The sequence below is a fragment of the Neofelis nebulosa genome, chromosome 12, assembly GCF_028018385.1.
Source record: "Neofelis nebulosa isolate mNeoNeb1 chromosome 12, mNeoNeb1.pri, whole genome shotgun sequence".
NCBI lineage: Eukaryota > Metazoa > Chordata > Mammalia > Carnivora > Felidae > Neofelis > Neofelis nebulosa.
Genome location: NC_080793.1, coordinates 766,124 through 895,693, shown reverse-complemented (window position 1 = coordinate 895,693; position 129,570 = coordinate 766,124). Strand labels below are relative to the sequence as shown.

General features: G+C 64.5%; 13 protein-coding genes and 3 long non-coding RNA genes across 22 annotated transcripts in view; 7 read left to right on the top strand and 9 right to left on the bottom strand.

The window, feature by feature from the left end:
- PTGDS (prostaglandin D2 synthase) overlaps positions 1-437 on the top strand; it is a 3,320-nt gene extending 2,883 nt beyond the window's left edge. Inside the window, exons 6-7 of the mRNA XM_058693462.1 lie at positions 54-79; positions 284-437. Coding sequence (XP_058549445.1) covers positions 54-79 — 26 coding nt within the window. The 3' untranslated portion in view covers positions 284-437. The remainder of the gene's footprint in view (positions 1-53; positions 80-283) is intronic.
- Positions 438-560: 123 nt separating this feature from the next.
- Positions 561-3,870, top strand: LCNL1 (lipocalin like 1). Its single transcript, XM_058693463.1, has 7 exons — positions 561-1,643; positions 1,984-2,123; positions 2,507-2,580; positions 2,666-2,776; positions 3,115-3,216; positions 3,462-3,487; positions 3,758-3,870. Exons 1-6 carry the CDS (start codon positions 1,545-1,547, stop codon positions 3,485-3,487), a joined length of 552 nt encoding a protein of 183 aa, XP_058549446.1. The 5' UTR covers positions 561-1,544; the 3' UTR covers positions 3,758-3,870.
- Positions 3,871-7,963: 4,093 nt separating this feature from the next.
- On the bottom strand, positions 7,964-12,799 carry CLIC3 (chloride intracellular channel 3). Of its 2 annotated transcripts, none has more exons than XM_058693459.1 (6): positions 12,703-12,799; positions 11,795-11,904; positions 11,586-11,711; positions 11,332-11,438; positions 11,074-11,249; positions 7,964-10,995 (listed from the first exon to the last, which is right to left on the bottom strand). In XM_058693459.1, the coding sequence occupies exons 1-6, from the start codon at positions 12,736-12,738 to the stop codon at positions 10,837-10,839; spliced, it is 714 nt and encodes a 237-aa protein (XP_058549442.1). In that variant the 5' UTR covers positions 12,739-12,799; the 3' UTR covers positions 7,964-10,836. The 2 variants fall into 2 exon arrangements, with proteins under 2 accessions (XP_058549442.1, XP_058549443.1); XM_058693460.1 differs by having other exon boundaries at positions 11,074-11,215.
- On the top strand, positions 8,556-10,110 carry PAXX (PAXX non-homologous end joining factor). The gene is made up of 7 exons (XM_058693461.1): positions 8,556-8,689; positions 8,774-8,834; positions 9,091-9,140; positions 9,221-9,411; positions 9,490-9,558; positions 9,729-9,813; positions 9,914-10,110. Exons 1-7 carry the CDS (start codon positions 8,562-8,564, stop codon positions 9,951-9,953), a joined length of 624 nt encoding a protein of 207 aa, XP_058549444.1. The 5' UTR covers positions 8,556-8,561; the 3' UTR covers positions 9,954-10,110.
- A 3,688-nt stretch (positions 12,800-16,487) lies between the features above and the next one.
- ABCA2 (ATP binding cassette subfamily A member 2) lies at positions 16,488-37,165 on the bottom strand. 2 transcript variants are annotated; one of them, XM_058693457.1, is made up of 48 exons: positions 37,001-37,165; positions 33,173-33,266; positions 32,096-32,207; positions 31,855-32,018; positions 31,412-31,539; positions 31,107-31,205; positions 30,552-30,770; positions 29,844-30,214; positions 29,440-29,599; positions 28,529-28,657; positions 28,162-28,329; positions 27,986-28,082; positions 27,357-27,530; positions 27,178-27,280; positions 26,981-27,095; positions 26,567-26,757; positions 26,219-26,369; positions 25,934-26,138; positions 25,639-25,803; positions 25,369-25,549; positions 25,060-25,272; positions 24,764-24,960; positions 24,494-24,676; positions 24,076-24,260; positions 23,819-23,939; positions 23,305-23,538; positions 23,016-23,222; positions 22,645-22,747; positions 22,205-22,524; positions 21,919-22,132; positions 21,721-21,826; positions 21,513-21,624; positions 21,371-21,431; positions 21,121-21,295; positions 20,825-20,940; positions 20,598-20,745; positions 20,399-20,522; positions 20,144-20,276; positions 19,903-20,020; positions 19,161-19,339; positions 18,943-19,084; positions 18,729-18,863; positions 18,542-18,645; positions 18,334-18,426; positions 18,129-18,231; positions 17,923-18,060; positions 17,640-17,846; positions 16,488-17,237 (listed from the first exon to the last, which is right to left on the bottom strand). In XM_058693457.1, exons 1-48 carry the CDS (start codon positions 37,064-37,066, stop codon positions 17,202-17,204), a joined length of 7,299 nt encoding a protein of 2,432 aa, XP_058549440.1. In that variant the 5' UTR covers positions 37,067-37,165; the 3' UTR covers positions 16,488-17,201. The 2 variants fall into 2 exon arrangements, with proteins under 2 accessions (XP_058549440.1, XP_058549441.1); XM_058693458.1 differs by lacking the exons at positions 30,552-30,770; positions 31,107-31,205; positions 31,412-31,539; ... (2 more) ...; positions 33,173-33,266; positions 37,001-37,165 and having other exon boundaries at positions 28,529-28,632; positions 29,844-30,021.
- A 1,858-nt stretch (positions 37,166-39,023) lies between these two features.
- FUT7 (fucosyltransferase 7) lies at positions 39,024-40,931 on the bottom strand. The gene is made up of 2 exons (XM_058693455.1): positions 40,798-40,931; positions 39,024-40,699 (listed from the first exon to the last, which is right to left on the bottom strand). Exons 1-2 carry the CDS (start codon positions 40,801-40,803, stop codon positions 39,683-39,685), a joined length of 1,023 nt encoding a protein of 340 aa, XP_058549438.1. The 5' UTR covers positions 40,804-40,931; the 3' UTR covers positions 39,024-39,682.
- Positions 40,932-46,334: 5,403 nt separating this feature from the next.
- On the bottom strand, positions 46,335-52,338 carry NPDC1 (neural proliferation, differentiation and control 1). The gene is made up of 9 exons (XM_058693456.1): positions 52,011-52,338; positions 49,127-49,273; positions 47,873-48,007; positions 47,606-47,779; positions 47,454-47,520; positions 47,293-47,377; positions 47,128-47,207; positions 46,792-46,888; positions 46,335-46,702 (listed from the first exon to the last, which is right to left on the bottom strand). The coding sequence occupies exons 1-9, from the start codon at positions 52,120-52,122 to the stop codon at positions 46,634-46,636; spliced, it is 966 nt and encodes a 321-aa protein (XP_058549439.1). The 5' UTR covers positions 52,123-52,338; the 3' UTR covers positions 46,335-46,633.
- A 63-nt stretch (positions 52,339-52,401) lies between these two features.
- On the bottom strand, positions 52,402-59,362 carry ENTPD2 (ectonucleoside triphosphate diphosphohydrolase 2). 3 transcript variants are annotated; one of them, XR_009251278.1, is made up of 10 exons: positions 59,106-59,362; positions 57,720-57,837; positions 57,049-57,199; positions 56,707-56,866; positions 56,399-56,626; positions 55,683-55,937; positions 55,481-55,600; positions 54,561-54,695; positions 54,122-54,484; positions 52,402-53,183 (listed from the first exon to the last, which is right to left on the bottom strand). XR_009251278.1 is itself a non-coding variant. In XM_058693453.1 (9 exons), exons 1-9 carry the CDS (start codon positions 59,220-59,222, stop codon positions 54,281-54,283), a joined length of 1,488 nt encoding a protein of 495 aa, XP_058549436.1. In that variant the 5' UTR covers positions 59,223-59,362; the 3' UTR covers positions 53,881-54,280. The 3 variants fall into 3 exon arrangements, 2 of the variants coding, with proteins under 2 accessions (XP_058549436.1, XP_058549437.1); XM_058693453.1 differs by lacking the exon at positions 52,402-53,183 and having other exon boundaries at positions 53,881-54,484; XM_058693454.1 differs by lacking the exons at positions 52,402-53,183; positions 56,399-56,626 and having other exon boundaries at positions 53,881-54,484.
- An 8,580-nt stretch (positions 59,363-67,942) lies between these two features.
- Positions 67,943-76,139, bottom strand: SAPCD2 (suppressor APC domain containing 2). 2 transcript variants are annotated; one of them, XM_058693451.1, is made up of 6 exons: positions 75,316-76,087; positions 73,165-73,277; positions 72,389-72,535; positions 71,918-72,025; positions 71,683-71,805; positions 67,943-71,609 (listed from the first exon to the last, which is right to left on the bottom strand). In XM_058693451.1, exons 1-6 carry the CDS (start codon positions 75,899-75,901, stop codon positions 71,481-71,483), a joined length of 1,206 nt encoding a protein of 401 aa, XP_058549434.1. In that variant the 5' UTR covers positions 75,902-76,087; the 3' UTR covers positions 67,943-71,480. The 2 variants fall into 2 exon arrangements, with proteins under 2 accessions (XP_058549434.1, XP_058549435.1); XM_058693452.1 differs by lacking the exon at positions 71,683-71,805 and having other exon boundaries at positions 75,316-76,139.
- A 4,197-nt stretch (positions 76,140-80,336) lies between these two features.
- Positions 80,337-86,976, top strand: UAP1L1 (UDP-N-acetylglucosamine pyrophosphorylase 1 like 1). 2 transcript variants are annotated; one of them, XR_009251270.1, is made up of 10 exons: positions 80,337-80,687; positions 81,366-81,570; positions 81,772-81,947; positions 82,250-82,422; positions 82,517-82,710; positions 83,187-83,327; positions 83,896-84,081; positions 84,654-84,720; positions 85,174-85,587; positions 85,827-86,976. XR_009251270.1 is itself a non-coding variant. In XM_058693435.1 (9 exons), exons 1-9 carry the CDS (start codon positions 80,399-80,401, stop codon positions 85,255-85,257), a joined length of 1,515 nt encoding a protein of 504 aa, XP_058549418.1. In that variant the 5' UTR covers positions 80,337-80,398; the 3' UTR covers positions 85,258-86,976. The 2 variants fall into 2 exon arrangements, 1 of the variants encoding a protein (XP_058549418.1); XM_058693435.1 differs by having other exon boundaries at positions 85,174-86,976.
- Positions 86,977-88,068: 1,092 nt separating this feature from the next.
- On the top strand, positions 88,069-104,620 carry LOC131490989 (endoplasmic reticulum mannosyl-oligosaccharide 1,2-alpha-mannosidase-like). Its single transcript, XM_058693423.1, is given in 14 exon segments — positions 88,069-88,322; positions 88,825-88,933; positions 89,626-89,741; positions 91,269-91,423; positions 91,714-91,777; positions 91,779-91,827; positions 93,165-93,350; positions 93,952-94,100; positions 94,440-94,628; positions 96,516-96,706; positions 97,585-97,705; positions 98,501-98,698; positions 98,846-98,977; positions 99,673-104,620. Coding segments are annotated over 14 exon segments (1,983 nt in total). The 5' UTR covers positions 88,069-88,211; the 3' UTR covers positions 99,886-104,620.
- Positions 88,644-108,668, bottom strand: LOC131491007 (uncharacterized). The gene is made up of 2 exons (XR_009251271.1): positions 107,022-108,668; positions 88,644-91,493 (listed from the first exon to the last, which is right to left on the bottom strand). It is a non-coding gene; the product is annotated as an uncharacterized LOC131491007 (long non-coding RNA).
- A 216-nt stretch (positions 108,669-108,884) lies between these two features.
- On the top strand, positions 108,885-112,747 carry DPP7 (dipeptidyl peptidase 7). Its single transcript, XM_058693434.1, has 13 exons — positions 108,885-109,092; positions 109,167-109,280; positions 109,360-109,499; positions 109,581-109,744; positions 109,926-110,061; positions 110,135-110,216; positions 110,327-110,493; positions 110,665-110,725; positions 111,041-111,159; positions 111,238-111,394; positions 111,526-111,590; positions 112,189-112,259; positions 112,384-112,747. The coding sequence occupies exons 1-13, from the start codon at positions 109,011-109,013 to the stop codon at positions 112,586-112,588; spliced, it is 1,563 nt and encodes a 520-aa protein (XP_058549417.1). The 5' UTR covers positions 108,885-109,010; the 3' UTR covers positions 112,589-112,747.
- Positions 112,748-113,457: 710 nt separating this feature from the next.
- Positions 113,458-125,952, bottom strand: MAN1B1 (mannosidase alpha class 1B member 1). Its single transcript, XM_058693422.1, has 13 exons — positions 125,706-125,952; positions 125,095-125,203; positions 124,287-124,402; positions 122,605-122,759; positions 122,202-122,314; positions 120,679-120,864; positions 119,929-120,077; positions 119,401-119,589; positions 117,323-117,513; positions 116,325-116,445; positions 115,356-115,553; positions 115,077-115,208; positions 113,458-114,386 (listed from the first exon to the last, which is right to left on the bottom strand). Exons 1-13 carry the CDS (start codon positions 125,814-125,816, stop codon positions 114,174-114,176), a joined length of 1,983 nt encoding a protein of 660 aa, XP_058549405.1. The 5' UTR covers positions 125,817-125,952; the 3' UTR covers positions 113,458-114,173.
- On the top strand, positions 122,759-125,384 carry LOC131491011 (uncharacterized). Its single transcript, XR_009251277.1, has 2 exons — positions 122,759-123,173; positions 123,209-125,384. It is a non-coding gene; the product is annotated as an uncharacterized LOC131491011 (long non-coding RNA).
- Positions 125,953-127,052: 1,100 nt separating the features above from the next.
- On the bottom strand, positions 127,053-129,366 carry LOC131491010 (uncharacterized). The gene is made up of 2 exons (XR_009251276.1): positions 128,442-129,366; positions 127,053-128,202 (listed from the first exon to the last, which is right to left on the bottom strand). It is a non-coding gene; the product is annotated as an uncharacterized LOC131491010 (long non-coding RNA).
- Between the last annotated feature and the right edge of the window lie 204 nt (positions 129,367-129,570).

Genomic DNA, 129,570 nt, shown 5'->3' with positions numbered 1-129,570 from the left:
AAGTGGCCCCAGGCCTGGGGCACTGACCACGGCCCCGGGTTCTTTCTTGGCAGACCGGTGCATGGAGGGGCACAGATAGGTGAGTGTGGTGGGCTGTGGGCTGGCTTCATACCTTCCATCACCCACCCCACCACCCCAGGGTGGTCCCGGGGGCTTTCCGAGGCGGAGGGGCTTCCCCCGGGAATTCTGTGAGATTCCCGGGAGTAAAGAGGAACCTGGGCACCCTGGGGGTGGGAGAGCTGGTGTTGCCCACCCCACCCATGGGTGCCGCTCTCTCTGCCAGGCGACCCCAGCCCCCAGGACCTGGCCATCGCGCCCTGCTCTGCTCTTTCCTCCGGGATCCCCAAGCACCCAGTCCTGGCTCCTCCCTGCCACCACCTCTGCCCCCTCAGACTTTATCCTGGCTCTGAGAATAAACTCCAGAAGCAAGTCAACAATCCAGCTGTTGCCTGTGTTTCCTGCAGTCCTCGCCGCTCTGGGCCCTGGGCCTGGCTCCGGCCAGCTCCCTGGGGACTTGACCGCACGCACCCCCCTCACTTTGGGCCTCAGTCTCCCCTTCCTGTCTGTAAAATCTCGGACTCTGGGCAAGGGCGCACTGGTGTTCGGTCCCGGTGGGCGGGCCCGGAGTCAGGACCGCTACGGAGAGGTGCCCTCACGTCCCCCACCCAGCGCAGGCTGGGCTCTGACCGCACCACGGCCCGTCCTGCTGGCCGGTTCTGGGTGGTGCCCCGTCATCTCCTACTCCCCAGGCAGGTGCCCTTGGCCCCCTCACCCCGAGCCCGGAGAGGCCTGAGGCCCAGGGGAGCTCTGTACCCGATGGGCTTTTGAAGGTGTGGGATTAGAACACGGGGTAGGGACCAGTGTTACCAGAGGACAGAGAGGAAGGTGGCTTCGGCATCCATGCCCCCAACCCTGGGCTGCCCCGGAGAGTGGGCTGATCACCGGACAACCTCACGTCCTCTCTGGCTACTGTAGCGCCTCCAGTCCCCCGTTCTCCAGCCTGGGCGTCGAGAGTACACAGCCCTGACCGTTCGCCAGACCCCAGGCGCCACAGCCAGCGCTGGGCCCCGGAGCACGGTCTCCCTGCCCGGCCCTGCCCCCACCTCCTGCCGTCTGCCACCCCTCAGGCCCTGTCCGGAGCCCTCCTGGCAGGATCCCCTGCACCGCCCCCCACAGGCAAACCTCAGCCTGGCCCTACAGAGGCACCAAGAGCTGTGAGGCTCAGACGGGACGGGACGGGGAGCTTCTTGGCAGCCTTCCCGGAGGAGGGGACTGGGCGGGGGGGATGTGTGAGCAGAGAGCTGGGGGCAGACACCGCGGAAAGCCTGCCAGAACTTCTCCTCCCCCTGCATCCAAGTACCTGCTGCCTCCCCAGCAGGAAATGCCGCCGGGCATGGGCGGGGCAGCTGGACACAACCCCATCAGAGCCTAGCTCAGTGGGCTTGGTCCCAGGCCAGCAGACAGCCACGCCAGCGCACTTGGGGGTCATAAATGCCGGACAGGAGAAGCCACCCCAGGTCCCCTGCTGAGAACCGTCCTCCAAGATGCCACAGGCACTGCTCATCGGCTCCATCTTTGTCCTGCTCAGGCTGTCCCTAGGCCAGGGCCAGGTCCCCATCCAGGCCAACTTCGATGCCAGCCAGGTGGGTCCTGGCAGCCCCTCCTCCTCGCGAATTACCTGCCCTGCTTCTCCATCCGGGGCGTGCATGACCCGCAGAGAGGCTGGAGGGCCAGGGGAGCCCCTGGGGATCCTCCGGTCCCAGCTCAGCTCAAGTCAGGGGGACAGGGGAGACAGCCCCCTCCACCTGCCCCATCAGCTGGGCACGGGCTGGGCTGGGGAGGACAGCAGGTCTGCTCTGTGGCCTGTGGCCACCACGGCTCCCCAGAGCCTGGAACCGGGAGGAGTTGCAGCTGCCCGCCCCCCACCTGGGTGAGGGTTGATAAGGACACAGGGCCCCAGCTCTCCCCGCACCCTCCCTGCAGTTCCAGGGCACCTGGTACGTGGTCGGGGTGGCCTCAGACGACCAGGACTTCCTGAACTCCAAGGACGACACAAAGATGCCCGTGGTCTTGGTGACCCCCCTGGACAACGGTGACCTGGCCCTCAAGTTCGGGTACCCTACGTAAGTCCCCCCACAAACCCCACCTCGGACTGGGCCTTAGACCTGGCCAGTGTGAGCCACTGAGAACACAGGTGTCCCTGGCACACTAGCGAGCTAGTCCCAGGCCCCTGGTGGGGTCAGGCTGCCGCAGCAGACGCCTCAGCCGTGGAGGAGCATCGTCCCCGGGGCGTGTGTGTGTCTGAAGGGGAGACCCCACGTGTCCTGGCTGTAGGGCTCCCCCAAGTACTTCACGCCTGCCCCCTGTCCCCTAGAGGGCTGCCTCACCTCTAAGCAGCGCTGGGAGGGGGCACAGGGGTGCTGGGGTGGACTGGGCCCCGGCCCACCCCACGTGGTCAGAGTCCCCAAGCGGTGGCCTCGGGGACACCGTGGTTCCTCCTCCCCAGGCCCGACGGCGGGTGCCAGAAGATGCTCACGACCTTCACGAAGGGGGCTGCTGACGGGCAGTTCAGCAACGCGGGTGAGGCTGGGCAGGGACAGGGGGCTCCTGAGAGGCAGGGGGCGGGCCCCGGGCCGAGGCAGCTCAGCTGGCCCTTCCCCCTCAGCCATGGCGCAGACTGACATCCGGGTGGTGAGCACCGACTACGAGCACTTCGCCGTGCTCTACGCGGAGACCCGGAAGGCAGGCGTCAGGAGCGTCTGGCTGCAGCTCTACGGTGGGCGTCCCGGGGGGAGGGGCTCCCAGCACCCCCGTCCCCCCACTGGTCACCAGGCGCAGGCCGCTCCTCTGGGAGCCGGGTGCCCAAGGTCCGTCTGCACTGCCGCCCACGCACACATTCCAGCAAGTTCCAGGTCCACAGCAGGCGGGACCGCTGTGTCCCTGGGTCTCCTGGGGACCCCCGTGTCTGTGGTAGAGGGGTACGGACCCCTCCCCCCACCCCCGTGCCTCCTCCCCTTGCCTCCCACCCCACCCCACCCCACCCCACCCCACCTTCCACCACCCTCCTCCTCCCAACCCTGCCCTCTTCTGCTCACCAACCCTCCCTGCCCTCAGCCCGCGCCCCGGAGCTGTTTCCTGAAGGTGCCCAGAAAATGCAGCAGCTGGCACCCCAAGTGGGCCTAAACCCCAGCCAGGGCGCCCTGCTGCCCCAGTCCGGTGAGTGCTGTCCCCGAGCCAGCTCAAGGCTGCAGGAGACTCAGACTGGGAGCACCACTCCCCCCAGGTGTGGGACAAGCACCAGACCTACCTGGGCCAGAAGAGGGCGGGCCAGTGCCCTGGCCAGTGGCCTCTCCGAAGGGGATTGCAGGCAGGGAGGCTTGGCTCCTCAGGGGCGGTTGGGGGCCTCCCCCCCTGGGGAAGGGGCCTCTGGCTGGTTCCTCAGACCCCACTCTCTCCCACAGACCAGTGTGCTGGCGCCTTCTCCTAGGTGAGTGCTCCGGCCGGCCTGGACGCCAGTCCCCACAGCATGCAGCGCCCGGTGCCCTGAGACCCATGGAGACCCCTCTTAGGCAGAAGGCTGAACTGTGGGGGCCCTCCTGCCAGGAGCAGGTGGCAGGGGGGTGGGAACCATAGAATCAGGGTGGGACAGCAGACAGCAGTGGGCAGGGACAGAGGGGCCCTGGGGCTGGGCCCAGGGAGGGCAGGAGGGGGCGAGAAGACGGCACTCACCCCACTACACCTGCCCCCTTGTTTGCAGGAAAGAGTCCTCCCAGGAGTGCCCGTTGGGGGCCATGCTGTACGGGGCCTTCCCCCAGGAGCACACCGTTTCTGTCCGCCACCCATCCCCCGCACAATAAATACTCTCCTAAAGCCCATGGCTCTGCATTTCTTGACCCTCCACGGTGGTTTCCGGGCACAGGGTGGGACCCCTCGCTAGGCCGAGCAGAGCTCTGCGGGGCTGGGCAGGCGCTTGGCCTGGAAGGAGCCGAGGCTCTGCTCCAAGGGAGGCAAGCTCATCCAGACTGACCAGGGCATCGCAGGGGCCTTCCTGCCACTCGCTCCCCCTCCCCACGCACCAGGGCACCAGCCTCAGCAGCCCAGCCCCGGGCGGCCACCCAGAGCTCCCGTGGACACAGGGGACCTCCTGGGCCTTTGGGACCCTTCCTTCCACAGCACAGAGCAGGTATCTGAGCCGCTCCGTCCCGCACTTCCCCTGACCCAGAGCCAGAGGAAAGCGGGGTATGCACAAAACTCTGTCCTGCCATTGTGTCTGGGTAGGATAATATCGCTGCTCTTTTTTTTTTTTTTTTCAGTTTTTTATTTTGAGAGAGAGTGCAAGTGGGGGAGGGGCAGAGAGAGACGGAGGGAGAGAGAGACAGAGAGAGAGAGAGTCCCAAACAGGCTCCACACTGTCAGTGCAGAGCCCATCTCGGCCCTGATCTCACATTTTGTGAGATCGTGACCTGAATCGAAACCAAGAGTCCGACGCTTAACCACCCGAGCCACCCAGGCGCCCCTGGTTGGACATTTTTAATTAAAAACACAGCCCTGTCCTGCCCAATTTGCTGCCTTGATTGGGGCCCTTCTGGGCTGGGAGGTCACCCTCTGGGGGCCCCAGACAGCCCCTCCACACCTGCACCCAACACATGGGCACCTTGGCTGCCCCAACCCATATGCCAGCCTCTGCCCACCTGTGGACACGGTCTTCCCCCCCCCACCCCCCGCCCCCAGCACAACACCAGTCTGGAAGTCGAGCCCTGGGGATGGGGAAGAGTGTGTGGGAAGGCCCAGAGAGCCAGCCCCCTCCCACATGTGTGACCTGTGAGCTCACCGTCCCACCCTCTTGACAGGCAAGGTGCTGTCTGCCCACCTAGGGAGGCGTCTGCTGAGAGATACTGTCCGAGCTCCAGGTGATAAATTAGCGGATGGAGGGGTTGATTTATCTGTTGTCACTCGCCTTCCATATGGACCCAGAGGAGAAGGACGAAGGCTGTCACGGCAGCAACAAGGGTTTAAGGTGGAGACGTGGGGATGCGCTCCCCTGGCAAGCGGTGCAGGAAGCCTGGCCACCAGGCTCCGGTGGTCCTGCCCTCCCCCGCTGTCCCCCCCCCCCAGGTCCCCTGGGAAGGGCCGGAGTGGGGAGATGCAGATTGCCCCCCCCGTGGCCTTATGGACACCTTTTCCAGGGGGGGCGGCCCTCTTCTGGGGTGGGGCAGCCCCATAGGACCCCTCAGGAACCCAGAAGGGCTGTGCCCCCCGGCACCAACATATCCACTAGGGGCTCATGTCGTCCTGCACCACCCGCTCAGACCACACGGGGGCAGTCCTCAGCCAGTTCCCTGCCCCGAAGCCACGGAATTCCTCGGCTGGATCAGCTCGTTCCCTGCTGGGCTCCCAACCGCCCCCAGGGGGTCCCATCTCCCCGACAGGAAAAGCCAAAGTCCTTAGCTGGCCAAGAAGGCCCTCCCTGGGGCGCCTGGGTGGCTCAGACGGTTGGGCATCCGCCTTTTGATTTCAGCTCAGGTCATGATCTCATGGTCCCTGAGTTAGAGTCCTGCATCAGGTTCTGTGCTGGCAGCACGGAACCTGCTTGGGATTCTGTCTCCCTCTCTCTGTCTCTCCCCTGCTCACTCTCTCTCTCTCAAAATAAATAAAAGTTAAAAACAATTTTTTTTAACTTAAAAAAAAAGGCCCTCCCCGATCCGCCCACCTCTGACCCCATCCCCTCCCATCTTTGCTTCTGACCACCCTGAACATGCTGGCCCCACGCCTGCCTCAGAGCACAGCTGCCCCTGCCTGGAGCGCTCCTCTCCCAGCTCTCAGGCTTCAGCCCTGCATGCCCTGGGGTGAGAGGCCACCCTTTTCCCCCTGCCCCCCCCCCCACTCCCTCCAGTGTCCTTTCCCTTCCCCACCTACCTGGCGCCCAGATATCCACACGTACCCACACCCACATTAAAGAAGATTGCTCCCTGCAGGAAGATGGGCTGGTAAGTTACATTTTCTATACCCTTGTGTCTAAAATGAAAACAGATCTTTCGGTTTTCTTACCATGTTTTGAACTCCTCGGCTCAGGTCTTGTATTGGTTTCCTGTGGCCGCTGTAGCCAATTATCACAAACTTGGTGGCTTAAAACGTAACATTTACCTCCTCACAGTTCTGGAGGCCCAAAGTCCAAAATCTGTGCCCCTGGGCGGAAATCACCGTGTTGTCAGGGCCGCATTCCCTCCAGAGGCTTTAGTCTCCTCTTAGTGAAATCTCTTTCCACCTCTAAGGACATCTATGACAGCCTTTGGATAATCCAGGAAAATCTCCCCATCTCAAGATCCGTAACCACATCGGCAAAAAGCCCTCTTCCACACAAGCTGCCATTGACCGTTGCCGGTAACTTTGGGGGACTCCGTTGAGTGTGCTGCATTCTCCCTGGAAACATTCCCCCAGGCCCCTGGCACTTTGCCCAGAGGAAGGAATGTTTAAGGGGGTCCTGGGGGCTGGTGGCCCCACACTCCCATTGCCACACCTGACCCTGCTCCGGAGTCTTGGGTACACAGTAGACTTCAGCATCCCCTTCAGACACCGACATGTCGCGGAGTTCCTACAGCAAAGGAGTGGCCCCCAGGCTCTCTCCAAACCTGCTTCGGCCCAGCGACCTTGGGGAAGGGCGTGCCCACACCACCCACAGACAGGGGCACCTGTGAGCCCTACCCCCCTCACCTCACCCCTGTCAACCTCCACTCTGAGCAAACCCTCCCCCCGCCTCCAGCCTCAGTCAGCTCTGCCCTAAGGGACTCTCAGCAGCCCTCTGCTACTCTCCCTGCACCCCCACCTCCACCCGTGCAGCCCTCAGCTGTTTCTCCTCCTGGCACTCAATGTGGGCCTTCTACAAATAAATCAGTTGTGCCCCTCCCCACTCCACCCCTGCTTAAGCCCTCCAGCAGCCCCCCACTCTGCATTCTCTCATTCACAATATCTACTGAATGCAATGTTTAAGCCCTGAAGACGAGGCTAGTGAAACAGACGTGAAGTCCCCCCCTCCACGGACCTCTGGGGGAACCACCATAAACAGGATGAAAAATGCATTAGTTCCCTCCTGCTGATAACAGATTACCCCCCAATTCCCTGGCTGGAAACAAGAAGCATGTATTACCCCCCATTTGTGAGGGTCAGGAATCTGGTCCTGGGTGATCTAGGGCCTCTGGCACAAGAGTTCCCACAAGGCCGTGGTCAAGCCACAGGCCAGGGCTGTGTTCTCCCCAGAAGGTTCGGCCAGGAGGGGGTCTGCATGCCAGCCCTTCACTAGTTGTTGCCAGGCCTTGGTCCTGTGCCACGTGTGGAGAAAGAATGGGCAGCCCATCGCTCCAGTCTACTGGCCAGGGGCAAGTTACTCGACCGGACCACGATGGGGCAGACAAAGGAGGCCAGCCCGGTTGGGGCCGTCTCACAGTCTGCTGCCACAGTAAGTGGCCAGAGGTACTTTATCTAGTGACAGGGCTGGGAAGCAAGTACACAAAACAGGAGAGAGGACTGGAGGTAGTGGGCAGGCTGCGACACTTTGTGTCAGGTGACTGAGGAAGACTGAGAAGCTGGCACTTCACTGAAGCCCCAAAGGAAGCATGTGAGTCTGAGGGGACCAAGGGGACGGTAAGGGAGGGTCACCGAGGCTGTCACCCAGGGGGCCGTAAGGGAGGGTCAGGCTGGGCCATAGGAGGCACACGGTGGGGGGGGGGGGGGGGGGAGGGGCAGGACAACATCAGCAGCGCGGCCTACAGGCCCAGCCTCAGCCCTCCCCATGACCGCCCTGTGGTCACCCTGACCCTCTGGCGAGGCCTTGAGCAGAACCGTTCTGTGCCTTCCTCTGGCGTCTGCAGTGGCTGCCCCTCTGCCTGGGATCCCGCATCCTGGCGCGTCACCATCATCCCTCGATTCCCCGGGGTCACACAGCTCCTATCGCACGTGGACTACCCGAGAGTTTCATGTTTCGTTTATTATCTGTCCAATCCATTAAATCTCACAAGCTCCAGGCGACCAGAGACCTTGTCTGTTAAGCAAAGTGCTTAAGGCTAGGACAACGGGAGGCACAAAGGAGGGGATGGATGGATGAGTGCCAGGAGCCTCGTGCGCTGGCCGCCACGCTTAATTCATGGTCGTATTCCGACCTGCTGCGGTTCGGCGTTAGGAAAGTTTGCGCGTCTAAAGACCACGTGAGATAGTATCTCGGGAAGGGCGACAGCAGGTGCGGAAGGCAGGACGAGGCCGCTGGGACCAGCAGGGGGCGAAGCGGCGGGGGAGGGAACCGCGGTCTCCGCGCGCCGTAGGCGCGCAGGCCTCCGCGCGGACGCGGGAACCGCACCCGGAACAGGCCCGCCCGGGGGACCCCGCCCGCCGGAGACCGAGCCCCGCCCCTCCAGCCCGCCCCCAGGCCCCGCCGCCGGCGCGAAGGGCCTGGGTCTTCGGGGCGGGACCTGGGCCGTAAGCCCCGCCCCCGGCTTCGGAGCCGTCCTCCCGCGCAGGCGCCTTGGGGCCCGCAGCCTCCCGGGTGGTGTCCCTGCCGCGGCCGCGGTGCTATGGTGCCGCCGCCGCCTCTGTCGCCGCCTCTCTGCACGCTGCCGCCGGGGCCCGGGCCCCCGCGCTTCGTGTGCTATTGCGAGGGGGAGGGAAGCGAGGACGGAGGCCGCGGCGGCTTCAACCTCTAGTAAGTGGCTGGCGAGGAGCGCGGGGCGCTGGGGGCGCCGACAGTTCTGCGGGCCGTTCCGCCTGACAGCCCCTCCCCCCACAGTGTGACGGACGCCGCGGAACTCTGGAGCACCTGCTTCACGGCGGACAGCCTGGAGGCCCTCGTGGGTATCGGGGCTCCCGGGCAGGCCTGGAAGCCCCCGGCACTCCGTACCTGCAGTGCGGACCACCTCTGGGATCGCAGGGGGCGGTCTGGGATCCCGCGGTAGGGGTGGGTTGGGGGGGGTCTGGACACCCTTCCCCCAGCTTTGTAACTGTAGCCCTAAGATTGGCGCGGGGTCCTGGGTGGCCCTCCGTCAGGCAGCTTTGGGGTGGTTCCAGAGTCTTGGGCAGCTGGTGACCAGCCCCTGTGCCCTGCAGAAAGCCCGTTTGGGCCTGAGTGCGGCTGAGGAGATCACCCCCCGGTTCAGGTGAGTCCCTGAGCGGGGAAGGAAGGGTGGGTGTGGAGCTGGGGGTCTGGACACCGCACTCAGCACATCTCCTTTCCTAGGGCAGCCTGTGAGCAGCAAGCTGTGACTTTCGCCCTGCGGGAGGATGGAGCATCCCTAACCCTTTCCGGGGGGCCCTGGGCCCTGGATTTTGAGCTCTCCAAGGTGCCGGGCCCAGAGGCAGCCTCCAGGTTGCAGGCACTGACACTGGGTCTGGCAGAGCAAGTGTGCAACTTGAAGAGGCAGCTGGCAGGTGGGGTGGGGAGCAGGTACCCCGAATCTTCACTAGGGTCCCCCTGCTCGTGCCTCCATTCCTGGCTTTCTTCCCCAGGCCTGCAGGTGGCAGCCGCCAGCCCCAAAAAGAGCCCTTGTCTGGCAGGGCCTCAGTTCTTCTTACCAGGTAAGGCCTGTCACCTGGGACTTAGGTGGGGGCTGTGCTCCTCCTCCCTCTGTGACTCCCCTTCCCCAGAACAAGAGTCGGGCCCCAAAGACAGCATGTGCACGGAGAGGGGGCTGTGGCTCTGGAATTCTACCGACTCAGGAAGCCCCGTCCCGTCCTGTTGCCCTCAGACCCCGACCCTCAGAGAGGTGGCCCTGGACTTGGGGTCAGGAGGCGGTGTCCGGGAGAGTCCCTCATCAACCCTGGCTTCAAGAGGTACTCACCCCCTGCCCCTCCCTCCTGTGTCCCTGGCCAAGCCCTGGACCCCTGCCCCTCCCTCCGTAAAACCATAGTGTCTCTTCCTCTTCTCTCCCAGTAAGAAACCAGCCAGTGGTGTAGACTTTGACAGCCCCTGAAGGCGCAGCACAAAGTGTGACACTGCCAGGAGTCTGCTCATGCGGTGGGGACAGCCCCTGAGACCCCACAGCCCGTCCTGCTGCCAGAGGGGAACAAACCTGCTCCTCGGACCCCTTCCCCCTTAAATAAATGGCTTCCTCAGGTGGAGGAAACAGCCATGCTCTGGCTCCTGGGGTCTGGCCGGGGGAGAGGGATCAGGGGTCTCCCTGGGCCTGCGATCTGGCTCCGGCCGCAGTGTGTAAGCAGATGGGCCAGCTTCCACACCGCCTAGGGGGTGGGGGTGGGGGTGGGGGGAGCACCACTCTCTCCAGGCTCACCCAGCTGCCCCTGCCCGGTTCATGAAGGAGCAGAGAGGGACTGGAAGGCAGGTCAGGGCTCCTCAAGGTTGGAACTTGTTGCCGGCCCCTCCACTCCACACACTTCACTCTTCCAGACCTCACCTAACAGGCACAGCCACCGGTGTGCCACACCGCGGAAGGTCGTGTGGAAGCTGGAGGGTGGTGGCCTGCCGCCTGGGGAAGGGCTGAGGAATGTGGGCCGGCCCCACCCACCGACCTGGAGCCTCTAGGTGCCCAGTGTGGGCTCTGGTCCCCACCCTTCTTGGCCATCCTGCAGCTCCACCCTGGCCTGACTGGTTTGGGAGCCCAATCTAGTCCCGGCCCCACCCCCGACAGGGTGAGTGGAGCAGAGCCACCCACTGGGTTCTCTGCCCATCATTCCAGGCTGTTGTGGGGACGGAGTGTTCCATGGTGGGGGTTTTGGGGGTGGCAGAAGTCAAGGGCCCTCTGGTCCCTCGGATGTCCGGGCATGCTTGCTGGGGCAGAGATGCGTTTATGGGGCTGTAGAAGAGGGGGCAGGGGGTGGCGGTAGAGGGGGCGGCGGCTAGCGGGGGCGCACCGCCGTCCGGTAAGCCGCTAGGATCTCCGCGCTGTGTGGACACGTGTACTTGAACTCCTTCACCTGCAGCGCGCCGTCCAGGTAGCGGCGGACGCCGCGCAGCTCGGCGGGTATGGGCGCCCCGCGGAAGTGCGCGCACACCGTCTGTGGGCGAGGGGCGTGGCGCGGTCAGGGCCTTGTGGGAGGCGCCCCCCGCGCTCCGCGCCCCGGCCCGGCACTCACGTCCACGATGTGCAACTTGGGCAGCAGCCTACAGTCAGCCAGCGTGAGCTGGTCGCCGTCCAGGAAGCGGCGGCGCGACTCGCCAAGCTGCGGTTCCCGCACCAGCTCGTGCTCCAGCGGCGCGCGCAGGTAGCTGTCCAGCCTGGTGAGGGCGCGCAGCAGCAGCTGGTACAGGGCTGGGGGGGTGGGGGGGGGGCGCGGTGAGGCCCGGCCTGGGCCAGCTCCCCCCACCCTCGGCGCGCTCCTGACCCTCCTCACCATCGTCCTGCGTGGGCACTGGGTTCTTGATGAAGGCGGAGAACCTGTGAAAGACGTCGTTGCCCGCCGTGGCGGACTCCCGGTAGCGGGGCGCCAGGCTGGGGAATCTGCGGGGAAGTAGGGGATCTGTGGTCAGACCCTTGAGCCAGGCCCTCTTCCCTGAGGGGACCCTCAGCATCCTTCCCGGGCTCTGTCCTGGGAGCACCCTCCCTGGGCGCCTCATCATCGCCCCTCCTGCCAGGCCGGGCCCTCACTCGGGGGGCCCCAGCGTCTCCTCCAGAAACTCCTCGATCTGCAGTGTGTCCGTTTTGGTGTCGCCATCGTGGAGAAGGATGGGCAGCTGCGAGCCGGGAGCGAAGTCCTTAAGCACATCCGGGGACCTGTGGGCATGAGGCAGGTGGGGAGGCTGCTGGTCAGAAGGGCCAGGGACCAGGCAGCGGTCCCGTGGGGGCAAGGGGCTCACCTGCGGATGTCCACGGTGGTGAGGGTGAAGGGCACGCCCTTGAGGAGCAGGACCATGAAGAGCCGCTGACAGGAAGGGCAGTGTCCCACGCTCTCACCGTCCTCGCTTGCCTGGGGCGCGTGGAGTAGAGGGTGCCAGGGAAGAGAGCAGACCTAAGAATCCCACCAAAGGGGACCCTGCCTCCCAGGGCCAAGAGCCTGGAAGATCCCGGGCTCCAGCTTGGTTGGGTATGACCTCGACACGCGAGAGCCCTTGGCGTGGTCCCTGGGAGCTGGGGAGGGGCACAGGGACATGGGGTTGGGACCCTAGCTCTGGAGCCTGGCCCCTTGACCCTTATCCTCAGAGCCTGGGCAGAGGCCAGGCTGCTGGTCTCCAGGCCCCACAGGCGGGTCACAGGGTGGGGTGGGCCGAGTGAGCTGTTTTCTGAGTGATTCACCCTGCCGGACTGGACACTGGGTGCCAGCACACTCATTGTCCCACCTCCCACAGTGGGGAGGAGGCCAGGGCCTCGCAGCCCTGCACGGGGACCCCAGATCTGGGCAGTGATGTGACCGCCCACGGGGCTGCCTGGCCCAGCCCCCACCTGCCTCACTGACCTCAAGCTCCACGTAGGCCTTGGCCTCCAGCTGTCTGATTGTCGCGTCCCCACCGAGGGGCTTTTCCCCCAGGAGGGCTGGGCTGGGTCCAGGAGCCAGGGTTGGGAGTCAGCACCCCACGCCCTTGGGGACAGCTCACTGGGCCCTCCCCCTGTCCTGCTCCCTCTTTGCTCAGCCTCTGCATGGCTGCCCGAGCCCACCACAGAGGAAGGGACACAGATGCTGCCTTGGAGACCCACCGCCCGCCCTAGAGAGCCCCGGAGCCCCGCACGGCACACTCCTCCCCAGACCTCCCTCCCAGCCCAGCGGCACCTTAACGAACAGCTGGAGCTTAGCCGTCTCTGCCATGGCGGGGAGCTGCGGTGGCCGAGGCAGGGTGGGGATCTGGAGAGCCCTTTAAGGCTCCCGGGGTGCCCCGCCCTCCCGGGCCCAGGGCCCGCCCTGACAAGCCACCTACGCAGGTGGACGAGGCTGTCGGGGCTGTCGGGGCACCGTGTCCAAGCATGAGGGTGTGACTGTGGGGGCACTGCGTGCTCGGGGCTGGCGGGGCTGGGGACCTGAGCACCCCAGGGTGGGTGTGGGATGGGGGCGGAGAATGGTGGATGTGGAGGCGGGGAGAGAAGGGTGCCAGCCTGGGGAGAAGGCAGCTCTAGATCGGGATCTGCCACCGACCCCCCAGCCCTGCAGTGCACACCCCGTTATCTGTCGGGGGTCCCCAGCCCAGAAAGCCGGGGGGTGGGGAGGAGAAATGAACAGCCTGGCCCCAGCCTCAGTTTCCCTAGCTGCCTACCAGGGCGTTACCAGAGCGTTAAGCCTCCTCCTTGGAAGGGACGCCCGGGACACCACTGTGCTCCGTCTGGCAGAGCCCCGCCCCCAGGCCCGCCCACATTCCAGAACCGCTGCCCGCCCGCTCAGGTAGCTCTTCTCCGCCAACCCCGCACCCCTGCCCTTCGCAATCGGTTCCACGCAGGCTTCTTTCCTTCTCAATCTTTAAAAAGAAGCACCAGGAGAAGGGTTGGAAGCCGCAACCTCCTGACCCGTGCCGCCGCCTGCCCCGCCCTTGGCTGGAACAGAAAAACTAGGGGACGTTGTGCATACAGCCCCCCCCCCCCCGCCCCCGACCTGCACCGCCCCCGTCAGGGTGGCCGGCGCCCCCAGGGCCTCCTCCCCCAGGGCCTCCTCCAGCCGGCCGGCCCCTTCTGGGACCCCACGCCGTCCAGGACCCCCGGACGCAGCCCGGGTGCGGGCCTGGCACTGGGGTTGGGCCCTGGCTCCCCGCCGGGGCTGGGCTTCCAGTCCAAGCACCGGTGTTTCAGCTGCTCCTCCGCGTGGTGGGGGTGGGGGCAGGGCTGGGCCTGCTCACTTCCTGCCTCGATGCCGCACAAAGGCCCCCCACACCTGCACCCGTTCGCCAGATGTCCCGTGCGGATTTCCGCGCCTGTGAAAATACCCTCACACGTCCGTAGGACAAACGGTGAGCTGGACGAAGGACCTGGCGGTGCAGAAACAAGGAAACACACGCACCCCAGCGGGAAGTGGGGGGAGGCGTGAAACTTCACGCTGCTGTGAAGAAGCACACATCCGCGGCTGCAGTGAGCAGAAACGCAGTAACCATGTTCTCGGCGTTGCTCCAGATGCCCTGTCGGCCGGCAAAATGGGGCATCAGCCCATAGGTGTCCTGGTACACACGAGGGACGTGTAGACAGATCTGGGCCGTCCCCCTGATGCAAGCCTTTCCGTGGGAGAGTCCTGGTTTGCTCACAGAGGACAGAGGGGGGGGCCCGGAGGTTGGGTGGTTTTACGGCTGAACTGGCCCCGGGTCACGGTGGCAGTCCTAGCCCCCAGCACCTCAGAATGTGACCTGACTAGGAGACAGACTTTTTGCAGAGATCAAAGTAAAATAAGGTCATCGGGGGGGGGGGGGGGGGTCCTACCGCAATACGACTGTCCTTGTGCACGGGAGAGATTTGGACACAGACCCACATGGACGGGGCGCCACACGAACGAAGGTGGAGGCAGAGGGCAGGGCCATGCATCTCCAAGCCGAGGAACACGGAGCCTTGCTGGAAAACCACCGGCAGCTGGGGGGCGGCTCCGGGGAGCTGGGGCCAGACCCTCGCCCACAGCCGAAGGAGCCAGCCCTGCCCGCACGGTGATCTTGGACTTCCGGCCTCCAGGCTGTGGGGGGATAGATCTCTGTGGCTTCCAGCGGTGATCCACGGCTCTAGCAAAGACCAGTGAGAGAAGAGCCCCGCAAACTGAAAAGCACTACATAGCAGTCACTCCGAGTCTGTGCCCTGAGCTTTTGGAAAAAGCCACGAGGATGTCCTCCGACTTTTGAATTTTCTACCATGATTTCCTAGTAAATGTTTTTAAATAAATGAGACCAGAAGCTCACGGTCACCAACCCTAAGTGACCCATGACCTACTGGGCGTTGAATAAACCTCCCTGACAGTGCCCCAGCCACATCCACAGAGCAGCCCCTGGAGGGGCCTGGGGGCCTGCTGTCCTTGTCTTTTCACGTCCTTCTCTTCCTTCCTGGGGACGGTTCTTGGCCCACAGTCCCAGGACGTGACACATTAGAAACATTCCTCTCCTGAGCCCTGTCTGTGGGCCCTTCCTGGTGACATTTTAACAGACTTGTCGGGGACACTATGGGGGGGGGGGGAGGACTGGGGGACACTGGGATCTGAGCAGGAGCTCTGCCCCCTGAGAGAGCCAAGGAGCAGTGGGCACAGCCAGAGTCCAGATGGGGGTTCCAAAACCCATTTCCCCCCAAAGAAATGGGGCTCCTTGGAAAATTGCTGAATCCAGACATCGGTCAGGGAGGTAATAAGCAGGCCTGGAAATTGTAACAGAAAAGTGTTCCAAAAAATGTCCAGGGCAAGTCAAAAGGACATAGAAGCCACCACGAAGGGGGTCCCACCGGCCACATCTGGGGCAGTTTGAGCATAAAAAAGATGGCAATAGGATTGTACACTGATAAATGGCTAAAACAGTAAATACTATGTACATTTAAAATATTAGTGGGGCACCTGGGTGGCTCAGTCAGTTGAGTGTCCGACTCTTGAGTTTGGCTCTAGTCATGATGTTCGAGCTCTGTTGTCGGGCTCTGTGCTCACAGCATGGAGCCTGCTTGGGAGTCTCTCTCTCCCTCTCTCTCTCCTTCTGTCCCTCTCCTGTGTGACTCTTTCAAAATAAGTGAACTCGAAAAAATTTAGAGGATAGCAATGACGGTAACACGGTGATTTTTAAAAAAGCCGTGAATCCACAATGATATGTTTCTAAAAGTGGAAATCTTTAAGCAAAATGCCAGCTAATAAATGCAGAAAAGATGAAATCGTTAGAAACCTGACATTTTGCAGCCACCCCCTGGGGTAAAAAGTTTTGGGAGACAAGCTGTTCCCATGGCCCTCCGTCCTCCCGCGGAACCTTCTGTGTCCCCTCCAGCCCCCTAGAAGGGGTCTCTGATGGGCGACTGACCACGGCCAAGCTTGAGCGGTGCGGGCTCTGGGATCCTTCCTTGTGGCCCCACTGTCTCCAGGCTCTGCCGCCACCGAGCCCTGCAGTCCCTGGGAGTCCCCACACTGCCCCCAACCTTGGCACACGCTCCACCGGGACGCCCGTCTCAGCCCAGAGACCACCTCCTCCTGAGAGCCCTCCCACATCCTGGGTGAGAGGGACACAGCCCAGCCCACACTGCCCATGGGCCCTGAGTGGGCACGGGGCCCAGGGTCTAGGCCTCAGGGAGCACAGGCCCGAAGGGCGGGCAACCGTGGCTCAGAGCAGCCCACTCAGGACCCGCCTCCGGGCAGGCAGTCTGGGCTATGTAGGCGGGGCAGGGGAGGGGGGTGATGGACAGCGCCCGCCTCAGTCTCCCCATCTGTAGCAACAGCTCTTTACAGGGATGAGGGCCCTCCACCCCCACCCCCCCCACCCCCCCCACCCCCTCCCCAGGCTAACCCAGCCACCTTCCCCTCACGCTGGGCCCACCGCTCCGGGACGCTGCAGATGCACCTGTGGGGCAGGGGCCATACCAGCATCGACCAGGCCCATCTTCGCCCCAACGCCCCACTCCACACACGCAGGCTGGCGCTGGTTTTTTTGTTCATTTATTTAAAACAAACATCTGTGCGCTATGTACAGGTCTGGCTCCCGGGCAGGTGGGTGTGCAGGGGGCCAAGCTGGGTGGGAGAGAGCAATGGCAGGGGGCAGGGGTGGGGAGGGGATCCGGCTGCTCGTCTGGCCAGCGGGGCAGCTTCTCCGTTCCTGCTGCCCGGCCCACCCCCTTGAGGCAGCCCTCCCTGGCCCATGCCCATGGCTTCCCTCAGGTGGGGGCCTCCCCAGATGAGAGCAGGATGAGGGGGCCTCTTCCTAGAGCAAAATAAATAAGGGCCGGGGGCGGGACCTAACCCAGTCCCCATCCTCAGCCCCAGGCCGGCCCATCAGTCTCGGGTGTCGGAGAAATGCCCGTTCAGGAGCCAGGCCTGGCCAACAGGGTCTGGTGGCACCTGGTGGCCCTGGGGGTGGTGGGCAGAGCTGGACGGGGGCAGAGGCTAGGGGCCGGCCAGACCCCAAGGCTTTAAGGCAGAGCAGGGTGAGGGTGTGTGCGGCCCAGGGCCAGGCCAACCTTTGGCACAATCAGGGGAGGGCAGCGCAGTGGCCTCAGGCAGTGCTGAGGACAGGTGAGGGGCTGGAGGGGGCCCCCGCTCCGGGGCCTTGTGGTGGGCACTGGGGGGGCACAGGGTGGGGCCTCGGCCACCGCCTGACTCCTGTCCCCACTGCGTGTCCTTGAGCCAGCGCCCGACGGTCAGCAGAGTGTGTCCGTGTTGAAGGACAGCTGGGCCTGGTAGGTAGACGACGGGTGAGCCGCGCTGGGGGAGGCGTCCGCTACCCCACGCACCCGCGGGCCTGGGACTGGATCCCCCACCTCTGTCTCCCGTGAGTTCTCCCTCAGTGGCCAAGTCTGGTGGCTCCTGTGTCCCCAGGCTCTGCTCCCCCCTACCCCACCTCTGCTCTGCCCGTGTCGGGAATCCCTCAAGGTTTCCAACGTGTCTCCTCGGGGTCTACAACCAGTCTGTTTCCACCTGTGCCCGGAGCCTCCTGTGTCCACCCTCGTCCTGAGCATCCGACGGATCCCTCAGGGCGCCAGGAGTCCCCGGGGCCACTCCTCTCCAAGCCCTCTCCCTACGCAGAGCCTGAGCCCTCTGGCCAGCCTGGCTGCCCTGACCTTACAGGCCGGGCTCACCCGCTCCTCCTCGAAGCTGATGAGGCCCTCGTCCTCTGTGTCCAGGTCCTCGGGCTCGTCAGCCACGAGTGCCCGCAGCTCGGTGGGGGCGGGCCGGGCCCGGAACAGGCTGAGCAGGCGGCCCAGGGGAGACCGCAGAGCCGAGGGGGGCTCTGTCTCCTGCTGCTCCAGGTTGTCGCTCTGCTTCTTGGCGAAGTTCACAAATACCTGGCGGGCGGGGTGCGTGGGTGGGTGAGCGGGGTGCAGCCCAGGCAGGCCCGATGCGCCGAGCTGGGGCACTCACGTTGTCCAGGGTGGTCTGGCTGACCGAATAGTCCTCGATGCCCAGCACGCCCGCCACCTGCTCCATCTTGCTGAACACCTGAGCCAGGGAGATGTGCTCCGACCGCAACTGGTACTGCACCTTCGTGTGGTGACGCTCCTGGGGACGCAGGGAAGTCAGAGGCGGCTGGGCGCCCCGCCCCGCCCCGCCCCTGGGGCCCCGCCCACCTTGAGCACAGCCTCCGGGAAGTTGCGGTTGAAGAACCGCACCACGTCCTTCACGTTCTGGCTGCTTTTCGTCCTCACGGTGATCATGTATCCGTCTCCGAACCTGCGGGACAGGCCTGTGGCCCCGAGCCCCGAGCCCCCCGTCCCTCCCCGCGACCCCCCCCCCCCCCCACCACCCGCCGCCGGCACCCTCGGCTCGGCTCACCGGTTCTTCAGGTGCTGGATGCTGCCCAGACAGCGCAGGCGCCCGTTCACCATGATGGCGAGGCGCGTGCACAGCGCTTCGCACTCCTCCATGCTGCGGGGCGGAGACGCAGGGGCTGGGGCGGGGCGCGCGGGTGGGGGCGGGGCGCGCCGGGGTGGGGGCGGGGCGCGCCGGGGTGGGGGCGGGGCGCGCCGGGGTGGGGGCGCACCTGTGCGACGTCAGCACCACCGAGCGCCCCGTCTTGATGAGGTCGAGGATGAGGTTCCAGAGGAAGCGCCGGGCCTTGGGGTCCATGCCAGTGGTGGGCTCATCCTGGGGGCGGGCGGCGCCAGGCTCAGCGGCTGCGGCCCGTCCACCCCGCCTGGCCCGGCCGGCCGCCTCCCGCCCCGGCTCACCAGGAAGATGAAGGCCGGGTACCCGATGAGCGCAATGGCAGTGGACAGCTTGCGTTTGTTGCCCCCGCTGTAGGTGCCGGCCGGCTTGTCGGCGTACTTGCTCAGCTCCAGCTTCTCCAGGGCCCACTTCACCACCTGGGGGCGAGGACTGGCGTCAGGGCCTGCCCCTCTTGCCCGCCACGCCCACGCCCCGCCCCCCTTGGGCGACCCTCACCCGGGCCTCGTCCTTCCAGGGAATGCCACGGAGCCGCGTGTACAGCTGCAGGTGCTCCCGGGCTGTGAGCTCGTCGAACAGGGCGTCGAATTGCGGGCAGTACCCCAGACTCTGCTGTACCTGGAGCAGCTCCTTGAGCACACTGGGGGACACAGTGCCATCAGCACCGGCGGCCGCAGTCACCCCACCCGCCCAGGCGCCCGCCCGCCCGCCCGCACCTGTGCCCGTTGACAAAGGCCTCGCCCCCTGTCGTGCTCTCGTCACCCGTCAGCATCTTGAAAGTGCTGGTCTTGCCCGCGCCGTTCACGCCCAGGAGGCCAAAGCACTCGCCAGGACGCACGCCGAGGCACAGGCGATCCACAGCCAGGATGCGGCCTATCTTCCGGGACTTGTACACCTGGTGGAAGGGAAGGGTCAGCCCACCCATCGGGGCTGCCAGTCGGGCTGCCAGTCGGGCTGGCCGGCCCCTGAACCACACCGCCCCCTGGGCTCCGCCCCTGCCTGCGAATATGACCCACCTGGGACCCACCCCTCTGCCTGGGCCCGCCCCTGCCTGCAAACACACCCCTACCTGGGCCCCGCCTACACGCCTGGGCCCCGCCCTGCCTGCAAACATGCCCCACCGGGGCCCTGCCCCTGTCTGGAAACATGGCCCCCACATGGGCTCCGCCCCCTGTCTGGGCCCCGCCCCTGCCTGCAAATATGATACACCTGGGCCCCACCCCTGTCTGGAAACCGCCCCCCCCCCCCCGAGCTCCGCCCTGCCTGGAAACACGCCCCTACCTGGCCCCGCCCGAACACCTGGGCCCCACCCCCGTCTGGACACTGACTCCACCTGGGCCCTGGTACACCTTGGGGGGGGGGGGCCCACCCCCACCCCGGGCCCGCCCCTGCTCGGAAACACACCCCACCTGGGCCCCGCCTCCCACCTGGCCTCTATCTCACAAGCCCAGGGCCCACCTTGGTCAGGTTCTCAATCTTGACCATGTCATTGTCAGCGTCCCCCCGCAGCACTCGCTGCCGCTCGCTGGCCACATCCACATCGTCCTCCACAGGTTTGGTGGACACTGGCATTCGCCTGTGGGGACAGGGTGGCGGAGTCATCACCCAGTGCTCCCCACCTTTCTGTGGCCACGGCAGGGAGACGGGCAGTGCCCGGCCGGCCACTGGCCCCCACATCTCCCTGCACTCCCCCACTCACTGTGGCTGCCGCAGGAAGTTGTACTGGCACATGATGGTGAGGAAGAAGCCCACGAAGCCTTCGACCGTCATGGCCACCAGCCCCCTGGTGACGATGTCCCACTCGAATGGAGACTTCATCTTGTCAAACTGGCCTGTGGGGCAGCCGGCTCAGGGCCTGTGCCTGCGCCCCCGGCAGCCATGGCCTTCACGCCTGAACCCTCAATCTCCGGGCCAGGCCGGACCCCCCCTCCGCACGCCCACCCACCCCGCTCACCAATCTTGGCGTAGTACTCGTTGATGTATTCGTTATACGCCATTTCCATGAGCCCGTGGCCCAGGTTGTAGTTGGGGAAGATGAGAAAGCAGCTTTTCAGGTAACTGTTGACGACCTTCAAGTCCTGGAGGGTGACGGGGGGTCACGGGCACAGCCTCGGGCCTGCTGCCCACCACGCCCGGCCACCCCGCTGCCCCACCTTGTCATGCTCAAAGAGCTGCAGCAGGAAAGTGGCCACGGTGGCCGTGATGCCAATGAAGAGGTTGATGACGATGAGAAACACGTAGGCGGAGCTGGGCACCTCGAACCAGAAGGAGGCCGGGTACATGATGGGGGTGATAGACCACCTGCGGGCAGACGGGCAGGAGGCGGTCATGGGGAGCCCGCCCCCACCCCAGGCCCTCCTCCCGGCCCACTCCCCCTTACCCATACAGCAGGAAGAGAGAGAGCACGGCGGGGAAGTTGGTGGGCGACGTGTAGGCCGGTAAGTCGAACACGAACAGGATGATGACACAGCAGGTGGCTGGGACCAGGTAGTTAAGCTACCCGAGCAAGAGTGGCAGGTGAGGGCCCCGGAGCAGGGGTGAGGGGTGTGGGCGTGGCGCTGGGGGGGTGCTGGGGCCAGAACCGGTGGGCCTGGCGGGAGACGGGGGGGGGGGGGAGGGGACGGCAGGGGTCTAGGGGTAGAGGGAACCCCCCTCAGCCATGCAGGAGGAGCACACCATGTCCCACACGTAGTTGGCCAGCCAGTAGATGACGGGGTTGCAGCCACTGACAAACTGCAGGTGCTTGGCTTTGGTAGACCGCTCAGCCACCAGGAAGACCACGAAGCTGGCTGGCACGAAGGACATGGCCACGATGATGAAGATGGCGATGACCACATCTGTGCCCTGCAGCCTGGGGGGCAAGGCAGCCATCAGCCCTGCCCCGCACCCGCACCCCGTCCCCCCCACCGCCCGCCCGCATACGTACAGGTAGTCCAGGGAGAGGCTGGCACTTGTCTTGTTCATGGGGTGGTTGGTGACGGTGATGCCTGCAGACGGGGGAGGGCAGCCTCAGGGACCTGCTCCACGCCCACCCTGCCCGGCCCCCAGCCCAGCCCACCCAGGCTCACCATAGGCTGCCGGGTTGCCCTTGCTCCTGGGCAGGTTGGCACGCAGAATAGCGTTATTGAGGCTGTTGAGGTAGGTGGGCATGCTGTGATAACCCTTGTTGTTGTAGAAAACCTGGGAGGGACGCAGAAACACCCTTAGAGCACCGTGGGTCCCTGCAGCATGCCGGCCACAGCTGGACGCTGCAGGGCCCGGGGCCGTGCCGCTCACCTGGGCTGCCCTGCGCACCGCAATCTTCCGCACCATGACTGGGGCCCGGGCGCCAAACGAGGCTGGGATGGACTTCTGGACGTTGCCAAAGGTGATGGCCCCATACCTGGGCAGGTAGGTCAAGCGGCATGAGGCCAGGCGTGCAGTGGGTGGTCTGCCCCCTCGCCCACAGTTGGCACGAACCCCCACCTGACTCACCGGTGCAGCCGGAAGCGGTCAGAGGTGAAGAGCAGGTACTCGGAGACGTTGTGGCCAGTGATGTCGGTCAGGATGTCTCCTGTGACCACCCGCATCTGGGGCGGGCGCCCACCCACACCCCCCGGGCAGGAGAAGCCGGTGCCCTGCGCAGAGCAGGTACAGCGGATAGGCTCCCGCACCAGGCGCGGTAGGGAGGGTGCTGACGTCCAGTTGTCTGCGGGTACAGCCGGCAGTCAGCTCAGGTCCGTGCGGTCCCACGCCCCCCGGCAGCCTGGCGGGCCCATACCTGGCCCAGAGGTGGGTGGCAGGGAAGCGTTCCAGGCCTGCAGGGGATCCTCCTCTGGGGACACAGGGGAGTCGGACGGAGCAGGTGAGGGCGGGGGCGGCACGAAGTTGGACAGCGGCAGCCCCTGCGTGAAGGACTCCAGGCACATGCTGTCGAAGAACCTCGCGGCCAGCAGCCGTGACTCGCCACTGGTCAGATTCAGCGTGGGCCCCAGCGAGCCATTGGCCGGAGACTTCAGCACGCAGGTGGCGCCCACGCCCGACGGCAGCCGGAACGTGCTCACAAGCTGCTGGGGGCTGGCATCCGGCGACAGTCGCAATCTGTGGAAACCCGCGGTGTGAGCCTAGCCTGGGCGGTGGGGGGGGATGAGTGCCCGCCCACCTTCTTCCCCTCCCTCACCCGGCCCCTGTCCACCACAGCTGCCCAGCAGATGGCCTCACCGGTCCTCCTGGCGCTCCTCGTTGGCATAGGGGATGAAGTTGCCACGCGGCTGGGTGTAGTTGTGGTACTGGGAGGGTGACAGGACCAGAGGGGGCAGGTCACCTGGCAGGATGCACGAGGAAACCTGAGCAGGTTCTGACTGCCTGCTGGTGGCCCCCAGGCCTCAGTCCCCTCTTCCCAACACCCACGGGGTTGGAGCTTGGGGGCCTGGCCCTGAGGAGGCCCGAGTCCCCAGTAAGCCCCCAAGTGTGCCCGCCAGGCCCAGAGCGGGCGGTCCAGGAAGGGGGAAGAGCCACAGCCCCACTGCAGTGGGGCTCTGGTCCCCCCCCCCCCCCCCCCCCCAGCACGCTGCCTGACCCGACGGCCATACCAATCTCAGGGACGGAGAGGGCCACAGTCATGGCCACGCAGACGAAGAAGGCGGGGAGCAGGATCTGGGAAGACAGGGCCTTGGAGTTGCGGCGAGCACAGTGGAAACGCTTCACCAAGAGTCCGTGGAACTGGCGCACCTTCAGCCACCAGCCCTCCAGCTTGCGGCTGCCCTGGCCGACCCTCGAGAGGGCCTCCGCCTCAGCTTCTGCACAGGGAGGGCGGCTGAGCAGGCGGCCCGACGCCACCCTCCGGGGACCCTACCAGCCCCAGCCAGCCGCACCCCCCACCTTGCAGGCTGACGTTGTCGGGGTCCTGCGCGTTGTCGAAGAGGGGTCGGTAGTCGCCGTAGACGTCTGCGTAGGTGGCCCCCTCGTCTCCACGGGTAGAGCCTACCGAGGATGCGGACTGCAGTGACACCTGTGACTGGGCCAGCTCTGTGCTCCGGGCCAGATCGCCAACGTGCACCTCCCCCGACGGGCCCTCCGCCACTGGGAGCACATCCTTCCTGGACTCCTTCACATCTGCCACAGCACAGGGGCCAGGGAGGGGACAAGGGGGACTCAGACCAGCGTGCCACCCCCAGTCCCCGTGCTCACCCACCAAGACCCTCACCCCACCTCACCCCGGGGCGCCCCAATTCCCATGGCCACCCACCTACCCAGGCTCCTCAGCCCCAGAACCAGCCTGGCAGGGAACCCTGGCACCTTGTTCCCACCCAGAATCCTTGGTCCCCAGAGACCAGGCTAGAGTGGGCAGACAGCTGCGGGTCCAAGGTCAGGTGGGGTGGAGCGGGGCTCCCACCTGCCTCACTGTTCTCCAGAGACTGGTCCTCCTCTGACACCTTGAGGAACACCTCCTCCAGCGTCGTGTCCATCAGCCCGAAGCTACTCAAGTGCAGAGTGTCCAGACTGCGCTCCAGATGCTGGGAAAGGGCTGTGCGTGACCCGATGCGGCAGGGACCGCCCCTCCCGCGCCCCGCCCTGGAGCCCACTCCACCACCACCAGGACCCCGCCCCCTCCACACCCCGCCCCGCCCTGGAACTCACTCCACCCCATACCTGGAAGAGGCGCTCAAAAGCCCCCTTCTTGGCGGCCTCACTAGGCAGGATGTAGGAGAGCTCCGTGCTCGTGTCGGAGACTAGCAGGCAGGAGGCCACGTGCTTGCGGATGAACTGGGAGACCTGGGGCTCTGAGCAGCTGCTCAGCTGGGTGCGGCCTGGGGGGCTGGACGTCAGCCCTGGCTCTAGGAGGGGTGGGGAATGGAGAAGAGCTTCACCAGGGGGGTGGGGGGCTGGGGGAGGGGGATCCTCTACGGGGGAGCCCAGCCAGGTCAAGAGGAGGACCGAGGAGAGGGACCAGGCACCCCAGGCTCACTAAGGTAAGCCTTGAGGGCCCGCCCCTCGAGCTCACTGGTCTTGGAAAGGGGGTCCTGGGAGAGGGGGGCCCCAGGCCGGCTCAGGCAGTCTCAGCACAGACCTTGGGGGTCCCCAGGCTCAGCAGGCCGCTTGACCAGAGTAAGGCGGTAACCGTCCCCATAGGCGCCCTTGAGGAAGAGCGGGGAGCCGCAGCACTTGAGTTTCCCATGGGAGATGATGGCTATGCGGTCCCCCAGCAGGTCGGCCTCGTCCATGTGGTGGGTGGACAGCAGGATGGTGCGGCCTGGAGGGGGGTGAGGGACCAGGCTCAGGGTGCTGGGCTGGGTGGGGCCGGCCGGGGCCGCCTGTACCCACCCCACGCTCCGCTCACCCGGCTTGTACTTCAGGATGAGGTCCCAGATGGCTCGGCGTGCGTAGGGGTCCACGCCGGCGGTGGGCTCGTCCAGGATGATGGCGCGGGAGCCGCCCACGAAGGCGATGGCCACGGAGAGCTTGCGCTTCATGCCGCCCGACAGCGTCTGCACCAGCGAGTGCCGCTTGTTGGACAGCTCCAAATCTTCGATCATTCTGCGGGCAGGGCGGCGCATGTAGGGGCGCGTGCGCGCGGGCTCCCGCCACCGCCACCGCCCCGGGGCCGCCCCGGAGCCCCGCCCCCACCCCACCCACTTGTCCATCTCCTTGCGGATCTCCTCCTGGGCCCTGCTCTTGAGCCTCGAGTAGAACCAGAGATGCTCCTCCACCGTGAGCCGGTCAAAGAGCACGTTGTGCTGCGGACACATGCCCAGGTTCTTGCGGATCTCGTCCATCTCCGTGCGGATGTCGTGCCCGTAGATGGTGGCCGAACCCGAGGTCGGCGGGAACAAGCCCGTGAGGATGGACCTGGGCGGGTGGGCAGGGTCACGACCCCTACCTCCTGCCGGGAGCCCCACCCTGCTGCCCACCTGGTGAGGACCCACCCCCTGCACTGACACTCACATGGTCGTTGTCTTGCCAGCCCCGTTGTGTCCCAGGAAGGACACCACCTGGTTCTCGTAGAGGTTCAGGCTCAACCTGTTTAAGGCCAGCTTCTTATCGTTCTTGTAGACCTTGGTGAGCTTGTCCACACAGACCACCAGCGGCAGGTGGGTGGGCTCCTCCTCCATGCCCCGCGTCTCCTCTGCACGAGGGCCGCGGGTCAGCTGAGGACGCCCCGGGGTCCCCCAACCCCAGTGACTGCCCCAGCCGCCCCCTGGGTGCCCGCCTCACCCAAGCGCCGGCTCTCCATGGCACAGGCCTGGTCCTCCTCCATGACGCTGAGCCGGGGGGCGCGAGCCCATGGCCAGCTCCACTCCCACGCCTCTGTGCGCCCGCTGCCGAGCCAGTAGGACTTCTGCAGTGGGAAGTACCAGGGCCGGGGTAGCCCGTACATGCCTAGGGGTTGGGGGGGTGGTGCAGAAGGCAGGCTGACCCAGGGCCTGGTGTCAGGTCCGCCCCAGGCCATGTGCACCCTCTAGGGAGCCACATACCCTCTCCTTTCCCCCTGCAGAGGGTCAGCTGGTACCTGGGTGCACCGCCTCGATGTACCACGTGAGCACCCCGTAGACGGCCGCGTCCACCATCAACATGGTGACGGCCAGGAGCAGGTTGAAGTCATCACCTTCCACAGGCGACTGACTGAATGTGTGCCACTGGATGCCCACACCTGCCACCTCGTACAGGGCAAAGTACTTGGAGCCCAGGCCGAAGGCTGTTGTGGACATCAGGGACTGAGGGCACAGTGGTGTCAGCGGGGGAAGGGGGATGGGCCCCGCCCCCCGCCCCACCCCCAGCCATCCCTGATCCTCACCGCGATGCACTTCTCAAAGGCGGTAATCTTATCGTGGGCCACCTCCTCGCGGATCGCCACGTACATGTAGGGCACGTAGCTCAGGAAGTAGATGATGCCACCGCAGGCCGAGGCCAGCTTGGCCTTGGAGTACAGCACAGACACCAGGAAGCTAGGGTGGGTGGGGCCACGGCCATCAGCCACACCCGACCCTTAGGGCACAGCCCAAAGCCCTCCTGGCGCAACCTCCCGGGGGATAGAGGAGCTCCAGAAGGGGTGTTTCTGCGTTTTCTGGGTGAACGCAAGAGGCACTCTGCCAGGGCCCAGCAAGGCTCCCTGCCAGCCCCCTGCCAGCCCCACGGTGCTCACCAAAACATGATGGTGGCCACAGCGTAGACCGCCAGGAAGAGCCAGATGATAAGCACGTGACTGTGCATGAGAACCTGGCCGTACTTGAGGATGGCCGTGAGGGCCGTCACAGAGATGGAGAGCTGCACAAAGCCCGTGATGAACCAGGCCACCCAGTGCACGGCGTTGTTCAGGCCCATTGTCTTCATCACCTGTGGGCAGGTGGCCGGGGGAGGTGGGGGGGGGGATGCAGGCAGGAGGCCTTGGGATGGGGTGCCACGAAGGAATGACGGGTCTCTGCCCTACCAGCCAGTCCCAGGGAAGGAGAGGTGCCCACAGTCTCCCCTCCACCTTCACTGGTCCCCCTGCCTCTATCCTTGCCCCCTCCCCCCTCACCTCCCCCTTCCACCCCCCCACCCCCCCCCCGCCCCCCACCTCCTTCAGCCGGTGCTCCTTCTCTGCTACGATGTGCTGGATGGTCATGGCCACTGAGTAGACCCAGGAGATCACCATGCAGAGCGGCATCATGTGCTCGATGACAAACAGGAAGCTGGGGGGGTCGGGGCCGGGGCGTGAGGGGAGGGGCTCAGCCTGAGCCCCAGCCCCCGGCCCCCCCCCCAACACACACTCACTCGTCTCGCGTGTAGCAGGGGTAGGGGAACATCTGCACATAGTTGCCAGGCTCCACCACGTCGTGCCCCACGAAGGTGTTGATGATGGCACGCTCCATCATGTCTGCAGGTGGGAGAGGTCAGCCACGGCAGGGGGGGTGGCCAGGCCCTACCCCGGCTGCCCCAGGAGCGGCCCTCACCCTGGATCCAGACGAAGCCGTACAGAAAGTAGAAGCGGCCGCCTGTGTTGGGCCCCGGCCGCCAGTAGGCCCGGCGGATCTCGTTGGTTTTCTCAGTGAAGCTGGAGTTTTGGCGGATCTTGTAGTGCACGTGGGGTGGCAGGGAGCCGTCCTTGCGGGTCTGGAAGATCACGCCTGGAGACAGGACGAGGGGCAGGTGGAGGGGCAGAGCCCAGGCTGGCCGCAGGGTGAAGGTGTGAAGGGAGGAAGGGGCGGGGACACGAAGGGGACTGTCTAGCCAGAGCACCACTGGGCCACGAGGGGCAGGTCCAGGGAAAAGGTGGGGCCGGGGAGCTGGGAAGGTACCTGTTGCAGGGGCAGGGCTGGGCTGGGGGCGGGGCGTGGAGCAGGTACAGGGTCTGGGGCCGTGCCAGGGCGTGAGGGGCGGGGCTGGGAAAAGATAGGGGAGTTGTAGGGCAGGGCTAGGGAGGAGGGGGACCGAGGTGGGGCAAGGCTGAAGAAGGAAAAGGGGCACAGGGGCAGGTACAGCGGACAGGAGGGCTGTGATGGAGAGACGCGAGGCTAGGGCTGGAGGAGGGGGGAGGAGGAAGAACAGGAGTTAGGGACCCGCCCGAGGGGGACCAGCTCACTGGCGAACACGGTGACATTGTCCTGGTAGGCCTGGTTGAGAGTATAGTTGACGATGCTCTCCTCGTCGGGAAAACCCTTGAAGATGTCCACACTCACCTGAGGGGAGGGGCATTGTTGGAGCCGGCCCCCCCCCCCCCCCCCGCCCCAGCGGAGCCCGAGGGGCCACGCACCCCACCTTGGACATGAACTGGATCCAGCCGCAGGCCGCGTTGTCAATGGTGTCTAGCTGCTGCAGGAGCGCGGAGCCGTTGGGCAGCGAAAAATTGTCCTGGCGCAGGGCAGGCGGGAGCTCCTCCAGCGACAGGTTCAATGCCTCGGGGTGCAGCCGCAAGTCCGCCACATACTGGGGGTGGAAGCCTGGCTCAGGGGGGCGGGGCTGACACCGGGGGCTCCGCCCACCCCACCCCGGCCCGGCCCCGCACCCCCGCCACCTTCTGCAGCCCAGCCCCGCCCAGCACCCCCCGCCACCTGCTGCAGCCCACCCCCCACCGGGACCCCCGCCACCTGCTGCAGCCCACCCCCCACCGGGACCCCCCCGCCACCTGCTGCAGCCAGTGGAGGTGTTGCTGCAGCCTGCCCTCCTCCAGGAAGCTGCGGATCTCGGCAGAGATGTTGAGCCACACTTGGGCGTAGTGAGTCACGTTGCCTACAAGGGCAAAGGTCTCGTTGGCCTGCAGAGGGTGAGGGCACGGGTCATGGGGCTCAGGGCGGACCGCAGCCGGCAATGGGGGACCTCCACTCCTTTGTCTCCCCCTAGGCCAGTCCTCCCCCAAACCAGTGTTGCTCTGGCCACACTGCCACCTAGAAGCTCGAAACCCTCCCCTCCCCAACCTTTCCGCAGTGACCCCACGAAACAGGCTGTGCTCTGGCTCCTGGGGCAACATGGCTTCGGGGTTCCCCTACGTCGCCAGCTGTGCCTTCCTGCCTCCTCTGTCGGACCCTTCTCCACATGTCCCTTCCAGGGTCCTGACACCTGGCCCTTGCCTCCCTGCCCCCGGTCATCCTAAAGACCCCTCCATAGACTCCCCCCTTTCCGGGGCCATTTCCAGCCCTAGCTTCTACTTCTCCCAGACAGGACTCCCCCTGGATTGGCCACCGACACCTCGCCCTCAGCTGGTCCCATACCGCCTAGCTGCCCCACCCAATCGTCACCCACTGGATGCTGCAGAGATCCTCACATGCAGCCTCTCCTCTGTCCAAACCAGCACTGCGGGCCCTGGCCATGCCTGGCCCCCAAGGGCCTCTGCAGCCTAAACGCCCCCCGTGGGTTCTCCCCCTCCCCCCGCAGAGCCGAGTCAGTGCTCAAGCGCCAGGCTGTGCCCCCCCCATGCCAATTCCACCAACCCCACTCGGCACAGGGGTCCCGGGCCTGCAGAACCCGGTGCCCAGCTCCTTCAGCTCCTGCCCCAGAGACACGTGCAGCTCAAGCACACGGCACGCCACACTTGCCAACCTTGAGAATGACGCGGTCGGCCTCGGAGCCCGCTGGCGCGTACAAGATCTTGGGATTGCTGGTCATAAGGTGCACGAGGAGGCCCAAGTTCCGCTGCTCCTTGCTGGTGAAGCCCAGGGAGCTCATGTTGCCCCGCCGCAGTGCCTCGGGCTCGATGGTGCTAGGGTGGGGGCGGGGCATGAGGGGCGGAGCCCGGGGTCTGGATCCGGGAGGGAGGGGGGTGGGGGTGGAGGTGGGGCCTCAAGAACTGACGGGGGCGGGACCTCAGCGTGGAAGCGGTGCATCGGAAGGGGTGGGGCATGGGGCCGGGATACAGAGCCGGGTGCCCCGGTGTCAAGATGGGCGGGGGTCAGAGGCACGCCTGGGATCAGACCCCCACCCCTGTCTCCCTGCCGCCCACCTACCGGTTGTTGCCGCACAGGATGGGCTGCAGGCCGGCCCAGAGCTGCACGAAGGCAGAGCATTGGCCCTGCAGCGCGTCGGAGGAGGCAGGAGCCGCAGCGGACGGAGCTCCCTCCTCCGCTGTGGAGTTGGAGCCCGTGCCCACCGCCGCCGCCCCCGTGCCGTTGGCCATCCTGCCGGGGCCGCTGGCTGGGGACCCCGGAGGGCGACGGGCGCAGGCACCCTGGGGCAGCAGCAGGGCCAGAGCTGAGAGGACGTCCACATCCTGCAGAACTTTCTGGGCGTCCAGCAGGTCCTCCAGCAGCGCCTGCAGCCGCTGTGGGGGTGGTGGCTGCTGCTGGGGAGCCGAGCCGTTGGGGGTGTCCAGGCCCAGCTGAGGAGAAATGAGCATGTGGGGAAATGCAGGCCTAGGAGGAGCAGGGGCTGGGGGCCGATCTGGAGGTGGGTCAGGGAGGGCACAGGCTGGGATGAGAGGATGCGGGAGGGTCGGCATCCAGAGAGAAGGTGAGCATTGGCGAGGGGCTAGGAAGCACACTGGGGTGAGGCCACGGGGTGAGGCAGGGGACACGCGAGGCATGGTGTCACTGGGGGAGCGCGGGACACCCACCCATGGGCACGCCCCACTGACAGCCTTGGGCCCGGGAGTCCCTGGGACACCGAGAAGCCCCAGCACAGTGGACCTGTGGGCCAGCTGGCAGGCAGGACCTTACCTGCTGTGCGATCCTGGCCACATCCAGCTGGTTATGGAGCTCAGCAGCCAGCCCAGAAAAGCGCTGGGCGCGGGCTGCAGCCTGCCCATTGCAGACGGCATCCTGGTAGCCCCGCAGCGCCCTCTGCTGACCCTGGGACACGGTGAGGATCCGACCCAGCTCCCTGGATCCCCGAGTACACGTGAGTTCCTCCAGGAGGGCAGGCGTCAGCAGCATCTCCTGGGGGCGAGGCACGGGGAACCGCTGGGGCTGGGCGGGAGCCTCAGCCCAGAGGAAACCAAGGCCCTAACCCAAGAAGGCCTCGGGTCGCCCCCTGCGCCACCCACTGTGTCAAGTCTGAGACAGCCCAGGTTCTGTGACGGGGCGGGGGGGGGGGGGAGTAGGAGGGATGGACACACATCGCTGTCCTGCCTTCCCCCTCTCCATGCCAGCCAGACTCCCAGAGACCTCCCTCACCTCCCAGGAGAAGCTCAGAATTATCAAGGGGGCCAATTTTTTCACCCGCTCTGGCAGAAGCAGGCAGCACACCCCCATCCCACTAAGAGGCCCTCTCACCTCCATCCGGAATAGGGGGTTGTTCCAGGGCTCCTGACCCCTGGGGAGTCCTGACCCCACATCTAGGGCAGGCGAAGGGCCAAACAGCAGGTGATAGACCTGGGGTGTAAAGGGGGCATGGCTCAGGCCAGGAGGTTCCAGAGCCTGGCCCCGGGGCTGCCTCAGAGCCCCGCATCCCGCCCCCCACCCCCCTCCCCGTGCCCTCCATTCCTACAAGCAGGGGAGGAGGGTGGAACACAGTGCCCAGGGCTGGCAGCTACCCAGGAGCAGACACGCGCTCATGGAGGCCGCCTGCCCCACCTCACCTCAGGCAGGTCCACCCGGGCAGCCAGGAGGGCCTGGGCCGTGCTGTTAGGCAGCGACAGATTCTGCATCAGGAAACGCCAGAGCTCCCGTGGGTCCCTGGCCACCGAGCCCAGAGAGAAGGAGGGCACTGGACAGGCAGAAGGATGGCGCTGAGGGCCAGCTGGGCCCAGGGTCTAGGCACCCAGAACAGATTCAGCGCCAAGCTCCCCGCACCAGGCTCGGCCACTGTGGCGGTCAGCTCGGCCGGGACCACCCGAGCACGTCTGCCCCGGGAACTCGGAGTGACGGTTCAGACGGAGGCCCAGCCGCGAGCCCACGGTCAGAAGTGACCAAGCCGGGGTTTGAACCCAGCTGACACCAGAGCTCAGGTCTCAACAACCTCCACCCCCGCCCCGCCGCACAGGCACAGCCCAGCCCAGCCCGCCCAGGGCCCGGTGTGCACCTGCAGGTCTGTCCGGGAGGCTCTCCCAGGCATCCGGGCCCGAGCGGAGGGTCTCCAGGTGCTGGCGCAGGGCCTCGAGCTCCGAGCCCAGGCTGGGCCGCGCCGGGTCGAACAGGTTGCCCTCCTCCACCACGCGGTTGAGGCGCTCCAGAAGCTGAGTGACCCTGCACCACCATCCGAGGTCACCCACTGGCCTCTGCAGGGGGGTGGGCTCCCAGAGGGCGGGGTGGGGGGCACTCACGTGGAGTTGGCGTACTGCAGGAAGCCAAACTCGTCTCGCTGGCCATCCGGGCACAGAGACTGCATGACGGGCAGGATGCCCGCAGAGGTGAGCGGCGCTGCCGTGTAGAAAGCTGGGGGGGGTTGGCGGTCAGGGCAGGTGAGAGGACCCGAGGGGTGGAGACAGAAGGACAGGAGACGGGGAAGGAGTCAAGAAAGGGAAGGGAAATGAAGCCGAATAAAGAAATTTAGAGAAAGTCAGGGAGGAAAAGCAGCTTCAGGCAGCAGACAGGGGACAGAGGGCCAAGAGCTCTGGTGCAAAGGACCCCAGCAGGTCAGAGGTCAAAGGGTATCTCGCCATCCCTGCCCCCAACTCCCAGGGTGTCCTTCTTCCCTTAGCCAGCCAAGGCCAAAGTGCCCTGACGCCTTCCCCAAGAATTCAGGTGTGGCACGGGTGCCACAGCCCAGGGGAGCACGGGGGGCCCCCCCACCGGGAAGTGACCTCTGACCTCTCTGGCCAGCTGGTTAGCAGAGAGAACGCAGGAACCCACAGGGGTCTGCTGGGGGAGCAGCCAGGTGACCTGGCCCCGGGCCTGCAAAGCAGGGCCGGGTGACCCCACAGGGAGATGGAAACCCCCAGAAGCTGGGCCCGGGAGCCACCGTGGCCCAGGCACACTCAGCACCCACCGCCCACCGTCCCCCAGTGCTCCAGCTGTCCCTGACAGCGGAGAGGGGTTTTTGCAGGACGCAGCCAGGCCCGGAAAGGCTGTTAATGCAAGCGGGGTTGGGGCATGCTTAGGCTGCACCAGGAAGGCCTCACTTACAGACTGCATGCAGGCCCAGGAGGAGGACAAGAGACCATGCGGGGGACGGGTAAAACAGAACAGAGGAGAACCGTGAGGGATGGCCGCCGCGGCCGCCCCGGGCCCCTAGCCCAGCCAGGAGGCGCGGCCAGGGACCGCGCGGGGGAGCGTGGCAGCTGGGACACGTGTGTGGCCGCGTGCACACAGGACAGGCATGTGTGATGCGGTGAGGACCGCCTGCCCCACCCTGACCCCCCAGCTGTGCCCTGGGCGCCCCCCCCCCCAAGGACACTCACCTTCCTTCACGGAGATGGTCGGTTTCTTCTGCCGAAGCCCCAGCAGGATGAAAAAGAGGACCAGAGGGATGAAGATCTCAAAGGCCAAGACCCACTGGAAAGGGAGGTTGAGTAAGGTACCTGCCCGGCAGCCTGGCCTCCCACGCCACCTGCCGGGGACTGGACGGGACAGGCCTGAGCCCTCCGCTCCCCAGACAGATGTCTTCCTGGTAGGCAGAGCGAGCCTGGGCCCCACATATTCTCACAGAGGCCACAAAAGGTCAACGCAGGCCCTTGGGGGCCAACAGAGTCTGCAGCCCCACCCCCTTCCTTCAAGGGCCTTCTCGAAGGGCGCAACTGCGAGTGTTGTCTGGCCCAGGTCAACCAGGTCTCCCGCCCCCTAGCCCGGGTCCTGTTTGCCACACTGACTTGCCAGGAGAGACAAAACAGCCAGCTTGTGGTCTACTCTGACCCGTGCATCTGCCCAGCTCAGCTTCCCCTTCCCCAGGCTAGGATCTTGGAGGTGGTCGTGGGCCCCATCTCAGCTCCCACAGTCCCCCAGGGTGAGTCCTCCTGGCTGTGACACCCGTCATCACACCCCAGAGCCTGGACAGGAGGAGGCATGGCTCTAGCCCCGGGTCCTGAGCCCCCAGAGAAACCTGGTCAGAGGTCTGACAGCCCTGAGTCCCTGAGGCACAGGTACCTTCTTCCACCCTGGCCCCTTCCCCTCCCCCGCCCAACGTGGTTCACGGCAGTGGGGGGCGCTCAGCAGCCCTGCCTGCCCTCCCCAGCACCCCTGTTCAGTATTCCTGGGACTGCCCCGGCCACCCCCGCCTGGGCGCCAAGGTGAGCCCTGATGGAACTGCTCTGTGTGGGAGACAAATGCCAGCAGCCCCAGGGACCCAGGCCTCCCGTGACCACCCCCACCTCTCCCGGCTCAGGGAGGGAAGGTGGAGAGACGGGACCTCAGGCCAGCTGCCCTGAGGGGGAGCCCCCTGCTCAGCCCAAAGACACACCCCGACCTCCACTGGCTCTTCTCAGAGGCTCCAGGTTTCCTTCCTCTTCGCCCCCTGCCCCCAAAGCAGCTTCAGAGCCCCCACCCCGGTGGCGGTTCCGCCTGGCCCAGGGCCCAGGCTCCCGGTCCCCTGGGGTGGACCAGCTGCTCCTGTTTATCGCACTCTGACAATCGTGCTCTGTGGCCTGGAACACCCCACTGTGTGTCCGCACCCCACACTCGCCCCAGCCCGTGCCAGCCTCCACCCCCTCCCAGGGCTAGCTGGAGAGGCACCAAGGGCAGCCACGGGGCTGGGGACGGGCACAGAGTGAGGGTGGCTGCATGCAGGTGGCGACGTAGGAGCGCGGGGTCGCGGCCGTGGTGCCAGCCCCACCCACACCCGCCCTGCCACCGGGCACCTCCACCACATAACTGCAGCAACAGGCCGCGGCTACCTCCTCATTGCTATGGCAACAGCCGCGCAGGAGCTGCGGGGAGGAGGGAGGCCTGCTTGACGGGCGGGCGGGCGGGCGGGCGGCCAGAGGGGCATCTGGTTACAGGCAGGCAGTGCAGGTTAGGCCCCACCTGGGCGCCCCACCTGGGCACCCCACCTGGGCACCCCACCAGCGGCCGGCAAGGTGGTTAAACCCCAGTCCCTTGAGACTAGCCGGGTGCCCCCATGGTGTTGCCGGGGCCTGGGTGCCCACTCTGGGCCTGAGCCACCTCCTGCTGTGTCAAGGGGAGAACAGAGGAGACCTGAACAGAGCGGCCTGACCCTGACCCCAGGGGTGAGGCTACAGCCGTCCCTACAGCAGGGCAGACCTGTCCCAGCTAAGAGAGGATAGGCGACACTCAGATGGAGAAACCAAGGCACAGACACGGGAAGAGTGAAAGAGCAGGGCACAGAGGGCCTTCGTCCCTTCCCTCCAAACCAAGCCCTCCCCCAGAGAAGCGCATACAACGCAGAGCAGAACCTCTATTGGCCAAGCCTGCAGGTCCAACTCCAAAGCCCAAGACCTCCCCAGGAAAGTGGGAGGCCAGGAGGAGTGGGCCAGGCACTTGGCCAGCCCCTGCCCCAGCCCCACGGCACGAGCCCAGCAAGGCCTTAGCCACCCTGGAGGAGGAATTTCTGATTTGCTGTGGCCTCAGGCCAAGGACCTCCATGTGGCCCAACCAGTCCCTGGTGGTGCCGCTGGGCAGGGTACAGGAAGACTCTAGGGAAGGCCCAACCTAGCAGGTGGGGGCCACTCCCGGGTACCTGGCAGAAGGCACCTCCCACCTGCTTGCCAGGTGCCCCACAAGCCACTGCTCCCTTCCCTGAGCCTTGAGGTCTCCAGTGGATGCAGGGACCATCATTCTAGGTTCTGTTCCCAGACCCTGGGGGTCCTTCCTGCTGAGAACCCTGGGGATAATGCTAATGCCAACATCCCAGTCTCCTTTCCTCCCCTGAGCCCTGCCCTGGTGCCCCCAGTAACCCCAAATCTGAAGCAGGGGAAGGAGCACCAGAGGCTGCAGGCCTGACCCATGGGACCCGGTGCCAGCCAGCCCCAGGCACGTGGGCAGGGAGTGTACTCAACCCCGGCTCCCTGCCAGGCTCAGGTGCCCAGGGCACTCCTGCCAGCCATGGTGATGATGGCCACCCCACCCTGCCTGCAGCCCTGGGCTTCTCATTATGCACTCCAGAGCCCTTCTCAAGGAGGCACCCGTGCAGAGGCTCATCAGCCCCACTGGGCTCAGAGTCAGGTGGGAGAGGAGCCTCTTGGGCCCCAGGTGGGCAAGGGGATGCCTCCTCCTCGGGCCCCCACTCTGGACCCCAGCCTGCTCTGGGCCTCACTGTGGAAAATCCCCAGGACCCATTCAGAAACCGGAGCTGCCCAGGCCTCTCTGGTGCATGTGCTGTTGTCGGCTGGGCAGGACAACAAGAGATGGCCCTGCCCTTCCCGGGGCAAGAGCGGTGAGGGCCGGCGTGATGGTACCCATTCTGCCCCAGGCTGGCTCCTCACCAGGGCCTCTGCCCCTGACAGCTGCTTTGTCCTGTACCCTCAGGCCCCTGGCCGCCCCAGGCACGGGCGGACAGCTGGGGTGCTTGGAGGTCACATCTCCAAATAGCAGGATCCGGCTCCCAAAGGAAGCTGGGGCTGGGGAGACCAGAAGGCGGATTGGCCTCAGGGAGGACTGCCCCAGAGGACAAAAGGGTGCAGGGCTGCAGGCTGGCCGATGCTGCCACAGCAAGGACATTCCCATTGGTGAGAAGGCAGGAGCACGGGCTAAGGGACTTTCGGGAAGGGTGAAAAAGAGGAGGAGGAGGAGGAGGAGGAGGAGGAGGAGGGTGAAAGGGAGGAGGAGGGGGAGGAAGAGAGGTGTCTGCCCAAGGGCAGAGGGGTGGTGCAGGGAGGGAAGGGGCAGGGTCCCTGCAGGGACTCCAGGGGGGCTGGGCCCAGAGGCCAAGGAGCCTCTGGGCTGGACAGAGTCCCCCCATGACTGTCCTCTGTCCCGGGAACCAGGGCCTCCCGCGACCCCAGGGTCCTGGGACGGCTCGCCCCCCTGCTCGCGCAGCTAGACCCCAAGAGCGCGCCGCGCAGGGCGCCCATCCCGTGACTCAGCCGAGCACCGCGAATGTCAGCGGGCGCGGGCCGCGGGCTGGGCACGGCCGAGCCCCCTCCCCAGAGGCCGGAGGCCGGAGCCCGCCAGGGCGGGCGGGGTCCGGCGGGAAGGGGTCTCGGGCCCGCCGCCCCCGGCGCCCGCCCGGGGTCTGCGCGCGCCCGGCCGCACGTGCGCGCGGAAAGCGCGCCGCCGGCCCCGGTGCGCGCGCCCTCTCGCTCGGGGCAGGCCGGGAGGCGCGCGGGGTCGCTCACCGGGCTCCGGCGCTTCAGCGTCACGTTCTTCCAGAGCAGCAGCTGCAGCTGGTGCAGGAAGCCCATGGCGGGGCCGCGCTCCGGCCGCCTTCGCGCCGCGGCCCGCTCCTCTGCGCGCCCCGCCGGCCCCGCCGCCCGCCGCGCCGCTCGGCATCGCCCGCGCGGGGCGGGGCCTCGGGCGTCCGGGACCGGCTCCGCTCTGGCTCCGCCCCCCGCCCGCACCGCCCCCGCTTAAAGGCGCCGCGCTGCGCTGCGCCCGCCGCCGCGACCCGCGCGGGTTCCTGGAGCTCTGCCCCGCCGCGGGCGGCCTCCTTGGTCGCCCCCATCTCGCCAGGCGTTGAAGCGACGTGCCCCAGAGCCCCCGTCTAAACCGACTCATCCCGCCCCTCCGGGGCGCTTTTCTCCCGGGGGGCATCGGGCCCGCGCACAGCAGCCCCCGTTGGGATCTTCGCGCTCCCGCAGAGGCGCCCCAAGGCGGTCACTGGCCCCCAGGGCGCCCTGAAGGGATGCTAGGGGAGGCTCGGCTCCCACCGTGTCACCACCTCCACCCGCCCGCGTTCAAGTGCTGCAGGCAGGGATTTCACCTGGACGTCAGAGCCAGGTCTCGGTCCCCAGGGTCACTGCCAGGCTGGAAGGGTGTGGCCGCCCGCACGTGGGGAGGGGAAAGCTTAGCACGGGCTGGAGATCCCACCTGTGCAGGGCGGGCAACGTCTGCCCTCAGTGCGTCCAGAAGCAACGTTCCGGCCCCGCCAGGTGCTTCCCGACCCGCGCCTCTTAAGGCGGGGGTGGGGCTCTTGTGAGAAGCGCTGTAGGTGCGCTGTCCCACCGCTGGAAGAACTTCGTCCCTTGGTCCCTTGTGAAGGAGCCACTTGCTGACCAAGAGTCAGGATGGGCCTGGTTGGGCCGGGGGTGTGGTGCTGCAGCTCTCTGGCTCCCGGCAGGTGGGGCGGGCAGGGTGCTTGAGGAGACGGAGGCTGCCCCCACTGTAAGGGGCTCGTTTTCCTCTCTGTTTGGGAGAGCAGAGCGAGCCAGGCCTCCACACGTGGAATTTGGAATGTAGTGATTTCCGCAGAGGCAGTCTGGTGGGGTGAGGCTGCCGCTTCCCATGGAGGCCAGCAGAGGCCAGCAGGGGGCAGGGAACCTCTGTGGGTGGCTCGGGTGGCTCCTCCCCAGCCTCAGTGTCCCCACTTGCCAACGGGAGGCGCAGGCCGGGAGATGGCCAGTGTCTGTGGTTCGCATAGAGGGTGCACCCTAAGCTGAATGGCTGGCTTTGGGGGGAACCACAGCGACCTGCCCCTTCCCAGCTCCTTCTTTACAGTGGGGTGGGTGGGTGGGGGACACGGTCCCCCACCCACCCCACCGTACATCCTGAGGACGCTTCCTTTTCCCTGCTAGGTCAGGGCAGGAAGTCACTGGCAGGCCTTTCCCACAAGCCACTGCCAGGGGGAGGGCAGCTTCCTGCCTCCACATGCCATCCAACCCCACCTGGGGCAGGGGCGAATCCTGTCCCCTGCCCCAGGGGCTCAGCCTGTTGGAGGCCCCGGTCAGCACCACCAGCTTCTCCGCTCCTTCCCCCACACGCAGCCTGCCACGGGGGCTGCCCTGACCGCCCCATTGTCAGTACCCACCTCTGCCCTTGCGGCCACCAACCACCTGTCACAGAGAACCCGGTATCACAAACCAAGCCCTGCCACACCCCAGACGCCTCTGCAGCCTGAAAATGAAATCCCAGCGTCTTTAAGACGGGGTATCTCTGGCCCCCCCGAGCCAGGCTTCAGATTTCGGCACCCCTACCCCCCACCCGCCTCGGTCAGGGAAGGCTCTCCAATGCCATGCTGTTCATCTGGCCGTGGCCAAGGGAAGCTGGGAGGCGCGGGCAGAGCAGTGTGGGGGAGGGTCTCTCAAGCACAGGGAGCTCAGAGGCCTTGAGGAGGAGCAGGCCCGATTCCTTCAGGACAAGGAGGCCTGTGTGGCAGGGGTGAAACGGCGGGGGGTGGGGGCAGAGAGACAAAGAGTCAGCACATGCCATTCTTGTTCTTTCTTTACTGGCAGCTGCCCTCCCTAGAGTGGGCCGCGGGTGGGAGAGGCCAGCGAGCTCTTGGTGTGCTTGTGTGGTGTCCCCAGGCCTGGCACAGGTCTGCACACCGGGGCTCCGGGACCATGGAGGGCAAGGGTGATGTGCCCGCACGACCCGGGCCAGCGGTCCGTTACAGAGGAGGTCGGGGGGCACGGTCTTTCCCCCTACAGACTGCAGGAGGGCATGCCCCCCAGGCCCAGCGCCCTGCCTCTGCCCTTCTCCCCCTCCCCCCCTCCCCCCCGCCGCCGTGTCTGGCACAGCCTCGATTCGCCCGGCGTGTCACCAAGGTGGGGAGGGAGGTCCTCAGAGGTCGTGGGAGCCTGTGTCTGTGATCAACTAGCAACACGCACCCCCGCTACCTCCCTGCTCTCCACCTTCACCGCCAAACGCTCACCCCAGTGCTCACCAGCCTCCTCCAGGCAGCCTGCCCACATCGGCCCCCTCCTCCCACACCCCTGCTTTCTAGCCTCTGACCCCAGCCTCCACGTTAACCTGACGGCTGCTCATCAGGGCCGGATGCCCGGTGGTTTGATTTCAACATCCAGCCTTCCACCCACACCGCCAGCGCCCAGCCGCCCCCCTCCGCCTCCTCCTGCAGCCAGGGCTCAGGCCTGGAACCAGCCCTTGAGGTCCCGGTAGACCCGGTCTCGCGGCAGGCGGGGGTAGTGGGTGCAGACGGCACAGAAGCGCTCCCGCCAGTCCCCAAACAGCCGCACGCGGAGCCGGTCCCGCCAGGCGAAGTAGCGTCGATAGTGGCTCTGGTTCATGCCCACCAGGAACGAGGCCAGCTCTCGGACCGTGCCGAAGTCGTCCACGTGCACGAAGGCGTCGGCAGGCGCGAAGGCCTCGTAGGTGGCCCTCGGGGGCCCCAGCACCACGGGGACGGTGCCGGCGGCCAGAGCGTTGCGCCAGAACTTCTCGGTGATGTAGTCTCGGTGCTGCGAGTTCTCGAAAGCCAGGTAGAAGAGGTACGGGGCCACGGTGGGCAGCAGGCAGCTGGCACAGAGCGGCCGCCCGCCGGCGCGGCCGAACACGTCCACCCGCAGGTGGGGCGCCAGCTGCCGGTACAGCTGCACGCGCCGCTGCCGCTCCTGGAGGTTGCTGACCACCCAGGCCGCCGTCCCGCTCTTGGCCGGCAGCGGCGGGGCGGGCCCCGCGTGAGGCTCCAGCCGGCCGTAGGGCACGAAGATGTCCGAGTCCCGCCGGTAGCTAAGCACCCAATTGAAGATGCCGCCCAGGCGCGCGAGGCCGCGGGTGTGGCTGGGCGACTCCATGGAGGCCCACACCCAGGGCTGCCCCCGCGGCCGCTCGGCCAGGGGCAGGCGGGCCCGCCGGCTCTGCAGCTCGCGGTGGTGAAACACCACGACGTCCGCGCTGGCCAGCAGGCTGCGGTTGGTGCTCAGGCGGCAGCGGGCCACCCCGTACCGGACGCAGGTGTCGCCGGACAGCTCCGGGGGCTGGTCGGCGAAGGGCCAGTGCCAGACGAGGACGGTGAGCGTGGGCGGCGCCGCGGGGACCCTCGCGGGGGCCCACCCGAGTTGCCACAGGAGCCACAGGGTGGAGAGCAGGGCGGCTCCGGCCAGCGTCCCCAGATGCCCGACGCCTCTGAGTGGGGCCACATCCTACACGGGACACGCGGAGGGGAGAGCGGCTGTCTTCCCGGCGTGCCCCCCGGGCCCCTTCCTCCCGGCCCAGGTCTCCCGGGGGACCACGCACTCACCAGCATGGCTCATCCACAGCGCCCGGTCGCAGCCACCCGAGGATCTCAAATCACAGCAGCGGCTAGGCAGAGGCGACCTGAAATCACAGCTGCGCCCCCGCGCCCAGCCCCACCTGGGAGCGATCTCCTTTCATCTGCCCAAGATGAGAGAAACCAGGGTATCTTCCTGCTCCTGCTCCGCCCCGGCCCCCGCCCTGGGGGTGACCTTTGGCAACAGCCACCATCCTGGTTTGCCCGCCCGCCCCGCCAGCTCGCTGGCTTTCTCCTCCGAGCCTCTGGCTGTGGGGGAGGGGGGCTGGGTGGTTCTAGGAGGGGCGCCATCCAGAGCCCACACCAGGCCCCGCTCCCCTGCTGAAGGGGCCTGGGGCCAGCAGGGGAGGGGCCGTCCTGGGCCGATGGGGGGGGGGCCCTTCCCAGAAGAGCGCCCCGCTGGCAAGGACCCAGTCACTGCCCACCACCCAGGCCCGGAAAGCAGGGCGCACTTCCCTGGGAGGCCCCTCCTGCGGTAGCATCACCCACTTCCCCTGCCCAACGCCCGCCCGCTCTGCCACTCCCAGACCCCCACAAAGACCTGCTGTGCTCAGCGCCCTGCCAGGAGCCTGAGCCTTCGGCCACAGCTTCTCACGGCACTGCCCCGCCCCTCCTCACCCCTGCCGCCTCTAGCTCGCCTGCCTCGCCACAGAACCCAGGTTCCCAGGGAGGGGGACTGCCCCGGGGTCCCGGGAGCGTCCACACCAGGCCACAGCACGTGCCCTTTCCATCCACACTAGGCCACAGCACGTGCCTAGAAAGGGCAGGCGCCAGCCTGGGCCTGGCCCCAGGGTGGGCTGCAGGGCCACGTGCCTTCTTTCCTCACCCAGGGACACATGTCCACCGAAGTCCCAGGGTCCTGGCCAGCCTGGAGTATGGGCAGGGGCCCGCCCTTGGGGGCTCCAGGCCTCTTCCTCCGGGCCCCACAGCCCAGGATGGGGGTGGGGACAGGGAGGGGGCTTTCCAGGGTGGAAAGGGAAGGAGTCGCTGTGTCCCTGACGCTGGCAGGTAGGGGGCCGGCTCCTGCTCCAGGAAAAGGAAGGCAGAAGTCCAGAGGCCTTCTCCACCCCCACCGCTGCCCTCCGGCCAGCTCTGGGGGCCCAGGCCTGGAGGTCAAGTTCCTTCCCCTTCTCCAGTTCCTCTGAGCGGGAGACACGGCAAACCAGCAAGGTCGGCCCCCCCTGAGCTCTGGCCCCCTCCCCACGCTCAGCTCAGCCAGCGCCCATCTGCCTCCTTCACCCTGGCTGGACCCTCACGTGGTCCCCGACGTGCCAGGGCAAGGACTGGCCCTCGTGCTCAGCTTCTGGAGGCCTCAGGCCGGTCCCGCTCTTGAACCTGCGGGATGGCTGTTGTGGAAGGAAGGGCAAACAGGAACTATTGGCTGGGTCTGCTGCCCCACCCCATTCTGGGGACCTTGCAGAGCCCGCTGTCCCCATCCTTTCTCACTTTGTGGCACCTGAAGCTGCTGGCCTCTCCCAGCCCCCGCCCCCCAGTGAGGACCAGACTGCTGTCAGGGTGGAGCCGGGAGCTGGCGTGAGATCCACGGAGGAGACAGAGGCCGGTGCAGGAAGAGGGGGCAGTGTGGCATCTGCGGGGCTCCCCTGCCGCTGCATAACCTCCGAGCTGCAGTGGGGCTTTGCGCAACGTGGAAGGAGGGGAGGGAGGCTATGGGGTCTGGCGGCAACCATCTGGCAGCCTGTGGTGTGGGTGCCGCAGCCAGGCCTGACTCCCTGCCGGTGGTCACCAGGGCCTGCCCGGAGCCCCCCCTCCGCCGACGTTTAGGGGGATGCCCCGGGTGGCGCTGAGCCTTTGGCCCCACCCTGGCGTCTCTTCACTGACAGGGGCACCACAGAGCAGCCACACCCCGGCCTCAGCCCACCTCTCCTTGCGGCAGGCACCCAGCAGGTGGGCAGGGGGACAGGTGGGCAGGGGCCGATCCCACGGCAGCCAGCTAGGACCTGGCTTCTGGCTGCTGGCACCCGTGCCCTTCCTGTTTGCGCGGCCAGGCTGGCCAAGGCGCTCACCACAGGCCTCACCCACACCCACAGCCCGCTGCCTTTCTGGGTGGATTGAAAGGACCCTCCCTGCCCTCCGCCGCAGGTCCACTGCTCCCCAGTCACACACCTGCCAGCTCGGGTTGGCGGCCCCCTGTCATGAAAACCTGCTGGCTGGGAAATGGGGCCCTGAGGTTTGGCCTAGAAACAGGTCAGAATGAGACGCTCTCAGGGGAAAGTCAAGAAGGTGAGAAAACGTGAGTCAAAGGGAAAGCGGGGGCCTCATCCTGCCGCCTCACCCCAGGCCCTGTGACTCCCTGGGACGCAGGCGGGCACCCAACTCCATCTCTGCAGCCCGTGAGCATCTTGGGAGCAGGAGCGGACTGTGGCTCCCCCAGCTGAGCCCTCGGGGCTGCTTCGGGGCCGGCCTCGTTGTGGGCACCCACTGAAGGAACCACAGATGGGGGTGGGGGGCCCTGCCCCAGACGGAGGGCGGGCCACTGGCCACCTCCCCCTTGCAGACAGCGGCCAGGCAGCAGCACCTAGGGGGGTGGAGGGCTGGACCAGCGTTAGCTCCAGCCTGGGGGGCTGCCTCAGGGAAGGGGGGGGCCACAGCCTAGCTGCCTGCCGGCCAAGGGTTATCCTGAGCAGGGCAGAGTCCATGCCTGTGCCCAGAAGGCCCCCTGGTGGCCGTGCTCCAAAGCCACCTGCTCCCGCAGGGGAGGGAGCAAGGGCAGCACACACTTCATTGTCAAAGGCAAGATGATGCCGGGGGTTCAGGGAAGCCTTTGGAAGGTGGGTGCAGAGACTGGCAGGTAGCCAAGGAGCGCCCCCAGGCTGGGGGTGCAGCACGAGGGCTGGGCCGGGAGCCAGTTGCCGCGGGAGACAACTCTGGTCTCGAGCTGCAGAGGCCACGTGGACCAGCCACAGGGCACACAGGTCCAGGCCAGCAGCACAGCGCCTCCTCTCCTACCCCTTCCCTTCCCACCCAGGCCGGGAGCACGTTCACTTCCTCATCCAAGACCAGCGCCAGATGCCCATGCACTGAGTTTGCCTCGTCCCTTTCTGTTCCGCACGAAACCCGGGGTGGGGGTGCAGCTGGGGGACTGGGATCCGGAACCAGCCCAGCCAGCCACCCAGGGGGGCAGGGAAGTGTGTCTGAACTGCAGGAGGAAGGCGTCACCTCCTGGAGTCTGCACGTAGAAAGTGCCCACTTCATAGGGTCTTGGCTAAGGGACCACCCCACGTTCTGTGCCAGATGTGGTCTTACATTCTTGCAGGGTAAGGGTCTGGCAGGGGTGGGGGTATCTCCCAACAGATGGGTGTCACCTTGGAGTCTCTGCTGGGCTGTGAGAATGTCACCTTTCGTCACCTATGCTCAAGGAGAATGTCAAGCTGGGGAAGGCTGGTAAAGAGCTAAAGCAGGAGGGCTCTGCACAGGGTCGGGCCAGAGGGCAGAGATGGGATCAGCCTCTTGTGCCAAGAAGGTCGTTCGTGGTCAGGGGCCCCGGGACGGCAACAGGAACAGTGGCGGGGGTACGAGGCTACAGGTGGTACAGAGGGAGGTAATGGGCCCCTCGCCCAGGATTGGGGTCTCCAAAGTCCCTGTGGAGACAGAGCTTTCCTGGGCCCTGAGCCCCCACCCCAGGGCAGCCCACTGTATCCTGGGCCTGTGGGGAAAAAGGGTGGCTGGAGTCTAGGCAAAAGCAGGGACTGGCCCTGCCTGAGGTCGCCTGAGGCCAATGGAAGGCCTGAACCAGGTAGGGAGCGGGCTGCTGAGCTGCTTCGGGCCTATGCCAAGGGAGACCCAACTGCCTGGAGGACCCCAGCCCCTGCCCTTGCTTCCCTGGCCCAGACATACCGGTTCCTGTCTCATTGCAGCTACCCAGGAAGGGGGACCCTCCTGTCTGAGGCCCTGGGGAGCAGGCAGCAAGGACGCTGGGGACAGAAGCTAGGAAAGCCCTGGTGGCCACTCCTGCCCAGGTCAGGCCACAGGAAGCGGGAAAGGCAAGGGTCCTGACACCGGGCCTGACCCCAGAGCTCAAGGGGAACCTCCTGGCCCTCAGTATGTAGGAGCCAGCCAGCAATGCAGACCGCCTGGGCCTTCCTGAGAGAGGCTGGGACCCTCCACACCTTTCCCTCCGTGGCTATCTCCCCTGAAGGCACAGAGGAAGCAACAGTGGACATGCGATCGTCACCCTGCCCTCACCCACACAGGTTCCCAGCTCCCTGCACCTGCCTCCTTCCATCTCCCACACCGGTGCACAGAAGGAAAACCGAGGCTCCCAGCTGCGGGCCAGCCCAAGGCCACGGCCCAGGAGCCAGGGTGGGGAGAAAGGACTTCCCAGCCTTGTGGGCACTAGCCCCAGAGACAGACGTTTTTAGGACAGGCCGTGTGCTCCAAGCAGGGGCAACCTCATTTCCCCCAGCCCAACCCACCGGTCTCCCCTCAGGAACCCGGCTGTCTCCCTCTCTCAGGGTCGCCCCTGAAGTTCAGAATTCTCAGGGTGCCTGGGTGGCTCAACTTGACTTTGACTCAGGTCAGGACCTCACGGTTCGTGAGTTGGGCCCCACGTTTGGCTTTGAGCTGACAGCACGGAGCCTGCTGGGGATTCTCTCTCTCCCTCTCTGCCCTTCCTCTGCTCTCTCTCTCTCTCTCAAAATACACCAGTAAACATTAAAAAAGAAATTCAGATTTCTCTCTTGAACCCAACCCTCTCCCCCCGCCCCCCCCACCTCAGTGGGGCAGACGGGCCCAATCCCTGCACCCCTTCCGCGTCTGCAGTAGGCCCTCCTGTTCCCTGAAACCCCTCCACACCTCTGATGACACAGCGCGGTCCCCCTCACCCCCGCTCTGAACGTCCGCCTGAAGGTCACTCTTCCCCTCCCCCGGCATCCTTGCTCCCGGGTGGGTGGCTGGTGTGGGCCAAGACCCAGTTCCTGACACTCAGGGCCCCGGCCACCTCTCCCCCCCTCACCTGCTCCACCCTGGTCTGCGTGCAGCCCGCAGCCCTCAGGTCCCTCTGCCTGCCGTGCCCACGTGCTGCAGGGGCCCAGGTGTCTCTGTGGTCCCTGTAACAAACCCACACTCAGCGCCTGCTTCTTCCCCGCCTTCTGGCCCAGGTGGGCAACTGCAGAATGGCATTTGGGTGCCGACTGCCAGGTGTGCGTGGGCGCCCACTTCCCCCGCTCCCCTGCCCTTTTTAGCATGCACGGAATGGGCTCTTTTAGGGGGTGGTACCAACTCCAGACCCGCCTGGCCCCACATTTCACCCCTCCCTCCCCAACTTGAGAGAGAAGTTTCAGTAGGGGTGAGGCCCACAGGGGAAACTGGATACGGGTGGTCCTCCGTGTTGGTGGAAAAATAAAGCCTCTCTTCCCCAGCAGGGGGCAGAGATGCCCCTCCCCCACCCTCAGAGCGTGGGAGGAGCCCCAGGTCCCCACTGCACCCCCATCCTCCGCAGCCCCAGATGGTGGGACTGAGTCCGGTCTGCAGCACACGCCAAGATGGTGTGTTTGAAATGTATTTTAATGGTTTTGTCTCCAGGATGCCTCATCCGTGCCTGGTCTTTAGGGGGTTCGCCCCATCCCCTCACTTGCGGTTCCCACTCCAGAGGGCAGGTGCAAGGGGAACGTGGCCCCTGGCAGGACGGGGCTGAGTCTGCTCAATGAGGGGTTCCCGCCCTCGTGCCCTGGCCTAGCCACAAGCACGCCCACCTTCAACAGGGTCTCTGTAGGGGGAAACTCCAAGCCCTGCCCCTCCCCACCCGTGGGCCGTGCGGTCCGGGAGCCGGTGGGCAGCAGCCTTCGGGTCACTGCGGCAGGGGCACGGCCAGCGACGATTGATCGAACAGCGGGTTCCGGACCTCCATTTCTCCGGTCTGTGAAGGCCAGTGTCAGGCTCGGGGTGCGCGGGGGAGCGGCCCAGGAGGCAGTAAACACCCCCCCCCCCCCCAGCCCCAGCGCTTACGGGGGCCAGGCCGGGGCATTCGTACACCGTGAAGTCGCCGTCTTCGTTCTCCTCGTCGGACGACAACGACTCCAGTTCCTTGGGCGGCTCTTTATGCCTGGGTGGGGGGCGGGACGGCTCGGTCCTCCCACAGCCTCCAGCGCCTAGTGGCCCGGGCTGCAAGGGGGGCTCGGAGCGTCTGGCCCCAGAGCCCAAGGGCAGGGGCGGCGGGCTGGGGGGCTGGGAGGCTGGGGGGGGGGGGGGCGGGGGGAGGAGGGTGGGCGAGCCGCAGCCGGCAGGGCCTGGCCGGGTAGGTTGGCCGGTATGGGGACGGGCGGACCGGGTGGGGCCTCTCACCGCTCCAGGCACCGCATCTGCTGCCTCTGGTGCTGGTAGTGGTACATCTCGGCGCTGTGCGCTAGCCTCTGGTCGCCAGGCTGTGCAGGGGGAGGGCAGGGAGGTCAGGCCGCGGCGGGGAGGGGCCGGGCGGGGGCGGTGGGGCGGTGGGGCGGGGCCACGCACCGAGATCCCGGGCGTCGCGGGGGAGCCCGGCGCCTGCGGGGCCGCGTAGTCGGCCTTCTGAGTCAGGCGGAGGTCTCGCTGCAGCCTGCGGGGAGTGGAGCCTGAGACCCGCGGGGTCGCCGCCCGCGGTCCCCAGTCCGCCCGGCCCGCCCCGCGCTCACCTGCACCAGCAGAGAGCGGCGACGGCGAGAGCGGCCGCGCCGGCTACCGAGCACGCCACGACGAGCACTGCGGGGAGGGGGCGCGGTGAGGACGGCCTTCAGGGCGGGACCCTGCGTCCGGCCCACCGAGACCTACAGACCCGCAGACCTACCGAGGGCGAGGCCGTCACCGCGCCCGCCCCGGGGCTCCAAGGGAGACATGTGCACCGGCCCAGACGACACAGGGGAGCCCAAGGATGTGTGGACCGTGGGTGCCGGGGCTCCCCGAGTGGAGGGGAGGCCCAGGTTGGGGCCCTGGCGACTCTCTGAGAGCCCCAGGGCGGCTGCTGCAGAGAGAAGGCAGGGTATGGTTAGAGCACAGGACCAGCCTGGGGGGTCAAAAGTGGTGGGGAGACGCAGGGGGACCGGCTGGGGCTCACCAGGCTCCAGGTGCTGCTGTGCGCCTTCAAGCTGGGGCTGGGCCGTGAGCCTGGAGTGCCGGGGCTCCTGCCGGGCCAGCTCCTGGGCCAGGAAGTCAATCTCGTCTTCCAGTCTCCGCCTGGGCAGGTTCTCCCCTGGGGGGGTGGGGGGAGGGGCCATCAGATGAAGAGGCTCCTAGCCCATCCCTGGGAACGCCAGCTGCCGGCGGCCCTCCAGAGAAGGTGAGGCCGGTCCAGGAAGCAGACTCCAGGCCTAGGCCTCCTCCTCCCTCCAGGCTCCTCCCAGGGGCCGGTGGTGGCCAGAGGACCAGGTACCAGCTTGCCAGCCCCGGCCATCCTGAGTTGCCATGGTGACAGCCGAAGGCAGTCCACAGGAGCGGCAGCTTTCCCAGGAAAGTGGGGGTGGGGGCAAGGGAGCGGAGGAGTTAGGGGAATGTGCAGAGGCTAGGAGGAGAAGGGCAGGGTGCTCCTCGCCCTACCTGTTACCCATGCATCACTCCACCCCTTCTCTACCAAGACAGGCAGTGGCTCCTCAAGAAGAGCGGAGAGGCCCCATTCTGTCCCCCCCCCCCACCAGGTCATCATCATCAGTAGGAACTGAGGGCAGCTCTCTGAGTTCTGAGTAGGGCTGGTGTCTCGGCTCCTCCTCCCCGTCCCTGCCGTGGGCTCCACAGCTCAGACAGAGGCTCCAGGTCGACACTCTGCACAGCATCGAAAGAGCAGGACGCCTGCCACCTTCTAGAAGCAAGCCTGTACATCTCATTCCCCTGCCTCCCCTACAGGCAGGAAGGTCCTCCTGCCCCACCAGACTTCAGCTCCCCCGGCATCCCTCTGTGATCCCCTTCACACCTGAAGTCACTCAGCATCTGGCTGGCTGTCCAGACATCCTGGGCTCAGATCGGTCGGTAAGCCACATGGATTGCACAGGGTGAGTGAGCCACGGAGAAAGAGGTCACCCTGGGCGAGGAGCCGGGGCAGCCCAGGGGGTAGGACTTGGGGAGCTCTAACCCCCTTCTCTCCTGGAGTCACCCCAGCATTTCACACCACACACCCTTTGTCCCGGTAGGGGCTAACTGCCCCAGGCCTCGGCACACTGCCAGGCTCTGGGCTGGTGCTATCTGGAAAGATCACCAGGCTACTCGGAGGCGGAAGAGTCTCCGGAACCTGACAAAGCTCAAGGGACCTAAGAGCCGAGGTTAAGTGGCGAATGTGTCAGGACAGGGGAGGGGGGGAGGACATCCTTCTCTCCCATACCCACAGGCCGGCGCATCCTGGGTACACAGAGCCCTTCCTGATCTTCCTGGAAGGGCTGAAGGCAGGGCCCACAGACGTGCGCGCCTGGGGGGCACCGTGCCCGCCTCTTCAGGGCGCAGTCCAGGCTCCCAGGACAGACAGCGGCATCTAGGAAGAAAGCAGAGCCAGGTCACCGCCCTGCTTGGCTCAGCCCCTGCACAGAGACAGTACTGCCCTGGCCACTCCTCCCCCACTGAGCTGACCCATTGGCCTGGCTCCGGCCATTGTTCTGGGCAGGCCCTTCCTCCCAACAGCCAGAAATCAGGACCAGGAAGACAAACAGTCCCAACATTTTACTGGAACTTCCCTGCCCCACCCACTCCCCAGAGTCCACTTGGGAGGCCTGAGCCAGCCCTGTAAGGAAGCCCTCCCTCACTGGCTGCAGAGCAACAGCGCTCCTGGCCAGGGCCGTGCAGCCCTCTGGGTCCTGCCTGCAGTTGCAACGTGCCCTGAACAAGCCCTGGACCTTCCATCCAGACTGGGAGCCCCGGAAGGTGGGGCCCAGGTCCGTCTCTGACAGGCACAGCGTAGGATGCTGGCCGCCCACCTCTCCCACCACGTCAGGACTGCCCTGCAAGTCCCAGCATGCCATCCCCCAGCCCCAGAGCAGAGCCGGAAGATAGCCCAGAACAAGGGAAGACAGCCCTTCCTCCAGCGTCTGACCTCTGGCCCGTCACCAGAGCACAGAGAAGCTGCTGGGTTGGGGAGCTCTAGAGTAGGGTCAGCAAATCTGACTTGCTTGAAATACGGAAGCCAGGCCAGGGTCACTCTTGCAGCCACGCTGCCAGGGACCGGGGAGTCCCTGGGACTTTGGGTCCGAACCGTGGTGTCCTGTATACGCAGCTAGTAGGCCTCCATGCCCATTTCCCTTCTCAGATGCAGGAGAGTTGCCTCGAAACGAGGGAATCTCCCAAGGCCTGGGACGCTGGCCCCAGGTATGAGCAGCAGAGCCAGAGGACCCCGGAAGATACCCAGCGGGCCCATCAATTCTGGTTGGGGAGGCTGGGATGGGGCATCTTTGGAGGACTAGGACTACTCCTCTCTACCTAGCCTCCCCCCCCCCCCCCCCACACACACACATATACTGCAGGAGGACCATTAGAGCCCAAGGTATGTGAGGGATCAGGGACTCCCCGGCCCTGTCCTTCTCCAGACCTTGGCTGGCCTGACTTGGTTTCCTTGGTAACCTGATACTCCCAGCCTCCTGTCTGTAGGCAGGAAGTCCCAGCAGTCCTTGCGGCAAGCAGGCAGACTCCCATCCCGGGGACCCCATCCTGCACTACCTCCGGTCAGCAGGCACCGGTATCAGAAAGCCGGCCCGGGGCGTGGGCTAGTTAAACGTTAAGCCTGTGTCAGCCCATCAGTCTGGACCCCACCCACCAGCTGGGTGCCCAGGAAGCCAGACAGTCCCTGCTCCTGGTGCTGAGAACCCAGAGCGCACTAGGCCAGGGGTAGAGGCCCAAGGCGCACAGCTGGTGCCAGGGTCTGGGTTGCAGAGACCTCCCTCCACTCCCAGTCCTCCAGCCTAGAAAGACATGGCTGCTGCCTTGCTAATCCTGGAAAAGTCCTCCCCGCCTCGGGCGCAGGACGAGGCCCCAGGGACAGTCCCCAGTCCCGCCTCGGGCGCAGGATGAGGCCCCAGGGACAGTCCCCAGTCCCGCCTCGGGCGCAGGATGAGGTCCCAGGAACAGCGGCAGCTGGAGACTGGCTGGCACCACATCCCACATCTGTGAGAGCATAAGGCTGATCAGCAGCCGGGACAGCAACTGGCCACCCCAGGGGCTCAGCACAGAGGCTGCGTTTCCTCGGGAGGCCCCACCCTTCATGCTCTAGGGTCAGCTTCTCAGCAGGCAGCCTTCACGATCCCTGGCCAGCCATGCCCCAGCCCCCTGTCCAGGGGTGCTATGCCCAAGAGGCCTCTGGAGGCCTCCCACAGAACCACACGGCCCAGGTTGGCACCCCAGCTGTACCACCTACCAGTCACTTAACTTCTTTGTACCTGTTTTCTCACCTGTAAAATGGGCTAAGAAGAGCACCTCTCCTGTGCTGCTGCCAGGAGAAGTGAATGAATGTGTGAGCACAGTCTCCCAGTTCAGCCCTGGAGTGGGGGGTGCATTTTGGATCCTGGGTTCCCGCAGACCTTCGGACCTGGAGCCTCACTGCCCATCTCCCAGGACGCTGGGCTCCTCAGGCTCTGCGGAGCATACCTTGGGGGGTGCCCTTCAGCCTCTAGCGCATAAGGGGGCCCTCCAGGGCAGGAGGTGAGGGAGGAAGCTCCAGACTGGTAGCCCTCCTGCCCCACTGAAGCCAGAACAAGCCCCTAAGCCTGGGACAACTCAGACTCCCTCACCGCAGCAAGGTAAGGTTCGTCCCCACCGGCCACCCGACGCAGGGGGACAGGCAGTCCCCAGGACGGACACCAGCAGCAAGGCCGGCAGGCACCCGGAGCCAGGCCCGGACACGCGGAGGCCGAGAAGCGCGCACACACACAGACGCGCACAGGACAGACTCCCAGCGGCGGGCCCACCCGGAGAGAACCCTCCTCGGACACAGACACACACACACACACACACACACACACACACACACACAGAACAAGCCCACGGATCCAGAGACAAAGGCCAGACGCGCGTGAACTTCGGGTTCGCCGCCAGGAACCCAGGAGAAGCGCCATCCGGGGGAGCCCTTCGGCGGCCCCTAGGGCGCCGCGCCCTCCGGGCCCAGCCTGTTTACCCATCCCGGGCGAGGCGGGGCCTGCGGCCGGGCGAGGGCGGCGGCGCCGCGCAGCCGAGCGCTCCCCGGCCCCCGGGTGCCCCCGCGGCCTGCGCTGGACGCGCTGGCTCACCCGGGCGGCCGGCGGAGGCACCGCGCAGGGCCGCGCCGAGGACGAGGCCGGAGAGCAGCAGCCGCAGCAGCCGCAGGTGTCGCGGGGAGGGCGGAGGGACCGGCGTCGCCATCCTTCAGCGCCGCCGCCGGGGCAGCATGGCACCGCGCGGCCCGGGGCTCGGCGCGGGCTGCGGGCGCCGCGTCCGGGAGGCGGAGGAGCCGGAGCAGGAGGAGGGAGCGGAGGCGGAGACGGAGGAGGAAAGGAGGCGGAAAAGAGGCGGCGGCGGCGGCGCTGACGCTGCGGCAAAGGATCCGGGATCCAGGCGCGGCGGCGGGAGGCGCTCGGGGAGTGCGCCTGCGCGCTCCACCTGCGGGGGCGGGCCGGCGCCTCCAGGTTGCGCCCCCTCCCCCTTCCCCTAGTTCCGATTCCACCTCCTCGCTCGGGGCCTCGGGGCGCCCCGACTTCTGTGGCCTCTGCAGCCGGGGGCCTTCTGTGTCCTCCACAAACCCGGCCAGGCCTGGGGTGGGCTTCCGCGGGACACACTTCCCTCGGGTCCCCTCTCTGTCAATTCCCACCCAACCTCCGCCCCGCTGGAGCGGGGCACCTGCCTTGGGCCTGGAGACGCGAGCCCCAGGAACACAGGGACACCAGGCGCACACGGGTGGACAGGTGCGTCCGCACCTGGGCCCTCAGGGACACACGGCCCTCAGTGTGCAGCGGACACTCGCAGAACCAGGCGGGTGCTGGTGACCGCTCGGGGGAATGGGGCGGCTGCTCTCAGTGAGGCCGCCAGGGGGCAAGAGCGACCTGGAGCGGCTGGGAGCTGTCCACGGTCCCTAGGTGACAGCCCTTAGCTCCCCGAGGCCTCACGGCAGCTCGCACCTATGGATGCACACCCTTACAGCGCACCGGTTGCCTCCAGAGAGCACAGCCACCCCTGCCACCTGGAAACCTCCCTCCGGCTCACCTTGCCGAGAGAACAGGGGTGAGCCTCCACACCCGATGCGTCTTCTCAGCCCTTTGTGTCACAATCCCAAAAGTACGGCTGGCTGCCCTCGGGCTCGTGAAATGGCTCAAAACCCCAGAGCAAGCGCTGCCCTCAGGGCAATGACCAGACAGAAATGGTGTCTGCACTCACTTTCTAGAAAGGTCGGGGGCAGGGAGACACAGGCAAGACCATGCCTTCCCATGCTGGGGAAAAATTAAAAAAATTAAATTAACAAACAGTGCAACAGTGCTTGGGGGAGGAGGTTGCAGGAGAGGCAGGTGGGGGCACCTGGTGCTTCTTGGGGGTGCGGAAGACCACACCCAGGCAGGAAGGGAGCCGCGTCTCAGTGTGGTGGCCCCTGGGCCTTACAGCCCAGCCTCTTCACGGGATTCGTCTCTCTGAGCAATGGGCCCCGCGGCCCTCCTGGTCCTGATCACAACAGCCCCCAACACCGCTTCCTGCCGAGGGTCTGTCCACCGCTCCCCTCACTCTTCCAGCGCTGACTGCAGCCAGACAGCTGCCTTGCCCACTGTTTCCACCACCTCCACGCTCCCCGCCCTCACCCCCACCCCCAGGCCAATTCCAGGCCAGGGCCCAGCTCCAATCTTGCTTGGGTCACTGATGCAGATCTGGAGGTGCCGCAGGGGCACTGCTGGCCGGAGAAGACTCAGGGGACACGGGGTCTGTGTTGGCTCGGCCATCCCACAGCTACTCCAGGCCACACACTGGGAGCAGGGGACCAGGGAACCAGGGTTCCCTCACCGCTCCAGTCCGGGCCCAGAGAAGAAGGAAGGAGAAGGAGCCCGGGGCCACCCTGGGGACCAGCAGTGGGCCTTCCTGGCCAACATAGCTGTGGGGAGGGAGGGAGGGCAGGCAGCAGCAAGGAGGCCCCACCCTAGGAACATTCCGCGGCTCTAGGAAGAAGCTTTTATTACAAAATTGTCACAAGGAAGCGCTGCGTTCCCGGCCTGTGGGCTCTGACCACCCCGATGCAGACCCAGACTCCCGAGGGCGGGGTGGGGGTCCCTAGACACCCAGTCCTGAAGTCACCAGCCCAGGGCTCCGGGGGGGGGGGGTCTGAATCCCCCACCCCCAGGAAGTGGGGGGGGGGGGCGTGGGGGCGCGGGGAGGAGCAGGAGACCTTGGAGGCTGGAGAAGGCTGCAGCAGGCAGGCAGGGGCCGGAGGTGGCTCCCTTCGCCCACCCCGGTCCCCCGTGGGCCCGGCCCCCAGTCTCGGCCGGAGCAGCGTTGTGGGCGGAGGCGTCACGGGTGGGACGGGGAACCGGGACCCGGCCCGCCGCTAGATGGCGCTCGACCCCCCGGCCGAGCGCGCCTGGCGCAGCAGCAGGACCACGGCGGCCAGAAGCATGGCGGCGAAAAGCAGGAGAAGCGCGACCCAGGACCTGAAGTCTGTGCCCTTGCGCAGCTCCGGCGGCTCGGCGGGGATCAGGTTGGTCAGGTTGAGCATGTAGCCGAGCGCCCAGCCGACCGCGGTGTCCCCGGCCTGCGGGCGAGGGACACTGGCCTCAGCCTCGGCGCGGCCCGGGGGTTCCCCCACCCCCACCCCCGCCAGCTCCTACCTTGCTCTGGAAGGTCACCCCTCCGAAGGCGCGCTCGTCGAAGCCGTAGCCGCGGCTCAGCAGCTGCTGCACGAACATGGCCCCCGCGCAGTAGTCGGGCAGGCGGGCCCGCTGCCCTGGAGCCTTAGCCTGCAGCTGGGACGCGCGGGGGAGACTGTCGGGCCGGCCGCCACCTGGAGGTCCCGGCCCACGAGGAGCGCTGGCCGGCGGCGTGCCGCACCCCTCCCCCCAACACACACCCACGGGCAGTGAAGGGCCAGAGGGGCCACCTCCTCCTCCCCCCCCCCCCCCCCCCACGGCAGGACTGTGCCCTCCAGGAAGGACAGTGTGACTTGTGGATGGATGGCAGTGGACACCCCTGCCTTGGAGGTGGGCCCCCGGGGGCACAGCAGGGATGACCACCCAGGGCGCAGCAGGCTGGCAGCGACCTTAGCCCGTGGTCAGGGCAACAGGAGAAGCTCCAGGCCCTCCGCATGGACCTTGGGCTGGCCTTTTGTCCCCACTTCCCCGCACCCCCTAAGTCTGCCTGCGACTAGACCCAGAGAAGACAGGACGGGGCCTCGGTCACCACCAGAGCCCACAGACACTGTGTTTCTCCCGGGGTCTGGCAGACACCTGGCACTCCACCTGAGCGAGCACTTCCGTCTTCCTTTACTTGGTACCAGCGTCTAACCGGTGGCAGACCCCAGAAGCCTGGGTGTTGTCTTCAAAGTCTGGCTCCCCCAGCCCTAAACTCTGCCGGTCCTTCCTGCTGCAACCAGTCCCCACCCCATTTCCCTCTGTGCGCCCTGCTGCCACGGGGCCTTTGCTATGCGCTCTGTCCTCCAGATCTCGGTTCTAGGGCCAGGCCTCAGGGAGGCATGATGCCAGCTGACCGGGGCCTCCTGTGCAACCCTGGAGAAGGCGGGAGTAGGCCTCACCTGACTCCATGTCTGCTTGCAGACGGCGACTACGGCTGTCTCCAGCTGCTGCAGGGTTGCCACAGGAAGCCCCATCACAGACCTTAGGAAGTCCACGGTGTAGAAGAAAGCAGAGAAGGCCTGCAAGGGGGGTACGGTCTCCCCATGAGCAGGCCCCACATGCGACAGGGCACCCGCCCCCACTCCCACCCCCTGGACTCACCATGAAGTTCCCAGCCACTGGGGGCTGGAAGATGCCATTAAAGGAACATCGGGAGAAGTGGCAGGAGGAGAAATTGAAGAGTCCTAAGATGAGGCCACGGCAGAGGGCAGGGTCGCTGCTCCCCGCCAGGCTGACCCGGGTGCTGCTGTTGAAGGTCTGGGGCCGCTGGGCCGCGGTACATGGAGACTCATACACGTCCTGAAGCAGCACTTGGGTAGAATAGCCCCTCGGCCAGCAAGGGTGGAAGCCGTGGGTCTAGGGGAATGTAGGGCTGTGATAGGCATCACTCTTCCTCCAAAGTCCGCCCACTACCCCTTGCCCAGGGCCTTTGGAAAGCCTCCCCAGAGGGCCTGCCTGTTGACTCTCTCGTAAGTCCCGCTTGGGCAACATCACTTTCTGCACTCAGGAGCAATCTATGGCTTCCCCTTACCTGCTGGACAAAATCCAGGCCTTTGGAGACCTGGCCCTGGCCCCCCTTTCCCCCAGTCAGGCACTCGCCAGACCCCACCCCCCCCCCCACCACCACTTGGCTTTTGCCCAGGAAGGATCCCTCCGCATCTATCCTGCCAGCTGATTACAACCCAGCTTTGGTTCCTGTTGCCAGAGGAGCCCTCCTCGGTCCAGGCTCTGCTCTGAACCCTCAGCTCCCGTCTCTTCTCACCCCCCTTCCTCCAGGAGGGCACAGTGGTGCAGGCGGGCCAGGGGTGGTGGGGCACCTGGAGTGCACCAGCCAGCAGCCTCCGGAGGACCTGGTCACGGCCATAGCAGAGGAAGCTGTGGGTGTAGACGCAGTAGTGCTGGCCATAGAGCCGCAGCCGGACCTCATTGGCTGGATCCTCGGCTGGGCTGGCCGTCTCGAAGGTGATCTGTGTGGAGGCGCCCCCCAGGTCCATGGCCCCCAGCGTCCCCTTCCTTGGCCGGAACCACCGGCCCACCCAGCCATACTGTGGGGAGCGGAGGGTGGGGGTCAGCTGGTGGGTGGGTGCCACGCCCCCTGGCTCACTGGGCTGACCATCAGGCCCACCTTGATGAAGTTCTCCAGCAGGTAGTTGGCCGTCACCCAACCGAACACCCCCTCGTCCTGGCCCGAGAGGATGTGGGCGCCACGGAAATCGAAGGGATACCGGGTCAGCGTCCGGGTCACAGCCGCGAGCACGTTGGCCGAGGCCTCGGGACTGGTCAGGCTGTAACACAGGGAGGACTCTGAGGGCCATCCTCCCCAGGGAGCCAAGATCCTGCTGCTGGGGTGCACCGTGTGTGGCCGGTCGACCGCGTGGGTCCCCGCTCAGGGCCGCTGCTGAGGGCGTGTGGGGCCCACCCTATGCTGAGGCTCTGTGGAGACCAGGAAGGTCAAGGGCACACTCACTTGAGCAGGCGCATGCCTGCTGTGGCTCCCAGGTAGAGGGGCGTGTGCACATGGCTCTCCTTGGGCACCTCCTGAAGTGCCTGGTCCAGGCATTCAACGAGACTCTGGCCAGCCCTGGAAGGGTCGTCTGCGTAGCTGGAGATGCCCCCTCCTGGAGGGGGACAGGGAGATGGGCCCAAGCCTGACAGCCAGCCCCTGGAAGAGCCATGGGCCAGGAGGGCTGGGGACCTTGGGCTCCCAAGCCCGGTGGCAGCTTGGACACACCTTCCCGGTTTAAGCCCTCAGAGACAAAAGGCCCTACCTGCCTTTGGGCCACCCAGAGTCTCTGAGGCTGCTGCCCGCCCATGGGTGTGGGCCCAGGTGCCAGGATAAAGCACTAGGCATTGTCAATCTGGCCTAGCCTCCCGAGGGGCCTGCCTGGTGTGCCAGTCTTGGGCCAGGCAAAGCCCAAACCTCCCAGGCACTGCCTGAGGCTTACTTTCTAGAATGACCTGCCTGTAGCCTCTCCCAGGCCCAGGGTCCCAGCCTCTTTTGGAGGTTCCTGCAGCTCCTTCCTGGAGCAGGCCCCAGTGGCATCGAGCCGAGGCGCCTGACTTCAGAGGCTAAGGCCAGAGAGGGCGCCTGAGGTCCTACAGTGAGTGGAGTGGGTGTCCAGGCGCAGGGGGCCTTACCGCGTACATTACAGGAGCTGTGCTGGCCCACGATGCCTGTGTCATTCTCCTTGTCTGCAGGCCACTTGTAGATGAACATGGACGTGTGCGAGGAGCCGGCGTCCAGGACAATGCCGTACTGGGAATGGGGGTGAGGGTGGGGACCTGAGGCCACGCCCCTTGGCTCCCCGGGTCTCCCCCCACCCCCACCCTGTGGCAAGGTTGGAACCTCCAGAATGAAGTACTGGGGTTCAGGCGGCAGGGACCACCACAGAGACACGGCTTGGTAGGGGAGAGAATGGGGGCAGGGGTGGACAGCCAGGAGCCTTTTCTCCTCTGACTGCAGGAACTTTCCTGGCAAGGGCAAGCTGAAGGGTTGTGTCAGTGTCAGAAAAGTCCCGGGACCACCCTCGGAAACGCCCTAGGGACATGAGGTCCCCAGGTGGCAGTAGAGAAACCCAGTTGCAGGAACACCTGCACCCACGCTTTCTCCATGTCTGTGTCCCTACCTCTCTGACCTCAGCCCAGCCTCAGGATGTGGAAGCATGCCTGAAGACACCCCCTCCCTGAGCCTCAAGGCCAGCACCTCTGAGCTGGGTGCTGCAGAGCTGAGAGGGGCCACGTGGGCCTTCCTTGCAGTTCCAAGGGCCAGGCTCCCAGCACTGAGAGCCCCACTGGAGCCCGTGCCCTCTTGAGCAGGGGAAAGGGGCCTCTCCAGGCCTCTTCCCCAACCTGGGAACAGCAGCATCAGCAGGCTAACCGCCCCCCAGCCTCAGCACCCCCCAAGCTGTGGCCCTTGGCTACAGAGCGCCCACTCCTGCGACCTCCCATCCTGGACTGCTGGGGCTTGGAGCACCCACATACCCCCAGCAAAGCTCTCTTCCTACCAGTGCAATGAAGGGTCAAGGGAGCCGGCAGGACTGCAGGAGCCTGGCGGGAGCAGATCTGGCCTAGCCCACCCCAACGCCTCTAGGACCAGCCGGGCCTGTCCTCCCACCGGGCGCCCCTCAAGGGCAGACCCCGCACTGTCAGGGCCACCGGGTGGGTGGGGAGGGGTCCCTAGGCTCTGACGCCCGCCGCACCCCATCTGACTGAACCCTGAGGGTATGCATCCCTGGGGCGCAGCACAGGGCTGGGGGCGGCGGGTCCAGCCGCAGCCTGGGGCGTCCTGGGGCTGCATCTGGGGAGCGGAGAGACAGCTTCTCGGCCGCGTCCCTGACAGGCTACGCGACGGGCACCGCGAGCGGGGAGTTCCCGGGACTCCACCCCGCGCCCGGCCAGGAGCGCAGCGCAGCGCGGGTGGGGGTCCTCGGCTGCCGCGGGAGCGCAGCCTGGCCCTGCTCGGGTCCAAGCCTCCCAGCCGGGGCCCGCAACTCCGCGGACTGCGCCGGATGCCCGAGCGTGCACCTTGAGGGCGGGCAGCTCCCAGATGTCTCGAGTGGGGACGCACAGCAGTAGGAGCCCGGCGAGGCCCGCCGCGGCCAGCAGCAACGGCGGCAGCAGCGACAGCACCTTCCCAGCCATGGGCGGGCGCGCGGGCGCACCAGGCGTCGTCGAAGGGGCGGCAGGGAGCTGGAGGCCGGGGACCCGGGGCCCGGGGGTAGGCGCCCAGGGCGGGGCGCGGACAGAGGCCACTGCTGGCCACGCCCACTGGCGGACCAGGACCGCCCACTGACTGGCCGCCCCGCCCGCCGCCCGCCCGCCCCGCGAGCGCAGGTGGGAGAAGTGTCGGCTGAATCACCCGCGCCGCCCCTCCCAGCGCCCCCGGTCGCGGCTATCGAGCACCTCCTGCTTCCTGTCCGCCCAGTTCCGACACTCGTCCCCTCTGCCGCGTCCCCCTGACCCCTCGTGCTGGCTACCAGGGTCGGCCTGTGGGCACTGGGGGATTCCCCCCACCTCCCCTGGGCAGGACCTAAGAGAACCCCCAGCCCTCTCCAGGAGAGTCTAGGCAGGAGGCCTGGCCTGGAAGGGTGGGCGGGGCTGGCTCTCCGGCAGCCTCTGTTCAGAGGGCCAGGCTGCCGGAGTGGCCAGCTTTTCTCCGGCCTGATCCTGACGGAAGGAGCCACCACTAGCGACAGGAGCTGCACCGGTCCCGGCTGGGGTCCTGCCGTACTCTCCATGAAATCAAGGGCCAGCCAGCCAGTGGTGCGGACCCAGCTGTAGGCTACACGGCAGGTAGCTGCAAATGTACAGTCAGGCCCTGGGGACATCAGAGTGACCCAGTCTGGGCCTGCCCTCAAGGTGCTGAGGGCTCAAAGCTGGGCAGCCAAGCAACATGAAGTCAGACCTATCCCACACACAGCCCTAGTGCCAAGGTGACAGGTGAGGACACACTCAGAGAAAGGGGCAGGGTGGTCACACTTACAGTGAACTGAGAGACCAGAGCCCAAGCTCATATGGACCAGTGCCAGTCTCCTGGCTCAGGGGCGCTGGCCCATCCCTGACACCCCCTCTGCCTGGAGAGTGGGGTGCCCAGAAGCCTGGACTGGGGAGGGCAGCGGTGGGGAGCAGGAGGAGGGTCCTCTGTGCACCAGGCAAGGAGATAAGGGAGAAGATCTCCCAGTCCTGGTTGTCCGCCAACAGGTCCCTGGATGCTGACTGGGATAGGGAAGCGCTCAGCCAGCCCTAGACCTCAGCTCTGCCCCCTTAATCCCCTGAAACGTCTGGCCTCTGTGCTTTAACTCCCCAGGCACCCTGTGAGCCAGCCTAGCCAAGCATCACCCCTTTCCCTGGCCAGGAGCCACCCCCACTCCGGGCCTTAGGCAAAACAGGAATTCCGGCACCAAGAATCCCAGCCATGTAACAGCAGGGAGCCATGTGGCAAGACCACCCCGAGCGCCAGTGACTGGGGGCAGGGAGGTGGTGGCCAAAGGGTGGCCTTTGATGGGGACAGGGTCTGGGCAGCACCCGGGCTGGCTGGAACCAGCAGGAACAATTGGGCTGGGATGCTGCCCAGGCTGAGGGGCTGGTGTCACTGGCCTAGTAAAGGAGCTTTTCTTTCAGCTCTGGACCCTGACAGCAGAAAGGGTGGGAATCCCGGAGATGGTTCAGCCTGCTCGAAACCCCGTCTGGCTGGGCCCCAGCAGAGTCTCCGGGTGTGGCCAGCGCAGGGCTCTGGCTCTGCGGGCACCCCCCTGCCCCTCCCTCTAGGCCTTTCTTCCACCGGGAGAGCCCAGAGGAGGGAGAGGCCTGCAGATTAAGTTGAAAAGAAAGAGACAAAGGCGGCCCACGGGGAGCCCAGCGCAAGAAAGGGCAGCCGGGGCGCTGCCTACAGGCCCGCCCACCCTGCGCTGCCCCCCCTCCCGGCCCCCACACCCCACCCTGTGCTGCCCCCCCTCCCGGCCCCCACACCTCACCGCACTGAGCCCAAGCAGGGTTCCCTGATGCTCTGGTTGGTCCTTGGACGGAGATCCACCAGCCGGGAGAGGATGGGGCCAGGGTAGTGGAGGCCTGGATGCCGAGGGCTCATGGCCCAGGGCCCAGATTAGTCCCGGAAGAGAAGGAAAGCAGGCAGGGAGCAGGGGGCAGCCAGGAAGAAGCCTGAGAGTGAGTTCTCTCTGAGACAGAACCGGGGCTGCAACCTCCCTCCTTGGTGCAGAGACGTCCTTCCTGAGTGGGAGGTGGGCTGGGGGGCACGAAAGGGGGCTCCTGGCAGGAACTCACCATGGGAGGGGCCTCTGGGAACCTAGCGGTGACGGGGGGGGGGGGGGGGGGGCTCCAGATGTGCTACATGTGGCCTGGCCCTGGGTCCTGGCAGAGGAATGCCTTTGCAGAGAGGTGCAGCCAGAGGGATCCAGACCTCCCAGGTCGCGGACCCTTGCTGAGGTCCACTGACATTTTGGCTATGCCTGCCTCAGTCTCCCCGTTGGGAGGCGCCGCGTCTTATGGCTGAAACCTCTTAACCGGTAAAGGCCCTTCACTCTGTTCACCTGAAAAATAAGACCGTCTATTTTACTAGCAAAAATTGGTTTATGTGGGAATGACAGAATCGCAGTTCGGCATTTACAAACTCCAGCAAAACTACAGGCAGATCTGACAAAGAAAGGAGAGGATGCTATTTTATAGAGACGGAAGAAGGGGTTATTCTGAACCCACGTCCACTGGAGAAAAGCGAGAGTTCAGAGTGACGGCCACTGGTGGGTTTCAGGGGGTGGATTTCCCATAGGAGAGGTAGTGCGCATCTTTCCCTGGTGGGGCCTGTAAGTCATGATTCTTCCTGTGATTGGCCTTTAAGGCTCTGGCTCCCCCTTCCAGCCACATCCAGAGTCCACTTTGGTGACACTTCCCTTCATTCACGTTCACAACTCACTGCTCACTTTCTTCACGTGCTCATTCAGTCATTCGGCAAACACTTGTACACCAGGATCCGTGCATGTACAGTGAGCAAGGGGTGCTCCTGAACCGCATGGTGTGGGCACAGGGGAGACCCACCCACCACCTGTCCTGAGGAGAGCGGATTTACCAAAGGGACCCCGGGAAGGGGAAAAGGCTGTGGCGCCTTGTGAGGCACGGCAGACACACAGGAGAGCAGGTGGGGCAATTGCGCACAGTGGGAAGACTAACAACACGGGGGCGCCTGGGCGGCTCAGTGGGTTAAGCATCCGGCTTGTGATCTCAGCCCAGGTCTTGATCTCAGGGTCATGGGTTCTATGCCCCGCACAGGGCTCCTCGCTGGGCGTGAAACCTATCAAAAAGCAAACAAACAAGAGGGGAACGGGTACATCAAAGACCCTTCCATGGCCCCAGTCAGAGCCACGCACTCTCTTGGGTTTTACGTTCGTTAGTCTCTTACTTCTCTTTATAGTGTTCCACTTATCCACGCATTTGCGTTTATATATATTTCCCCCCCTAAATAAATATATCTGTTGCGTTTCCTGGTGCTGGACCGCAGTTTATGTTTACGTGCTGCACAGATGGTTCGGTAACTTGCTTCTTTCGCTCAGGTGACTTCTGAGGTCCGTCCACGTAGACCTCTGAAGTTGTGGTTGGTTTATTGTGGTTGCTGCACCGTTTTCTGGCCTGGCTCCCCCGAAGCCTGCACGTCATCCGAGTGCATGAGCAGGAGCAGGAGCACGAGCACGCAGGGGTCTCTAGCTCCAGGCTGGTTTTTTTTTGTTTTTTTTTGTTTTGGTTTTTTTGCATTTGCATTTGCACGCATTTCCCTGGGGGAACTTCCTAGGAACAAGTGGGTGGTTGTATGCATGTGTGTGAGCATCCCCAGCAAACACTACATTGTTTTCAAAACGAGGGCGCCATCCGGCACTCCCAAGACCAGACACACAGTTTTGGTTCCCCTGCGTCCTCTCCGACGTTTGGAATTGTGCAACTTGACGGTTTGTGAGAAGCTGGTGAACATGGACTCTCGAGATTTCTGTGGCGCTTCCTGTGTTTCTGAAGAGACGGGGTGTTTTTCCTGTCTGCTGTGAAGCGCCTGTTCAGGCCCCTAGTGCCTTTTCTAGAGATTGTTTATGTTTTCGCACTCACTTGCGGGCATTCTTTATGTACACTCTGAACGTTCATCCTGGCAGCGAAGTCATGGAAACTCTGAATTAGTCCAGATGTGCTGCTTTTCTGCTCCTATGGGGTCTCGTGTGAGTAGTCTACCGGGAGGTCGTAAGATGTTCTCCTAACTCGCTTTGTAAAGGCTTTGTTCGAGGGGCGCCTGGGGGGCTCAGTCCGTTAAGCGTAGGCTCTTGGTTTTGGCTCAGGTCATGATCTCACGGTTCATGGGTCCCAGCCCCGCGTCAGGCTCTATGCTGACAGCGCAGAGCCTGCTTGGGATTCTCTTTCTCTGCCTCTCCCCCACTCACACCGTCTCTGCCTCTCTCAAAGTAAGTGAATTAACTTCGGGGAAAAAATCGAAAGGTTTTAGCGTCCTGCTGATTGTGAGTCTGATCCACCTGGACGTGTTTTTTGTGGAGGGTGAGAGGAAGGGGTTCCGATTCCCGTTCTCCTGCCTGGGGAACCGGTCGTCCTGGGCCTTGTATCCCGTGGGCTGGCCTTTCTGCCCTGACGGGTGGGGCGTGCCTGGCCCCGGGCGGGTCTGCAGACGCGAGCCTATGCCCACACCACGGGGCATTCAGCCAGGGAGCGCTAGCGTGTCTCGATCTCTGGGAGGAAAGTCCCCTCTCCCTGCTTCTTTGGCTGGAGCCCAGAGCTCCTCCACAGAAGTCTCTCGAACCAGCTTACCAAGTTCCTTGAAAAACCCTGTCGGTATTTCAACCACAAGCGGCCCTGAATGTAAACACCCGTTGCGTGGGCACATTCCTGGAGAAACCTCGCTAACGCAGCCAGAAGGGGGCGCTGCGCCGTCGGGAAGGAGCCCCCAGCGCAGGCTCCACGGAAGAGTGTCCTTGGGAAAAGAATCCCAGAATTCCCAGATGCGCCGCCTCTCCTGCAAGAAGCCCGCCCGCCCCCCCCCCCCCCCCCCCCCGCCGCTCAGCAGTGGCCGTCACCCCGACCGACCCCCTGCTTCTCTCCAGTGGACGTGGGTTCAGAAAAACGCCTCCCAGCTTCCAGCGTCTCCATAACACAACATCCTCTCCTTCCCGTTGGATGTGCCTGTGGCTTTCCCGTGGTTCGCAAAATAACTCACACTTTTATTCCTTTTTTTTTTTTTTTGGAGAGCGAGCTCGTGAGCATCAAGGTGAGAGAATCTCAGGCAGGCTCCACGCTCAGCACAGAGCCCAATGCGGGGTTTGATCCCAGAAACCCTGGGACCATGACCCGAGCCGAAATGCTCCACCAGCTAAGCCCACCCCCCCCCACCCCCGCCCGCCCTGTGACAGTTCTATTCTGAAGATTAACAGTGAGTTAGACTGTACTTGTCCTTTCCTGTGAAGTCCCTCGTCGGTTTGACCATCAGGGTTATATTAGCATCGCAAACCTCTGGAAAAAGTTACATCGCATTTGCATTATCTGTTCCTTGAGAACTTGCCTGTAGGAGCATGTAGGCCGGGAGTTTTTCCTGCAACGTATCCACTTCAAGCGGACAGGCATGATCTGTTAGTATCTGCCTAATTCCTGCCGCACAGGTCATGTTGTTTCTAGCATTTATGTCCGCCCCGGATCACTCCTCTGGCCAGGTGTCCGTCTTCTCAGCCACGCATTCCCCTTCAGCGATGTTCTCTCTGAGGCCTGTTTTCTGTTTCACTGATTTGTACTCCCGTCTCTTTCACTCCACCTTGAGCGTATTATGTGAGCAGGAATTTTTGTGTCTGTTTCGGTTGTCTGTTCCCCAGTATCAAGAAAAGTAGCAAGTATGTAGTAAATGTTCACTAAAATTAAGTATAATTCTCTCCTGATGTAAGTATCTAAGTGTCTGGATACATCTCCCTCTTGTCTATGTTGGCTGCTGTATTCTTTTCGCATCCGTTTAGGTCAATTTTTTCCACTTTTTTTTTTTTTTTTTTTTTTTTTAACGTTTATTTATTTTTGAGACAGAGAGAGACACAGCATGAACGGGGGAGGGGCAGAGAGAGAGGGAGACACAGAATCGGAAGCAGGCTCCAGGCTCCGAGCCATCAGCCCAGAGCCCGACGCGGGGCTCGAACTCTTGGACCGCGAGATCGTGACCTGAGCTGAAGTCGGCCGCTTCACCGACTGAACCACCCAGGCGCCCCAATTTTTTCCACTTTCATTGTACTTTCTTATCTGACGCATGAGCTGTTTAGGTGTGTGTATTTCAATATCCAGAAGTCTGGGCTTTTTCTGGTTCCTTTTTTGGTGTCGACTTGGAACTTCCCTGCATCCCGATTAGAGCGCGTGGTCTGTCTGAGAGCCATCTTCAAATACATTCTGACATTTGTCGGACTGGCTTTTTCCCCAGCAGGTGGTCGTAAATAGTCACACCTGTTCCACGTGCGCCTGAAAAGAATGTGTGCCCTCCAGTTAGTAAGACTGACTACTGCGTTAACCTAATTCTGCCCGTGACATCAAATTATTAGTAGCGTGCAAAACTACCACAGCCTACCAATTATTAGGGATGTATATTAAATTTCCAACTGCGGTGGGAGGTTCATCAATTCTTTTTTTTACTGCTCTGACAAGTCTTGACATATATACATGTATAGCTTGAACTAATAGAAGAATTTGGTCCAGATGTGCACAGAAATCCTTTATACCTTTTCCCCGGTGCCCTAGATGGGCATTTCATTTGTTTGTGTTTTGGGTTTTTCTTAAAAGATTCATTTATTCATTTTGAGACAGAATGTGCAGAAGGGGCAGAGAGAGAGGGAGAGAGAGAGAATCCCAAGCAGGCTGTGCACCATCAGCACCAAGCCCAATGTGGGGCTTGAACACATGAGCCGTGAGATCATGACCTGAGCTGGAATCGGGACACTTACCACCTGAGCCACCCAGGCGCCCCCATATCCCCCCCCCCCCGTTTTACATGCACTTACGTGTCTGTGCGTGTGCACACGTGTGGCTCTCTGTAGTCTTATCACACTCGCAGCCGTGTGTACCACCAACCAAGAAACTCAACCGACCTTCACGAGACGCTCCCGTGCTACCCCTTTCTAGCCACACCCACATGAGTTCTCAGCCTTTGTAATTGTGTTACTTCACAACTGTTGTGTAAACGGATCATGTACAACCTCTCCTTCTGAGATTGGCTTTTACCACTCAGCAACTTCCTTGAAGTTCACCCACATTGTTGAGTGCAGCGATGGCTCCGTCCTTTTATGGCTGAATCGTATTCCAGGGTGTGGGTGAATCTACTCTGTTCGGTTAATCACCTAGAGAAAGACACTTGTGTAGTTTCTAGTTTGGGGCTATTACCAGTAAGGCTGTTATGAACACATGTTCCTGCATGAAAACGTCTTCACTGTCCTGGGATAAATGCCCAAGAAAGCAATTGCTGGCAAGTGTGAAGTCTGCAGGGCAGGGCAGCTGGCTGGAGACTCAAGGGAGGGTCAGTGTTGCAGTCTTGAGTCCAAAGAGCATCTCCAGATGCAGAATCTTTTCCTCGTTGTGGGGTCGAAGGCCTTAAACTGATTAGATGTGGCCCACCCACATTATGCAGGGCGATCTGCTTTATGTAAATCCTAAACATATCTAATGCATACCTTCACAGCCATACGTAAATAGGTGTTTGACCAACGGGTGGGCACCATACCCCAGCCAAGTGGACACATAAAATTAACAAACCATCATATGTGGTATTCTATATTATTATTATTATTTGAAAATGAGAGAGGAAGCATGAGTGGGGGAGAGGCAGATGGTGAGGGAGACAGAGACAATCCCAAGCAGGCTCTGTGCTCAGCACGGAGCCCAACGCTGAACTTCACAGCCCTGGGATCACGACCTGAGCTGAAATCAAGAGTCAGACACTCAACCCACTGAGCCACCCAGGTGCCGCATGTTAATTTTAGTTTTTAAAGGAACTACCAAAGTCTCTTCCGGAGCGGCTATGTCACTTGGCACTCCCACCAATAACATACGAGCGATTATTTCTCCACATCTTCACCAGCATATGGTGTTATCACTAGTTTTCGTTTGAGCTATTCTGATTGGGGTGTAACAGCTCAGCTCACTGTAGTTGTTTTCTTACTTTATTGTTTAATGTTTATGAGAGAGAGACAGCAAGACGAAGCATGAGCAGGGGAGGGGCAGAGAGAGGGAGACACAGAATCCGAAGCAGGCTCCGGGCTCCGAGCTGTCGGCACAGAGCCCGACGCAGGGCTCAAACTCCCAGACCTCGTGATCATGACCTGACACAAAGTCAGACGCCCAACCGACTGAGCCACCCAGATGCCCTCACTGTAGTTTTAATCTGCATGCGTCTCATGGCTATTTGCAGTGAACATCTTCTTATGTACTTACATGCTATCTGCAGATCTTGAATGAGATGTCTGAATCTTTTGTAGTTCACATGGTTTGAAGCCGTCACTGAGTGACTGTAAGTGTAGGATTGTTCTATTTCCCTGGTGATTTAAGCTTTTTTAACGTTTATTTATTTTTTTGAGACAGAGAGAGACAGAGCATGAACGGGGGAGGGTCAGAGAGAGGGAGACGCAGAATTTGAAACAGGCTCCAGGCTCTGAGCTGTCGGCACAGGGCCCGACGCGGGGCTCGAACTCACGGACCGTGAGATCGTGACCTGAGCTAAAGTTAGACGCTCAACCGACTGAGCCACCCAGGTGCCCCAAGCTTTTTATCATTAGTGACTCTCTTCGTCACTAGCAATGTCTTTTGCTTTAAAATATGTTTTGTTTTATATTAACACAACCACTCAAGCTTTTCTTTTTTTTTTTTTTTTACACCATATTTTAGGTCTGTCTCTTAAAACAGCTATTCGAGTTCGTAAAAGTGCAATCTGACAATTAGAGTTTAATCCATCCACCTATGTTGTGATTACCGATGTAGCTCTATCGCCTTATTGTGTTTTGGGGTTTTTTGCTTTTTCTTAAAGATTGAACTTTTTTTTCCTCTTCTCACCCTGTCCGCCTGCGCCTCCCTTCTTGGGAAGGTGTCGTCCCTGGCTCTCCCAGTTATTTCAAGACACACTAAATAAAATTTAGAGCGGCATCTTGTCCCTTCTTACGAGCAACTCAAGCACTGTCGAATGCGCACAGATTATTTGATTCTCTTTCCTTGAAAGGGTGGTGCCTGATTCCCCTCCCACCCCTTTGAGAAAGGACCGGACTGAGGACTGGCTTCTAACGAACAAAGTGAAGTGAAGCGAGGGTGTGACTCGGGACTCCTGAGCCCAGGTCCTCACAGGCACGTGGCTCCCTCACTGTTGCTTCTCTTGGGTCTCCGCTCTGGTGCAGCTGCAGTGATGGGAGGACGCTGGAGGTGACGAGCCCGGAGGTGCTCCGCCAACAGCCCACGAGGGCGCCTTCTTGGAAGCGGGCCCGTCGGAGATGGCGGCCCAGAAGGCTCCAAGCCAGAACTGGCCAGTGCAACTGCTCCTGAGCTCCTCACCCACAGAAACGGCAAGAAAGGAACTATAGATTTGGGGGCGTCAGTTAAGAGTCCGACTCGTGGTTTCAGCTCAGGTCACGATCTCACGGTTCATCGTGAGTTCAAGCCCCGCGTCGGGCTGTGCGCTGGCAGCGCGGGGCCTGCTTGGGCTTCTCTCTCTCTCTCCCCCCTTCTCCTCTCCTGCTAAGTAAACATTTAGAAAATGACAATAACTATTGCTTTAAACCACTGAGCTTGAAGCTAATTTGTTCTGCGGCAGGAGAGAACTCATCCTTACTTCGGGTTCCTTCTTGACTTCTGCCTTTTTTCTGAAGTCCTTCCTCCAGATTGCCCTTTAGTGAAGTCCTATCGGTGGTAAACTTTCAACTATTCCCGAAGTGTTTTTATTTTGCCCTCATCCTTGAGTTTCTCTGGGTCTGGCCTTGGAGGGCAGCGAGTCTACGCCTTGGCCATCAAAGCCGCCACCCTCCGACTCTGACGGCACTTCCCCTGGAGGCCACTGGTTTCGTCTCGGCTCCTTCGTGATCCTGTAAGAGGAAATGTGCGTTTCTTCCCATCAGCCTGGCTGGCAGTTGTTGGGGTTTCTGGACCTGAGGATTGAGGTTTTCAGACAACTCTGGGAAACTTTAAGCTAGTTTATCTTCATATACGTGCCTCCTCCCTCGTCCTCTGGTAGGAAACGCAACCAGATGGGTGGCCCTCCCCCTCTGCCCTCCAGGACGCCCCCTCTCGTTTGTGCTTCCGGTCTGAGTCTCTGGGCTGCCTTCTGGATCATTTCCTAAGCTCGTTTTTCACTAGCATTTTCATCGCAAGTTTAGTCCACTTGAGTTTTAAATCTCAATTTTTAGTTTTAAGTTTCTTTTTTTAGGCTTTACTGCTCACCTTTATAGACTATACTTTCACAGAATAAGGAAGTATGAGGACTCTTTCTTGTTCATATTTTCAAGAATCCTTTTTATTTCTTTAGACGAATAAAAATTATCTTGTATTCTCTGATCGCTCCACTGTCTGACCGTCTGCAGAATCGGTGGTTTCTGCTGGCTCGTCGTGGACGCTCCTCACAGTGTTTGCAAAAAAATCTAACTTGGAGACGCTCATTTTCCTTGGAACTTGACCTCCGTGAACCCCTTAAGACCAAGTGAAGTTATGGTCTCCTCTGGGACAGGATCCTCAAGCAGGGACAGCGTCTCTGCCGCCACCACGCCTTGGCACGTCTTGAGATACTTTGGTTGTCAGAACCGAGTGCGTGGACAGCAGTCGGGGCGGTCAGCGTCACACAGGAGGGGACAGCCCCTCCCCCGTCAACACTTACTTGGCCCCAAATGTCACCGGCGCTTTGCCGAGCAGAGTTTGGCTTCTGCCGGCAGACTAGGACCGCTTAAAATTCTCCCCTGAGGCCTCTAGCGCCCCACAGGTACCCTGACTTCAGACTGCAGAGAGGACACGTTTGTTCACCCCACACCGAGCCCCAAGGACGAGGGGTTTCCATCCGAGTTGCCTGCCGACTCCACATCTCCCTCAGCTGGAGGGGCACGCTCTGTGGAAGGTCTCCCAGTAGAAGACGCCTGGGGCGGACACCGCGCCACCTCCTGCCCCCCGAGTCACGTGAAGGCAGCACAGGGAACGCAGAACCCCCGGGCATGGCAGACGCCCCAGAGGTCACCGCTGCCGAGCCCACCCCCCCAGAGGCTGCCACCTTCACTGTTCCGGCCTCTGGGCAGTCCTTCACTCCATCCTGGAGGGCTGGGTAGGAGCAAGCGGGGTGAAGCAGGGGGAGGGTGTTCCAGGAGACAGAAGGGCATTTGCAAAGACCGGAGGTGGGAGCTGACTGTCCAGCCCCGAATCATGTGGGGTAGGTCCTGGTGGGGGCGCTTGGCCGATGAGGAACCCTGGGGCACATCCGGGAGGCCCATGCGGACATCACTCCTGGGGACAGGGCCCTCCCCAGGACAGGGGCACACCAGAGCAACCCTGGTGACCACGTCCTGCCCTGGCTGGGGTGTCTGGCAGGCCCAAGGCCCTGAGCCTGGGTCACAGGTTGCTCCGTGGGGCCTGGTTTTGGCAAGGAGGAGTGACAGCTGACCCGAGTTGTTTTAGGGTCTGGGATCTGTGAGGAGGGGCAAGCAGGCCAGCCTCGGCCCAGGCATGAACTCTGATCACTCTCCCCCAAAACCAGACACAGGCAGACCCCACTACTAGAAACCACCCCTTTTCTCCTCCACGTGCTCCCGGCTGAAGGACAGCCAGCCCCTAGACCTGGGGCTCCTGCGCCCAATCACCCGTTAGGCCCCCAGGTGTTCCAGCCCCCCTCGGGGACCCTGACTCAGACCCGGGAGGAAACCCCCAGCGGCGGCTCCAAGGCAGCTCTTGGCTACTATGCGTGAGGCCCCTCTGCTGGCTGTGGTCGGAAGTGCAGTCCAGGGGAAACCACTATCTTTTCCCGAGACCCAGGGACAGAGAGGACAGGCCTGCCACAAAGCCGGGCTGCCCAGGGCTGCCGGAGACCTGGTACGCACGAGGAGTCGTCCCCCGCTGACCACTGACAGCCGCTGGAACAGCTTCAGGCTATGACAGCACAATGAAGTCCCACCCCGGTTTAGCCCCCCAGGCCAGGACCGAGTCCGTATCTGCAGCCACAAGACATTCCGGGGCACAGCCTGCCTGCTGGCCCCACCTGGGCTGGGGGGGTTGGGGGGGGGCGCTCTGGGGGAGCCCCGACTGGAAGAGAGGAAGAAACCCGTGTCCAGGCCAGTCAGGTGATCTTTAGCCTAAGTGGGGCTCAAGGAGGCACCTGCCCAGGCTGACTGCCAGGCCAGGTCCTGAGAGTCCCGCGCCCGCGCCCGCGGCCGGCTAGATGAAGGTGGAGTCCAAGGGCCCAGCATCCTGCTGGCCGAGGGCGCGCGCCTCAAACAGCTGCTTGATGAGGGCAGATTTCTCCTGCTCCAGCTGCGTGATGCGCTCACTCTTGTCGGTCACCTCCTGGACGGGCGGGAGGTCGGTCAGGGCACCCCGGGCCTCCGGCCCCCACCCTGCACCCCTCCCCGCACCTCACCTGCGTGAGGAGCCGGTTCTGCTCTTTCAGCACGAGGATGGTCTGCTGCTGCCAGCCTGGGGCCGACGGTGAGGTGGGGGCCAGGGCTGGGCACGGGGCCCCCGAGGACAACGAGGGCAGAGCCTACGGGAGGGCACAGTCAGGCGGGCCTAGCCTCCAGGACAAGGGTGAGGGGTGGCACCAAGATGGGCATGGGCCCCAGGTGGGCGCTGGGTGGTCTGCGGGGGGCACTCACCCTGCCAGCACAGGCTGCGGCCAACAGTTCCCCCAGGCACCGGGCTACCTCCCGGACCTTGGGCAGCAGCCGGCCCAGCGGGACGGGGTTCCCCTCAGGCCCAGGGTCCTGAGAGGAAAGCAGAAAAGGGGAAGGTCAGAGAGCAGGACCGGCCACCGTGCCTCGAGAAGAGCCCTCACAGACAGGTGGCACTCTTGTCTCCCCCAATTACTGCTTGAGCCGAGAGGGAGCCTACGGGTGTTGCCGGTGGGGGACATCACGGTGTGTGTGTGTGTGTGTGTGTGTGTGTGTGTCGGGGGTGGGGGTCCCAGCACCCTGGGAGGAGGGACGGCCGAGGTGTCCCAGAATAGGGCATCCCGTGCCTACCTGGGGGTGCCCGGGGTTAGGTGGGTGGTTCCTGCAGGTGCGGGGGGGGGGGGGGTCACCCTGCCTAGGGACGGGGACAGCCCGGTCCCGGGCGGCGTTACTCACGGTGCTGGCCCTGCTCCGACCCAGGCGGCGCTGGCGCTCCTGCACGCGCTGTAGCTGTTGCTGGTACCAGTCGCGGCCCCGGGCCATCATCTCCAGACCCTGGAGCAGCACCTCCTTTTCCTGCTCCAGCTCCTTCAGCTGCTTCAGCTGCATGCGCGCCAATGCACACGTGTGAATGGCGCGCGCGCGCGCGCACGCACACACGCACGCACGGCGCGCGCCCCGCAAGTCGGACGCGCGCCCGCGCAGGCCAGCACAGATCTGCCGGCGCACGCGCCTGTACGTGAGTCCTACGCGCGCCCGTGTTGGGAAGCACCGCCCCGTTTGTCCCCCTGCGGGCGGGCTGTCCTCTCCCAGCCCCTCCACGCAGGCTTCCCCCACAGGAACGCAGGCGACACCCCCGAGCTCAGCAGCTTCCTCTGGAGCAAATGGCGAGCACGCAGCGGGAGAGCCGGGCTCAGTTTTGGCAAAGGACAGCCTCGTGAAGCCGGCTGGTGCAGGGGCAGTTCTGGGGAGGGGCCGTGCCCACCGCATGGTGCACGGAGGCTGCTTTCTCCCTAAAGGACTTCTTCGTGTGGTCTAGAGCCACGTCTCCAGTGGATTCAAACCCAGACACGGAGACAGATGTATGTAATTAACTCACATTCCAGCCATAGGTCCCCCAGAACCCCGGCCTGACTGCCACCTCCCAGGCAGAGGGGTGGTCCAGGAGACCAAGCGTGGGGGCCAAGTCCTATCCCAGGCAAGGTGGAGAATCCCCCAGAGCCCTCACTCACCAGGTCACAGTCCACGCCGTTGGTGATGGTGTGCCTCCGACGTTCCCCTCGGGCACGGGGGGCCCGATGGGCATCACCCATGCCTAGCTCCCGGGCCCTGCAGGCCACTGCACCTGCCGCAGAGGGGCAAGGACCGGGTCACTTCCAGGCCTGCCTAGTGAAGCTCAACGCCCCCCACCCCAAGCCTGGCGGTGCACAGCTGGGTGTCCAGGCCTACGTCTCTCTGGGGTCATGGGCAACTCAGAGCCTCTGCACGGGCCCTCCCCATCTCAACCCATCCTGGGGGGCATGGGCAACGGCCCAGCGCAGCACACACCTCGCCTCTGTGCCTGGCTGGCGGCTGGCTCCCCACCCCATCCCCACCAGCTCCCCTCACCCCTCCCTTGGTAAGGGCCGGGTGACCGCTGAGGCTGCATGTCTGTACACACAACACAAACGTGCGCGCCCACACACATGTCCCAGCACGAGCGCCCTGGGGCAGGGGCTTTACCCGGTTCTTCTCAGCACTCCCGCTGCCCAGGGTGCTTCGAGTACACTGCAGGGGCTCATGGGCTGCTAAGTACAGGGGGAGTGAGAAGGCCTCTGGCCGGCCCTGCTTCTCCCTCCTGGTCTGCCGGGGCCTTCAGGGGTGATGGGAGTCCGTGCAGGTGAAGTGTGTGCAGCTGAGTGTACTTGGGGCTGAAAAGCCATCGGGGCCAGCTGACTTCCCCGGGGGATGGGGAGCGCGTGCCGGGCAACCCGCGAGGCAGAGTAGGGTGCGGGTGTGGAGAAGGTCACCCTCCTGGCTCCCGGGCCCTATTCCCCCACACCAGGCTCAGCCTCACAGGCTCTGCCTCCTGCACTGGGGGCGGTGGTGCAAGGAGGGAACATATCCACGGGGCTGGCACCAGGTCTCTGCAGGCCTCCAGCCGGCCCTGGCAGACAGGCTCCGAGCCAGCCCAGAGTTCACGTCCCAACCTGCCCATGCTGCATGGCTGGCACAGAAGATACAGCAGAGGGAGGCTAGAGAGCATGGAACCTCAGAACCCCCGGGGCTCGGTGTGGGGGCAGCTCCCAGATTCCCAGACGACAGCACGCTGGATGTTCAGAGGGACCAGCAGGCGGACGCAGCCCTGTCTGTCCCCATCTGGGCCTGAGCTAGCAGCTTGCACCACGGGGGCCAGGGCAGGCCTGGGTGCACTGAGCTCCAGCAGGGGATAGGGAAGGGGCCCCTGGATCTCTGGAGCGGGGGGCTCTGTGAGTAGGAGGGCTTTCTCTTCCTGGAAACCTGGGGGGGCTTGGAGTGCCAAAACATGCCATGCCTCTCGTCTGGGTCCCTGCCTGGAAAAGGGGACAGCGAGAGCCTGGCCTGAGACTAAAGCTGCTCTGTGGCGTCAGGCACCAGGACAGAGCAGGACTGCAGGTCTGAGGCCTCCAAACCCCAGTCCCGTGGCTGATTTTCAACTACATGCAGCCACAGGGACGGCACTAGCCCTGCACTCAGAAGCGCCCCCTGCCTGCCCACACCACAGGGACAGAGTGGCTGGGCAGTGAGGAGCAGGCCGCCGTCCATCCACAGTGGCTGCGCCTGGGTCTCTCCCTGGTGTCACCCCTGCAGGCTTGAAGATTGGGCTGGAGACTCACCCACCGCTTCGCTCTTCCTGGCAACCAGGCCAGGTCCTTCGGGGCCACCTCGGGGGGCCCTGGCCTCAGTGGTGGAGGCAGCAAGCCCAGCCGTCTGAGCGGAGCTGCGGGCCTGAGAACCCAAAAAGGCAGCGAGGGCCCCGCCCAGCCTGGGCCCCTCTCTCCTCTGCACTAGAGGAAAACTCGGCCTAGGCAGTTACCACGGATACGACTGAGGGTCTAAGTGTCCCCAGGTGTGGGGCAGGGGTCCTCAGTGCTCAGTTCAGGCCTGTACAGTGGCTTCCTGGTGGAGTTGGCGGCGTCATCCACCAGCCCCCGGGCCCTACGATAGCCTCCCGCCGTGGAGGGGGAGGGGCTGGCCCCTGAGCACACCGGGAACCCAGGAGGCCGCTTTCCCTCCAGGCGCTTACCGGCCCCCGCGGTAGGAGAAGCGCCGCAGCGCCTCTGCGGCTCTGGCCTGAGGCGCCGGTCGCGGGGGTTCGGCGGGGGGCGGCTACGAGGCGGGGCTGGGGGCCGCCCCGCACTCACCAGCGTCCGCGCTCGGGCTCCGCTCCAGCGCCGCGCCCTGGGGCCGCTCGGGCTCCGCGGGACCGGGCGCTGCCTCTGCGGGTCCGCACAGCTTCTCTAGGCTTCGGGCCGCGCCGCCGGGGACGGCTGGCGGGGGCCGCGCGCCCAGGGGCAGGGGCTTCCTCTCCAGGACCGTCCGCGGCTCGTCGGCCGGCGCGAACACCAGGCGCGGCGGCGGCGGCGGCTGGCCCCCGGGCCGCGCCGGGCAGCCTCCCCGGGCCGGGGCGCGCGCCTGGCCCCGCGGGCCGCCGTCGGCGCTCAGCAGCGAGGTGCGCAGGCCGGCCACGAAGCGCTCGAAGGTCAGGTAGCCGCTGGCCGGGGCCACCTGGCGCAAGCCCTCGAGCACGCCGCGGGGCAGCTCCCGCGCGTCGGCGCCCTGCCAGCGGGACTCGATCTCGCGCAGGTGCACGCAGCCGCGCCGCCGGTCGTCCAGGATGTCGAACAGCGTGCGCAGGCTCTGCAGGAAGGCGCGCGGCAGCCCCTCAGTGCCGGGCGCGGGCGCGGCGGGCGGCCCGTGGCCCGGCTCGGCCATCGCGGCTCCGGCCATGGGCTGCCGCCGCCGGGCTCCGTCCTGGGCTCGGTCCCCGCGGCGTCCGCGCTCCGTCCCCCCGGGGCCCGACGGCGGGGCCCGGCCGGCGCGCGCAACCCGGCGCGACAATAGCTGCGACTTTTTGAATGGACCCTTCCCGTGGCGTCAGCGCTCATTAGCATTCGCGGCAGCCATTGGCCGAAGCCGGCCCGTCTGCTCCCGGATTGGCTGAGAGGCCGCCAGCCCGGTTTGATTTTTTCCGCCGAGGGCCCCGCCCCGCCCCGCGCGCTCCCGCCGCCGTGCGGGGAGGGGCCGGGGGTGCGCCGAGACACGGGTACTAGCCTGGGGGCGGGGTCCCGACTCGGCCTCCTCCGGGCCTCGCGGGTGGCGGGCGGAGCCCCGAGCGGACCCCTTTCTCCTCCCCCTCCCCCTCTCGCGGCGGCTCAGCCCTCTCGGAGGGGCGGGGCCTGGCGCCCTACGAAAACCTGTCCCCAGGTGGCCTCGTGGGGTAAGGATGGGGAGCACACCTCCTCTAGGAGTCACCTTCCCTGTCTGACTCCCCTGGGGACTCTTCGCTGAGGGTCCCCGGGCCCAGGCACCTCGACTCTGGGGCCCATTTGCCCGGAGAGTCCCAAGAGGACTGGGCTCCAGCCAGCAGGACGCTTCCCCTTACAGAGGCCTGTCTGTCCACACTGCTGCCGGCTCCTCCCCTTGTCCCTGGGGATAGCCTGGCCTTTCCTGCCTAGTGCAGGACAAAGCCACTTTTTCCTGTGTCCCCAGATCCCCATCTGGTGACCAGCTCTCCTCTGCTCCAGCCTCTTCCCCTGGCTGGACCCTTCCTCCAGCGGTTCCCCAGGCGCTCCCGGCCAGGCAGCCCTGTGTCCCCAGCGGCCCCTGCTTCATTTCCAGCCAGCATCCAGTCATTCTGTCTGGGAGGGGGCCGGGGCTTAGCCTGCGGTCTCATCCAGAAGAGAACTTCCTCTTGCTAGGGCGGTAAGGTGACTTTCTTCCTGCCCAGGACGTGCGGTCCGCTGGGACAGGTGCCCTGTTCATGAGAGCCCCCCTGTCAGGGCTTCCTGACTCCGTTGTAAATGCGGCCTTCCTTTATTACCTTTCACACGCCCCAGAGTTGAGGCTCCTTTATGGTAAGGAATTTTGGAAGCACCTAGAAAGCTGTGAGCCTGGAGTTTCCCCGTGGAGCCTAGCTCATCCCAGCCTTCCCCTTCAGGGACAGGACTAGCCAGAGTCCCAGAACAGCATTCAGGCCGCTTTTCCTGTAGTTCGCCTCTCCCTCCTCCTCTCCTTCCAGCACACCCTGCCCCATCCCCCATGCTTAGGGTGCCCAGCATTCTCTCACCTCTGGGCCCTTGCACGTGGTAGCTGCCCCGCCAGGAACATGTTTCCCTGTCTGCTCCTGGCCAATCACTGTGCGTCCTTTGAAACCCCACTCAGGTACCTGACCCGCCCTTGGAAGTCTGGTTAGATGTCCTGACCTTCAAAGCATAAGGCTGCTTTCTCCTAGCTCTTGTGTTTCTCTCCCCATGGGTCCTTCCCTGTGCTTTCTGGAAGCAGGACAGGTCCACCCCAAGGCCGGGCTTCAGCCTGGCCCACAGTGGAGGCTTAGTGGGTGACCAGCACATGGGAAGCCTCATCCTGGAGGTCACAGTGGAAACGCCACCCTTGGGTGGGATGGGGAGGCCCAGGGACAACTCCGTGGTGGTGGTGGTGGGGGGTGTTGTGTGGGTGTGGAGGCCAGCGGCCAGCGGCAGCAAGCGATGCTGCTACACCTCGGGACAGCAGGACAGCGTGGCCAGCAGCACCCAGGCCAGGGCCATTGTGAGCCTGAGTCCACCGTGCAGAGAAAGCAAGGCCTGCTCAGAGTATCAGGAGCCATGGAGGAGGAAGTCCCCACTGGCCTTTGGCCTGCCGGCCTCCCGGTGGGCTTCTCTGGCTAGGCACTGGAGGAAGGTACAGAAAAAACTGGAGTCTGTCCCAGCTCTGGGTGTGGGACTAAGGCGTGGCCCTCGTGTACTTCCTGTCCTGAATTCCGACCGCTTCCTCCTCTCTAGCCTGGCCCGACACTTTCCTAGCTCTGTACCTTTCAGTGTTGCTATCTCCCCCGGAGGGCTTCCCAGAGCCCCGAGCCAGGTGGGTCCCCTGTGGCCCCTGTACTTTTTGAGGGGCCCATCCCCGTTGTGATTATGTTCTCACCGTGCCAGCTTGGAGCTCCTTGGAGGTGGACAGGGGGACTGGGCCCCTTTGTCCCCCGCCTAACGCAGCATGGAGTCAAGGACAGGTAGCTGCCCAGTTCTGGCGATTCTCTGGTCTCTATTCCTGCAGTAACCACCAGGGACCTTGGCCAAAAGCCTGCCTTTGGCAGGTGGTCCAGGAGGCTGTTACTCACCCCTGCCTCGCTGGCACTCCCACCTGTCTGCCCGGGTGGGTCAGCTCTCCTTCTTCTGGCTCTTTAGGTGCCTCTGGCTACACAGCCTCAATTGTCCAAACCCTCCCGATCTCAGCCCCACCCCCACCTTGAAGTGAGATTTGGGGGTCACTCTGACTGAGATGAGCCCTGAGTTCACATGACGCTGCCTTCAAGGGCACATGTGCAGGGGGTAAGGGTTCCCCTAGACTCTGGCCTGGGGTGTGGGACCTACTCTGCTCCTTGGTTCCTTACCTCCCATGCACACCTCCAACATCTGCCCCAAACTGCCCTTCAACTGCCACAAACTATTGGAGCAGACCATTCATTCATTCATTCATTCATTCATTCATTCAGAGAGCACTCCCTGAACACTTGCTGTGGCCCAGTCACTGTGCTAGATGTGGGATTCAACACTCATTCACCCAACAAACATTTCTTGAGTTCCTCCTGTGTGCTGGGCATTCATCTAGAGTGAGGGGGCACAGCAGTGAACCAAACTACATCCAGCTGTTGTGGAGTTTCCTTTCTGAGGGGAGTCGGGCAGCAAAGAACACAGAAAGGCAGGAAGGAACAGAGATGGATGGGAAGGTGCTGTCTGGGCCAACATGAGCTGGGATGGTCTCCCCAAGGAGGTGACACAGGAGCAGAGACCTGGCAGAGTGTGGCAGGAAGTCTCTGGGAAAGAGTGGTCCAGGTAGGAGGAACAGCGAGTGCAAAGGTCCTGAGGCAGGCCTAAGGCCATCCTTGAAAAGTCCACCAGAATTTAGAGTGCACCCTCAGGGGGCTGTGAAGCTCTCCTTCCTAACCCAAGAAAGGAACATGTGGGAGTTTCTATGTACAGAACCTGCCTGCACAGAGACACAATTGCCTTGTAAGGGTTAAATTGTAGTGTAGGGTTAACTCTTAGCTTGAAAAATAACAGCCTCATACTCTTGTAAATTAGGCTTCACCAATTAAGGAAACAAAAGCTCAAAGAAAAGAGCATCAGAGGCAGGGTCAAGGAGATCCACGGGTTGCAACTTAGAGGCAGAAAGTCTAAAATAAACACCTCATTAGGCAACTGTTTGTAACTCATCTGAAAATTGTTTCTTTGTTCTGTTCCCAGGTAATGATAAAACGATGTGATAGGCTATAAAAACTCTGTACCCCGGCTGTTCCCGGCGCACTCTTATCAAGAGTGTTGGTCCAGATCGGTCGGCCTTGCCTCTCACTGTAATAAACTTTGCTGTGACTGTCACTGGTGCCCGTAGCATTCTGTTTCAGGAGTCGTGTGGATGTAACAGCCTTAACAGGGGTTAGCTGGGGCAGGTCTGGAGGAGAGGTCACTTCTCATTTCGGGTCCCCAAATGCCATTTGAATTTGTTTTACTTTAAAATTTAATAAAAACTTTTTTTTTGGAAGCTTTGTCCCCAAATGGCCCAAGCTACTCTCATTATTATTTTTCACAAGGGAGTTTATAGACCTCAAGATCTCTATTTTAATAATAGGAAAATATTTTAAAGTCATAGTTAAGATAATACGGCAGGGTGAAGGGCGAACCTGAGCTCTTCTGGTTACGTGGCAATGCGAAGGACGAAGGGTGTGAAGGAGGAAGCCCCCCCGCGGGTGCTGGGTGGCCCTCTTGGGAGGCCTTGGCGGCATCCAGACCGCCGACCCTACAGACGATCCGGCTCTATCCTCCCCAGCCCAGACGCCAGGGGTCTTGGTCAAGGCAAACACAGTCTCCACGTCGGGTGCCCTGACCCTCAGGGCTGTGGGGTCCAGAGGGAGGTACGTTAGAACTGAAGTCCGCCCTCACGCGCCGGGGATCAGGGGTTTCCCGACTCGGGGCCCCCGAGCCCCCACGCCTCGGGCGTCGCTAGCCCTCTGACTCGGCCCCTCGGCGTCCGGCGCCGAGCGGATAGGGGCGGAGTCAGGCGGGAGAGGGAAGGCGGCCCCTGGAGGAGGGGCGGGGCCGGAGGAGGGAGGGGGCACTCGGGGGCGGGGCGCCCTGGCCCCCGCCCCTCCGGGGGTCGCCACCGCCCTCCGGGTCCCGTGACGCCGGTAGGAGCGCGCGAGTCACGAGTGCCGACGCGGCCGACCGCGGCGACATGGCTTCGGAGCGGGACGTGCGCGCCCGGCTGCAGCGCGCGGGCCAGGAACACCTGCTGCGCTTCTGCGCCGAGCTGGCTCCGGGGCCGCGCGCCGCGCTCCTGGCCGAGCTGGAGGCGCTGGAGCCCGAGGCGCTGCGCGAGCACTGCCAGCGCGCGGCTGCGGCCCGCGCGTGCCCCCCGGGCCCGGAGCCCGGCCTGGCCGCGCGCCTGCGGCCCCTGCCCCCTGAGCGCGTGGGCAGCGCGAGCCGGTGCGACCCTGAGACGCGGCGGCTCTGGGAGGAGGAAGGTAGGCGGGGCGGGGGTCCCCGGTCGGGGTGGGCCTGGCCGGCGCAGGGGGACTTGCCCAAAGTGGGGTGACAGGAGAGCTTGTACTTGGAGGAGTTTGGCGCGCCTCCTTCCTTTGTGGGGTCTCCGTTCACACACCAGCTCGCGACTCAGGTGTAGGGCTCCAAAAGCTGCGAAGGGGGCAGCCGCCCTCGGGCGGCTTCCCCCTCGAGCGAGTGCTTTGTGCAGGCGCACACCTGGATGGTCAGCTGCCCGGGCCACAAGCGTACTGACAGCAGGGAACCCCTTGCGCATTTGTACACGCTCCGTTTCACAACCGCGCTGGCCCCGGGTGCACTCTTGGCTTCTTGGCCTTACTGGCGAGGCAGGTGCTCCTGGAGGGAAGCCTGCCCAGGGCCCCCACCAGACTGCTCTGACCTGTCTGACCTGGTGTTCCCTCTGAAGGACCCAGGCTGGGAATAAGCCCTGGAGGACATCATCAGGACCTCTGATGGGTCTGGACAAGGTCAGATTTGGATGGGGCCCTGGCCCACGTGAAGTCGGAATGTTATTTGGAGATCTCTGTTCTGTGGCTCTCAGAAGTTTTAGAGTCCTGGGCACACGTCTGGCTTGCTCTGAAGCGAGGGGGTGGTTATATGGCAGGTCCCAGGGGTCCCCTCACGGCACCCTCTGCCCCCAGGTTTCCACCAGATCGCCCTGAGCAAGGTGGCTGTGCTGCTGCTGGCTGGTGGGCAGGGCACGCGCCTAGGCGTGACCTACCCCAAGGGCATGTATCAGGTGGGGCTGCCCAGCCGGAAGAGCCTGTACCAGCTGCAGGCAGAACGGATTCGGCGGGTGGAACGGCTGGCCAGCGAGCGCAGCGGGACCCAGTGCGCCATACCCTGGTGTGCCTTTCCCTCCTCGCCTTGTCCCCAGAATGATCCCCCTGCCCACGCAGCATCAGCCCTGCCCCACACCAAGACTCGAGTCCCAACCCCCAACGCCCAGCCCCAGCCCGGACTCCGAGGCCAGCCCCTATGGGAGCCCTGGATCCCCGAGCGGCCGGGCCCTTCCAAGAGCCTGCTCAGCCCTGCCTCTCCTCGCAGGTACATCATGACAAGTGAGTTCACGCTGGAGCCCACCACCAGGTTCTTCAAGGAGCACGACTTCTTCCACCTGGACCCCAACAACGTGATCATGTTTGAGCAGCGCATGCTGCCTGCTGTGACCTTTGATGGCAGGGCCATCCTGGAGAAGAAAGACAAGGTTGCCATGGCCCCAGGTATGCCCCGCCCCTGAGTCAGGGAAGCGCTGCCTGCTCTAGAACAAGGAGCTAATCGGAGGTCAGGAGGGCTGCGGGCGGCCAGAACGTTATGCTAGAAGGCTGTGTGGTCCTGGGCGACTGGCCTCCTCTCTCTGGGCCTTGATTCCCATGTGTCGCATGACACAGCCATAGGGCTACTTGGATAGTGACACAGAGCTGCCTCAGGTACAAGGTCCAGTCCCAGGGGCCTCTCCTGCCTCCAGCAGGCTCTGGACTGGATGGCTGAAGCCCCGGGGACTGGTCCCTTTCTCCCTTGGCAGATGGCAACGGAGGGCTGTACCGTGCACTGTCGGACCACCAGATTCTAGAGGACATGGAGCGTCGGGGAGTGGAGTTTGTGCACGTGTACTGTGTGGACAACATTCTCGTGCGGCTGGCTGACCCTGTCTTCATCGGCTTTTGCGTGCTGCGCGGCGCAGACTGTGGGGCCAAGGTGAGCCTCCCCGCCCACTGCCCGGCTGCCTGCCTCGCCCCGCCCCCGCCCCCCCCCCCCCCCCCAGCCTTTCCTGTCTCTGCCTCGGCTGCAGGTGGTGGCAAAGGCGTCCCCGGAGGAGCCCGTGGGGGTGGTGTGCCAGGTGGACGGAGTCCCTCAGGTGGTGGAGTACAGCGAGATCAGCCCCGAGACCGCACGGCTTCGCGGGCCCGATGGGAGCCTCCTCTACCACCTGGGCAACATCTGCAACCACTTTTTCACTCGAGGCTTCCTCCGGGCTGTGATCAGGTGTGCTCAGCAGGTGGCCAAGGGTGCTGGCCAGGGAGGCTGGCCTGAGCCCAGTGGGGCTGCGGTCAGGGGCCAGCCTGGGTTGGGGTGCATTTAAGTCGGCCAACGCCACCAGACCTCTAGCAGCTGGTATAAGGCTCTGGGGCCCGGTTGGCCTGCTCTTCCTCCCCACACGGTGGCTGTGGCCCCAGGCCCCACCTCTGCCCTGCGACTTGCCAGCTGCCATTTCACCTGGGGGGGGGGGGGATGTGGCCAGTGGTGCCAGTCTCTCTCGCGAGCTGGGGAGCGTAAGAGGGTGCCTGTGTCCTTCCAGAGCCAGGGCTCACTCCCGGGGCTCCTGTGCCCCACGGTGTCCGTCTGTCGGCCCATCCTGCCTGGCCAGGTGTGCAGAGAGGTGGGGAGGGGGCTCCCAGGGGTGTCCCGTCTGAACCGTGTCTTTCCTTCTTTTGTTCTCCTGTCTCCCCCCCACCCCCAAGTGAGTTTGAGCCCTTGCTGAAGCCACACGTGGCTGTGAAGAAGGTCCCGTACGTGGATGAGGAGGGAAATCTGGTAAAGCCGCTAAAACCAAATGGGATAAAGATGGAGAAGTTTGTGTTTGATGTGTTCCCGTTCGCTAAGTTAGTGGCAAAAATCATTTATTTTTTTCTTTCTCTCCTCTCCTTGTTTTGGTGGTGGGTTCTGACCCCTAGTTGGGCTGGGAAGTGGAGGCTTGTGGGGGACAGTGGGGGTGCACATTTGCAGTGGGGGGCTAGGGGCCGTAGGCGGGCTCCAGGAGAAGGGGGCTCACACTGCCCCTGCATTGTGAGCATGGTGACCTCTGGAGCAGTTGCAGTCTTGGGGCTGTGCTTTGGGGGCCACCCCTGCCACTCCTGAGCCTTCCGTCTGCTCCTGGCCGGGGTTAGGAGGCTGTTCCCGGGCCGGTGGCTGGGGGACTCCCAGGGGACTTGGCCCTCGATCTGGGGTCTCAGGGTCTGTGGGTTTGGCAGGTGGGAATGGGGTGGGGGTGGGGGGCGGGGAATCAGGCAGCTCCAGGGATCTCAGAAACAAAGACACGTACAGTGACTGTGGGGCCTCCTGCGTGGAACAGACCACCATTTAGTCATTGTGAGCCCGGTGCAGGCTTTGCCTGCCCAGGACCAGGGCCTCTGGGTCAGGACATCTGGTCACCAGCTGTCATCCGCACAGGAATTTCGTGGCCTTCGAAGTGTCTCGGGAGGAGGAGTTTTCTCCTCTGAAGAATGCTGCCTCGGCTGCTAGCGACAACCCCACCACGACTCGGTGCGCCCTGCTCCTGCAGCATTACCGCTGGGCCCTGCAGGCAGGGGCCCACTTTCTGGACGCGTGTGGGGCGCGGCTCCCTGAACTGCCCAGGTGAGTGTGCCCGTCAGCATGCTCCTCAAAGGACAAGGGTGTCAGGGTCCAGCTCCCCACCCCAGGCCCTTGCCGGCTCCACTGCTGTCTGAGCTGTGCTGGGAGCTTGGGCTCCAGCACCACGCTGAGTATGGGTGGCCACGCACCCGGCCCAGCCATACAGTGACTGCCTGCAGCTTTGAGCCCAACTCCTCAAGGTCTGCTCAGGGCCTCGGGGAAGGTGAGTGGCTGCCAGCCTTCCTGACTCATCTGTCAGCTCTGAATCCAAGACCTAGGCATGATGTGTAGAAAACAGCAATGCAGGTCACGTTCCGGGACTGGAAAAGGAAACGACAGAGCCACCACCTAAATCGCGCTGCCCAGGGGGACCTGTGCGGGGTACCTGCAGGGCTGAGGGGTGTCTTCCAGCCCAGATCAGAGCTGATCACTCAAGTCAGGGGCGGTTTGCCGAGGGCTCTGGGGGTGCCGTGGAAGGGAGTGGTGCTGAGAAAAGATCTATGGGAGCTGGGCCAGGCAAGGCCAGCCCCAGGGCACACACCCTGGAGCAGGTGCTGACACATGGGCTCCCACAGCTTGCCCAGCAGCGGAGAGCCTCCTGCCATCTGTGAGATCTCGCCTTTGGTATCCTACTCTGGAGAGGTGAGAGTTGACTGGCTCATTCAGGTCTTTTCTGGGGTAGGGATGCATGATCCGGAGGAGGACTGGGAAGTGGTGGATGCTGGGGTGGAAAGTCACAGCTCTGCCTGACGTGACCGATGAGACAAATTGCTCTTCAGATACAGAGGATCTTCTAGGATGTAGGGTGGGTGAGGCATCAGGAGGCCTCCAAGGACCAGGAGAGGCCAGGAGGATATCAGGTGAGGCCAGAGGCTAGGGTTCCAGCCAGGCTTTGTGGGAGCTTTGCAAGGAAGGAATGCTGGCGTGGACCCTTTGAGAAGATCTGGGCTCAAGAGGGCCTGGGTCTGCAAGTGGCATCTGACCCTTAGTGCCGGGAGCGAGTCTGGCCCTACCCCACACGGGCTCAAGGCAGAATATGGACCCCACCTGGGGACAGAGGTGAACGTGTGGATATAATGACGTCCTTGTTTCCAGGCTCTGGAGGTGTATCTGCAAGGCCGGGAGTTCCCATCCCCGCTGATCCTGGATGAGAACCGGGCCAGGGCTCTGCAGCCCTGACTTCCTCTCTGGCCTGCCAACCCCGGGGTCCTGAGGGGTGGCGCCGCTCCCGCCATCGTTCCCGGGGACACAAGTGACCAAACGGGGCTCTTTGGCCGTGCTCCTGGCTGTGAGGTCTGGGCGAGAGGCAGAGGTGCGGCGTCCTCGGGGAGGGCGGCAGGCCTGCCTCTGTCGGAGCGGAGACGTACGTGAGGACGGCGGCACCTCAAGCCCCGCGCGCAGATCCGCCCGGCGGGGAGCGCCGGCCACCCCGGCTTTTCTGCAGACCCACGGACGGACGAGGCCACAGGAGGGGACGGTGTCCGTCCCCCGCAGGGCGACCTACCAAAGGTGCTGCTCCCTCCCTCTCTTGCAGCTGACCAAGTACCGGGCATGGCGGGGGGGGGGGGGGGGTCGCGGCCTAGCCCTCCAGCCCCCCAGTGCCCAACCCCCACCCCCACCCACCCCCCACGCACAGCCTGCACACCTAAAACTGAATTCTCTCAATCTCCCTTGGAGGCCTTGGCTCCTCGGCCAGGGCTGCGGTTGGTTCAGGCTGCTGAATTTCAGCTCTTTTCCCCAACAACCAGTGGGACCAATTCCAGTGGCCCCACGTGGTGGCTAATTAGTCTGAAATATAAGCAGGCGGGGAGCACCGTCCCCCAACCAGCTTGCCAGTAGCTTCCGACAGATCTTGGTGCTCACGGACCTCCCGCACTCTCTGGAGGGAGACACAGACTCCACGTACGGGGCCACGGTCCCCACGCTGCACCCCTGCGGCCCCACCGAGGCTGGGGAAGACCCGCTGGCCCTGGCTCCTAGCCCTGCTGCTCCGGGCCCCAGTGCCTGCTGCTCTCCCCTCCGGAAAGCAGCACGGGGGCACCTCCCCGCCCGCTGACGCGAAGGGCGGCGTGGAATGCAGCCTGCCGCCCCGCCAGGCCGCCTGCTCCCACGCCCTCACACTGCGGCGACACCCCCACGGAAGCCGGTTTCCCCAGGGCAAGGATGTCACCTGGGCGGTGGGTTCAGAGGCTGCTGACTCCTCCAGTGGCTTGTAGTGGACTAGCGGAGGGTGGACGTGTGTCCCCCCCGCACCCGGACCTGGGCGTGGCGGCGGGGTCGGGGCCAGGCCCAAAGCCCGGAGGAGGACTCTGCTCCCACCCGCGCTGTGCCAGTCCTTCGCAGACCTCAGAGCTGAACCGCGTGCCTTACGACGCTTCTCCCAGATGCTCCGCTGGCAAGCAAAGGGCCTGGGACAGAGGAGGGCCAGCCAAGGCGGGGGCCCAGGTCCGGGGTCCTGCCCACAGCTGCTGCTCCTCACTGCCACAGCCCAACGACCGTGCAGCCTCTTTCCTACACCAGCTGGGGAAGCTACTGAAATGGCCTGTTTTTAAAGACCCCGTTTATTGTACAAGAATTACAGCTGCGCGTAAAGTTTCAAACACGGCCCAGTGATCCGGGGGCACAAGAGCCTTCAGAAAGGCTTTTCCACAGGGTTTGCAGCTTACAGGATTGAAGCACGTCCCCAAACCAGGAACACGGGTGGAGCCCTAGGTCACTGCTCACAGGTGCGCGCTGCTGTGCACACTGCACTCAAGAGGCAGGACGGGCCCCTCAGCACAAAACTGTCCCTCCCCAGACAACCGATAAGGAAGCCACGGACTTCTGAGAGGCTGCCAAACTCTTTGATTTCCCACAGAACGTGGCGGATTCCCAATAAACGCAAGATGCCGTGATTGATCCCTGGCCTGGCGAGCGCAGTTTCTGACCGCACGCGTGCTGGGAACGGCAAGCGGGGGTTCTCAGCTCCGTGCATCCAAGAGAGCAAGAGTCCACACGCTGAGCTCGCACCTGCTCTGGGCGGCGCAGGAGGCCCCTCGAGCTCCCACCCAGCTCTTCGCCAGGCTCTCAGGGAGGCCAGGAACCACCTAGTGAGTCCGACACCCTGGGCGGGGGGAGAGGGGGGGCAGAACCACCCCACCCCACCCGGGCTAGGTCTCCAGGGGTGGGCTCCCGCGCCCTCAGCTGGAGAGCCCGGTGATCCACCCTCCAGATACCACCTTCTCCAGATACCACATGCTGTCGGCATGTGCAGGGACGGACGCACGAGGGCACCGCTGGCACTACCGGCAGAGCCCTGTGTGGGGAAAAGACCCGCAGGGGCCTCGGGGATGACCCCCGCTAGGGAAGGGGGGGGTGGCGGAGAGCAGGAGGCGCTTTCTGGGGCAGCTTCAGACAAGCCAGGGAGGCGCACACGCCGGGGAGCCCGCCACACACCCCTAAGTGCGGCGGCCAGGACTGCGGGAGGCGGCGGGCTCACCCGAGGGGGCCGGCAAGGAGCGGGACGGCCCTCGGCGCTGCGGGGCTCGCTCCGCCCTGCCGCGTGTCTACTGAGGGGAAACGCGCGCACACCTCGCCGCGGCGGTCGTCCGCGCGCCCCCAAGCCCATCGGCTCCAAAGAGCGGACACCGACAGCCGCCCCGCCTCGACTCGGGCTCGCACCGGACCCGCTGTCCTCTCGCTGAGCTGCGGCCCCCACTAGCTCTGGGCCGGGAAATCCGCCCGGGGCCGGGAGTCGAGCCCCGGAGCGGGGGCGCGGGGCGCCGGACGTCCTGCCAACACCACGGAGCCGGCCGGTCCCGGGGACGCGGCGCCCAGCCGAGTCCCAGGCTCTGCGCCGGCGGGCTGCGCGCAGGCGCGGGCGGGCAAGCGCGTCGCGGCGCAGGTGCGGCCGTGCGCCGACGCGGCGGGACGTAAACACGCACGCTGGGGGCCACGAGGGCGGGCGCAGGCGCGGTGGGGAATAGGAGGGCGCGGCGCAGGCGCATTGGCCGCGCGCGCGATGGGCGGGGTGTGGACGGCGCTGCGATGGCTGCCCGCGGGTGTCGGACCAGCGAAGCCCCCGGCGCCTCTCAGAGCCCGGCCTCCTGACGCCGCCAGTGGGCGGGGTCGCCCGGGCCGCCGCCACCGCTGTCATGTATCCGCCGCCGCCGCCGGCGCCACATCGGGACTTCATCTCGGTGACGCTGAGCCTTGGCCAGAGCTACGACGGCAGCAAAAGCTGGCGGCGGCGCTCGTGCTGGAGGGTGAGGGTCGGCGCCGGGCCGGGGTCCCGCGGCCCGCCCGCCGCCCCCTGCCTGGAGCTCAGGCGCTCGTCCGGGCCCGGGGAGCGGTGGTCGCCGGCCGCAGGCCGTCTTTACAGCCCGCGCTCGGCGGGGCGGGGACGGGGAGGAGGAAAGCTGTAGGCCGCCCCTCGGCGCGGTGGGTCAGGAGCCCCGCGGTCTCGGGCTGCAGGGCATCGACACCCCCACATCTGGGCAGATGCGGGGTCCCGCCGGCTGCCTGAGACGGAACACGCGCGTCGCGCGAGCCTTTCCCCACTGCCCCTGCGATAGGACACGTATGGCTTCTGCGTCTGTTGTTTATTTCCGTTCCCCTATACCGTCTGGAATATCCCCGCGGCTCGTCAGTCTCTGCCGCCGGGGCGCTTCCCCCGGTTCAGAAACCGGACCTTGGGACTTACCCACTGTCCTCCCTGAATTTGCAACGGTTGCACGGGTCCCAGCTGTGTTGTTTTCCGTCCCGTAGAAATGGAAGCAGCTGTCGAGATTACAGCGCAACGTGATCCTTTTCTTCCTCACGTTTCTCGTGCTCTGCGGGCTCCTGTCCTACATCAGCGTGGCTGACCAGTGGAGAGGTACCGGCTGCGCGTGTGCCTCAACCCCATGCGTGTGCGTCACTGACTGCGGGTGGCTGGGCAAAAGCGGTCTGGCCGTGCGCTTTAAGCGCCTGGAGCGTCTGCGAATTGGCCAGAAGCGCAGATGAAAAGGAGCGGAGAGTGTCTGTAGCCAGCCTGCTAGAACGTGGCTCGAGTTAATGTGACGTTGCCCGACTGCTTCCTGGGTGTCCGGTGTAAGGGCCGGCCTCTCCGTTCTCTGTGCCTCACGGGGGAGACGTTCGGGTCCTGAGGTCGCGTGCCCCGTCCAGACACGCTCCCTGAACTTCCTCACACGTGTTACCGTGTGTTCCGAGCGGCCCCGGGCAGTCTGGGTGAGGGCGTAGGGAACCCCTGTGGGGGAGGAAAGCTCAGGAGCTGCTGCAGGTGGCTGGAGACAGCTGCACATAGGCCAGCTTCTGCGCTTCCTGGAAGGGAAGCCGCTGAGGGGAGGTCCGTGTGGGCTGGGCTGCAGGACGGAAGCTGCCAAGTGCTGTGAGGAAGGGTTGGTTACCCTTGGCCGTTCTTGAGTTGGTTTAAAGGACCTTCCCCAGGTCTCACGGTGTCCTCTCGTGGTGAGGAGTGCCCGCCTAGACGTGCTCCTCCACGCGCTCGCTCGGGCTCTCCTTGGGGCTGTGCGGCACGTTTGGGATAAAACCTGTTCTCTCGTTTAGCCGTGGATGGCAGGTCGGCGGAAGAGCGGAAGGTGAGACCGGCAGATCCGCCCGTCTTGCCGGCTCCTCGGAAGGCAGATGCTAATCCGGAAAACTCGCCGGGGCTTTTACCCCAGGTATGTTCAGTGAACTACACGTGGGGTTGCGGCCGGGGTCGGTCCCACGGGCGTTTCAGAACCGCGCGTGATGGTCCACGCGGACGGGGGAGCAGTTCTTTCCCTTGTTGTTTGTCTGATGTTCGCGCCCTGCGCCCCTTATTCTGAGCCAGTAGGATGACGCCTGGGGCAAGGAGGAGGAATATTCTCTCCTTCCTTCCCCTTGGACACCTGCTGGTGAGCGAAACAGACCCGCCCCTTGTCTGGAGGAGCTGCAGGCCGGCGGGAGCAGGCCGGTGGCCCGTGGTGTCCATCCCGGGAGGAAAATAGCAGTCGCCTCCAGGGATGAGGCTGGGGACGGGACGCTGAACTGCGGTGTGAGACCGGGGAGCCGCTGGTCCTGGGTAGAGTCGGGAGAGCAGGGCTTGAGTCCAGTGACGTTGCCCGAGGCAGGGAGAGCTGGGCTTGTTCAGGGAGCTGCAGTTTCAGAGGGCGTGGGCGGGGAAGGGGGCCGGGGTCGGGCCCCTCGGGGAGCGGCCAGGAGGCCTCTCTGCAAACCGTCTTACTCGGAGGCTGTGTGTCAAACAGCTCACGTCCTCCCTCGTGGAGCCGACACGCACGTCTCTCGCTCCTCTTGGCCGCTCTCGTGCACCTGGGCTCTCGTGACGGCGATGGGAGCAGAGCCCGCCTGCACGGCTGCCCGCCGAAAGACACGTTTCCGTTGCTCGGGAGGCCCGTGCTCCCGTCTGTGGTGGCGGCCGGGGTCGGTGTGCACGGCTCCCCGGGTCCGGGCCTTGGGGCGCGGGGCGGGGCCCCTTGTGGCGGGGCCGCTGGGACCTTTTCTGCTGCTCAGACTCCGGCACTTGTGCCCCAGGCCTGGGTCAGCCCCGGTGCTTTGTGTGCGGCCAGATCCCGTTCTCTTGGCCACGGGCGTCCCGGTTCCGTGGCACTTGTGTCTTTACAACGAGGACCTCTTCACGGGTCCTGTGGGTAGCGAGCGGCAGAGATGTTTTCGATCCCTGAGTCGGCCTCCTTGCTGTGTCCTGCGGAGGAGGGGCCTCCTCCTGCCCTCTGCTGACGACGGGCTACGCCTGGGCCCCTGCGCTCCGTCCCTGGACCCGGTGCCCCGGCCACCCGGTTCTGAGGACGAAGGGTGGGAGTCCTGGGGCACAGGCCCGGGACAGTGTTCTTTGTGCCTCCGTCCACGGGGACGTGGCTCTGACCCTTTATTGCTATCTTTAGGGTCTGTGACGGCCTGGAACCCTCCCGGGCCAGGATTCTAACCCACTGTCCAGGGCTGCGCCGGCCCGCTGGCACAGTCTCCGTCCCGGTTGGTCAGGGCCCGGAGATCGTGAGAAAGGATCTTCTGGCCAAATCTGCATGTTGCCGTGGGAGCGGGAAGGCACGTGCTCCGGGGGCCGTGCGCCACCAGCCATTCCACGCGGTCCGTGGGGTTGGGTCTGATAGGGAGAGCATCCCAGGTGGAAACAGAGTGGCAGCTCCTGGGCCGTTGAACTGTTTTCACGAGTGGCTCTTGTTTTGATCTAGAAGCCTCAGAGGCATTTCCGACGGGGGCCGCCCAACCTGCAGATTAGAGCCCCCGACAAAGACTCCAAGGACCGGAGGCAGGATGACACGAGGCGGAGGGACGAGGTGGTGGGCGACGCTCGTCAGGAAGAGAGCACCCAGAGAACGGTGGTCAGGTACAGGGAGCGTCAGAGACGAGGCAGCACGGGTCGATAGATACGCAGAGGCCGGTCCGTTTGACGTTTCCTGAAAAACAAAGGGATAGGATCGGCGCGCTGTCTGAAGCGGCTTCTCCTCTCAGAGCAGACACTGGAGAGAGCGGGACCCCGGTGGGGGCGGGGCCCTGCCTTGTCCGCGTCGTGCCGCATGGAGCGGAGGGCCGCCACGAGCCCAGCCAGGCTGTGACCGCGGGCGTTTGCATCTCTGCCCTCAAGCCGGCTGACCCCTCTTCCTCCTCTCCCTGAAGCTGGAGGGGTGCAGTGATCGAGCCGGAGCAGGGCACCGAACCCCCTTCGAGAAAGGCAGAGGGCCCCCCCCACCGAGCCTTCCTCACAGGCCCCCGGGATTCAGAACCAACCAGGTAAGGCCCCGCCTGCGCCCCGTCGGGCCTCACCCGGACATGGTGACGGAGAGGGCGCGCGGACACCCAGCTGGGCACCCGGGCGGGCCCCAGCTCTCTGTAGAGCCTTGGAGAGGACACGGGGCTCCACGGCGGCCCGCGGTCCCAGGCCCATCGCGGCAGCCACAGGCCGCCTGTGCGGGAACTGCCCGCGTCCGTGCCAGCGTGGGGCCTGGGGAGAGTGGAGACACGGCCCCGGCTCGGTGGGGTCCTGGGGTCCTGCGTTCTGGCACCTGTACTTGAGGGCCCTCGGGGCACTGGCGCTTGGTACACTCCGTGCGGCCTGTCTGCTTTGGTTCTCGTGGCGGCCTTTGAGGTCATCGGTCTGTCGTAGGCCCGTTCCACGGACGGGAGACCTGAGGTCAGGCCGGCAGCGGCCACGGCCACTTGCCTCCCGGAGCGGGGGCTCGCGCCAGGTCAGCTGAGCCTGGGGCCCAGGCTGTGACCCTCCAGTCCTGTCGCTGTTGCCACTGAGGGGAGGAGGAAGAAGGAGCCCAGAGCCGGGACGGGCGGCCCGGGCGTGTGGGGGGAGGCAGAGCGGTCGCGGGGCTCTGAGGACCGATGTCAAAGCCGCAGATACCAACACGACTGGGCCTCGGGCCACACCGAGAGGACACGTGTCGCGAAGCCGTCGACGCCCACGTTTTTGTCCGCCTGGTGGCCCTGTAACTTGGGCCTGGTCCTCCGACGTGTGGAGGGGAGAAACCTTCTCGGTCGGTGTCGAGGCCACCCTGGAAGGGCCCCAGGGCGGCCTTGGGTGTGTCCGCCACACGCCGTTCCCTCCCCGAAAACACCCAGAGCTGCTGAGGCACGACGTGGGCACCTGTGAGATGAGGCGCTCTCGTGGAGGTCACCGGGGCCCGCCCGCCACGTCTGACGCTCCCCCGGCCGGATTGCACAGCGCGGCTGCCGTGGCGGAGCGGCAGGCACCGGTCTGCTGCCTCAAACACCTCCGCCCACCGCGTGTTCCCCGCAGCTCCAGAGGGTCGTGCCCGCCGGGCGGCTGGTGGAGGCGGACGGGCGCAGGCCAGGCGGATGAGAGGCCGAGCCGTCGCGTGTGGGCCCTGGAGGCCTCGCCACCTTGGCAGCCGCGTCCAGCCGTGTGGCCCCAAGCCCGGCGGCGCCGCGCCCCGACCTTCGGGGTCGTCCGCTGCTGACCTGCGGCCCCGGACGGTGTTCCCCCCCCCCCTCCCCCCCTCCCCCCCCACCACTGAGCGCCCCGCAGCTTGGGGCTGCAGAGGGGCGGTGTCTGAACCCTGGGCGGTTCCGGTCCCCACGACCCGCCGTCTTCCTCCCAGCCTCCCCGAACGAGCGTCAGAGGGCCGTGATAGACGCCTTCCGCCACGCGTGGACCGGCTACCGCAAGTTCGCCTGGGGCCACGACGAGCTGAAACCCGTGTCCAGGTCCTTCAGCGAGTGGTTTGGCCTGGGACTTACGCTGATTGACGCCCTGGACACCATGTGGATTTTGGGTCTGAAAAAAGGTACCTGCTCGTCCCCGAGCACGCGGCCAGGTTCCCCTGGTGGAACGCTTGGGCGCGCGAGTGAGCGAGCCGTGCCCTGGAGGGCGTAGACGCCACTGTTTCCGTCTGAGGAGCTCTCCCTTCCCCTGGGTGGCAGGCAGTCGCTTTGTCCCTTGATGTCAGGCGTCCCGGGGACACTCAGGGCAGTCGCCCCCTCGGCTCCCGGCCGAAGGCCTGGGCTGGCGCCCAAGGGCAGTTCCAGCCCGTGCTCCTGTGCTAGCCGGAAAGGGGCTCCCTGGTGGGAGGCAGCACGTGATCCGATAAGGCCATCGGCGTCCCGGGTCTCTCTTCCGCAGAGGCCAGAGGCTCCCCCTGAGTTACTCACGTGGCCCTTTGGGCCGTGGCCTTTACCCGTCAGCGTTGGTGCTCACGACGGCACGCTGGCTCCCCGTCCTCCGGGTGCAGGGGGCTCCGCGGTGTGTCCCCTTGCTGTGGGAAGTGAGAGAGAGAGCGCTCGGGAGAGAGAGACACGAGGACGCACGTGGCCCCAGAGCCAGCGAGCGGTCACGGGGGCGCCGGGACCTGTAACCTATTCCCGCTCCCACCCCGTCTCCTGTCGCAGAGTTTGAAGAAGCCCGCAAGTGGGTGTCTAAGAAGCTCCGGTTTCAGAAAGACGTGGACGTCAACCTGTTCGAGAGCACGATCCGGATCCTGGGCGGCCTTCTGAGCGCCTACCACCTGTCCGGGGACGACCTCTTCCTGAGGAAGGCCGTGAGTGTCCGGGCGCCGGTGGAGGTTCCGTGGCTCGAGGGGCCCCCGGGGGTGGGGGCGGGGGTCTGTTCCGGGTCTCGCTCCCGCGCACGTGCGTGGGAAGGTCCCTGTCACCGTCGCAACCCGTGGGGAAGTGCTCTCGGGGCTCCTCGGTCTCGCCGCAGTTGAGCGCCGAGGCCACGTGAAGCCAGCGAGGTCCCGTGTCCACTTACGGGGGTGAGCACGGGTGGCGGGGTGGCGGGGGTGGCGGAGGTGGGGCGGGAGGGTGGGGCGTCGTGGAACGGAGCCGAGGCTGCCGTGTGACGGGAAACCTCGGTCCTCGTCGTGTCGCGTCATCAGGAAGACTTTGGGAATCGGCTGCTGCCTGCGTTCCAGACGCCCTCCAGGATCCCATACTCGGACGTGAACATCGGCACCGGAGCCGCCCACCCGCCCCGCTGGACCTCGGACAGCACGGTGGCCGAGGTCACGAGCATTCAGCTGGAGTTCCGAGAGCTCTCCCGCCTCACGGGGAGTAAGAAGTTCCAGGTACGGGGGGCCGGCCTGCCGGCCGGAGGCGTCACGCCAAGTGGAGGCATGCGTGGCCTTGACCCCGGGCCGCAGGACCACCGTCCTTTGTGCTTTCCGGTCCCTCGTCCCTCGCCTTTCCTCAGCTGCGCGGGCGGGGAGGGCGTCGACTGGGGGCTGAGTCCGAGCGCGGGCCCGTGTCCTTGGGGTCCCAACTGCCCCCTGCCTCGTGCTGTGGTGGCCCCCGGGGGTGGTCCGTGCCGGGAGCGAGGCAGGGGCCCACAGTCGTGGGTCTCGGCCTTGCTAGCCCGTCGCTGACGGTCCTTATGGCCCTCGCCCCTGGCCCTCGCCCCGACCCCATTGGCCGTGGTCCCTCTCCTTGTGGGTGAGTCTCCAGCACGCGGCGGACCCTCTGGACTTGGCGCTCTGCCTTGTCACTCTTCCTCTGCCTTAAAAACCTGAGCTGCGATTCGAACGTCAGGAAGTTTTGCCTCTTGGCTTGAACGTCGCGCCGCAGTCCCACGTGGGCAGCGGCTGCCACCGTCTGATTCCAGAACCAGGTCCTCACCTCAGGAAGTAGGCCAGCGCACCCTAGCGCTCCCACCCGGGGCCCCCTGCCTCGGTGGCCGCAAATCCACTCGTCGTGCGTGGCTTTCTCTGTGTGGAATGCTCGGCGTGAGCGAGGCCCTACGTACGGCGTGGGCCGTCTGTGGCCGGTTCTGTCGCCACGCGTGACGTCTTCGTCCGCGCTGGAAGCGTCCGGGCGAGGCGCACCCGTGTCGTAGCACGTGTCCGAAGCATCCCTTTTCGTGGCCCGGTGGTCTGCCATCGTGCGGTCGGACCACGTGCTGTCCGGGCTCTCGTGCGTTGAGGAGCAGCTGGGTTGTTTCCCACGCGGGGGTGGTAAGAGCGGCGCTCCCGGGAGAAGGTTCCAGGCGCACACAGGGCTCTGGCTTTTCCGCGGCAGCCCGCGCTTGTCCTCCGGTCTTTCTCGGTAGCCTTTGCGGTGGGCACGTGAGGGTGCCTCCTCTGGGCTGTGGATTTTGTCCTGATGACGTGTGGCGTTTTCCAAACGCCCACGGGCCCCGTGTTCATCTCCCGGGTGGAGGTGGGCGTCCGGGTGCCTGTCTGCTTGTCGGCGGATTAGCGGCTTTCCTGTCGTTGGCTCGTACTCCGGAAGCTCGGCGTCTCTCTGTTTGCTCTGAGACGTCGTCGGCCGGGCGCCATTGCGATGCCGGATCTCTGTAGCTGCTGGAGACCCAAGGGAAATTGAAGCCGCCCCTGCCTCGGAGCACTTTGTAAAAGGGGGCGGGCGTACGTGGCGGGTGGAGGCCAGGAGGTCACTCCCCAGGCGGGGTCCCGAGCACCGTGAGCAAACGCGCACAGGGCCATGGAGCACAGATGCGTGGCGCTGCCTGGGAGGAGCTGAGGTCGGTCGGGTCTCGAAGGATGAGCAGGATCAGCGGGCGGGTGTGCCGCGACCGCGGGCTCGGAAGCAGACGCGCCTGCCTTCCCTCCAGCGAGCGGGAGCAGACGGCCACGCCTGGGCAGGAGGTCCCGGGGACCGCGGCTGTGGCCTTCAGACACGGTCCCCTGCCAGGAGGAGGAGCTCAGCCCTGTGTTTGGGGCCCTCGGCATCTGCCCGCTCGTCGAGGCAGCCGCGTGTGAGGGTGGGGACCTGGTTGCCGTGTGGCTGGGGCCACCCTCAGAAGTCCTTGCCCGGTGCAGCCGGGCAGGGGAGCGCCGTGGGCCGGGACACCGGCCTCTTCCGTCCTCCGCTGGGAACGGGCCCGCCTGTCACGGAGGAGGGGTGAGCCGACGAGGCCCGCCTTCCTCGGCTGGCCCGAGGTCCAGCAGCCCCGTCCCCCTGGCTCACCCGCACTCTCCCCTTGTGTGTGTGTGTCCCAGGAGGCCGCGGAGGAGGTGACGAGGCGTGTGCACTCCCTGTCGGGGAAGAAGGACGGGCTGGTGCCCATGTTCATCAACACGCACAGCGGCCTCTTCACTCACGTGGGAGTGTTCACTCTGGGCGCCAGGGCCGACAGCTACTACGAGTACCTGCTGAAGCAGTGGATCCAGGGCGGAAAGAAGGAGACGCAGTGAGGCCTGTTTCTGCTGCCTCGGGGACGGGGTCCCCGAGGCTCCCCTTGTCCCGAGTTCTCGGTCAGGAGGCAGCGGCCGTGCCGGACCCGGACTCGGCCCCTCCGCGGGGGACGTGTCTCTTCCCGGCACGGCCTTCGTGCCAGAGAGGACGCCTGGCTGGTCACGGAGGTCCCCGGACCCTCTGCGCCAGGCGGGGCCTGGGGTCTGGGCCCGGCCGAGGGGCCCCCCGGCTCACCGGCCGAGCTCTCGTCCTCGGGGTTGTGGAGGCGGCTCTGCTTGTCCGCTCCCCAGCAGAAGGTGGCCAGGGGCCCCTGGGCCTCCCCACGCTGCCTGCTTGACGCTTCAGACGTGCGCTTTCCCAGACAGCAGTGCCTCGGGGAGCCTCGTCGTGCGGTCGGGAAAACACAGGTCACTCTAGCGAAGGAACTGGAAATCCTTGAAGTCTCACGCCAGAGGGTGACCACGACCTAGGACCGCTGGGGGGGGGGGGGGGGGCAGCTCCAGGCCGACCCCTACGGGCAAAGATCAGGGCATCATCCCGCCTGGGGAGCCGGAGTTCCCCACGCCTGAGCGTGGGGACGTTGAGAGAACCCTGGTGGGCACGTGGGGTCCCGGGTGGTCCACGGGGGCCGGCTGAGAGGAACGACCCTGTTCGGGGGAGTGGCGGGCACAGCCCCGTGTGTGCCCCAGGCCGCTGACTGCCACGAGCCTGCGTCTCCAGGCTGGCGTGGTGCCACCCCAGACGGGGCCAGGCCTCTTGGCCACTAGCGTGGGGATGGCAGCTCGTGGCCACGTGCCCGTTCCTGGGTAACCGGGCGGGGGGTGGGGCCGCGCACCCACCTGGCCTGAGCCCGCGGGGCCTGCCGGTTCACAGGTTACTGGAAGACTACCTCGAAGCCGTCGAGGGAATCAAAAGGCACCTGCTGCGCAGGTCTGAGCCCAGGAAGCTCACCTTTGTGGGGGAGCTGGCCCACGGCCGCTTCAGTGCCAAGATGGTGAGCACGGTTGTGATGCAGGTGGGGCGTAGGGGGGCGTAGGGGGCCGCACCCACCCACCGGGGCCCCCGGTGGCTCCGCGAGTCTGGACGTTGGAGAGATGGCTCAGACTCTGGTCATGGGGCGTGAGCCCTCACAGGTCGATGATGGACTGCGCGGCGGTGTGCGGCAAGGGGGGCTGGGGTCTGTGATGGGTCCCCGGCCCCTCCCCCGGGGTGCCACTCCCGTCCCCCAAGACCCCCTCCCCCATGCCCAAGACTCCACTCCCTCTCCCCTCCCCTCTCCCCTCCCCCCTCTCCCCTCCCCTCCCCCCTCCCCCCTCCCCTCCCCCCTCCCCTCCCCCCTCCCCTCCCCCCTCCCCTCCCCCCTCCCCTCCCCCCTCCCCTCCCCCCTCCCCCTCTCTCCTCCCCTCTCTCCTCCCCTCTCTCCTCCCTGCCCCCTGCCCTCTGCCCTGGATCTAGTTACTTGTCCCCTGCCCCTGGTACTCCATCAGTGTTTGTGGGGTCAGGGCCAGACCCGGGTCAGCATCCGCTCCCCTGGCAGGCGGGTGTCCGTCCGCCACCCTCCCCCCTGCCCATGTGGAGCTCCAGGGGCCGGGCCCGTAGTGGCGTCGCTTTCCACGTTCCTGCCCTTGTGGGCCCTGAGGAGTCCCCACTCAGGCCCGTCGACCCCTGGGGATGCGGGGGGCCTGAGGTAGCGCTGGACCCTGCACCCGGTGTGGCCCCCGCCCCTGCCCCTGCCCCTGCCCCACGTGGCCACCGACCCACAGTGGTGAGGAAACCGCTCTGGTTTCAGGACCACCTGGTGTGCTTCCTGCCAGGGACGCTGGCTCTGGGCGCCCACCACGGCCTGCCCGCCGACCACATGGAGCTGGCCCGGGCGCTCATGGACACCTGCTACCAGATGAACCGCCAGATGGAGACGGGGCTGAGCCCCGAAATCGTGCACTTCAACCTGTACCCCCAGAGCGACCGCAAGGACGTGCAGGTCAAGGTGAGCCGGGCCGGGGTCTGGGCGTGGGGGCGCCCTGCGGGCTCGGCCTAGCTCCGGCCTAGCTCCTCCCGTGTCCCCCGACCCCAGCCGGCCGAGCTCAGCCCGTGTTGTGTCCCCCATCCCTCCCTCCCCCCCTCCCCCGCCCAGCCGGCCGACAGGCACAACTTGCTGCGGCCCGAGACAGTGGAGAGTCTGTTCTACCTGCATCGCCTCACGGGAGAGCGCAAGTACCAGGACTGGGGCTGGGAGATCCTGCAGAGCTTCAACAAGTACACGCGGGTGAGCGCCCGCCCTGCCCCGCCCCGCCCCGCCCCGCCCCTAGTCCCTGCTCCCCTAGGGCAGGGCTCCCCTGGGCAGCCAGAGGGGGGTGGGGCCGGTGTAGGCTCGCCGCCGTGGCCTCGGGAGTTCGGCGCCATGTGCCCCAGGGTCTCGGGGACCAGGCTCTGTGGCCCGGTGTGCACAGGGCGACTCTCCTCCTGGATCCTCCGTGTGGCCCCGGGCGGCCCTTTCCCACCCCAGACGGCACCGTGACCGTGGCCCTGACACCCGTCTCGCGGTCTGGGCCGTGGCTCGGAGGTCACGCCGTGTCCGGGGCCTGCCACCCACCCCGGCAGAGAGAGAGCGCCAAAACCCGACCCGCGTACGCCCTGTGGCGGCCGGGCGGTGGGTCCCGGCCGCCTCAGGTGCTCGCGGCCTTCGGAGCACGGGCTGCACGTCGGGTCACGTGAGGGCGGCTGGCGTCTCTGAGGGGCCGTCTGGAGGAGCTGCGGCTGAGCTCCCGGGGGGCCGGTCCCCCCGGTGGACCTTGGGGTCGTCTGCCTCAGACCCTGCCCTTGGCCACGGGTGCCGCGGTGAGGCGCAGAGGCCCCGGCCGGGGGCCTTGCGGCCACCGGCGCCCCCGAGGGCTGAGCCCGGCGTGGGGAGCTGGCTGGGCCTGCGGCCGTGGTGACGCCGCGGTCTCCGCTCTCGTGCAGGTCCCCTCGGGTGGCTATTCTTCCATCAGCAACGTCCAGGATCCCCTCAATCCCCAGCCCCGGGACAAGATGGAGAGCTTCTTTCTGGGGGAGACGCTCAAGTACCTGTACCTGCTCTTCTCCGACGACCCGGCCCTGCTCAGCCTGGACGCCTACGTGTTCAACACTGAGGCTCACCCCTTGCCCATCTGGGCCCCGCCTAGGGTGGGGTGACGCCCCTGTGGGCACTGCCCGGGGGCCTCACACGTCTTGCGTTTGTGGGTACCTGTCCTCGGAACCCTGGCCTTGGGTAGGTTCACTCTCCTGACCTTGGCCGCGGCGTGGTCCCCTCGGCCGACTGTCCGTGCTCCGGGGTCAGGCTGATGACATTCCCCGGGGGGTTACCGAGCCTGACATCTCAGGGCCTCAGAGGTGGTCAGGGCAGCTGGGCGCCCGGTGCTTTGCCGCTGGCTTTGCACTTCTGGCTTGTGGTTCTCATGACGTCGGATGGTGTCGTGAGGTCAGCGCTGTGAATCCCCGAGGCCCCACCTGCTGGGGACCTTCCTGCTTGAATCATGACTTACATTCCTGATCCCCAAACGTCTTCTGTGTGGCCCCAGTGTCTCTGCTTGTCCCCTGGGGCCGCTCTGGGTCTCCTGGACCCACACATGTTCTGAGATGAGCTGAAGGGACAGCCCGACATGCGGTTCAGCCCGGGCTCTCCGAGTCTGTGAATGTGCCCTGACCCGGGAGTCCGGGGGGGGGGGGGGGGGGGGGGCACTTGTGACCTCCTGCGAATCCGGGCACCTGGCCGGCTGTGGTGTTTACATGTTGGACTCAGGGATCCTCCCCCGGCCCTGCAGGGGCGGGGAGGGGCGGGTGGACAAGTTCATCCTGCTCCTGGACCACCCGACAGAACGGACTTTCCAGGCAGCATAAACGTGGATTGTTTCCTCTGCTGGTAGGCGGGTCCTTTACTGCGAAACGTCTTTGCGTAGTGTGAGAGAAAGCCATCGTCGGTTTGGGGCGCTTCTGACTGCAGTGCACAGGGGTGTCCGGTTTCCGGCCCGATAATCATGCCGTCCTCCATACATAAGTTAGCACATGCGCACCTTACCTGTCGTTGCACGAGATAACGCACCACGGGGGGGAGCGGGAGGTGCGCTTCGCGGCCTGTCCCGAACACCGACCCACAGCAGACAGAGCCAGCGAGCGCCACACCCAAGTCGTGTCATCAGCTTCTGTGCGTGTCGTGAAAGACAGAAGTTGACAAAATGCAAAATCGGACACCTTGGAGAGGTCAGCGTACAGAAAAGATTTCTGTAGCGAGGCCGAGCGGCAACATCCACCTCCCGTTCTCCCCAGAAACAAAACGGCAGTAGAACCGTCGCGGTCCGTTTTGACAACAGCCAATGAACCATGAGGAAAAAAGGAAGTGCGTCTCCATGAAAGGAACAAAATTAGTTGCTATAAGTGTCGCTAGAGACAGTCCAGCCTTGAGAATTATTAGAAAAGGACTAATAAAACTAAACGTTCTCAACTTGAACACACACATGGAAGTAGGGGAAATACTACGAGCACACTGAGATTACCAGAGAAATTACCGGAAGGAATAATTATTAAAAATCATCTTCCATTGAAATGTGCAGCGATTGAGAGATTCATCAGCAGAGTTCAGTAGCCACAGCAGTGAGGAGACCACAGAACGTGAGCCGTGGACAGAGTCCGAGGGACAGGTCCCACCCTCCGCAGGCCCCACAAGTCTGTTAGAGTTGGGGTCTCAGGGGCAAAAGGGGATTTGAAACAGTGCTGAACGCTTTCCAAATGTGATGTTCTAAGATGTAAATTACAAGTTCAAGAAGGTCAGACACTTCCTAGTAGAATCAGCACAAGACGACCTGGGATAAGTGGTGGGAGAGTCTTGACCGCCGTGAGCGGTGACCTGTGATGTGCAGACCCATGGCAAGGCCAGCCGCCCAGTGAGGGAGAAAAAAAGGCCAGAAGATGGGAATGGAATGACGCTTTGATGAGAGAAGTTGTCACCCCGGAGTTCCATGTACAGCAAAACTGACTCAGAAATGGAGGATTCTAGGTATTTCCAGGGGAAAGCCGGATAGCTTGTCGCCAGGCGGCCTGACGTGCATGAAATGCTCCAAGGACTCTGGGCAGAACTGCTGCCAGATGGGAACTCGGGGCTCTGTTAAGACGCGGCTGGGATGCGTCAAATCAGTTACGTGTTTGGCTGCCACTCCTGTTTTTATTCTCCAGGATTTAAAAGCTGTTTGTGGGAGATAATTACAAGTTTATGTTTTGGGGCCCACGGTGTGCAGCGTGAGTTTTGAGAGTAGCTACAGAAGCAGACTGGTCTGAGCCGTCTCAGAGATAGGTCGTGTATGTTAGTGAACAGAGTTGCTGTATGTGTGGACCAGATTGTTAGAAATTCGGGATGTCACCCATGATAGCCACGATGAAATTATCAAAAAGCTACACGTGGGTGGAAAGGAGAAGAGAGTGAGAATGGTTCGCTAAAGTTTTAAAAAAAAAAAGTCCTCGGAAGAAATGAGGGACGAAAAAGGATTAACGTATAGAAAACACGCACAAAGTGGTAGAAGTCTTATTGGTAATTACGTAAAATAAAATGGATGAAACTCTTCGATCAAAACCAGAGCTTGGCAGAATGGACTAAAACACAGTGACCCAAGTACGTACTGTCTAGCAGAGACCATGCTTTCAAAGATACAAATAGATTGAAGGCAAAAGCATGGGGGGAGACACCCCATGGAAACAGTGACCCAAAGAGAGCTGGGGTGGCTTTGCGAACGCCAGACGAAATAGGCTTTAATTCAAACACGGGGGGTGCCTGGGTGGCTCAGTGGGTCGAGCACCCAACTCTTGATTTCGTCTCAGGTCACGATCCCAGGGTCGTGGGGTGGAGTCCTGCATCGGGCCCCACGCCGAGCATAGTGCCTGCTGGGATTCTCTTTCTACCTCTCTGCCCTCTCCGTTGCTTGCACACGGTGTCTTTCAAAAAAAATTAAAAAACTTTTAAGAGGTCAACGTGGATGCAGCTTACTTTGTATTCGGTCAAAACAGGATTTTTCCATGGGGAAGAAAAGACAGGGTTACAAAGGAGGTAGAACAGGTACAAATGCATCGAACAGCAGAGTCCAATGAAACAGCCGGGTCTCCAGTGGCAGGTGGAGACTTCGTCAGCCGCCTTCAAGATGCACAGACCCGCTAGGGGAAGACCAGCGAGGAAACCGAGGACACGAACAGGGCTACAAAGGAGGCAGACCCAACAGATGAGAGCGCCCCCGACAACAGAGTGTCCCTGCTCCTCAAGGGCACATGGAGCATTCTCCATGGTCTGCATTAGGCCACAAAACAAGTATTAATGCATTTTGTTTTTGTTTTTGTTTTTTTTGAGAGCAAGCACAAGTTGGGGAGAGGGGCAGAAGGAGAAGGAAAGAATCTTCAGCAGGGTGCATGCACAGTGTAGAGCCTGACACTGGGCTCAATCCCACAACCGTGAGATCATGTCCTGAGCTCAAATAGACACTCAACTGACTGAGCCCCCCAGGTGCCCCTAAAGATTTTACTTTTATGTAAACTTTATACCCCACATGGGGCTCGAACCCACAACCCCAGGATCCAGACTTGCACATTCCATCAACTGAGTCGGGCACCCCAGTGTATTTTAAATGATTGAAAGGGGGGGGGGGCTGGCTGGCTCAGTCGGTTGAGCGTCCGACTTCAGCTCAGGTCAAGATCTCGCTGCTCGTGGGTTCGATCCCCTCATCGGGCTCTGTGCTGACAGCTCAGAGCCTGGAGCCTGCTTCCGACTCTGTGTCTCCCTCTCTCTCTACCCCTCCCCTACTCATGCTCTGTCTCCCAAATATAAATAAACACAATCAATGGGTCAGTGGAGAAGTCAGAAAGGAAGTTAAACACTTTTGAGACCTATGAAATTGAAAGCACAAAGTACACAATTTATGGGATGCAGGGAAGGCTCTGCTCAGATCAAAATCCATAGCTTTGAATGCCTACATTAAAAAAAATTAAAAATGTACGAGGCGCCCGGCTGGCTTAGTCGGTAGAACACACAGCTCCTTATCAGGGCCGTGAGTTCGAGCCCTATGTTGGGTGTAGAGCCTACTCTAATAATATAGAGGCGCCTGGGGGGCTCAGTCTGTTGGGCACCTGGTTTCGGCTCAGGTCACGGTCTTGCGGTTTGTGGGTTCAAGCCCCGCGTCGGGCTCTGTAGTGACAGCTCAGAGCCTGGAGTCTGCTTCAGATTCTGTGTCTCCTCTCCCTGCCCCTTCCCCGCTCACACTCTGTTTCTCTCTCTCAAAAAATAAACATTAAAAATTTTTAAAAAATAAAAAAAGGAAGAAAGATCTCCAGTTAGTAGCTAACTATGCACCTTGAAGAACTAGGAAAGGAAGAGCAGACTAAACCCAAAGCTTGCAGTGTGAAGGAAATGTGTAGAATGGAGATAAGTAAAATAGAGAATAGAAAAACACCAGAGACGGTCCGCACAACCAAAACTTGGTTCTTTGAAAGCATCAACAACACTGAGTCTCCAAGCTACACTAGCAAGGTGAGTGTCCAGTAGCTAGAGCCGGAAACAGAAGTGGGGGCGTCACCAGGGTCTTACAGAAAAATTCCGCACCATCAAGTGTGACGCTCTTTTTAAGATGGCAAGTTCCCAGACATGCAAGAATGACCTAAACTCAAGACGATCTATAAATTTTCGACAGACCTAGAACAAATAGATGGATCCAATAGTAAACAGAGAGACAACAACAACAAAACCCTCCCAACAGAGAAGCCTGGGGTCATGTGGCTTCTGGGGAATTCAGCCAAACATTTTCAAAGTTGGGGCACTTTGCTGGCTCAGTCTGGAGCGCGCAACTCTTGATCTTGGGGTTGAGTTCGAGCCCCACATTGAGTGCAGAGATCACTTAAACCTTAAAACACATACACACACACGTTTTAAGAGTTATAACCCCAGTCCTTCTCAAAGTCTCAGAAAATTGAGAGGAGGGAAAACTTCCTAAATCATTCTGTAAACCCAAAATTACCTTGATATCAAAACCAGATACAGACATTTCAGTAAAAGACTACAGGCCAATATTCCTTGTGAATATTAATGCAAAAATCCTTAGCAAGATACTGACAAATTTGGCAGTATGTTTAAAGATTCTACACCATGGTCAAGGTGTTTCGATATAAGGAGACCAGTCATCCACACAACATAATACACAGGAATGAGCTGTGGATACAAGCAACAACTTGCGTGGACCTCGAGGACATCGTGCTGAATGAAAGAAGGCACACGCCAGGAGGAAAAAGAAACAATAATACACTCCATTGATAGAGCACAGTGGAGAAAATACACGATAACTGCAATTGACATAGAGCACGTGACAAAAGCCAACACTCTTTTATGGTAGAAACACTCATGAAACCGTAGGTAGGAGGGAACTTCCTCAACACAATAAAGGGTAATCATGGAAAAACGCACAACCAACATCACACTCAACAGTGAAAGATGAAGCTTTTCCTCTAAGACCGGATATAAGACAGGACTACCTGCTTCCACCGCCACTAGAAATAAAAGGCATTCGGACTGGAATTGAAGAAGTAAAACTCTATTTGCACATGATATGATCCTGTGTGTAGAAAATCCCAAAGAATTGATAAGAACATGACTAGAGCTAATAAATTCAGGAAAGTTGCAAGGCGCCAGATCAGCAATCAAAACGTTATGTTCCTGTGCACCTGCAGTGAACAATCTGAAAAGGAAATTAAGAAAGCACTTCCATTGAAAATAACATTAGGGCTGGGACGCTTGGCTGCCTCAGTCTGTGGAGCATTTGGCTCTTGATCTTGGGGTTGTGAGTTCCAGCCCCACGTTGGGCACAGAGCTTACTTTAAAATAAAAACACCATCTAAAAGAATAAATAGGGATAAATTTAAGGATGTAATGTACACCAAAAAGTATAAAACATTGCTAAAATAAAGAAGATCTACATAAGTGGAAACATCCTTTGTTCATGCATAGGAATACTTTATTTATTTTTTATTTTTTCAATGTTTATTTTAGAGAGAGACAGAGCATGAGCGGGGGAGGGGCATAGAGAGAGGGAGACACAGAATCCGAAGCAGGCTCTGGGCCCTGAGCTGTCAGCACAGCCCAACGCAGGGCTCGAACTCACAAACCGTGAGATCATGACCTAAGCCGAAATCGGACACTTAACCAACTGAGCCCCCCAGGCGCCCCAGGAATACTTAATTTTAAGACGTCAATGCTAGACAAAAATGATCTACAGGTTCAGTACCATCCGTCTTAGAATTCCAACAGCCTTTTTTGCCAAAATGGAAAATGAATTCTCAAATTAATGTGGAATTGCAAGGAGCCGCAAATAGCAAGATATTCTTGAAAAAGAACAAAGTTGGACGACACGGACTGCCCGATTTAAAAACTTACGACGAAGGCATGGTACTCCGAGCAGTGTGGTGCTGGTGTAGTGACAGACACGTGGTTGTAACTGAAGGGAGAGCCCAGAAATGAACACATACATGGATGGCCGACTGATGTTCTGCGAGGGTATGTAGGTTTACTCAGTGGGGAAAAGAACCTTGTCCTCAACAAATGGTGATGGGAAAACTGGATTTCCACATGCAAAGAATGGAGCTGGACCTTACTTCCCGCCACATACAAAACATCAACTAAAAATCGATCAGCAACCCAAAGAGCGAAACCATCCGGCGCCTAGAAACAGCAGCAACAGCAATACGGAGACAGGTCTGCACCCAGCGGGCCTCACAGGGCTTCTCACGCCACAATCCAGAAGCACAAGCACCAGGCAAGTAGGGCTTCGTCGAAACCTGTGCATCGAAGGATGCGGAGTGCACAGAACCAAAGCCCACAGAATGGGAGAAAGTCTTTGCAAACAACATATCTGATAAGGAATTTATATCTAGAATATGTTTTTTTAAATGTCCAGAACAATAAAAAAGTAATGCTCAACAACAGATAAAAGCACCTTTCATGACATGAAAGGGGGCTCAGCACGTAGCGTGTATAACTGAGCGTGCACACAAATGTGGCCCCGACCTCACGTGCAGCTCGATCAGAGCCCAGATTATGGGGACCCGTGTGGGGTTTCCTGTCGTCCACACCCGCTGCTCTGTTGCTTGCAGCTTTGAGGGCCGAAAGGGCAGAGCTGGTGGGGGGAGACAGGGCCTGTCTCCCCAGATCTATGGGCTGTGGAGGGGGGAATCAAGACCCAGCTTTGGCCCCAAAGTCACTGTCCCCCCTCCCCAGGGAGTTGGAAGAAGGGCTTCAGGACCCCCAGACGTACCCGCAAGCTCAGGGCCACCAGGTGTGGCAGGACAGTCAGAATCGGAATCACCTTCTGGGCCTTCCCGGTGTTGCTGGGAGGGTTTGGAGCGAAGGATATGCTGGGTCTGCAGCTGGGGTATGAGGGTCAGGCAGCCGAGCTGAGAGGAGAGGATGAGAGGAGGGCCTGCCTGGGGCGAGGCGGCCATGCAGGGGGAAGGAGCCGTGAGCCCTTCTGTCCTGTCCTGGCTTCTACCCTGCAGAGGCCATGGAGACCCTGCGAGGGCAGCTCTCTACTCAACGCAAGACAGGCAGCCCTGGGTGCGGGTCCCGGGACACAGGAACAGGGACACGGGGAGACGGGGACATGGGAGCTTGGGGGCATAGACACAGGATGGGGAAAGGGGGACACAGGGAGAGGGACATGGCACAGGGACACACGGAGAGGGACATGGCACAGGGACACAGGGACTGGGACATGGGATAGGGACACAGGGACGGGGACAGGGGCACGATGATGGGCAAGTAGGGACACGACACGGGGACGTGGGGACACAGGGACGGGGACATGGGGTCCCAGGGACCCAGGGGCGGGGACAGGGGATGGGGCCACAGGGACGGGGCCAGGGAAACAATGGTGGGCAAATAGGGCTAGGGACACGGGGACATGAGGGACACAGGGAAAGAGGGACAGAGACACAGGGATGGGGACACGGGTATAGGGACAGAGGGACACGGGGATGTGGGAACGCAGGACCACAAGGAGCGGGGCACGGGACAAGGACAGGACATGGGGATGGGGGCACGGGGACAGGGACACAGGGATGGGATGGGGACAGGGACTGTGCAATGATTGTGGTGTGGCATTCGGTGACCATGGGGTGACCACACCCCTGGGGTGGTATGACATGATCAACAGTCATTGTCACCATGCTGGTTGCCACAGTGACAGTCCTGGGACAGTGTGTGGGGCAGCTAACCGGCTGCTCCCCAATCAGCCTGGCTTGGGGCCCCGGGTTCTCAGGCTGCAGCCAGAGCGCAGGACCCCAGCCTTGGCCTGTCCCAGCGCTAGACAGGCCGGACCTGGGCAGAGACTGGGGTCGTGCTGGCCAGGGACAGTCTTGGCACGGGGACAGGTGACTCACCTTCCCTTTGTGGCCTTGGGCAGGGGGTGGCTCTGCTGATCTGGCCCCTGACGCGTGCCCAGGACTGGATGCCAAGGGAGAGGTGGCCCCCCTGGTGTCTGGGCACTGGGTACCTGCCGCAGCCCCTGGCACTGAGGGGCCAGTGGAGGGAATAGCCTGAGGGGCTGGGGTCAGGGTCCCAACTCCCAGCAGGGGCCTGGGGCCGCCGCCTCCCGACCTGGGCTCTCGGCAGCTGCGTGTCTGCACCGTCCGAGCCCCCGCCTGGGCTCCGAGGCCCCTGCTGCTGCCACAAGGCCTCACACTCTCGCTTGGACAAGCCCCTTCCTCAGAGCTGCTGGCCTTCTGCGTGAGCCCCCTCCTTGCTGCCGCCACCCCATCTTCCCGAGGCTCCCCCACTTCTCCTCGGGGGTCAGCCCACGTGGCCTTCGCAGCCCTGCCCTCAGGAGCCCGCCCTCCCTTGCGGGCCGTCACTAGGGGCGCAACGTGGCCCAGGGCATCACCCAGCGGCCCAGAGGCTGGGAGAGGCCTGGGTGTGTCCCGGCGGGGGGCGGGGGGGGGGGGCAGCTGGGACACTGGCAGGTCTCTCCCACCTCCCCATGACTCAGCAGTGGCCCCTAGAGGACAGGTGGCTGGGTGCACGTCCCCTGCCCCGACACCACGCCCTGGAGCCCTCTCCTGCTTCCTGTGTCTCCAAGGTGACCGTCTCCGTAGCGACACGGTGGGTGGCAGGAACCTGGAGGACCCGGAGAAAAGGCATCAGGAGCCCGGCGGGGTGGGGGAGGTCGGGCCCAGAGTCCAGCCCCGCCCGGGCTGTCACGTGAGGGTGGCACGCCGGTCATGTGACCGCAGCCCGCGGCAGAGCGGAGATGGGGACCCAGCTCCAGCCGGCCCTCCCCTGGGCCCTGACCCTGCTGCTGGCGCTGGGGCTGTGCAGCCCGGAGGCTGGGGGTGAGTGCGGGCCCGTGGGCGCCCCCCGCCGCCGTGCCCAGTGTCCCCATGCGCTGAGCACCATGCCCCTCCAGCCCACAGAGTCCCCCAGTGTGACTTCCAGGAGGGCTACTTTGAGCAGCTTCTGGACCACTTCAACTTCGAGAGGTTCGGCAACAAGACCTTCCTCCAGCGGTTCCTGGTGTCAGGTGAGGTGGCCCTGGGGGTCCCGGGGCCCTGAGGTCCCGCCCTGTGCCTCACCCGCCCCCTCCCGCCTCTGCCCGACAGAGAAGTTCTGGAAAAAGGGCGAGGGGCCCATATTCTTCTACACGGGCAATGAGGGCAACGTGTGGTCCTTCGCCAACAACTCGGGGTTCATCCTGGAGCTGGCGGCACAGCAGGGGGCCCTGGTCGTCTTCGCGGAGCACGTGGGTACACGCACTCGTGGCAGGGGAGGGCGGGCGAGGGCGGGCGGGGCCCGGGCTCAGCGTCTCGTCGGCCACCTGCAGCGGTACTACGGGAAGTCGCTCCCTTTCGGAGAGCGGTCCACACAGCGCGGGCACACGGAGTTGCTGACCGTGGAACAGGCCCTGGCCGACTTCGCGAGGCTGCTCAGCGCGCTGCGGCGGGACCTTGGGGCCCAGGACACCCCCGCCATCGTGTTCGGTGGCAGGTGGGTTCTCGCCCGTCTCATTTCTCCCTGAGGCACAAACATGTGGCCGGCCCCAGGGCCAGAATTTCTGGGAGACGCGGAAGTCTCAGGTCCTCCTGGGGGCACCGTGGGCTCCAACAAGGGAGAGCGGAGAGGGGCATTGGGGAGGCTGTGGCCCCAGGCGCTCTGTGTCCCCGCCCAGCTACGGGGGGATGCTCAGCGCCTACATGAGGATCAAGTACCCGCACCTCGTGGCTGGGGCGCTGGCAGCCAGTGCACCCGTTGTGGCTGTGGCCGGCCTCGGTGACTCCTACCAGTTCTTCCGGGATGTCTCGGCGGTGAGTGAAGGTTCTGGGGCCCACGGGCCGGACCAGGCTATGGTGGCAGCTGCCACGATCCTCCTTTCTCCAGGACTTTGAAGGCCAGAGTCCCAAGTGTGCCCAGGGCGTGCGGGACGCATTCCGGCAGATCAAGGACTTGTTCATACAGGGAGGTGAGCAGTCCCCCCCCACAACCCACTGACCGCCCCTCGCCTCCTTCCTTCCCCCCAATCCTCGCCCAACAGCAGCCTCCGAAGGCCATCGTCCCGCCTTCTTCTGGCAGCTTATGACACGGTCAGCCAGGAGTTCGGCACCTGCCAGCCCCTCTCCAGCCAGAAGGACCTGACCCAGCTCTTCGGGTTTGCCCGCAACGCCTTCACGGTGCTGGCCATGATGGACTACCCGTATCCCACTGACTTCATAGGGCACCTTCCTGCCAACCCGGTCAAGGCAAGGAGACTCTGGCTGGGATCTGTGGACGGAGAGGGGCCCGGCCGCCCCGGGGTGGCCAGTGGTGGCCAGCCCGAGAGCCTTGAAGCCACTCTGGGGCCTGGGACCAGCGAAGGGTGAGCTGGGGAGAGGGCTGCAGGCCGAGTGTGGGTCCTTGGCTGGCACCCCTAGGTTGGCTGCGACCGGCTCCTGAGCGAGACCCGGAGGATCAAGGGGCTCCGAGCGCTGGCTGGTGCGTCTGTCCCTCGGCCCTGGGCCTGGTGCTGAGCGTGGCGGGGTGGGTGTGGCTTGGGGGCAAGGGTCACGTGGGGGCCAGGAGCACAGCTGCCCCCGTGCAGTCCCTAGCCCGGCGGGGGTCGGTGGGGGAGGCTCTGCTCCACGGGGTCTCCGACGAGTTCCGGCCCGGCCACCGCCTGGCCACCCTCAGCAGCCGGAGCAGCAGCTGAGAGCCCCGCCCCCAGGAGCCCCACGCCTCACGGGCACGTGTCCCCCACCGAGGGGGCAGGGTGGCCGCGCAGGCCCCCGGCCCCAGCGCCCCTCTCACCAGGGCTGGTGTACAACTCCTCGGGCACGGAGCCCTGCTATGACATCTACCGACAGTACCAGGCCTGCGCGGACCCCACAGGCTGCGGCTCGGGCCCTGACGCCAAGGCCTGGGATTACCAGGTCCGGGGGTGCCGCACGGGGGTGCGGGGTGAGGTCGCCCGCCCCGCCGGGCTGACCTCGGTGTGTGGCGTCCCACAGGCCTGCACCGAGATCAACCTGACCTTTTCCAGCAACAACGTGACCGACCTCTTCCCCGACCTGCCGTTCACGGAGGGCCTCCGCCAGCAGTACTGCCTGGACACGTGGGGCGTGTGGCCCCGGAGGGACTGGCTGCGGATCAGCTTCGGGGCGGGAGGTGAGGCTCGAGGTGGTGGCACCCTTCCCTCTGTGCTGAGCTGACTACCCTCCCCCCACCACTCCCCCGATCTCCGTGGCTCAGAGCTGGGGGGCTGGGCCTGCTCTCCACCCCCACATCTGTGCTTTCAGACCTCAAAGCTGCCAGCAACATCATCTTCTCCAACGGTGACCTGGACCCCTGGGCAGGGGGCGGGGTGAGTCTCCCTGGGTTCGCCAGACTCCGCTCAAGAACCGGCTCCGGCCTCGCCAGGCTGCACACGTGGTTCTGCGGGTCCTGTGCCGCCTTCGCTCTTGTTCCCGCTTTATCCCCTCCTCTCCTTTGCTTTCTTCCCTGACTTCTTTACGTGAACTGACATCTGCCTCGCTCATCTCCGTCTTTCCCTTTCTTTTTTTTTTTTTTTTTCAACGTTTTTTATTTATTTTTGGGACAGAGAGAGACAGAGCATGAACGGGGGAGGGGCAGAGAGAGAGGGAGACACAGAATCGGAAACAGGCTCCAGGCTCCGAGCCATCAGCCCAGAGCCTGACGCGGGGCTCGAACTCACGGACTGCGAGATCGTGACCTGGCTGAAGTCGGACGCTTAACCGACTGCGCCACCCAGGCGCCCCTCCGTCTTTCCCTTTCAATGAGGCCGTCAAGGCCACGCAGTGTCTTTAAGTCACGGCCTCGGCTGTGCCCCACGGGCTGGGACACGAGGCCCTGGAGCAGGTGGCACTGGGCGGGCGAAGGTGGGGTCGGCCGTGGCCCAGAGCACGGCGAGTAGCCGACGGAATGTCCTTCGACCGACACAGATACAGAGAAACCTCAGCACCTCCGTCCTCGCTGTCACCATCCGGGGGGGAGCGCACCACCTAGACCTCAGGTGCAGTCCCGCCCCGGCAGGGGAGCGACGTGGGGCCCCAGGCCGTGGCCGGGTGTGGGCCGAGGTGGGGTGAGGCGAGGCTCGGGCCTGCTGCCCGGCTGAGGCCCCCGCGCCTTCTCCTTAGAGCGTCTCACCCACAAGACCCCACGTCTGTCCGGGAGGCTCGCAGGCTCGAGGCCAGGCTCATCGGCGAGTGGGTGGCCGCAGCCAGAAGAGAACAGCAGCTGCAGCTGGCCCAGCGTGGGGGACTCGGGGGGGGGGCTGAGGAGCGCTCCCCGACTCAGGACCGGACAGGCCCGCTGGGGAGCAGCTCAGGGCGCTGGGGGTGAGGGGCTAAGGCCGAGGGAGGGGCCAAAGAAGCATCTGGTGGCCTGGCTGTGCACAGCACAGCGCAAAGCATGGTGTCTGTGGTCCTCATGGGGTGACAGACCAGGCACACTGCCACACCTCTCCAACCAGCCTCATGTTTAATAAAACAAAGCCCTCAACCTGTGTGTGGTCTCAGGGCAAGGGGTGGGCGCTGGGGCCCCCTGTGGCCGGCCCAGGCGTCCTTCTGGGTGGCCCACTGGAGAGGGGGGCCGCAAAGCTCTGCCCACGACTGCTACCGCGGCTGCACCCCTGGGTGGGCAGCTGCCAACCAGGCCCCTGGGTGCAGAGGAGCAGCCAACAGCCATGAGGGGGTACAGAGCCCTGTTCCAGGCACAAAACACACGGGACTAGGGGCCAAGAGCAGAAGGCAGCCCCAAGAGCGGCCACCGGCCCCCGGCCCCCAGGGCTTCTGGAGCGACAGGAGTATAGAGTGTCTGAGAACTGAGGTCCTGCCCAGCACTGGGAGCCTTGGTCTCTGCAAACGCAGAGAGACTCAAGCTTTTCAGGCAAAGAGGACCTTCCGGAAAGAGTATCACGTAGAGAGGAGCTGGGCCTGTCCCACGGGGCCACCTGGTTCCAGGAGGCAGGATCCCAAGCAGAAGCTGAGGTTTGTTTCTGGAAAAGCGCCCTGAGTCCCTGCCCAAGGAGGGAAACAGCAGGTGCTGGAGGAGGAGCAGGTGCAGGGCACCAGCTCCCACGGGAACCTGGACTCCGTGTCCACACCGCCTCCTACCAGCTCTCCAGCCTGATGGTGACGGTGGGAGTGTGACGCATGCCCCACCCATGGCTCAAGGAACACAGGTTCCATCACAGACACGGGAGACACCAGTCAGGGCAAATCCACGTTTATGCTGCCTGGAAAGTCCGTTCTGTCGGGTGGTCCAGGAGCAGGATGAACTTGTCCACCCGCCCCTCCCCGCCCCTGCAGGGCCGGGGGAGGATCCCTGAGTCCAACATGTAAACACCACAGCCGGCCAGGTGCCCGGATTCGCAGGAGGTCACAAGTGCCCCCCCCCCCCCCCCGGACTCCCGGGTCAGGGCACATTCACAGACTCGGAGAGCCCGGGCTGAACCGCATGTCGGGCTGTCCCTTCAGCTCATCTCAGAACATGTGTGGGTCCAGGAGACCCAGAGCGGCCCCAGGGGACAAGCAGAGACACTGGGGCCACACAGAAGACGTTTGGGGATCAGGAATGTAAGTCATGATTCAAGCAGGAAGGTCCCCAGCAGGTGGGGCCTCGGGGATTCACAGCGCTGACCTCACGACACCATCCGACGTCATGAGAACCACAAGCCAGAAGTGCAAAGCCAGCGGCAAAGCACCGGGCGCCCAGCTGCCCTGACCACCTCTGAGGCCCTGAGATGTCAGGCTCGGTAACCCCCCGGGGAATGTCATCAGCCTGACCCCGGAGCACGGACAGTCGGCCGAGGGGACCACGCCGCGGCCAAGGTCAGGAGAGTGAACCTACCCAAGGCCAGGGTTCCGAGGACAGGTACCCACAAACGCAAGACGTGTGAGGCCCCCGGGCAGTGCCCACAGGGGCGTCACCCCACCCTAGGCGGGGCCCAGATGGGCAAGGGGTGAGCCTCAGTGTTGAACACGTAGGCGTCCAGGCTGAGCAGGGCCGGGTCGTCGGAGAAGAGCAGGTACAGGTACTTGAGCGTCTCCCCCAGAAAGAAGCTCTCCATCTTGTCCCGGGGCTGGGGATTGAGGGGATCCTGGACGTTGCTGATGGAAGAATAGCCACCCGAGGGGACCTGCACGAGAGCGGAGACCGCGGCGTCACCACGGCCGCAGGCCCAGCCAGCTCCCCACGCCGGGCTCAGCCCTCGGGGGCGCCGGTGGCCGCAAGGCCCCCGGCCGGGGCCTCTGCGCCTCACCGCGGCACCCGTGGCCAAGGGCAGGGTCTGAGGCAGACGACCCCAAGGTCCACCGGGGGGACCGGCCCCCCGGGAGCTCAGCCGCAGCTCCTCCAGACGGCCCCTCAGAGACGCCAGCCGCCCTCACGTGACCCGACGTGCAGCCCGTGCTCCGAAGGCCGCGAGCACCTGAGGCGGCCGGGACCCACCGCCCGGCCGCCACAGGGCGTACGCGGGTCGGGTTTTGGCGCTCTCTCTCTGCCGGGGTGGGTGGCAGGCCCCGGACACGGCGTGACCTCCGAGCCACGGCCCAGACCGCGAGACGGGTGTCAGGGCCACGGTCACGGTGCCGTCTGGGGTGGGAAAGGGCCGCCCGGGGCCACACGGAGGATCCAGGAGGAGAGTCGCCCTGTGCACACCGGGCCACAGAGCCTGGTCCCCGAGACCCTGGGGCACATGGCGCCGAACTCCCGAGGCCACGGCGGCGAGCCTGCACCGGCCCCACCCCCCTCTGGCTGCCCAGGGGAGCCCTGCCCTAGGGGAGCAGGGACTAGGGGCGGGGCGGGGCGGGGCAGGGCGGGCGCTCACCCGCGTGTACTTGTTGAAGCTCTGCAGGATCTCCCAGCCCCAGTCCTGGTACTTGCGCTCTCCCGTGAGGCGATGCAGGTAGAACAGACTCTCCACTGTCTCGGGCCGCAGCAAGTTGTGCCTGTCGGCCGGCTGGGCGGGGGAGGGGGGGAGGGAGGGATGGGGGACACAACACGGGCTGAGCTCGGCCGGCTGGGGTCGGGGGACACGGGAGGAGCTAGGCCGGAGCTAGGCCGAGCCCGCAGGGCGCCCCCACGCCCAGACCCCGGCCCGGCTCACCTTGACCTGCACGTCCTTGCGGTCGCTCTGGGGGTACAGGTTGAAGTGCACGATTTCGGGGCTCAGCCCCGTCTCCATCTGGCGGTTCATCTGGTAGCAGGTGTCCATGAGCGCCCGGGCCAGCTCCATGTGGTCGGCGGGCAGGCCGTGGTGGGCGCCCAGAGCCAGCGTCCCTGGCAGGAAGCACACCAGGTGGTCCTGAAACCAGAGCGGTTTCCTCACCACTGTGGGTCGGTGGCCACGTGGGGCAGGGGCAGGGGCAGGGGCGGGGGCCACACCGGGTGCAGGGTCCAGCGCTACCTCAGGCCCCCCGCATCCCCAGGGGTCGACGGGCCTGAGTGGGGACTCCTCAGGGCCCACAAGGGCAGGAACGTGGAAAGCGACGCCACTACGGGCCCGGCCCCTGGAGCTCCACATGGGCAGGGGGGAGGGTGGCGGACGGACACCCGCCTGCCAGGGGAGCGGATGCTGACCCGGGTCTGGCCCTGACCCCACAAACACTGATGGAGTACCAGGGGCAGGGGACAAGTAACTAGATCCAGGGCAGAGGGCAGGGGGCAGGGAGGAGAGAGGGGAGGAGAGAGGGGAGGAGAGAGGGGGAGGGGGGAGGGGAGGGGGGAGGGGAGGGGGGAGGGGAGGGGGGAGGGGAGAGGGGAGGGGGGAGGGGAGGGGAGAGGGGGGAGGGGAGAGGGGAGGGGAGAGGGAGTGGAGTCTTGGGCATGGGGGAGGGGGTCTTGGGGGACGGGAGTGGCACCCCGGGGGAGGGGCCGGGGACCCATCACAGACCCCAGCCCCCCTTGCCGCACACCGCCGCGCAGTCCATCATCGACCTGTGAGGGCTCACGCCCCATGACCAGAGTCTGAGCCATCTCTCCAACGTCCAGACTCGCGGAGCCACCGGGGGCCCCGGTGGGTGGGTGCGGCCCCCTACGCCCCCCTACGCCCCACCTGCATCACAACCGTGCTCACCATCTTGGCACTGAAGCGGCCGTGGGCCAGCTCCCCCACAAAGGTGAGCTTCCTGGGCTCAGACCTGCGCAGCAGGTGCCTTTTGATTCCCTCGACGGCTTCGAGGTAGTCTTCCAGTAACCTGTGAACCGGCAGGCCCCGCGGGCTCAGGCCAGGTGGGTGCGCGGCCCCACCCCCCGCCCGGTTACCCAGGAACGGGCACGTGGCCACGAGCTGCCATCCCCACGCTAGTGGCCAAGAGGCCTGGCCCCGTCTGGGGTGGCACCACGCCAGCCTGGAGACGCAGGCTCGTGGCAGTCAGCGGCCTGGGGCACACACGGGGCTGTGCCCGCCACTCCCCCGAACAGGGTCGTTCCTCTCAGCCGGCCCCCGTGGACCACCCGGGACCCCACGTGCCCACCAGGGTTCTCTCAACGTCCCCACGCTCAGGCGTGGGGAACTCCGGCTCCCCAGGCGGGATGATGCCCTGATCTTTGCCCGTAGGGGTCGGCCTGGAGCTGCCCCCCCCCCCCCCCCAGCGGTCCTAGGTCGTGGTCACCCTCTGGCGTGAGACTTCAAGGATTTCCAGTTCCTTCGCTAGAGTGACCTGTGTTTTCCCGACCGCACGACGAGGCTCCCCGAGGCACTGCTGTCTGGGAAAGCGCACGTCTGAAGCGTCAAGCAGGCAGCGTGGGGAGGCCCAGGGGCCCCTGGCCACCTTCTGCTGGGGAGCGGACAAGCAGAGCCGCCTCCACAACCCCGAGGACGAGAGCTCGGCCGGTGAGCCGGGGGGCCCCTCGGCCGGGCCCAGACCCCAGGCCCCGCCTGGCGCAGAGGGTCCGGGGACCTCCGTGACCAGCCAGGCGTCCTCTCTGGCACGAAGGCCGTGCCGGGAAGAGACACGTCCCCCGCGGAGGGGCCGAGTCCGGGTCCGGCACGGCCGCTGCCTCCTGACCGAGAACTCGGGACAAGGGGAGCCTCGGGGACCCCGTCCCCGAGGCAGCAGAAACAGGCCTCACTGCGTCTCCTTCTTTCCGCCCTGGATCCACTGCTTCAGCAGGTACTCGTAGTAGCTGTCGGCCCTGGCGCCCAGAGTGAACACTCCCACGTGAGTGAAGAGGCCGCTGTGCGTGTTGATGAACATGGGCACCAGCCCGTCCTTCTTCCCCGACAGGGAGTGCACACGCCTCGTCACCTCCTCCGCGGCCTCCTGGGACACACACACACAAGGGGAGAGTGCGGGTGAGCCAGGGGGACGGGGCTGCTGGACCTCGGGCCAGCCGAGGAAGGCGGGCCTCGTCGGCTCACCCCTCCTCCGTGACAGGCGGGCCCGTTCCCAGCGGAGGACGGAAGAGGCCGGTGTCCCGGCCCACGGCGCTCCCCTGCCCGGCTGCACCGGGCAAGGACTTCTGAGGGTGGCCCCAGCCACACGGCAACCAGGTCCCCACCCTCACACGCGGCTGCCTCGACGAGCGGGCAGATGCCGAGGGCCCCAAACACAGGGCTGAGCTCCTCCTCCTGGCAGGGGACCGTGTCTGAAGGCCACAGCCGCGGTCCCCGGGACCTCCTGCCCAGGCGTGGCCGTCTGCTCCCGCTCGCTGGAGGGAAGGCAGGCGCGTCTGCTTCCGAGCCCGCGGTCGCGGCACACCCGCCCGCTGATCCTGCTCATCCTTCGAGACCCGACCGACCTCAGCTCCTCCCAGGCAGCGCCACGCATCTGTGCTCCATGGCCCTGTGCGCGTTTGCTCACGGTGCTCGGGACCCCGCCTGGGGAGTGACCTCCTGGCCTCCACCCGCCACGTACGCCCGCCCCCTTTTACAAAGTGCTCCGAGGCAGGGGCGGCTTCAATTTCCCTTGGGTCTCCAGCAGCTACAGAGATCCGGCATCGCAATGGCGCCCGGCCGACGACGTCTCAGAGCAAACAGAGAGACGCCGAGCTTCCGGAGTACGAGCCAACGACAGGAAAGCCGCTAATCCGCCGACAAGCAGACAGGCACCCGGACGCCCACCTCCACCCGGGAGATGAACACGGGGCCCGTGGGCGTTTGGAAAACGCCACACGTCATCAGGACAAAATCCACAGCCCAGAGGAGGCACCCTCACGTGCCCACCGCAAAGGCTACCGAGAAAGACCGGAGGACAAGCGCGGGCTGCCGCGGAAAAGCCAGAGCCCTGTGTGCGCCTGGAACCTTCTCCCGGGAGCGCCGCTCTTACCACCCCCGCGTGGGAAACAACCCAGCTGCTCCTCAACGCACGAGAGCCCGGACAGCACGTGGTCCGACCGCACGATGGCAGACCACCGGGCCACGAAAAGGGATGCTTCGGACACGTGCTACGACACGGGTGCGCCTCGCCCGGACGCTTCCAGCGCGGACGAAGACGTCACGCGTGGCGACAGAACCGGCCACAGACGGCCCACGCCGTACGTAGGGCCTCGCTCACGCCGAGCATTCCACACAGAGAAAGCCACGCACGACGAGTGGATTTGCGGCCACCGAGGCAGGGGGCCCCGGGTGGGAGCGCTAGGGTGCGCTGGCCTACTTCCTGAGGTGAGGACCTGGTTCTGGAATCAGACGGTGGCAGCCGCTGCCCACGTGGGACTGCGGCGCGACGTTCAAGCCAAGAGGCAAAACTTCCTGACGTTCGAATCGCAGCTCAGGTTTTTAAGGCAGAGGAAGAGTGACAAGGCAGAGCGCCAAGTCCAGAGGGTCCGCCGCGTGCTGGAGACTCACCCACAAGGAGAGGGACCACGGCCAATGGGGTCGGGGCGAGGGCCAGGGGCGAGGGCCATAAGGACCGTCAGCGACGGGCTAGCAAGGCCGAGACCCACGACTGTGGGCCCCTGCCTCGCTCCCGGCACGGACCACCCCCGGGGGCCACCACAGCACGAGGCAGGGGGCAGTTGGGACCCCAAGGACACGGGCCCGCGCTCGGACTCAGCCCCCAGTCGACGCCCTCCCCGCCCGCGCAGCTGAGGAAAGGCGAGGGACGAGGGACCGGAAAGCACAAAGGACGGTGGTCCTGCGGCCCGGGGTCAAGGCCACGCATGCCTCCACTTGGCGTGACGCCTCCGGCCGGCAGGCCGGCCCCCCGTACCTGGAACTTCTTACTCCCCGTGAGGCGGGAGAGCTCTCGGAACTCCAGCTGAATGCTCGTGACCTCGGCCACCGTGCTGTCCGAGGTCCAGCGGGGCGGGTGGGCGGCTCCGGTGCCGATGTTCACGTCCGAGTATGGGATCCTGGAGGGCGTCTGGAACGCAGGCAGCAGCCGATTCCCAAAGTCTTCCTGATGACGCGACACGACGAGGACCGAGGTTTCCCGTCACACGGCAGCCTCGGCTCCGTTCCACGACGCCCCACCCTCCCGCCCCACCTCCGCCACCCCCGCCACCCCGCCACCCGTGCTCACCCCCGTAAGTGGACACGGGACCTCGCTGGCTTCACGTGGCCTCGGCGCTCAACTGCGGCGAGACCGAGGAGCCCCGAGAGCACTTCCCCACGGGTTGCGACGGTGACAGGGACCTTCCCACGCACGTGCGCGGGAGCGAGACCCGGAACAGACCCCCGCCCCCACCCCCGGGGGCCCCTCGAGCCACGGAACCTCCACCGGCGCCCGGACACTCACGGCCTTCCTCAGGAAGAGGTCGTCCCCGGACAGGTGGTAGGCGCTCAGAAGGCCGCCCAGGATCCGGATCGTGCTCTCGAACAGGTTGACGTCCACGTCTTTCTGAAACCGGAGCTTCTTAGACACCCACTTGCGGGCTTCTTCAAACTCTGCGACAGGAGACGGGGTGGGAGCGGGAATAGGTTACAGGTCCCGGCGCCCCCGTGACCGCTCGCTGGCTCTGGGGCCACGTGCGTCCTCGTGTCTCTCTCTCCCGAGCGCTCTCTCTCTCACTTCCCACAGCAAGGGGACACACCGCGGAGCCCCCTGCACCCGGAGGACGGGGAGCCAGCGTGCCGTCGTGAGCACCAACGCTGACGGGTAAAGGCCACGGCCCAAAGGGCCACGTGAGTAACTCAGGGGGAGCCTCTGGCCTCTGCGGAAGAGAGACCCGGGACGCCGATGGCCTTATCGGATCACGTGCTGCCTCCCACCAGGGAGCCCCTTTCCGGCTAGCACAGGAGCACGGGCTGGAACTGCCCTTGGGCGCCAGCCCAGGCCTTCGGCCGGGAGCCGAGGGGGCGACTGCCCTGAGTGTCCCCGGGACGCCTGACATCAAGGGACAAAGCGACTGCCTGCCACCCAGGGGAAGGGAGAGCTCCTCAGACGGAAACAGTGGCGTCTACGCCCTCCAGGGCACGGCTCGCTCACTCGCGCGCCCAAGCGTTCCACCAGGGGAACCTGGCCGCGTGCTCGGGGACGAGCAGGTACCTTTTTTCAGACCCAAAATCCACATGGTGTCCAGGGCGTCAATCAGCGTAAGTCCCAGGCCAAACCACTCGCTGAAGGACCTGGACACGGGTTTCAGCTCGTCGTGGCCCCAGGCGAACTTGCGGTAGCCGGTCCACGCGTGGCGGAAGGCGTCTATCACGGCCCTCTGACGCTCGTTCGGGGAGGCTGGGAGGAAGACGGCGGGTCGTGGGGACCGGAACCGCCCAGGGTTCAGACACCGCCCCTCTGCAGCCCCAAGCTGCGGGGCGCTCAGTGGTGGGGGGGGAGGGGGGGAGGGGGGGGGGGAACACCGTCCGGGGCCGCAGGTCAGCAGCGGACGACCCCGAAGGTCGGGGCGCGGCGCCGCCGGGCTTGGGGCCACACGGCTGGACGCGGCTGCCAAGGTGGCGAGGCCTCCAGGGCCCACACGCGACGGCTCGGCCTCTCATCCGCCTGGCCTGCGCCCGTCCGCCTCCACCAGCCGCCCGGCGGGCACGACCCTCTGGAGCTGCGGGGAACACGCGGTGGGCGGAGGTGTTTGAGGCAGCAGACCGGTGCCTGCCGCTCCGCCACGGCAGCCGCGCTGTGCAATCCGGCCGGGGGAGCGTCAGACGTGGCGGGCGGGCCCCGGTGACCTCCACGAGAGCGCCTCATCTCACAGGTGCCCACGTCGTGCCTCAGCAGCTCTGGGTGTTTTCGGGGAGGGAACGGCGTGTGGCGGACACACCCAAGGCCGCCCTGGGGCCCTTCCAGGGTGGCCTCGACACCGACCGAGAAGGTTTCTCCCCTCCACACGTCGGAGGACCAGGCCCAAGTTACAGGGCCACCAGGCGGACAAAAACGTGGGCGTCGACGGCTTCGCGACACGTGTCCTCTCGGTGTGGCCCGAGGCCCAGTCGTGTTGGTATCTGCGGCTTTGACATCGGTCCTCAGAGCCCCGCGACCGCTCTGCCTCCCCCCACACGCCCGGGCCGCCCGTCCCGGCTCTGGGCTCCTTCTTCCTCCTCCCCTCAGTGGCAACAGCGACAGGACTGGAGGGTCACAGCCTGGGCCCCAGGCTCAGCTGACCTGGCGCGAGCCCCCGCTCCGGGAGGCAAGTGGCCGTGGCCGCTGCCGGCCTGACCTCAGGTCTCCCGTCCGTGGAACGGGCCTACGACAGACCGATGACCTCAAAGGCCGCCACGAGAACCAAAGCAGACAGGCCGCACGGAGTGTACCAAGCGCCAGTGCCCCGAGGGCCCTCAAGTACAGGTGCCAGAACGCAGGACCCCAGGACCCCACCGAGCCGGGGCCGTGTCTCCACTCTCCCCAGGCCCCACGCTGGCACGGACGCGGGCAGTTCCCGCACAGGCGGCCTGTGGCTGCCGCGATGGGCCTGGGACCGCGGGCCGCCGTGGAGCCCCGTGTCCTCTCCAAGGCTCTACAGAGAGCTGGGGCCCGCCCGGGTGCCCAGCTGGGTGTCCGCGCGCCCTCTCCGTCACCATGTCCGGGTGAGGCCCGACGGGGCGCAGGCGGGGCCTTACCTGGTTGGTTCTGAATCCCGGGGGCCTGTGAGGAAGGCTCGGTGGGGGGGCCCTCTGCCTTTCTCGAAGGGGGTTCGGTGCCCTGCTCCGGCTCGATCACTGCACCCCTCCAGCTTCAGGGAGAGGAGGAAGAGGGGTCAGCCGGCTTGAGGGCAGAGATGCAAACGCCCGCGGTCACAGCCTGGCTGGGCTCGTGGCGGCCCTCCGCTCCATGCGGCACGACGCGGACAAGGCAGGGCCCCGCCCCCACCGGGGTCCCGCTCTCTCCAGTGTCTGCTCTGAGAGGAGAAGCCGCTTCAGACAGCGCGCCGATCCTATCCCTTTGTTTTTCAGGAAACGTCAAACGGACCGGCCTCTGCGTATCTATCGACCCGTGCTGCCTCGTCTCTGACGCTCCCTGTACCTGACCACCGTTCTCTGGGTGCTCTCTTCCTGACGAGCGTCGCCCACCACCTCGTCCCTCCGCCTCGTGTCATCCTGCCTCCGGTCCTTGGAGTCTTTGTCGGGGGCTCTAATCTGCAGGTTGGGCGGCCCCCGTCGGAAATGCCTCTGAGGCTTCTAGATCAAAACAAGAGCCACTCGTGAAAACAGTTCAACGGCCCAGGAGCTGCCACTCTGTTTCCACCTGGGATGCTCTCCCTATCAGACCCAACCCCACGGACCGCGTGGAATGGCTGGTGGCGCACGGCCCCCGGAGCACGTGCCTTCCCGCTCCCACGGCAACATGCAGATTTGGCCAGAAGATCCTTTCTCACGATCTCCGGGCCCTGACCAACCGGGACGGAGACTGTGCCAGCGGGCCGGCGCAGCCCTGGACAGTGGGTTAGAATCCTGGCCCGGGAGGGTTCCAGGCCGTCACAGACCCTAAAGATAGCAATAAAGGGTCAGAGCCACGTCCCCGTGGACGGAGGCACAAAGAACACTGTCCCGGGCCTGTGCCCCAGGACTCCCACCCTTCGTCCTCAGAACCGGGTGGCCGGGGCACCGGGTCCAGGGACGGAGCGCAGGGGCCCAGGCGTAGCCCGTCGTCAGCAGAGGGCAGGAGGAGGCCCCTCCTCCGCAGGACACAGCAAGGAGGCCGACTCAGGGATCGAAAACATCTCTGCCGCTCGCTACCCACAGGACCCGTGAAGAGGTCCTCGTTGTAAAGACACAAGTGCCACGGAACCGGGACGCCCGTGGCCAAGAGAACGGGATCTGGCCGCACACAAAGCACCGGGGCTGACCCAGGCCTGGGGCACAAGTGCCGGAGTCTGAGCAGCAGAAAAGGTCCCAGCGGCCCCGCCACAAGGGGCCCCGCCCCGCGCCCCAAGGCCCGGACCCGGGGAGCCGTGCACACCGACCCCGGCCGCCACCACAGACGGGAGCACGGGCCTCCCGAGCAACGGAAACGTGTCTTTCGGCGGGCAGCCGTGCAGGCGGGCTCTGCTCCCATCGCCGTCACGAGAGCCCAGGTGCACGAGAGCGGCCAAGAGGAGCGAGAGACGTGCGTGTCGGCTCCACGAGGGAGGACGTGAGCTGTTTGACACACAGCCTCCGAGTAAGACGGTTTGCAGAGAGGCCTCCTGGCCGCTCCCCGAGGGGCCCGACCCCGGCCCCCTTCCCCGCCCACGCCCTCTGAAACTGCAGCTCCCTGAACAAGCCCAGCTCTCCCTGCCTCGGGCAACGTCACTGGACTCAAGCCCTGCTCTCCCGACTCTACCCAGGACCAGCGGCTCCCCGGTCTCACACTGCAGTTCAGCGTCCCGTCCCCAGCCTCATCCCTGGAGGCGACTGCTATTTTCCTCCCGGGATGGACACCACGGGCCACCGGCCTGCTCCCGCCGGCCTGCAGCTCCTCCAGACAAGGGGCGGGTCTGTTTCGCTCACCAGCAGGTGTCCAAGGGGAAGGAAGGAGAGAATATTCCTCCTCCTTGCCCCAGGCGTCATCCTACTGGCTCAGAATAAGGGGCGCAGGGCGCGAACATCAGACAAACAACAAGGGAAAGAACTGCTCCCCCGTCCGCGTGGACCATCACGCGCGGTTCTGAAACGCCCGTGGGACCGACCCCGGCCGCAACCCCACGTGTAGTTCACTGAACATACCTGGGGTAAAAGCCCCGGCGAGTTTTCCGGATTAGCATCTGCCTTCCGAGGAGCCGGCAAGACGGGCGGATCTGCCGGTCTCACCTTCCGCTCTTCCGCCGACCTGCCATCCACGGCTAAACGAGAGAACAGGTTTTATCCCAAACGTGCCGCACAGCCCCAAGGAGAGCCCGAGCGAGCGCGTGGAGGAGCACGTCTAGGCGGGCACTCCTCACCACGAGAGGACACCGTGAGACCTGGGGAAGGTCCTTTAAACCAACTCAAGAACGGCCAAGGGTAACCAACCCTTCCTCACAGCACTTGGCAGCTTCCGTCCTGCAGCCCAGCCCACACGGACCTCCCCTCAGCGGCTTCCCTTCCAGGAAGCGCAGAAGCTGGCCTATGTGCAGCTGTCTCCAGCCACCTGCAGCAGCTCCTGAGCTTTCCTCCCCCACAGGGGTTCCCTACGCCCTCACCCAGACTGCCCGGGGCCGCTCGGAACACACGGTAACACGTGTGAGGAAGTTCAGGGAGCGTGTCTGGACGGGGCACGCGACCTCAGGACCCGAACGTCTCCCCCGTGAGGCACAGAGAACGGAGAGGCCGGCCCTTACACCGGACACCCAGGAAGCAGTCGGGCAACGTCACATTAACTCGAGCCACGTTCTAGCAGGCTGGCTACAGACACTCTCCGCTCCTTTTCATCTGCGCTTCTGGCCAATTCGCAGACGCTCCAGGCGCTTAAAGCGCACGGCCAGACCGCTTTTGCCCAGCCACCCGCAGTCAGTGACGCACACGCATGGGGTTGAGGCACACGCGCAGCCGGTACCTCTCCACTGGTCAGCCACGCTGATGTAGGACAGGAGCCCGCAGAGCACGAGAAACGTGAGGAAGAAAAGGATCACGTTGCGCTGTAATCTCGACAGCTGCTTCCATTTCTACGGGACGGAAAACAACACAGCTGGGACCCGTGCAACCGTTGCAAATTCAGGGAGGACAGTGGGTAAGTCCCAAGGTCCGGTTTCTGAACCGGGGGAAGCGCCCCGGCGGCAGAGACTGACGAGCCGCGGGGATATTCCAGACGGTATAGGGGAACGGAAATAAACAACAGACGCAGAAGCCATACGTGTCCTATCGCAGGGGCAGTGGGGAAAGGCTCGCGCGACGCGCGTGTTCCGTCTCAGGCAGCCGGCGGGACCCCGCATCTGCCCAGATGTGGGGGTGTCGATGCCCTGCAGCCCGAGACCGCGGGGCTCCTGACCCACCGCGCCGAGGGGCGGCCTACAGCTTTCCTCCTCCCCGTCCCCGCCCCGCCGAGCGCGGGCTGTAAAGACGGCCTGCGGCCGGCGACCACCGCTCCCCGGGCCCGGACGAGCGCCTGAGCTCCAGGCAGGGGGCGGCGGGCGGGCCGCGGGACCCCGGCCCGGCGCCGACCCTCACCCTCCAGCACGAGCGCCGCCGCCAGCTTTTGCTGCCGTCGTAGCTCTGGCCAAGGCTCAGCGTCACCGAGATGAAGTCCCGATGTGGCGCCGGCGGCGGCGGCGGATACATGACAGCGGTGGCGGCGGCCCGGGCGACCCCGCCCACTGGCGGCGTCAGGAGGCCGGGCTCTGAGAGGCGCCGGGGGCTTCGCTGGTCCGACACCCGCGGGCAGCCATCGCAGCGCCGTCCACACCCCGCCCATCGCGCGCGCGGCCAATGCGCCTGCGCCGCGCCCTCCTATTCCCCACCGCGCCTGCGCCCGCCCTCGTGGCCCCCAGCGTGCGTGTTTACGTCCCGCCGCGTCGGCGCACGGCCGCACCTGCGCCGCGACGCGCTTGCCCGCCCGCGCCTGCGCGCAGCCCGCCGGCGCAGAGCCTGGGACTCGGCTGGGCGCCGCGTCCCCGGGACCGGCCGGCTCCGTGGTGTTGGCAGGACGTCCGGCGCCCCGCGCCCCCGCTCCGGGGCTCGACTCCCGGCCCCGGGCGGATTTCCCGGCCCAGAGCTAGTGGGGGCCGCAGCTCAGCGAGAGGACAGCGGGTCCGGTGCGAGCCCGAGTCGAGGCGGGGCGGCTGTCGGTGTCCGCTCTTTGGAGCCGATGGGCTTGGGGGCGCGCGGACGACCGCCGCGGCGAGGTGTGCGCGCGTTTCCCCTCAGTAGACACGCGGCAGGGCGGAGCGAGCCCCGCAGCGCCGAGGGCCGTCCCGCTCCTTGCCGGCCCCCTCGGGTGAGCCCGCCGCCTCCCGCAGTCCTGGCCGCCGCACTTAGGGGTGTGTGGCGGGCTCCCCGGCGTGTGCGCCTCCCTGGCTTGTCTGAAGCTGCCCCAGAAAGCGCCTCCTGCTCTCCGCCACCCCCCCCCTTCCCTAGCGGGGGTCATCCCCGAGGCCCCTGCGGGTCTTTTCCCCACACAGGGCTCTGCCGGTAGTGCCAGCGGTGCCCTCGTGCGTCCGTCCCTGCACATGCCGACAGCATGTGGTATCTGGAGAAGGTGGTATCTGGAGGGTGGATCACCGGGCTCTCCAGCTGAGGGCGCGGGAGCCCACCCCTGGAGACCTAGCCCGGGTGGGGTGGGGTGGTTCTGCCCCCCCTCTCCCCCCGCCCAGGGTGTCGGACTCACTAGGTGGTTCCTGGCCTCCCTGAGAGCCTGGCGAAGAGCTGGGTGGGAGCTCGAGGGGCCTCCTGCGCCGCCCAGAGCAGGTGCGAGCTCAGCGTGTGGACTCTTGCTCTCTTGGATGCACGGAGCTGAGAACCCCCGCTTGCCGTTCCCAGCACGCGTGCGGTCAGAAACTGCGCTCGCCAGGCCAGGGATCAATCACGGCATCTTGCGTTTATTGGGAATCCGCCACGTTCTGTGGGAAATCAAAGAGTTTGGCAGCCTCTCAGAAGTCCGTGGCTTCCTTATCGGTTGTCTGGGGAGGGACAGTTTTGTGCTGAGGGGCCCGTCCTGCCTCTTGAGTGCAGTGTGCACAGCAGCGCGCACCTGTGAGCAGTGACCTAGGGCTCCACCCGTGTTCCTGGTTTGGGGACGTGCTTCAATCCTGTAAGCTGCAAACCCTGTGGAAAAGCCTTTCTGAAGGCTCTTGTGCCCCCGGATCACTGGGCCGTGTTTGAAACTTTACGCGCAGCTGTAATTCTTGTACAATAAACGGGGTCTTTAAAAACAGGCCATTTCAGTAGCTTCCCCAGCTGGTGTAGGAAAGAGGCTGCACGGTCGTTGGGCTGTGGCAGTGAGGAGCAGCAGCTGTGGGCAGGACCCCGGACCTGGGCCCCCGCCTTGGCTGGCCCTCCTCTGTCCCAGGCCCTTTGCTTGCCAGCGGAGCATCTGGGAGAAGCGTCGTAAGGCACGCGGTTCAGCTCTGAGGTCTGCGAAGGACTGGCACAGCGCGGGTGGGAGCAGAGTCCTCCTCCGGGCTTTGGGCCTGGCCCCGACCCCGCCGCCACGCCCAGGTCCGGGTGCGGGGGGGACACACGTCCACCCTCCGCTAGTCCACTACAAGCCACTGGAGGAGTCAGCAGCCTCTGAACCCACCGCCCAGGTGACATCCTTGCCCTGGGGAAACCGGCTTCCGTGGGGGTGTCGCCGCAGTGTGAGGGCGTGGGAGCAGGCGGCCTGGCGGGGCGGCAGGCTGCATTCCACGCCGCCCTTCGCGTCAGCGGGCGGGGAGGTGCCCCCGTGCTGCTTTCCGGAGGGGAGAGCAGCAGGCACTGGGGCCCGGAGCAGCAGGGCTAGGAGCCAGGGCCAGCGGGTCTTCCCCAGCCTCGGTGGGGCCGCAGGGGTGCAGCGTGGGGACCGTGGCCCCGTACGTGGAGTCTGTGTCTCCCTCCAGAGAGTGCGGGAGGTCCGTGAGCACCAAGATCTGTCGGAAGCTACTGGCAAGCTGGTTGGGGGACGGTGCTCCCCGCCTGCTTATATTTCAGACTAATTAGCCACCACGTGGGGCCACTGGAATTGGTCCCACTGGTTGTTGGGGAAAAGAGCTGAAATTCAGCAGCCTGAACCAACCGCAGCCCTGGCCGAGGAGCCAAGGCCTCCAAGGGAGATTGAGAGAATTCAGTTTTAGGTGTGCAGGCTGTGCGTGGGGGGTGGGTGGGGGTGGGGGTTGGGCACTGGGGGGCTGGAGGGCTAGGCCGCGACCCCCCCCCCCCCCCCGCCATGCCCGGTACTTGGTCAGCTGCAAGAGAGGGAGGGAGCAGCACCTTTGGTAGGTCGCCCTGCGGGGGACGGACACCGTCCCCTCCTGTGGCCTCGTCCGTCCGTGGGTCTGCAGAAAAGCCGGGGTGGCCGGCGCTCCCCGCCGGGCGGATCTGCGCGCGGGGCTTGAGGTGCCGCCGTCCTCACGTACGTCTCCGCTCCGACAGAGGCAGGCCTGCCGCCCTCCCCGAGGACGCCGCACCTCTGCCTCTCGCCCAGACCTCACAGCCAGGAGCACGGCCAAAGAGCCCCGTTTGGTCACTTGTGTCCCCGGGAACGATGGCGGGAGCGGCGCCACCCCTCAGGACCCCGGGGTTGGCAGGCCAGAGAGGAAGTCAGGGCTGCAGAGCCCTGGCCCGGTTCTCATCCGGGATCGGCGGGGATGGCAACACGCACTGTGGGTCGCAGCCATACCAGTGGCAATGTTTTGGTGTTATATGATGGACAGTCATTGTGGCCTCTGGTTGCCACAGTGACAGTCCTGGGGCAGTGTGTGGGGCAGCTAACTGGCTGCTACCCGATCGTCTGGCCTGGGGCCCTGGTTTGTCGGCTGGAACCAGAGCGCAGGACCCCAGCCTTGCCCTGTCCCAGTGCTAGACAGGCCGGACCTGGGCAGAGACTGGAGTCGTGCTGGCCAGGGACAGTCTTGGCATGGGGACAGGTGACTCACCTTCCCTTTGTGGCCTTGGGCAGGGGGTGGCTCTGCTGATCTGGCCCCTCACACGTGCCTAGGACTGGATGCCAGGGGAGAGGTGGCCCCCCTGGTGTCTGGGCACTGGGTACCTGCCGCAGCCCCTGGCACTGAGGGGCCAGTGGAGGGAATAGCCTGAAGGGCTGGGGTCACGCTCCCAGCTCCCAGCAGGGGCCTGGCGCCCCCATTCTTTTCTCTTGTCGACAGCTGGAAGCCTAGAGTCTATTATCCTTCCAGAAGCTCTAGGAATTCCGAAGTGTCCTGACCATTCCTGTCATGAGTGCTGGGGAGCCGTGTCTGTCTCTGCCGTGCCTGGTGCTGTTTTTCAAGGACACTGGCTTCCCTACTCTTTGCATGGAGGCCTTCCTCATTTACAGCCTGTGTGACTCTCCCACTGGGGCCACAAACTCTGTGTGGCGTCTTTTCTCACCACCTCCAGGTCG

Bases quoted from the DNA above. Each gene is read 5' to 3' on its own strand.
- LCNL1 (XM_058693463.1), top strand. From the start codon at position 1,545: ATGCCACAGGCACTGCTCATCGGCTCCATCTTTGTCCTGCTCAGGCTG. The intron at 1,644-1,983 runs GTGGGTCCTGGC...CCCTCCCTGCAG, and splicing joins CCAACTTCGATGCCAGCCAG to TTCCAGGGCACCTGGTACGT. The intron at 3,217-3,461 runs GTGAGTGCTGTC...TCTCTCCCACAG, and splicing joins CGCCCTGCTGCCCCAGTCCG to ACCAGTGTGCTGGCGCCTTC.
- PAXX (XM_058693461.1), top strand. From the start codon at position 8,562: ATGGTGCCGCCGCCGCCTCTGTCGCCGCCTCTCTGCACGCTGCCGCCG. The intron at 9,141-9,220 runs GTGAGTCCCTGA...CTCCTTTCCTAG, and splicing joins GAGATCACCCCCCGGTTCAG to GGCAGCCTGTGAGCAGCAAG. The intron at 9,559-9,728 runs GTAAGGCCTGTC...TGTTGCCCTCAG, and splicing joins GCCTCAGTTCTTCTTACCAG to ACCCCGACCCTCAGAGAGGT.
- CLIC3 (XM_058693459.1), bottom strand. From the start codon at position 12,738: ATGGCAGAGACGGCTAAGCTCCAGCTGTTCGTTAAG. The intron at 11,712-11,794 runs GTGAGCCCCTTG...TCATGCCCACAG, and splicing joins ACCACCGTGGACATCCGCAG to GTCCCCGGATGTGCTTAAGG. The intron at 11,439-11,585 runs GTGAGGGCCCGG...ACTTCCCCGCAG, and splicing joins GAGACGCTGGGGCCCCCCGA to ATTCCCCAGCCTGGCGCCCC.
- ABCA2 (XM_058693457.1), bottom strand. From the start codon at position 37,066: ATGGGCTTCCTGCACCAGCTGCAGCTGCTGCTCTGGAAGAACGTGACG. The intron at 31,206-31,411 runs GTGAGGTGGGGC...TTTACACCCCAG, and splicing joins CCCGGGTGGACCTGCCTGAG to GTCTATCACCTGCTGTTTGG. The intron at 18,427-18,541 runs GTGCGCCCCCAC...TCCGCCCCGCAG, and splicing joins GTGGTGCTGACGTCGCACAG to CATGGAGGAGTGCGAAGCGC.
- NPDC1 (XM_058693456.1), bottom strand. From the start codon at position 52,122: ATGGCGACGCCGGTCCCTCCGCCCTCCCCGCGACACCTGCGGCTGCTG. The intron at 47,521-47,605 runs GTAGGTCTGCGG...CCCTCCCCGCAG, and splicing joins CGGTGACGGCCTCGCCCTCG to TGCTCGTCGTGGCGTGCTCG. The intron at 47,378-47,453 runs GTGAGCGCGGGG...CACTCCCCGCAG, and splicing joins GCCGCTCTCTGCTGGTGCAG to GCTGCAGCGAGACCTCCGCC.
- ENTPD2 (XM_058693453.1), bottom strand. From the start codon at position 59,222: ATGGCTGGGAAGGTGCTGTCGCTGCTGCCGCCGTTGCTGCTGGCCGCG. The intron at 57,838-59,105 runs GTGCACGCTCGG...CCCCATTCCCAG, and splicing joins GGGAGCTGCCCGCCCTCAAG to TACGGCATTGTCCTGGACGC. The intron at 55,938-56,398 runs GTGCCCCACCAC...ACATTCCCCTAG, and splicing joins TGCTGGCTGGTGCACTCCAG to ACCCACGGCTTCCACCCTTG.
- SAPCD2 (XM_058693451.1), bottom strand. From the start codon at position 75,901: ATGGCCGGAGCCGCGATGGCCGAGCCGGGCCACGGGCCGCCCGCCGCG. The intron at 73,278-75,315 runs GTGAGTGCGGGG...CCTCTGCGGCAG, and splicing joins GAGCCCGAGCGCGGACGCTG to GTGCAGTGGCCTGCAGGGCC. The intron at 71,610-71,682 runs GTGAGGTGCGGG...CCGCCCGTCCAG, and splicing joins AGAACCGGCTCCTCACGCAG to GAGGTGACCGACAAGAGTGA.
- UAP1L1 (XM_058693435.1), top strand. From the start codon at position 80,399: ATGGCTTCGGAGCGGGACGTGCGCGCCCGGCTGCAGCGCGCGGGCCAG. The intron at 80,688-81,365 runs GTAGGCGGGGCG...CTCTGCCCCCAG, and splicing joins GCGGCTCTGGGAGGAGGAAG to GTTTCCACCAGATCGCCCTG. The intron at 81,571-81,771 runs GTGTGCCTTTCC...CTCTCCTCGCAG, and splicing joins ACCCAGTGCGCCATACCCTG to GTACATCATGACAAGTGAGT.
- DPP7 (XM_058693434.1), top strand. From the start codon at position 109,011: ATGGGGACCCAGCTCCAGCCGGCCCTCCCCTGGGCCCTGACCCTGCTG. The intron at 109,745-109,925 runs GTGGGTTCTCGC...GTCCCCGCCCAG, and splicing joins GCCATCGTGTTCGGTGGCAG to CTACGGGGGGATGCTCAGCG. The intron at 112,260-112,383 runs GTGCAGTCCCGC...CCTTCTCCTTAG, and splicing joins GCGCACCACCTAGACCTCAG to AGCGTCTCACCCACAAGACC.
- MAN1B1 (XM_058693422.1), bottom strand. From the start codon at position 125,816: ATGTATCCGCCGCCGCCGCCGGCGCCACATCGGGACTTCATCTCGGTG. The intron at 122,315-122,604 runs GTACAGGGAGCG...CTCTCCCTGAAG, and splicing joins ACCCAGAGAACGGTGGTCAG to CTGGAGGGGTGCAGTGATCG. The intron at 119,590-119,928 runs GTGAGTGTCCGG...TCGCGTCATCAG, and splicing joins ACCTCTTCCTGAGGAAGGCC to GAAGACTTTGGGAATCGGCT.